Source organism: Manis pentadactyla, chromosome X (assembly GCF_030020395.1).
Source record: "Manis pentadactyla isolate mManPen7 chromosome X, mManPen7.hap1, whole genome shotgun sequence".
Classification (NCBI taxonomy): domain Eukaryota; kingdom Metazoa; phylum Chordata; class Mammalia; order Pholidota; family Manidae; genus Manis; species Manis pentadactyla.
In genome coordinates this window covers 88,604,113-88,748,291 of record NC_080038.1, presented here as the reverse complement: position 1 = coordinate 88,748,291, position 144,179 = coordinate 88,604,113, and the positions used below count along the sequence as shown (strand labels likewise).

Genomic DNA, 144,179 nt, shown 5'->3' with positions numbered 1-144,179 from the left:
GCTCTGCTTTCCTTCCTCTTGTGGGATGAGAATAAATCAGACAATACATGAGCTCTAAAATCAGGTAGAACCAGGTGGAGTATAGGCTCTACTTCCCTCTATGATACTGGGTAGGTCCCTTAACCTTTCTGACACCACACATCCTCATTTGTAGAATGGGATTAATAGTAATAGTACCTTCCTCATAAGATTGTTCTGACAGTTACATTGTTAAATCATGTTAAACTTGTAAAATAGGGCCTGGCCTATAGTAAATGCTCAAGAAATTCTAGCTATTATAATTTGTTTATAACATAAAATTTGTTATAATTAGAGAAACTGTCCTTATAGATACCCCAAAAAAGTAGCAGCCCAGATTTCAGTTTTGAAATTCCTTTTTGTGATGGATAAGCTGAATAAGAATTTTGTCACATATGCATGCAGAATTTTTCATTCAGAATACTCAGTACTACTTAAAAAAAGATGCACACACAGAGTTTTGCTTTTCCTATCCTCTTCTCTTGACAGATTTTTCTCTAAGAAGGTAGCTGACCATGGAAACCAATTAATCTCTCTCCTGAGGCAAAGCAATAATTTACAGAAGAATGCACTCACAGCTAGAGGGGAGAAGGCTGCTTTTTCTTTGATTTTCATGGCTGATGAAAGTAGCTATTTGGAAAGCACATTTGTGTTTATGTGGGGTGTGTGTGTGTGTGTGTGTGTGTGTGTGTGTGTGTGTGTGTGTATAGTGGGAGAGGACATAATTCAGTCAGTCCTATACACTTCCCTGAAGCTTTCAAGAACAATTTTATGTGCATTATGTGTGGTAAGAGAACTTGTCTAAATACACATTTATTTGCCTCACATTTGTGTTTTCCTCCATGTCCATGGACCTTTTTTTCTCTTGACTTCCCCACAGTGCTTACTCCAATATATTACATGTAAGAAGCAGAAAACATGAACTACTGCTCGGATTTAGTTTGTAGTCTAAAGTGATTCAGAACACGCATTTTTGAGTCAGATAGGAAGTGAATCCCAGCTCTACCATTTACTGATCTTGAGTGAATTATTTAACTTCTCAGAGTCCCAGTTGCTTTGCTTGTAGAATTTAATTAGTAAGATATAAACCGTAGGCTGTTTTTAAATTTAAGTGAAGCAATGCAGGTAAAGTATATAAATATAACAAAGTTCTTGGCAAGTAATCATGCAGTGAATGATACTTAAAGGAACCAATGTAATGTTTGTCAATGGAATAAATACATAGTCATTTACTAATCATTTAACATAGGAGTTATTTATTCAATATATATTTAAAATATCAACTGTGTGCTTGTGTGCTAGACATCAAGAATACAGAGTATAAGACATAGCCTCAATCCTCAATAGACTTCCAGTAAAGTGTAGCATTTAGCAAGGTAAAACAGTAAAAGCCATAACATTTAAGAAGTACTGTGGCAGAAGTCTGTTTAAGGCATGGTAGTGGCCCATCTGTGGGCCCTCAGGGTACAGTAGAACTTGACTGAAATGGCCATATTTTTTCCACCATTTTTTTAAGAAAGTCTTCAAACAGAGAGGAAAAAAATTCTAAGAATTGTGCAGTAAACATCTATATACCAGCCATCTATAGTCGTCAATTAATATATCACTGTATTTCCTTTATCACATATTTCAACCCCTATCCATCTACCAATCTATCTTATTTTGAATGCATTTCAAAATAAATTCTGGGTAGTACACTTTACTTTTCAGAATACAAATCATTAACTTTTAATATTTGTTTATGTTCTAGTTTAAGAGATACAATTTGCATATTTAAATGCACACACATTAAGTATTATGCTTGAAGATTGTAGACAAAATGTAACATGTGTAACCCAACCCCTACCAAGATCTAGAATATTACCATCATCCTGTAAAGTTCCTTTAGATACTTTCCAGTCGATCCCTTCCCATAACCCTAGCCCTCCACCTCCCAATGCCAGATATTTTTCTGATTTTTTTCACAACAGATTAGTTTAACCTCTTTTAGAACTTCATAAATGAAAGTATATAGTATGTATTTTTTTATGCACGCTTTCTTTCACTCAGTTTTTGAGTGACTTTTTGAGATAGAATCCTGTTTTTTGGGATTCAAGTTGATGCATGTATTAAGAAATTCATTTTTTTAATTGTGGTAAAATAACAGTATTTTCTGTGTAAAAGATCATGTCATATGTAAACACATATGATTTTACATCTTTCTTCCCAGTTTGCATGCCTTTTATTTCTCTTTCTTGCTTTTTTGCTCTGGTTAGTATTTCCAGTACTATATAGGATAGAAGTGATAAAAACAGGCATCCTTTTCTTGTTCCTGATCCTAGAAGAAAAGCTTTGAAGTCTTTCACCATTGAGTATGATGTTAACTGTGGTCTTTTCACATATGGTCTTTATTATGAGGTTGTTGAGGTAGTTTCCTTAGATTACTAGTTTGTTGAGTATTTTTCATGAAAGTGTGTTGAATTTTGTCAAATACATTTTTGGCATCAATTATCTGTTCATTTTTATTACCAAGTAGTATTCCATTATATACATATACCACAGTTTATTTTTACTGTTATCCTGTGGCTGGACACCTAGGTTATTTCCAGTACTTGGCTATCATGAGTAAGTGACCATATTTTAAACCAGCCAAATTCAAACCAAGTAGCCCCTTCTGTTCTCTATTTCCAGGACAATCCATAGTTGAGTTGTTTGGGTTTCCTACTTGCTTATACATGGCATTTGGCTATATATTCCCTTTACGAGCCTTTAAAGGTCTAGAATGTGAACACACCTTGCTTTGTATTTCACTCCTCCACATTAGCAGCCTTATGCATCTCCACATTAACAACATTATGCCTGCTCCCTTATTGTCCCCTAAACAGGATAAACCCATTTCCTACCTCCGTCGATACTTTCATTTGTAATAAGAATAATAAATAATAACTTTTTATTCTTTATAACAACACTTACTTTCCTTTTGTATGTTTTAAAGTTCCATTCTTCCTGGTGAACTTCTTCTAAGTGTGTATGCCTCCCATCTGTCCAAAAGTATTATGTTATTCTTAACTCAGTAGAGATGAACACAGTACCTGTGGGCCTTTTTTAGGAAGATTATTTGTTCATTCATTTGTTCATCTGTTCATCCATTTAACCTATACCCATTAAGTACTTATTATGTGTCTTTGGGTATAAAACAGTGACTAAAACATAGCTCAAGTCTTGAGCTTATATTCGAGTGAGGTAGACAAATGTCAATCTAAAAAAGTATACAAATGTATAATTAAAAATTGAGCTAATAACAAGGAAAAACACAGGGAGCTATTTATATACCAAGGGACTTGATATTTTCTTCAAGGGGTGGAGAGTCAAGCAGATCCCCCCCAAAAATTGACAGTTCAGAAGAAATTTGAACATTGAGTAGAAATTAAGCAGGTGAAGCAGGGGAGGGGTGTAGAAGTTCAATCTAAACAGAAGGAAGGACATGTGCAAAAGCCCTGCGGCATGAGGGAGCTTGGAAAGTGTGAGTACTGACAGAAACCCTATGTGGCTGGAGCACAGAGAACTGTGAGGAGAGTCAGAGGTTAGGCTGGAGAGCCAGGCAGGGTCTTGTACAAAGGCTTTCGTAAGCCAGGATAAGGATTTGGTCCTTATCCTAAGAACAACTGGCAGTCATTAAAGCATTTAATGGTTTCTTAACTACCACTCTGGTTGCAATATGGGGGGATAGATTATTGTGGACAGTGTGAACACAGGGAGAAAAGGGTCTGAAGCTGTGTTGGAGTCTGATAATGGTTCTTTGGGCTAGGGTGCTGGAGGCAGAGATAGAAGTGGCCAGCATTAAGATCTATTTGGAAGGTAAAATGGGAATTAGTGATAAGATGTGGCTATGGGTTGAGGGGGTGTTAAGGACGAACTCCATGTTTTGGCTTGTATGGGTAGGTGGTGATAGTGTCATTTTCTTACCCTACTTATGTGGTCTTGCACATACACTTGCATACTCGATGTCTGATGCCAACAAACTTTATCCCAGATATGCTCTTAAGCCCATAAGATCATCGGAGAAGTTGTACAAAGGTACTGTAGGGTTCTTAGACTTCCGGTTATGTGAGTTAAGACATTGCTAGGAGTGAATATTTACTCTATACTGACCTATTCCAACATCACTTCAGCAAGTGCTTGAAAAAGAATGCTGAGCCCTATCTTGGGCACACGGAAGGGAATTCAGAGTAGTGGTCATATGCGTAATACTTTAACGACTTGCTGCTCTAGTGTGGCTGTAGAGAGCCTTGAGCAATTCCGTAAAAGAGTAATTCTTTAAGATACCTGAGCAATTTGGTAGCTGTTCTACCATTCTGCAAGGACTTTGTCATGCATGAGCTGCCTCCTAGTGGCCTCTATAGGAAATGGCCCAACTGTGTGTGGGAAAGGGAGTCCTATGAAGTGGAAGAGGTCAGTCCTTCAGAAGCAGCTGGACCTGAGACTGCACTTGGAAATTGGCTAAGAAGGTGGTGAATTCCAAACTAAAAGGAATGTAAGGAACTACTAGATACGTTATTAGGCTAAGGAAGCCCTTTCCTGCCTGGAGGCCTAAATCCTGCTCTGTCACAGCAGGGATTATCTTCAGAGGCAGAAGAGATATGTCAACCTGGATAAGCAAATTAGATTTAATTATTAGATTCTGAATGAATATTCACATTACCAGATTCATCACCAAGCCTGGTACCTGACAAGACCTTATTGGCCATCCTTCAATTTCACAGAGATAGCCGCCTTCCTAACTGGAGATAGGACGTTTTGTTTCACCATGACTCTTGCTTTCTTCTGGATTACTTTTTATCCTTTGTCTCAAGGGGAACCCTTGTAAGAGGAAAGATCATAAGGTTTCTGAATAGCCCATCTGCTCCGTACTTTTTTTCCCTAGACATCCTGGTTGCTTTCAAACTGATACTGAAACAAGACAGGCATCCAGGTTTACCTAATGCCAGCCAGCCTCAATGTTGTTAACATAAGTCAAAAGGTTATGAGTCACAGCAGGAAATTTATTCATCTGTTAAAAAAAAAAAACAGAATGTGTCTGCAATTCATATCCGGGCTGGAAATTCAGGTTTAAGAGCAATATTTGAAATTCTTATTATTCAGAATCAACACAGGCAGTAGTAATCAGCCAGGTACATTTTGCTAGCTCCCCTGAGATGTCCAGGTGCTTAAGGCAGAGGCCAATTTAGAGAGCCCCCTAATAGTGTCTGAATCCAGAGAATGCCACAGGAATGAAAGTCATCTTAAATAATATACTAGTTTGTTCTCTAAAAGGGTTGTTTCCCTAAGCATGGTAACTTGCTACCAGGGAGGTTACAGAACTCAGAACAGCTCATGGAAGGAAAAACGTTATTGAGATGTAATCCCAATGTATAATTAATGGTTCTTTCCAAAGCTGTTTTCCTAATAAATTTCCAAAGCTGTAATTCATTCCATCACCTTAAACAACTATTAGGAGAATCTGTCTGAGAATGATGAGTTTGGGCTTGATTGGTGCTTGTCTTTACTCATTATACGTTCTCCATTTTGTATAGGAAAGTCACCTTTAAAATATGAACTTTAATGTTTTTTGTTAGACACAAAATTGTAATAGTTCAACAGGATATTCAGAATTTATTTTTGATGTTAAAAACATGATAAAGAACTTTCAGAATATTGCAACTATGCTATCTACTCATGAAATTTATATGAGTGAAAAACATTTCTTGAGATCCCCTCCAAATGAAACAAGTTCACCATTCGTGCAGAGAATTTTGGGGTCACTCCAGCCCGCAATGTGTATATTCCACACATAGAGCCACAACAGGTTTTAAAGCTCAGGGCACAAATGTCTGTCCCTGTTTTATGATTCAAATTTTGCCCATCTTAATTAGCTAAGTTATGCCATTTTCACAAGTAAAGACTATCTAGGATTGAAGACTCCCTGGCCATATGGCCATTCCCTTCACAGAAACCACAGAACAAAGTCGACAAGTGAAATGTACTTATTTTAATATAGGATTTCTATTTATGACAGTTAGATTTTTGCCTGAAGCTTGCCCTATAGGGTGTTGGGAGTAGGCTGGTAGATATCCTTTCACCTTTGAATCAAAATCATTTCATTAAATACAACCCTTAAAAAAGGAAAAAAAATCCTTTTAGGTAATAAATTTGACTTTTTGAATCACCATGTCTTCAGTGGAGATAGTGTAGCTTATTATGATTGCTGAACTGAAGAAGGGCTTTTGTGTTATATACCTGGGACTTCGTTCTCTGCAATCCAGCTACTTCTCTTCACTTTTCATGGGAATTCACAGCTTTGGTACCTGATACTTATGAGATGCCATTTACTATGGTTGAAACCAAGAACAAAATAGCTCAGCCACTATCCGTCTTATTCCTCAGCTTAAATTCTTTCCATTCTCCAGGAAAATTACTGGGTAATGCACAAGTTTCATATGGTATATTGTATCCTTTTCTCTTACAATATAACCACACATTGTTAATCTTGAGTTACAGTTGTAGATAGGCTGATAGTTGCTAGGTGATAGGAGAGCAAGAGGTCATCTTGGAGGAGGTATTCTAAGGCATTAAAAGCACATATTGCAAGAGGAATAGCATTATGAAACCATGATAATTGATTCTCCTTTTTTAAAAGCCTTACAGAAATTCACCAAATTCATGAAACTAAATAAAGTGTGGCTGGGCCTACAACATGTAAAGAAAGGATCACCCACTTAGGACACTTTGAAAGAAAGTTTGAGGTGGTCACAAATCCAGTGGAAATTTCAGATCTTTTGTAATTTGTCTGTGGTTCTGATGTGCTTTGTTTGATAAACCTAGTGTGCAGTTCTTTCCACAGGAGAAATCAAGGATAGGAGAAGTGGTACTTTTACTGAGCAAGGGTTTGTTCTTGTGCAATTGATACTGTGAATGATGGAATCAGGTAACCTTCTTGATGCTACGTACTAGATAGCTTAGAGCCAAAACTGTGGCCCACCTTTTCCATTGTAGGACTTCAGGAAGGTTTTTCCTGGCTAAGTTGGTACACTTAACTTTCATACTTTATTGCTTTTTTTTCTCCTTTGCCTCATTTTCTCACTTTTTTTCAATTTATTATATCTTACTGTATGGCATACATCTTTGTGAACTGTTAGGCTGCTTTGATCACTTTTTTTGAAACAAGGAGGGATGCAGGTGAGGGAAAAGAGAGATAGGAAGAGAAATGGGGGGAGAGATTGTGTGAAAGCAGCCTAACTGATCAATACATTTGAACTATCTCTGTGGTGAATTCAAACTGCTGACAAGCGCACATGATGGCAGTAACACTAAAACAAAACAAAACAAAACAAAACAAAATAAAGCTGAGTTGGACCCACTGGTGTCCAACCTGACACCTCAGTCAGTTGCAAGTTCTTAAAAGCAAAAACTTAGACCTTATTCCATGTACTGTAGTTAGATTCACCCCCCACCCCAACTAAATTCACTGTCATTGCAACTCTTAATTATGCAGACTCCTCAGTTAAGTAACATTGCTCTTCATTTGATCCTTAGGGAAAATGGCAGATAAGAAGAAAGCAAGCTAATTTCTATGATTTGTTTCTTAAAACATAGCTTCTCCTGCTATATGGTCTTGTGTGTATCACCTTCAACCCATTGTTTATGCTATCTCTGATCTTTCAAGCATTAGCTAAGGTATCCTCTCTCAGAAAATCTTTATCAACTATCTCCAGGCTGGGTTGGATGCCTTCCTAAGTAGTGCCATCAGATCTTGTGCCCACCTTTACTAGTACACACTGTGTTTCATCTATTTATGTCTGTCCCTCTACTAGATTCTGAGCAACTTGTGGAGAAAAAATAGTATGCCTTATTTATTCATTGTTGTCTCCCTGTACTTTTCATAGTACCTCCTAACATATTCAGTTGAATAAATTATTGTCTGTACACTTTGTTTCACAGTCTAAATGACTAGAGGTTCAGCTGGTCTAAGCATGCTTAGAAAACAATTGTCTCTTTGACTATTTTATGATTTGGATTATTTGAAATGGGAACAGCCAGAATCTCACCTCTAAATATATCTGTTTGTATGCCCCATTTAGTGATTGGGCAGATAGGAAAATCCTGTGATAGCCCCTAGTTGTTAGGTAAGCTTATAAGGGCATTCTCCTGTGGGTGACAGCTGTCCCACAGAGCACCTGTTTGTGGCCTATCTTCGTTAAGCCACAAATCACTGGGTAATTTTTCCTCCAATGTCTGCCTATATTGAAAAACCCTCAGTAATTGTTTTCAGACCTGTGGAGGCAGTTAAACTCTTCAGTTGGTAAGCACACAACCCAATTATAGGGAAAACTGCTGAATCCTTCAGATAAAATCAGTAACACAGATACTAAGCCACTGGATGCTTGGATTTTACATGATAGTCCAGATGAAGTTCTCGTTATTCTCAATACAGTGCTATCAGATCCATTTCTGAAAAATGTCAATGTCATGAGCGACCTGATGTGCCAAGTCCATAAATATCACCAAAATTTTAATGGAAATGTGAAGTCTCATGCAAATGGACTAAAAGAAACCCTCATTATTTTAAAGCTATCTCAAATAGGCTACAGATAAGAGTTCATCTTGGTAAATTTTGGAAAACATTTGTAGTTTACCATGGTCACGTAATTACACTGCTAGAAAATAATTTTGTTCTGAACATGTGGCAGAGAAAATTATTGCACAGGAGGGGGTTAACGAATTGTCAGTAAATAATGGAGGGACAGAGAACTGGGTATTAGGTTGATTAGAGGCTTGGTGCCCTAAATTATGCCTTGTTAGAGGTAGGGCATCTACACATTGTGTTCAAGTGGAAACAGATGATTTAAACCTCTGCGATGTTGTGCACCTAATACTTTGATGACTGTGAGGTAGTTTCTGTTGTTTTAATTTATGTGATTAAAGCTATAGGCTGTAGTAACACTGAAACATTTTCTAATCCTGTCATAATCTATCCACTGTGGTATGAGTGTCAGCCTTTTAGAGCCATTTACAAAAGCATCATGGCATATGTTCTGATAAAGACCATATTTTTCAATTATGCATTCCATAATTTTCATAACCAGAGTGAAAAAAGTATGTGATTCAAATTAATTGAATGAAATTAAAATTCCATTTCACATTATTTAGGAGTCAGGAAGCAGAGATACACGTATTTTAGAGCTTAAATGAATATTTAAAATTTTCTGATATACCCTCTCTTTCCCCCTTTTTATAGATGAGAAATTGGAAAGAGGAGGTAACTAAATGCCTTTCATCAAGTCACACAACTTGCTGGTCCCACATAATATAGGCAGTGCATAATAAACTTTTCTTTCTCAAAACACATGGTTCTTTGCTTTTCTAATATATTTTTTGAAGTACCATCCTTCTAGCCCTGTTAATGAGGAGGACTAAAATACAAAGGTACTATTAGTGAAGGCCAGCAATGTCCAAATATATATTTGGTTTATAATAACAATATATTCCTGAAGTTTCAAAATGGAAAATTTAAAGGTCTTTGGACTATTTCTGGAGAGAAGAGAGAGTTAAGGTACATTTTAACATCTGACCTATGAGCACCAAAGCTGTTTGTGGATAAAATGAGAGTTCCTGTGGCCAGGATTCTCACCTGGCCCTGGTTGACTAGCTCACTGCACACCTGTGGGCAGTACATGGCTGTTGACTCTACATAAAGAGCTCTGCCCAGTGCTCTGGGCACAACATGGTGGCAGGACTGCAGGGCTGCAGGAGAGCAGAGCAGAGGCTGGAATGGTGGCAGTGCTAAGGACAGAGGCCCAGAGGACAGCTGTGTGGGATGACTGTGCAGAGAGGCCCGGAGGATGGCTGTGTGGGATGGCTGTGCAGACAGAGGGGCCCAGAGGACAGCTATGCAGACAGACAGGCCCAGAGGCAGAGACTGGCTTGCTGAATGCACACTCGCTCTGAGTGAATGGGATTTTAGTGACTGACCTGCTACCTGGAAATAAAGTTGGGTATAACCTTTTCACCCCAAGAACATTTTGCTGTTATTTTCTTTGATCACATTGAATCCATAGCGAACTTGCCTGGTGCTGAAATCCATTGGCAAGACAATAGGCATAGTTGGCAGGATTCATGGTTGACCAAGGAAAAGACAGGCTGCCCTTATGGGAGGGGTGCTTCAGTGGGCTGCCCCTGTGAATGGGGAGACAGTGGATCATTCCCCAGTGGGTATGTGGTCTGAGGTGGCTTGCCTCCTAGAGGACTGGGCCCCACCCCAGGACTGGAGTCAAGTGGGGGTGACACCTGAGGCAGTAGGGGTGGCTCTTGGTAAATTAAGCAGATCCTTTGAGAAACAGAGTGCCTGTGAGGTAGTGGGGACTGTGGGTTGGCTGCTTCTCACAGTCTTAAAAAGTCTACAGAGGAGACCCAAGAAATGGTGGCACGAGAACGTGAGCTGCAGACTTCTGTGGATTCCCTGAGGACAGAAATGGCATTGATGCGAGAGTTGGCAGGAGAACACGAGCTGAAAACCTCTGTGGATTCCCTGAGGAAGGAGATAGCCTTGATGTGGGAGGAGGCAGCATGAGAGCACTGGCAGCAAGGTGCCATTGGAGACGAGACAGCAGCACTGCCAGGTGTTCTGAAGGAGGAAGAGGCTGTCAAGGAAAAAGACGAAATCCTGAGGGAAGTACAGGAGGAGGTGGCCCGAGAACATCAGCTGCAAAGCACTGAGCTAAAGGTAAGGGACCTTCTGAATACTGAGCTGGCATTGCTGCGAGGCACAGTAGAAAAGGTAAAGGTTGTAGCAGAGGAGGCACTTGGGGGAGGGGAGAGAAAGGTGCCCCCCTCCTCCATCAGCCCCAGAAACGGAGGAGCTGGAGAAGGATGAAGAAGTGGTGCCAGTGGCACTGGTGCCTCCTGTATTGAAAGCATGCCCAGTGGTTGTAAAGAAAATAAATACCCAGCAGTTGAAAGGTCCCCAAGGAGGGGAGCAACCCTCTCCCCAGGTCATGGAGCACTGTATGGTCCGCCCCTATACTCAGGCTGAGCTGGTGGATTTGGGCTCCTGGTTTAGGCAGAAGCCCTTGGAGTCAATATAGCTTGGATCCTGCATCTGTGCGACTTAGGGATGGATGGAATTGTTCTGTTGGGATCAGAGATGGGAAATCTGTCTTCCCTGACAGTGCAGCCTGCCTTGAGACAGCAATTACTAAATGCACATCAGACCCGAGGGAGTCACTCCTTCCTCTATTGGCTTATGGCTGCACTTCATGCTGTGTGGCACAATCTGGGTGATCTGCCATCCTCTCCTGTTAGATGGCAGACATATGCTGAGCTCCAACAAGTGCTACAAGAGCTAGGCATAAGAAATGCCATCTATAGTCCAGAGAATTATAACCCAGATGAAGAGATTGGTTACTAGGATGAGAAATGTTGTACTTCAAACGGCTTCTACATCTCTCTTTGGGTCTCTCATGGCCATTCTTTCCCTCACTTAGGGAATCCCATAAGCGAGGTGACACGTACAGTAGCAGACTTAGGAGAGGCAAAAGCAACAAAAACCCAGAAAGAAATAAGACCTGTTACTCACAGGAAGAATTTACAGGGCTCTATGAAGGTTACAAGGACCCAGATGTGGGTTGATTTAATATGGGCAGGAGCAGATGGAAGGAAATTAGATGGAAAGTCCAATAGGATCTTACTAGAGCTATGGCAACAGCTGAAACCAGAGCAGCAGTTCCAGCCGTTAAGACCAAAGAGGCAGAGGTCAGAGACAGAGCCATGAGTCCGGCCTGTGTATTTGCAAGACTTGCTGCAGGAGAGGGAGCCAACCTCACTCGAGACCACACAGGAAGGTGATTGGGGAACATGGTTTGACAGAGGGGAAGGTCGAGGTATCTTCCCTGAGGAACCAGGGGAGAACTGGAGTCCACATGTTGAAATAGCTATCCATTAGTCCCCAGTGAACATATGTGTCCTGGCTCTGGTGGACACAGGGGCTGAATGTTCACTGATTCATGGTAACCCTGTGCGGTTCCCTGGAATCCCCACTATTATAGATGGATATGGGATAAGGCTATCAGAGTAAAAAAAGCGCAAATTCCTTTGGGAATAGGGCAACTACACCCAAAAGAGTATACTGTGTATATATCTCCTATTCCTGAGTATATTTTGGGGATTGATATCCTGAAGGGTCTATGGTTGCAGACCACTGCAGGTGAGTTCAGACTGAGAGTACGTGTGGTGAAGGCAGTTCTGAGGGGACATGCTAGGCACCCGACCATAACTTTGCCTGTGTCTCAGCGGGTGACTAATATGAAACAATACAAACTGCCTGGAGGGCATAAAGAGATTGGAGAAACTCTCCAGGAGATGGAAAAGGTGGGTATTATAAAGCCCACCCATAGTCCTTTCAGTTCTCCAGTGTGGCCTGTTAAAAAGCCAGATGTCTCCTGGCATATGACTGTGGATTACAGAGAACTGAATAAAGTCATACCCCCTATGCATGCTGCTGTCCCCTCTATTGCAAGCTTGATGGATACCCTCAGCCATGAACTGGGAACATACCATTATGTGGTAGATCTTGCTAATGCCTTCTTTTCCATTGACATTGAGCAGGAAAATCAGGAACAGTTTGCCTTCACGTGGGAAGGACAGCAATGGACTTTCACCATCCTCCCACAGGGATACCTAGACAGTCCCACCATCTGTCATGGACTTGTAGCCCAGCACTTGGCTACATGGGAGAAATTGCCAACTGTGTGCTGTACCATTATGTTGATGATGTCATGCTCAGGTCTGATTCTCTTTCAGATCTAGAAGGTGCAGCACCTAGACTGCTGCAACGTTTACAGGAAAAAGGATGGGCTGTGAACAGCACCAAGGTTCAGGGACCTGGTTTATCTGTTAAATTCTTAGGGATCGTCTGGTCGGGTAAGACCAAAGTTATACCAGAAGCAGTTATTGACAAAGTCCAGGCCTTTCCTACCCCCACAACTGTAGCTTTGCTTCAGTAGTTGCTGGGTCTTCTAGGCTACTGGAGAGTGTTTATGCTGCACTTGGCACAAATTCTGAAGCCCTTGTACTGGTTGGTAAGAAAAGGCGTCAGGTGGGACTGGGATGAGACATGTGCATGTGCCTTTACTACAGCAAAACGGGCACTCACGTCCGTGCAGGCCTTGAGTGTGATAGACCCATCAAGGCCCTGTGAGCTGGATGCTCATGTCACTGATGATGGTTATTGCTGGGGTCTCTGGCAGAGGCTGGAACTAACTCACCAACCCGTTGGATCCTGGTCACAACTCTTATTTTAAGAGGCCGAGGTATGATACACTTTGATAGAAAAACAACTGGCTGCCGTGTATCACGCCTTGCTGGCTACAGAACCCGTCACTGGAATGGCCCCGATAAAGGTAATAACCACCTATCCCATCTTGAGGTGGGTATGAGACTGGACCCAAAAGCCAATGAGTGGTGTGGCACAAACACCCACACTAGCCAGGTGGGTTGCTTACCTACAGCAGCATAGTGCCCTCTCTAGTAGCCCCTTGAGTGAAGAACTCAAACACTTGTTGGGGCCAGTGACATATACTAGTGAAAAGCAGGAAGAACTTGCTTTTGAACCATTAGTAGCAGAGAGTCCCTATCGGGAGGGAAGAGCCCCTACACCTGAAGATGCATGGTACACAGATGGCTTCAGCTGTGGGTAGCCCCCAAAATGGAGGGCGCATAGCCTTCCATCCTAAGACTGAGACAAAATGGATGGAAGATGGTGAGGGGAAGAGCAACCAATGGGCAGAGTTGTGGGCTGTGTGGCTTGTGATCAGCCAGGAGCCCTCCCCTATAATTGTCTGCACTGACAGCTGGGCTGTCTATCGGGGCTTGACCCTGTGGCTACCAAATTGGTACCATGCCAACTGGCTGCTTGGTCACTGACCCCTTTGGGGCCAAGACTTATGGGCCTGTGGTCAGACTAAAATGATTACAGTACACCATGTGACTGGTCATTTGCCACTGGCATCCCCAGGAAATGATGAGGCAGATAAATTGATCCGATATGTTGGTTAGAATGAAAGCCTGCCTCTGGTGTAGCCCAATGGCTACATCAGCGTTTGTTGCATGCAGGGCAAAAGACAATATGGGCTGTATCCCTGTTGGTGGGGCTTGCCTTTGACCTTTGAAGAAGTTAGTAGAGCCTGGCAGGAGTGTGTCATGTGCTCCAAAAGGGACTTACACTGAGTTCGACAGCAACATGGAACAATAGTTAAGGGGCCTATACCCCTCATCAGGTAGCAGATAGACTATATTGGGCCTCTCCCTGTGTCAGACAGATATTGGGATGTGATGACTTGTGTGGACACAGCTCCTGGACTCCTGGTTGCTTTTCTTACCCATTGTACAGACCAGCAGATGACCAAAAGAGTCCTGGAGCCTCTCTTTGCTGCCTATGGCCAACCACAGGTGATTGAGAGTGATCAGGGCACCCATTTTACTGGACATACACTGCAAGAATGGGTACAACAGCTGGGAATCAAGTGAAAGTTTCATGTGCCATACAATCCTACCGCAGCAGGCATGATACAGAGGCACAATGGCTTGTTAAAATCTGAACTAAAATCAGATACCAATAGTCTGCAGGGATGGTCAGTCCGTTTATGGACCGTGCTACGGCGTTTGAAAGAGAGACCCCGAAAGGGAGCTCTGAGCCCCGTAGACATGTTAACATATGACTGCCTCCCCTATACAACTGCAAGTACAAACCAAGGAAGAATCACTGAAGCCGAGGTTTGGCCACCAGAATAACATCTTGCTGCCAGCACCAACTGCACTGAACCCCAGAGATCCATTGAGTGGACATGGCCTTGGATATTTTGACACATGGACCAATGATGGCTGGCTCTCCTGGTACCTTGGGGACAAAGTCTGGAAGCTGGCCTCTTGTGTATTCCTAGAATAACAGCAGAGTGGCCGCCAAAGGTCACAGTAGTATATCCTGAATGGCCAGAAGGTAAGAGCGTCTTACCGGGGAGTTTTGTTTTATCACTGTGGCCAGTGCATGCACCTCCAGTAGCACTATAAATAGACCCTTAAGTAACCTCCACAGGGAAAGGAGTAGAAGTATGGTATACTAGACCTGGAAGGGACCCCCTTCCTGCTACAGTCCTATCACAGGACCACTCTCTTGCATTCATCCTACCTGATGGACAAGATTTACCTATTTGGTGACATTAAAACATGTGTCCCATCGCCCCTAAAGTCTTTGTGGATTGGGAACTTCATCTGGCTTGAGGATTATTATAATTTTTGTTATTAGGAACCTCCTCTGACTTGAGGATTATTATAATTTTTGTATCAAAAATCTTGGTGTATCTTAATTTTTATTATCTCTAAGTTGTTTTTATCTTCTGTTGCTATTGTGGAATCTTGTTAAGGTGATCCAGCTTTCTCACAGAGGGACCATTGCAGAATATTGAAAGCATGTAGATTGTAAGGTGAGAATCCTGGAGGGGTGGAGTGTGGGGAAGTTGGGGTTCCTTTGGCCAGGATCCTCACTGAACTTAAACCACCTGATGATGTAACTGGTCTGTTGCTGGGCTGCTGCTTCCACACCTTTAGGCAATAGGCTATTTTTACACTATATAGAGAGCTTGGCACAGTGCTCTTGGCGGAGGCAGAGACGCTAGTGCTCGACCTATCACCGGAGAACAAGCAGGGTAATTAACCCTTTCACCCCAAAGAACGTTTTGCTGTCAATTTCTTTGGTCACAATGAATCCATAGTGAACTTGCCCAGGGCTGAAACCCATTGGCAAGACAATGCCCTATTCCAAAAAGGATTTGGGCTTGTTTCACTCTGATAGCCCTACCCTTGTATCCATCTATGATAGTGGGGATACCTGGGAACTGCTCAAGGTTACCATGAATCAGTAAATATTCACCCCATGTCCACCAGAGCCAGGACATGTTATATGTTCACTGGGGACCAATGGATAGGTACTTCAACATGAGGCCTCCGGTCCCTCTCTGGTCCTTCAGGGTAGATGCCTCGACCTTCCTCTCAGTCGAACCGTGTTCCCCAATCATCTTCCTGTGTGGTCCCAAGGGAGTTTGGCTCGCTCTCCAGCAGGAAGTCTTGCAAACACATAGGCCAGACTCGTGGCTTTGTGTCTGACCTCTGCCTCTTTGGTCTTAATGGCTGGAAGTGCTGCTCTGGTTTCAGTTGTTGCCATAGCTCTAGTAAGATCCTATTTGATTTCCCATCTAATTTCCTTCCATCTGCTCCTGCCCATATTAAATCAACCCACATCTGGGTCCTTGTAACTTTCATTGTACCCTTTAAATTCTTCTTGTGAGTAGAAGACCTTCTTTCTTTCTGTGTTCTCATTGCTTCAGCCTCTCCTAAGTTTGCTGTACATGTAACCTTGTTTATGGGCTGCCCTAAGTGAGGGGCAAGAATGGCCACTAGACACCCACAGAGGGACTGTGAGCCATTTGAAGCACAATATTTCTCATCCCTGTAGTGAAAGACTCCTCATCTGGGCCATGATTCTCTGGATTATAGATGGCATTTCTTATGCCTAGCTCCCGTAACACCTGTTGGAGCTCACCATACATCTGCCATCTAGCAGGGGTGGATGGTAAATCACCTTGATTAGGCCACACAGCATGAAGTGCAGCCATAACCCAATCAAGGAGGGAGTGATGTCCTGGGGTCTGATATGTACTTCGTAATGCTGCCTCGAGGTGGGCTGAACCAACAGGGAAGTCAGCTTTCTCATTTTTGATCCTGACAGAACAATTCCATCCACCCCTAAGTCCCACAGATACAGGAGCCAAGCTGATATTGACTCTGAAGGCTTCTGCCTAAATGAGGAGCCCAAATCCACCAGCTCAGCCTGAGTATTGGGGTGGAGCATAGAGTGCTCCACAACCTGGGGAGGGGACTGCTCCTCTCCTTGGGGAACTCTCGGCTGCTAGGTCTTCATTGTCTTTACAACCACTGGGTGTGATTTTAATAGAGGAGGGATCAGTACCCACAGCACTACCCCTTCTTCCTCCCCCAGCTCCTCCATTTCTAGAGCTGATTGCACCTTTCTCTCCCCTTCCTCAAGTTCCTCCTCTGCTACAACGTTTACCTTTTCTACAGTGCCTCGCACCAGTGCTAGCTCAGTCTTCAGCAGCTTTCTTACTTTCACCACAATGCTTCACAGCTGGCATTCTCATGCTTCCTCCTCCTCTGCTTCCCTCAGGAGTGTCTCTTTTTCCTCTAAGTCCTTTTTTCCTTCAGAGCACCAGCAGCACTGCTGTCTCATTCTGTGAGGAATATTTTACCTCCTTCACTGGACCTCTCAGCTCATCTTCTCACACTGCCTTCCTCATTTGGTTTCTGCAGGGATCCGTCCTTTTCCTTCATGGCCTTTACCTCTTCAATGGCACCTTCCTATCAATGCCATTTCATTCTTGAATAAAACCACAGCTCTTCACAGCTCGCGTTCTTGTGCTGCCATTTCTTGTGTCTTTTTCAGTAGTGTGTTCTTTTCATCTGTAGACTTTTTAACACTGGGAGAGGCAGCTAACCCACAGTTCCCGCTGCCCCAGGGACACTGCTTCTCAAAAGACTTAGTTACTATACCAAGGGCCACCCCTACTGCCTCAGGTATCACCTCCACTTGCCTCCAGTCCTGGGGTGGGGCCCAGCCGTCTAGGAGGCAAGCCACCTCAGACCACATACGCATTGGGGGACAATCAACTGTCTCCCCATTCACAGAGGCAGCCCACTGAAGCACCCCTCCCATAAGGGCAGTCTGTCTTTTTTCTTGGTCAACAATGAACTCTGCCGACTTTCACCAATTGTCTTGCCAATGGGTTTCAGCCCCGAGCGAGTTCGCTATGGATTCAATGTGACCAAAGAAATTGACAGCAAAACGTTCTTTGGAGTGAAAGGGCTTATTATCCGGCTTGTTCTCCCGGCAGTAGGTCAAGTACTAGCATCTCTGCCTCTGTCCAGAGCACTGCACCGAGCTCTCTGTATAGTATAATAATAGCTTATTGCTTGTGGGTATGGAAGGAGAAGCCTAGCAACAGGCCAGTTACATCATCAAGTGGTTTAAGTTCAGTGAGGATCCTGGCCATAGGAAGCACTACTTCCCCACAGGCTGCAAGGCTGCAGGAGAGCAGAGCAGAGCCTGGAGTGGTGGCAGTGCTGAGGACAGAGGCCCAGAGGACAGCTGTGCAGGTAGAGAGGCCCAGAGGCAGAGACCGGCTTGCTGCATGCAGACTCTCTCTGAGTGGATGGGATTTTAGTGATTGACCTGCCACTGTGGGAATAAAGTTCGGTGTAACCCTTTCATCCCAAGAACTTTCTACTGTTATTTCTTTGGTCACACTGAATCCGTAGTGAACTTGTCGAGGGGTGAAACCCAGTGGCAAGACAGTATAAGACTTTAATATCAACTAACACCTTGATTTTGAACATTGGGCGATAAGAGGCAAATGGAGGTCTCAGCGATTTCTCAGCCCAGAATTTTATTAAAAAATAAAAATAGTTTTAGGTTAGCACTGTTTAAGAACTATTTAAGAAGACTGAAATAATTTATTCTCCCACAAAACTTGAGAAAAATGTAACATTGTAAACGAATAAGGCACTTAGATAATAAGATACAAGGAAGAGGTACAATACCTTATTAGGTTTTCTTCAGGGGACTTTTCAGTTTTGACTGATGGGGTAAATTAAGGAAAGTGTACTTTGCTTAACATCTATTCACTATGTTCTATTTGTAAAGCTTTATGCCTATTATTTTGCAGTCTAATTTCATTAAAATTTTATTTGGCTATGTACTATGAAACACCTGGCCTTTCTGTTGAGCTTGGCTGCAGACGAGAAAACATAAAAAGACAAATCTAATATGCCAAAAAGGAAAACCTGCAGAACTGTGTGGCTGGGGATGGGGGTTGGTCAGCTATAGATGATACACACCTGGTGTAAACCTGGAAGATCATGAGATTCAGCAGTTGCAGCAATATGTATAATCTTTAGAAACATAATCACTACTCCCTGAAACCCTCACCTGCTTCCATGAACTTAATTCTCCCCTGGAATATGTAATGCTTCATATTTGTTTCTGCTCTTTTTCATTCCTTAAGACCTTTAAGAATTACCATATTGCTAGACAATAAAGCCTTATATCAAACCATCTCCAAAGGTAGGTTGTGTGAACATTTCCCAGAGCATATAAATCTGCCGGAAGGAGTTAACCTAATCACCAGTATGTCTGTCAGACCTCAAGGAAAATGATAAGTAAATCAAGTAATTCTATGAAATATGGACTTCTACTTTGCTGGCTTGATATTCCTCTTTGCTGTTTAAGCTTTCTGCCCTTCAAAAACTCAAAGAACGTGTGTGCAACTAAGGTTCTTGTAAAATTCTGTGGCATCAAGCAGGATTCTCCCAACTAAGTAATGACTGAAAATAAGACACCATTTTACAAGAATTTTACAAGAACCAACGGGATGTAATTAAAAGCAATATTGCTGATGTTGGACATGTAGTTATTTCATGGATGCTATCATTAAATCATGGATATTAGGAATGCTTTAAAAGTAAACTGACAAAATATGTTATAGGAAAGATAAAAGAAACTTAATTGGGGAATGTTTTACAAAGCACATTTATATTTCTTGGAATATAAACATTTGTTGTAATGCATTGTAGCCTGGCAATGTTTACTTTGATGCTATTTAATGTTTTTGAATGTAGTCTAAAGAAGTTGAACAAGAATGCCATGCTTTGTTGAAATTATATACAAGTGTGGGTTTGCTATATTCACAACCCTTCCCAAAATATAGTGCATTATGCGTCTTTATGGACTGAAAGTTTGCAGTATACAAGGAAAGAAAGAATAGGTGCACATGATTCAGTCACTGACTTCTGAAACTTGCCCTAAACTTGAACTAAGGGTGCACCACAGTTCTTGATTTGAGGCAGAACACACCGACTCCCAGGCACAACCAGATGGGTGCACCAGCGTGCTACTTTATGTTATTTTGGAGAAACCCATGTGTGTGAAATATATTTCTTGTGGGACAGCAGAGAAGTCAATTCATATATATTAGAGAGCATCTTCGGTAGATTATTTTGAAAAGAGGGAACAGTTGGCTATTGTAAGGTCTTAGACATGCAGGCTGTGTTTATTGCTAAATCACTGACTTCTTGAAGGGGAAGAAAGCAAATCCTGGAGCGTTGAATGGTTCTGGGTGCAAATTCAAAATATCACATATCCTAGCTGTGTGATCTTGGGCAGATTACTTGACTATTATGAGCTGAATTATGAGCCCTCCTCACCGAATTTGTATGTTGAAGTGCTAAACCCCCAGTACCTCAGAATGTGACTGTATTTGGAGACAGGGTCTTTAAAGAGGTAGTTAAGTTGAAATGAGGTCACTAGGGTGGGCCCTGATCCAGTTTAACTGATGTCCTCACAAGAGGAAATACAGGCACAGGCAAGTACAGAGGGGGAAGAAGACAGGGAGAGGATGACCATCTACAAGCCAAGGAGAGGCCTCAGAAGACACCAGCCCTGTCAACACCTTGATCTGGAACTCTAGCCTCCAGACTTGTGAGAAATGTATTTCCATCTGTTAAGCCACTCAGTTGGGTACTCTGTTGGGCAGCCCTAGCAAACTAACACATACTTGACCCTTGTGAGTTTCAGCAGTCACATTAAGTAAGGATTGTAAAGCACCTGGTCCATATCAGTCACTCAATGTCAGATTCTTTGTCATTATGTATCATAGACACACTTTTTTCTCACTTTACTTTCTCTTATTCAAAATGGATGCTGTGCTTATTAATAAGAAATTTATGAGACCATTCTTTGAAAATCATAAAAGAACAGCTCAGGATATTTCCATTGAAATTGGGTTATTAGAACCAAATATCCTGACCTCTTTTACACAGCTTGCTCTTAACCTTTTAATTGCCAGTTAACTGGATTGCTCTAGAGTGCAATGGCACAAACTCACTAATGGCATACAACTCTTTCATAAGTTAGCAAGTTGTAGTTGAGAAAATTACAGGTGCTTGAGACTTGATGTGTAGATGATTAAGATATAAACAGACCATTTAACATTTAGTAAAAACCTCCCTGCAGCTTTCATTTTAGCTTAGCATAGGCTGAGAGGATGATGAGAAAAAAAAAGGTTCTGCTTTTTGCATCCTCCATTCAGCCTGGAGTAACCACTACTTTGTCCATCATATTAAGAAAAATGAGCTTTTGGTACTCAGTTAGCTAGGTCAAAGACCAGATTTGAATCTGGTCCACTTCAATAATTTTCCACAGTACAAGAGAAAGGACAGAAATCTGGGCAGACCAGGAGAGACTCAAGACAAAGTCTCATATTAGTTGTACCACAACTCTGTGCTATGATATTACTAGGGTGTCTTGCCAATGGGTTTCAGCCCTGGCAAGTTCACTATGGATTCAATGTGACCAAAGAAAAATGACAGCAGAACGCTTTTTGGGGTGAAAGGGTTATACCCAACTTTATTTCCAGGTGGCAGGTGAGTCACTAGAATCCCATTCACTCAGAGCAAGTCTGTATGCAGCAAGCCGGTCTCTGCCTCTGGGCCCCTCTGTCCGCACAGCTGTCCTCTGGGCTTCTGTCTTCTGCACTGCTACCACTCCAGCCTCTGCTCTCCTGCAGCCTTGCAGCCCTGCCACCGTGTCATGCCCAGAGCACTGGGCGGAGCTTTTTATAGTCAACAGCCATGTATTGCCCACAGGTGTGCAGTGAGCTAGTCAACCAGGGCCAGGTGAGAATCCTGGCCACAGGAACTCTCATTTTATCCACACTCCACCCCTCCAGGATTCTCTCCTCTCAATCTATGTGCCCTTAGTCCTCTGCAATGGTCCCTGTGCAAGGAAGCTCAAACATTGTTCTCCAGCCTCTCCAGCAAAAAGTCTTGCAGACACACAGGTGGGACTCATGGCTCTGTCTCTGACCTCTGCCTCTTTGGTTTTAATGGCTGGAACTGCTGCTCTGGTTTCAGCTGTTGCTGTTGCTGCAGTAAGATCCTACTTGGCTTCCCATCTAATTTCCTTCCATCTACTCCTGCCTGTATCAAATCAACCCACATCTGGTCCTCGTAACCCTCATGAGGCCCCTCAAATTCCTTCTGTGAGTAACAGGTCTTATTTCTTTCCAGGTTCTTGTTGCTTCAGCTACTGTATGTGTCACCTCGCATTTTGTAATCGCTGCCTCAAGGTGGGCTGCACTGTCAGGGAAGACAGCTTTCCCATCTCTGATCCCGACAGAACAATTCCATCCACCCCTAAGTCTCACAGATGCAGAAGCCAAGCTGATATTGACTCTGAGGGCTTCTGTCTAAACCAGGAGCCCAAATCCACCAGCTCAGCCTGAGTATAGGGGCAGACCATAGAGTGCTCCACGACCTGAGGAGGGGTCTTCTCCTCTCCTTGGGGAACTTTCAGCTGCTGGGTCTTTATTTTCTTTACAACCACTGGGCATGCTTTCGATACAGGAGGCGCCAGTGCCTCCGGCACCACCCCTTCATCCTTCTCCAGCTCCTCCATTTCTGGGGCTGATGGCACCTTTCTCTCCCCTCCCCCGAGTGCCTCCTCTGCTACAAACTTTACCTTTTCTACTGTGCCTTGTAGCAATGCTACCTCAGTCTCCAGAAGGTTTCTTACCTTTAGCTCAAGCTCAATGCTTCACAGCTGATGTTCTTGTGCCACCTTCGCCTGTGCTTCCCTCAGGAGTTTGTCCTTTTCCTTGATGGCCTCTTCCTTCTTCAGAACATCTGGCAACGTTTCCGTCTTGTCTCCAGTGGCACCTTGCTGCCAGTGCTCTCGTGCTGCCTCCTCCCGCATCAATGCCATCTTCTTCCTCAGGGAATCCACAGAAATTTGCAGCTCGCATTCTCATGCCACCTCCTCCCACATCAATACTATTTACCTCCTCAGGGCATCCACAGAAGTCTGCAGCTCACGTTCTCGTGCCACCTCTTGCAACAATGCCTCTTCTCTCCTCAGGGAATCTACTGAAGTTTGCAGCTCGCATTCTCATGCTGCCATTTCTTGGGTCTCCTCTGCAGACTTTTTTAAGACTGTGAGAAGCAGCCAACCCACAGTCCCTGCTGCCTCATGGGCACTCTGTTTCTCAAAGGATCTGCTTACTATATCAAGAGCCACCCCTACTGCCTCAGATGTCACCTCCACTTGCCTCCAGTCCTGGGGTAGGGCCCAATCCTCTAGGAGGCAAGTCACCTCAGACCACATACCCATTGGGGGACGATCCACTGTTTCCCCATTCACAGGGGCAGCCTGCTGAAGTACCCCTCCCATAAGGGCAGCCTGTCTTTTTCCTTGGTCAACAGTGAGTCCTGCCGACTCCGCCAATTGTTTGGCCAATGGGTTTCAGCCCTGGGCAAGTTTGCTATGGATTCAGTGTTACCAAAGAAAATTGACAGCAGAATGCTCTTTGGGGTGAAAGGGTTATTTCCAACTTTATTTCCAGGTGGCAGATGAGTCACTAGAATCCCACTCAGAGCGAGTCTGTATGCAGCAAGCTGGTCTCTGCCTCTGGGCCCCTCTGTCTGCACAGCTGTCCTCTGGGCTTCTGTCCTCCATGCTGCCACCACTGCAGCCTCTGCTCTGCTCTCTTGAAGCCTTGCAGCCCTGCCACCGTGTCGTGCCCAGAGCATTAGGTGGAGCTCTTTTTATAGAGTCAACAGTCATGTATTGCCCACAGGTGTGTAGTGAGCTAGTCAACCAGGGCCAGGTGAGAATCCTGGCCACAGGAACTCTCATTTTATCCACATAGGGCATTTTATCAGTTAGAATTCTTTGAGAGGCCAACTCTATCCAATTTAACCTCTATACTGGTAACAATTTCTTATGGACAATGATTTTATAATTTTAATTTCTCTACATTTAGTTAAATGAAGAAGAAGAGAAGGCCAGTGTGCTACCAAAGGAAGCATACTATTTTTGAGTAAAGCATCCCTAACAGTACCCAGCACAGTGATCTGTATTGACTAGACTCTCAGTAAGTATTGGTATAAAGAAAAAGGAGGGAAAAAAGGGAGATAGACCTGTTTCAACGGGGTTTACCTGAGAAATTCATAAACATTGATCTCATATTCATCCTCTCCTTAGGCCATTTGGTTGTAGATCCTGGACTAGAGGGCCTCAATTGTTGTTGATAATATGAGTGACAATGTAGGAAAATACTCTCTCCTTCAAGATCAACCTAAAGCCATAGTGTAAGGTGCTCTACAATCAATAAGCTGGGTTAGTTAAAAAGTAAACGAACACAGTTTTCACATGCACACAATCTCAGAATATGTGGGGAAGTATAAATAGAGTAGGTGGTTTTTCTTGAAAAAATGTATGGTATTTCTGCTGATGTGTTTGTTTAGTATTGCACTTATTTCTTTTTAAATGTGGCTAAGGACCTCTAATATTAAATATCATGGACTTTCTGTAGTGTAGGATAGTCATCCTCCTCCCCTAGGTAGTGTGATTTCTCTTTCATGTTATTTAGATAAAAGTAGGTTATATTGAATTGTATCAGGTGTTGCTGACAGGTTCTGACCTTTTGACCCAACCTTTCTATTATGCTTTTTTTATTCTTCCATATGGATGCTCTTTTTTCTTTCACAGTGTTTCAAGACTCAGCTACTGCTTTATGATGTTTGATTCATATTCTTTATCAATATGTTCCTTTCTGTAAACAAACAAATCAAATATGTGTAGTGGTCTATAATTACAATTTTCAGTCCTCTCTTTTTTATTTAAGAAAATACATACATACAAGTCTGTTTTTAGCTTATATTTTTGGTAGCTGTTTTATTAAGGGAGATGTAAATATTTTCAGTTTTTTCAGCAGAATAGAAATGTAATCTCACCCCTGTCCTGATGCACAATATTGTTTGGAATGGAGTGAAAAACTTGTTTCAGATTAAAATACCCTTATTAGAAAAAGAAGCTAAAAAGGTAAATATTAGTTGATTTGAAATAGATCCTTTCCAACTATGGCTTTGTTTTGTTGCCAGGGTACTGTTTTTTTCTTTTATAGTCAACTTCTGTTTTCATCTCTACAACCTATACGAGAAACGAACATCTTCATGGTAATTACTTGACATTGATTTCATAGCTTCACATTGTGATTGGTGTGTTTGATGACATGGATTATGGTGGGGACACATTGAAAGATAAATTGAGAGAAGATAAATGACTCAGGTTGTATGTGTATATACACACTGTACCAGTTGAAGGTTAAAAGGCAACCAAGCAGCCCCACTAAACCAAATTACCATTCTGACTCATTTTTTCACTAAATTGTACAAGTTCTGTAACCTTATTGAAATCACCAAATCAATCATGCCTTGGCATCTTGTAGACACAGTCATAAAATATTTTCCTGGAGAAATGAGACTATTTTAATGGCTTCATTTTTCCCTCTTCAGTGAAAAGCACTCATTTGGACTGTGAAAGAGACATTTTCCTCTTATAAATCCTTTAGAATTCAAAATATTGGAACACTCAACTGTCACGATGTCATTTTTATCCACACTTTTCACCACTGTGGTGATTCTCATTGCCAAGTAAAGATTAGCACTAGACACTCTATAGAATTTATATTTTTCTGATTTTTTTCTTTGTGAATGTAAAGAGACATTTTCAAGTGTATTTTTACAGAAATGCATTGCAGTAAGACTGAAGGAGAATTTACCATTCTCAGGAATTTGGTGTTGACTTTCGTGATCAGCCTGCGTAAGAAGATACTGTTCTATCATTTTGAGATGGTTAAAAGCAAAGGAACTGTTGCTTTAATTCCATAAATAAAAAAATATGTATATTAAATAGGCATTAAATTTTAATTGAGAAAGTATGATGCTATTGGAGTAGGTTTTTAAGTCATTTTATCAGAGTAGGAAGTTATTTTTAGATTCATGAATAAAACATTCCCAAACCAATTATAGTAAAAGTAGATGCCTCTAGTGCAGTGATAGTTTGAGTGCTTTTTATTTGAAATTTTAGAATAATGAAAGATCAATAAAGTTATCATTACTAATATGCCCCAAAGAAGTAATGCTATTTACGTGTAACAAAAAACAAAGTGCTTCTAAATTATAAATATGTAAGATAACATAATGGAAAGAGCACAAGCTTTAGATTTCACAGGCTGGGCTGAAATCTTGGATCCACCACTTATTTATTAACTGTGCAAAAGTTGCTGAGTCTCTCTGAGTCTCAGTTACCTCATCTGAAATAGGGATAACAGTTTCTGTTTAAAAAATGATGTATGCAGTTATGTCTATTATGAAAAAATGTGTGTATGTTAGGCTCCAGATTAAGGGCTCACTAAGTGTTAAATGTTATTACAAGCACCATAGTTGTTTAAATGTCCTCTCCAAACTGCATGAACATGAAGATATATAGTTTATAAGGTAGAATGGAAAATTCATATGAATTTCAAAGCTAAGAGGAGCTCTGTGTGCCTCTGTGTGTCTGTGTTCTGTGGCTGCTATTGTAGGGTATGCCACCAGATAATGGGATGAGAATTTACTTTCCTTTATTGTTAAGGATGTATTGATGGGAAAAAATTTTGTCACTCATAGGACATAATTTAGCAAGTTTGTACCAAACGTTAGTTGATTTTTAGATATGCAGCAACCCTTTACTCTTCATAAATGCACCCAGTTTCTTTTTGAGGAATCATCTCTTCGCTACTGGATACAGTTTGGTGGTGCTCTAACTCGGCCTCTCTTTTCCTAAATAGAGGGCAGCCATATAGCCCAGGGTAGACAAGTCAGGAGGTCGGTTCCTGGAATTTGATTTTTTTAATAGAAGGCAACAAACATGAAAGTCAGTTGACATTCATTCACTCCTAACGTTGGTGAAGCCCTCATCACTGTGTTTCTGCAGTTTGCTTCCAAGTCTCAAGAGCTATCCTTTGTTTCCAGTTCCTTCTAAAATTAGATCTGTAGTCTTCTGTTGTCCTGCTCTTTCAAAAAAAAAATTCCTTTTGCCTAAATTTCCACAGTGATTGTCTGTTACTTGTGATCAAATAATTGTGACTGATAGAGGATAATAGCTAGATTATATGTTGAAGGGACTGTGCTTTTGGTTGTTGTACACCATGGTGTCACTAGCATGATGTTTCTAACATAGTCACTAGAGGCTAAGCATAGTGTCTGGCACACAGAGGGACTCACTGTATATTTACTGACTGATCTGTTGCCTTAAGAGCAAAGGAACAAACTTCTAATGGCAGCTTTGTGGCTTCCACACAGTAAAACACATATGTGTGTGCACACTGCTGTGCGTTTGGTCAGGGGAAGGGCGGTGTGCAGCTCCCATGGCACTGCTTGGGTGTGAGGCAGCTGAGCATGAAGGTGCTCCACATGCACTCTGCCACTATTCTGAGTTACATTCAGATGGATTTGTTGTTCAGTAACCCTATTTTGCATTACTTCCCAGCACCAACACCCTGCTTCAGGAAACCACTGTCCTCAACGTTCCCCAAACACACCATGCTCATTCCCAAGTCCAGGTTATGATGTGCAATTCCCTGTATTGATCTCTTCTGCCTCTTGAATAAGTAGAACAGTTGTCACATGTATCATCATAGCAGAACATGTAAGAGACAGCACTCTAGATCCATCATACTCATGATTTAGATCCCAATTCTATCATTTATTAGCTACTTGACTTGGGGTGAGTTCCTTAAGCATGCTATGAATGTTACTACATTTGTAAAACAGGGCTGATGATGCTGCCTAACTTATCTGGGGGGGAGAAGAATTTAAACTTAATATTGACAAGGGACTTACTTTAGAGCTTGGCACGCAGTGTTCTAGACATTACAGCTGTTCAACAATATTTGGTTCCGTTCCACTTCTGGGCATACAGGATGATTACAGTTCTCTGCTATTGCCCACACCACCCCCACCTCCAAGTCTACTTCCTGGCTTGCTCTGCCAGAGAAGAAGCACCTTCAGACTGAAATATTCTAGAATTCTAGTCATCCTGTTGAGAACATCTGTTCTGGAGACTTGCCTAAACCTGCAGTAGACTCCTACTGGGTTAAGTCGCAGCTGCAACCAGCCTATGCAGAGTAGTATACTACTAATCTAAAAAAGTGTTAACTGATTTTGCTATATATTCACTTATTCTGGCAGTCCTATCCATAAGATCATAGATTTTTAGGTTTGTATCTTTGTCTTCTCAGTGAAGTGTTAGAGAGAAGATGTCGTAGCTTGTGCTTTTTTCTGTTATCCCTCCTCAGTGCCTAACACCATATGGGTACAGTGTACCCTGTGAATATTAATCACATGAAAAAGATACTCCAATATTCTAGCTCTGTAGGAAATTCATAGTTTCCCCATGGGATCTTTTGCAAAGGCTGATAACGACTCATCAGAGAGGATTACAGCAGGTATATATAAATCCATAATCTCCAAAATCTTTCTCTCAGTCCAAGTTTTTCTGTCTACCACAAATCTGAGCCAGAAAGCTGAAAGTCATGCTTATCCCTCTTCTTCATCTCCCACATTCAGTCTATAAGTCCTGTCAGTCTCTTTCCCAAATATCTCCCAAATCTGTTTCTCTGTCTCCATCTCCTCAACAACTATCTTCGTTCTGTTCACCATAATTTATTTAAGGGATAATTGAAACAGCCTCCTTACTGTTCTTATTTCTAGCCTTGCCCCATCCCATCTGTTTTGTTCTCTTGATCCAGAGTGAACGTTTTATAAAACACAGATCTGATCACGTCACTTGTCTGCTTTAAATGGGTTTCCCACTGCCTTCGTGATAAATTCCAGATTCTCTAATTTGGCAAATAATGTCCTCTGTGATTTTCTAATCTTTTCTCATGATTTTGCGTCACTACCCCTCTCAAACACTGTGCTTCAGTCATGTTGAATTATTCAGTTCTTTAAACAAGCCCTATTTTCCTCTTTAAGCCTTCTCATACTTTTCTTTTAGCCTGGAATATTCTTCATGTTGCCACTTTGCTTGATTAACTCCTATTCGTCCTTCAGGTCTCAGCTCAGATGATTATACCCTCTGGGAAGTTTTGCAGACCTTCCCAGAACTGTTCATCCTTAGCACCTCCTGCTTAACCTTCATGTGACAAAGTCATATAGCATATTGACTTGTGATCAGAGGGATCTGCGTTTCAGTATCAGCTTTGCCAGTTTTTCAAGGAGTGACTTTGGGCAAATTACATGGTACATGATGATGATGATCTTATCTTCCTTGTATTATTGGATCAAAAGCTTTCAGCACAGCACTGGGAGCATAGCAAATGCTTAATAAATGCTCGCTACCTTTGTTGTTGCCTCACTTAACAAAAAGACTATCCCCAAGAGTCCTAAGTGAATGATCCCATGCTCAACTCTGAGAATAAGTTTCTCCTCTTTCCACGTTTTTTAAATCAATGAAAGCAACCCTATTTTTTAGTGACAAATAGAGAATTAAACTCTGTTTCTCCTAATACTACTAGAGTTTTCACTCAGTGCCTTTGGGAAAATGTTTAGTGAACCTGAGTGATAAGAACTTCATATAAAATTTTCTACAAGTACAACTCTTCAGCTCTTTGATTTTGAGGGGCTCAGATCATTGCATTTTCTAGTCATAGAGGCATCGTTTCAATACGAAAGGCATTCTGTTTCTTATGAAGAGATATCAGGATGCTGTGCTGAGTAATTGCCCCAGTGCATTTTCTGGGCTGTCTGTTCTTTAAAGAATAATTCCCCTGTGCCTAAGTAAATCCACAGAGGCTCTGTTTACTGGGTCTTTAGAAACCATCTGGTTGGTCAACACTCAGGGAAAGTCTGTATCTAAATGAGTCAAGGATATTTGCCTTACTTTTTTAGAGATCTAAAATGGAAGGAAATTCCTTTCAAGATATAGTCCCTTGGCTAAAAGTTAAGCACATCTCCCCAGTGTGCTAGTTATTTCTAGTTTCCATGTAATGAATAACTTTAATGTTTAATAGTGGCAGTGAGTTATTAAAATTATCATATGCTCTCAGTCTTCTGAAGACTACATCAGATAAATTATTTTGACTGTTTATCATCCAACATTTCTTCTCTGAGTACAATCATGTCCTTCAATACTGGAGAACAAGACACCTATTTGTACACATGTGTAACATTGCTAGCTTTTAAAATAACGTAACAGATTCTTCTTTTATAGTACTTAATTATTAATCCATCCTAAAATAAGTGCAATTATTAATGGTGGGGAGAAAGGATGAGGTGATAGAGGAGGAAGGTTATATAAGTGGAATGTTCCTAGACTTCTCGGACTTAGTAATTCCTCCTATATTTAGTCCTTTTTCCCAGCTAATTCTCAATGTGGATATGATGCTTGGCAGAGATATGAAGAATCCTGTTGCAGATCTCTCTCTCAACAGGCAATTTAGGCTTTATTGACTACTTTGAAATCAGCAAAAGTCTAATGGAACCTCTTACCCTGATCGAGGGAGAGGAAGTAGTTTCTCTAAATTGTTCATATTCAATCCCTTGTCTCACAATCCTAGTGGGAGGGAACAAACCCTAGAGATACACATTCAAATTGCCCAGGTGCCAGGAGTGGGTCCCTGGCCCTGCACTCGGAGAATTAAAAAGCTACCCTACAGAGATGAGGGATACAAAGGGCTCTAGAATAAATTCTCCTTATGTGCCACCTGGTACCCCCTCCATCCACCCCTGTAGCTTCACCCCAGGCTATGTGTAAAACTTAACAAATATAGGTCTTCAAAAATGTGTACTGATCTGCTATTTCCTTAGGAAAGACAGTTTCCCTAAAGAAGCTTTCTCTTCATGTACAGAGAAGAAGGAGGTCTTGCCTCATTCTTCCTTTAAACCAGCAAGCTCTACTATAGAAGCTCAAATCATCCATTTTTATTTTTATTGTGGTTCCGCAGATCAAACGACAAGAACGTACTAAATAACTGCTACCAAGAACACCCGAATCAAATACTTCGGATGAGAAAAAGAATGAAAGTCATTAAATATTGCCTTTTCCTGGGGATAAGTAATTCTAAAAGCAAAAGCATGGAGCTGTATCTGCTGTCGATCAAACGTTCCTAACAAGTGAGCTTTAAGCATACTTCTTATTCTAAAATCTGCACTATTTCTGATTTACCAATAGGTGGCACTATAAGCTAGGGAAGATGAATTAGCCACCAAAGAAAATTGTTAGGGAAAGTAAGGAAATACTCAGAAATAAAAAGGTGATTTCTGTATTTAAATCTTATTCTTCTCCTACTTAGATAAGGCAAAAATACTTTTTTTCCAGAGAAATATTCTATGAGGAAATGTACATTCGGTTTCAGAAATTAACTGTAGTACTTGTGAGTACTGAAATTCCCTTATCCTGGGTGATTTCACTTTGTACCCAGGGTTACATTATGTAGAGCTCTATGTGGAATTTCAGCAATTTGGGACATGTGGCCCTTTTGAAAATCTGGGACTATCAAATGAGACACACACATGCTACTCGGGCGCGCGCGTGCATACACACACACACACACACACACACACACACACACAATGTCAAAGATGACCTTGGCAGCTTTGACATTCAAATGACTTACAAGCTAAGAGATCCAGGCAGGAAAATGTGTTACTTAGTCATCCATTTCAGTAGGACACCTTTTCTTCATAATTTGGGATGAGTTTTTCTATAGTCATCTTTGTCCCCATTCATACTCCACATCTTTCTTCCTTCTCCATGATATTTACTTGTAATAACCCTTTGACCAGTCAGCTTGTTGATTAGGTTCAGGTTATTTCACAGAAATATGTAATCAATAGGATGGAATGGGCTACATATTTTTGAAATTTGTTTTTTGCCCATATTCTTGTCGTAACGTTAGGAAGGAAAGGACTCGTCTCGGTGTCACAGGGAAGTCAGATACAGTGAGTCGAGAGACCAAAGTCAAGAAAGCAAAGTAAGTTTTAATACACTCTGCGGAGAGTAACAGAGTGGGCCTGCCTAAGATAAGACAGGCAGGCCCGGATGCTCATTCTGAGGCTGCTTTTATGTGGTTTTCGGCAGGGCAGAGAGCTCCTTGATTGACAGCGGTCAGCTCTCTAGGCTTGTTCTGATTGGTGAAATGGGGACAGGGGCTGTGCTGTGCCTGTGCCTCTCATGTTTCTTATCTGGGGGGACTCTGGACATTTCCTGAGTCATTCTTGGACCCTGGGCTTCATCTGATTAACTCTTTGAGTCATTTCTGGCTTTCTGGTTCTATTTGATCAACTCCCTGAGTCATCTTTGGGGGGCCCTTTCTCCTTTCCATCCCGCTTATTTCTGTCTTTCTACCTAACAGTAATGCCATTTAACTGAAAAGAATCTTAACAAAACATACTTCATGCTGTGAATGCAGGCAGCTAGCTAAACCCTGTGCTGAAAAAAAAATTCATGAGGAATACTGATGGAATGGTAGCCTTAGCTTAAAAACCACCTTGTGATTTTGGTCCTGTGATCTCTTAGCTTTAAGAGGGCTGGTTTTTTTTTTTTTTTTTTTGGCATGGCTTTTGAAATAGCTCTTTTATCTGTTGCATTTGGGAAAATTGACATGAGAAAAAAAAGTTAAAACAACTTAAATAATTGTTTGACCTTCTTAAACTTCTAAAAATATACTCAGTCTATTTGTTTATATGAAGACTGTTAAAAGGGGGAAATTTCCTCTAGTTTTGGAATGACATGGCAGAATGTTAGTATCTTATATGGCCAATCCTTCAGGCACTGGGTCTCAAGAGATTTCTTCTCCCTTGGAAGCTTGAATTGAGGTGAATTGCGGAGACCAGTTCAGCTGGTTCCCTTCATCTTACAGCACCCATCTTCTAAAGTACATTCTGCCTGGGAACAAGAAAGAAAAAAGAAGTTATCTTTTGTATAAACAGCTTCCCTTTATCTACTCCTGTCCCACATGCGTTAAGGTAAGTAGCTGTTCGAGGCCAGGTACAGATTTCTCCTTTCTCTTCTTCCTTTTTTAAGGGCTTTAAAAAAGCTGTGTATCCTCAGTGTATAACACAGTCACATAGAAGTGGCTCGGTAAGTATCTGATAAATGACTGTGTGAATGAACTAATCAATGTCTACTCTTCTTTCCAATCAATTTGTTTGGTCTTTGCCACTCCATCTTTCCTGCCAAAATCCATTTCTCTCCACCTAAGAAACAAAGTGGGATAGTGGGAAGGGGTGCCTGGGCTTTGTGACGAAACAGGCCTGGGTCGCATTCCAATTCTGAAGTTGCCACTTACTATTCTGTAGCTGTGAGTAACTCGTCTCTTAGCTTCAATTTCCTCATTTGTAAAATGAGGGAGATTAATACCTATCTTATTTACTTTAATTTTTTATTGAGGTAAAATTGGTATAAACATTACATTAGTTTCAGGTATACAGTATAATAATTCAATATTTGCACACACTGCCAAGTGATCACCACAATAAGTCTAGTTACCATCTGTCACCATACAATTGACCCCCTTCATCCTTCTCACCCACCCTCCACCTCCTTCCCCTCTGTTAACCACAAATCTGTTCTCTGTGTCTATGAGTTTTATTTGTTCATTTGTTTTGTTTTTTAGATTACACATGTAAGTGGGATTTTACTTTCATATGTTTTCTTGTTATTAGTGCCTTTTATTTTCAGCTTAAGAAAGACCCTTTAACATTTCTTGTAAGGCTGGTTTAGTGGTAACTCTTTTAGCTTTTCCTTGTCTGAAAAACTTTTTCTGTCTCCTTTAAGTCTGAATGATAGTCTCACCAGGTAGCGCATTCTTGCTTAGAAGTTCTCTCCTTTCAGCACTTTGAATTCATCATGCCCTTCACTTCTGATCTGCAAAGTTTCTGCTGAAAAATCAGCTGATATTCCATGGGGGTTCCCTTGTACATAACTAGGTGTTGCTCTCTCATTGCTGTTAAGATTCTCTCTTTAACTTTTGACATTTAAGTTATACTGTGCCTTGGTATGGGTCTCTCTGGGTTCGTCTTATTTGGAACTCTGTGCTTCCTGGACCTGGGTGGCTGTTTTCTTCCCTAGGTTAGGAAAGTTTTCAGGCATTATTTCTTCAAGCAAATTTTCTGTCCCTTTCTATCACTCTTCTCTTCCTGGGACTGCTATAATATAAATGTTTTTCTACTTGATATTGTCCCATAGGTCTATTAAGATATCATCACTTTTTAAAATTCTTTTTTCTTTTTGTTGCTCTATTTAGGTTATTTCCACTGCCCTGTCTTCCAGGTCACTGACCTGTTCTGCTTTATCTTGTCTGCTATTGAATTTAGTATATTTTTCAGCTCAGTTATAGTGTTCTTCAGCTCTGTGACTTCTGTTTGGCACTTTTCTTATATTTTCTATCTCTTTGTTGAAGTTCTCTCTGTAGTTATCTATTCTTCTCCCAAATTCATTGAGCTCCTTCATGACTATTGCTCTGAACCCTTTTTCAGGTCAATTACTTATCTCTGTTTCATTAAGAACTTTTTCTGAGGTTTTTGTCTTGTTCTTTCATTTGGAACATATTCCTCTGCTTTCTTATTTTGCTCAACTCTTTGTTTCTATGTACCAGGCAAAACAGCTAACTCTCCCAGTCTTGATGGAGTGTCCCCGTGGGGGAGGTAAAGCTTATATTCAACCTTGACCCAGCTCTTGGCTGTCTCTCAAACCTTTGTGATTGCCTAAGTATCCTGATTTTATTCTTCATAGCTCCACATTGCTGAGAGTGTGCCAGGATCTGTCAGTATTTCAAAGGCATATCATCTCAGTCAGCATCTAGATTAAGGCTAATTGGAAGCCAGGCTGCAGCTTTTAAAATATACAAATATATACAGCCCTGTGGGACCACAATTGTACACCCTACTGATCTCCAGCCCAGGAGATCTGGAAGTGTTCCCTGGGTGACTGATATAAGAATCAGGACTTCAGAAAGTAAAAGCTCCTTTCTTGGAGGTACCAGAGAGCTATGGTGAGGCCAAGAGAAGATGCACAGGTGGTGTCTCCCTGCCTATGTACCCTGAGAGCACCTCTCTAGCCTTTAGCTGTGTGGCAAACCTGAAGCATGTCCCTCAGATTGATGCTCAAGGACAATTAATGGCCCTCTTTCATAAGCAACTGTGGGTGTGTTTGAGTCGGCTGTCTGTATAGTGCCCTGGGTATGGTATCCTGCCCAGAGCTGTCTTTATGACTCTTAGAGTCCCATGGGGTCTAGAAGCACATCCCCCTGTGGCTGCCAAAACCAGAGCATCAGGAGGCATCCTCTGTGTGGACTGTATTTGCCCACCTGCTTTAGTGAGGCTGTGAGATTGTTCTGGCACTGGCCCACCTGAGAATTCAGCCATTCTGGAGAAGAATGCTGGAGGCAGGGGATGCTTGTGGCTTTAGTGAGGCCTGGGTTAAGCACTGGGGGCAGGGAAGAACTGCAGTCTGAGTGATGCTAGAGAAGAGCACTGGGGGTGGAGCATATCCTGAGTTTCAGCAAGGTTATATCTGCATGCAGCCACCTGCCCTATCAGGGCAGAGGGAGAGTGCAAAAAGTGGCACTCTCCAGTGCCTACATCCCTGAGGAAAATCCCTACTAATACTTACCCCTCTGGCAGATGCTTCAAGTTTAGCAACTGAATTACCTTCACATATAATCCAGTCACCTCTCAAGCTGCTTCCTGTGCTCTGGTTCCTGGGGCAAGTGAGTCCATGCACAAGCCCCTTGAAAGGAGTATTCAGATCCTCACAGCTCCCTGGGTCCCTGGATATAAGCCCTGTTGTTTTTTAAAACCAGATGTTTTGGGGCCTTGTCTCTCTGGTGCAGGTCCCAATGGTTGGAGTACCTGTTGTGAGACACAAAACCCTCACTCCTCAGGGTGAGGTTCTGGGCCTGTGAGATCCCTCCCAATTGTGTGTCTCCATGCTGTGGGTGTGGCTTTGGTAAGAACATGTCTCTAACTCTCCTACGTGTCTTGTTGTGGCCCTCTCATCTCTTGTGGAGGAAGCTGTACACCTAGATTTCAGCTCTTTTTCAGTGGGACTTACCCCATATCTAGCTGTAGATTTGGTGTGTCCATGGGTGAAGGTGAGATAGGGGTTTTTGTGCACTGCCATCTTGGAGTGCCCCCCACCCTGTACCTGTCTTAGAAGATTACTGACAGGACTCCATGAGAACCTAAGTGCCTGGCACAGTACCTGGCATACAGACACTCAGTAAATGCTCACTAAGATACTGTACTTGCTGTTACTTTCCCTCAAAATAACTACTTGAAGTATTATTCTCATTATTAACAGATTATAGTTGAAGGAAATGAAGGCTCAGCAACTTAAAGTAACCTACGCAAGTATGTAAAGTGAAAAGATGGAGGAGTTGGGATTCACACTTTGACTCTCCAGTCTGTGTGCTCAGTAATAATAGTTAAAATATGTTATGATGTTTATTGCTAGGAACAGAAAGGTGAATTGTAAGTGATAGATAACAAGGAGAATATTCTCAAAGATATTTTCCAAAGAAAGCTTGTGTATAATTTTTACAGATAATATCACATCATTTAATATATTAATATATTGTTCTTAAGAAGCCCCTCTAAAAATATTCTCCTCATTTTCGCAGCTACCAACCTAGCCTGAGTTATTGTAAATTCAAGCTAAGTTGGAATATCATTAATGTTTTCTAGCTCGACTCCATTGCTAACATCTTTTAACCCAGTAACTTAATGTACACACCTTGCATAAATTTAATGAGGAGAGACTTATGTAAACTAAAAATACATCACATTTGTTTATTGGAGTATAAGGTAGCCATTAGGCAAACCCAGTCTAATTTAGAGACTGTTGAAAGATTCAGTGTTTAGGACTGAGAGTAAGTATGAGTCAGTGAAAGTATGGAAACTTGCTAATAAAGACAAGATACTTTAGAAGTAACAGATCCATTCACCATGGATTCTTAAAGTTTTTAGAAATTCTGTTTTAGAGTCTCTAAATTTCTGGAGGATTGCTTGATGAAGTGGTATGGCATATAAGAAATAAACACAATTATATAATGAATGTGATTTTGAGGCAATGAATTTTTTATTAATGATTCTGTGAAAGATCAGCCCAGTGAATTCCAAAAGAACACATATGTAGAGCTAATTTCAGGCCGTACAAATGGTTTTATAGTGCAATTCCCATTATGACTGTGTTGCCAGGAAGCACAGTTTTTTCAGGAAGCCTTGAGGTAAAAAATAGAAGCATCTTCATCAGTAATAAATTAGTTGAAAGAATAAGCTTTTTGTTTACTTCATAGCACAGTTATGAAGATTTTGCAAAATATATGAAAGTTAAAACTCGATATGTGCAAGCTAAATGGCTTAGAGTAAGATGTTGAAGATGGAGAAGGAGTGTTTGAGAGAAAACTCACTTCTCTTTGCCAAGCCCTAAATTAATTAACTTAGTCTTTTATTTTTATGGCAGAAAGTGCTAGATTTACAACTCTAAGACACAGATATGAACCAAATGAGTTTTTTAGAAACAGTCCTTATGTTTTATACTCAAGATAATAGTATTAATCAGGTAATATCTGTTCTGGTTTCTCAGGTTTCTTCTATTAATTTCTCTTTCTTTGAAATACTTCAGAAGTACAAACATTGGAGACACACCCTCTATACTCCACTCTCCCTATCTTAGTCTGGGGACCCAGAAGATTCTCTTTAAACCCAATCTAGTGCTAGGGCGCAAGTTCATCTTCTTTCCTTTTTGTACATAAGTTAATTGACAAGGTATTGTCAAGGTATTAAGATTTTGAATACAGTGCCAGACATTTTCCTCTCATGGATATAATATTAAATTATCAATTGTGAGATAAAGAGAACAAGGTATTAAGATTTTGAATACAGTGCCAGACATTTTCCTCTCATGGTTATAATATTAAATTATTAATTGTGAGTGAAATGGCCTATATATGAAGACCTCTTACTGAGGAGTTAATCAAGTATACCTGTTTTCCCAAAGGAAGAGAGAATTATCACATGGCAAATGACCATAAAGTCATGGCTTGTAAGGTAGTGGTTCCCAGAGGTCTGCTGGCATAGAGCGTTAAGGACTATTGAAAGAGTTTGTACTTGATGATAGGAGAATGGAACTGTGAAAAGTTGCACTCTGATTAGTTTTTCTCTCCCCTGTCTCTTTTTTTGTAGAAGATTGGACATTTTACCTGCATTAATAACATACTATTACTGCAGACTAGCTTCTTAAAGTGCAGAGCTTTTGTAGTATGGAAAATATCTTTGTAATGACTGTTGTTAAAAATGACATTTTAAACCTCTAAAATAGCATACTATGGACCTGGTGGAGTTATTTACAATTCATTTATTATATTCCATTTATCTATATATGTGGAGTATGCCTATATGAGAACTGTTTGTACTCATTCTATATCTTTTAGCTCAAGCTATTTTTGGCTAGAAGGACCTTAGATTTTTTTGTCCACATGGTTTGACTTGTGTGAGTCAAGCAATGTCTTGGACAAAGCAAAACATTTTTTCAGCATGTAGAAAACACGAGAATGACAGAACGTTAGTGCCACTATCAGGATTTACCGACTTATCTCTTCTGGCTCTTTCTGGATGAACCTGCTTCTGTTCCTTACCAAAATATTGTATATCCCATCTCATTTTGCTACCACAACCTTCCCCATTCAATTCCATGACTGTTTTGTTAAAGACTGGGGAGCTTCCATGTGCCTTCCATGACCTCATCCACTTGAGCCAAAGAAGCAAAAAGAGCCCTATTTGCCCTGGTGGTAAATAGAACGAGATCAGGGTGAAGTGGTAAAAGAGCAGAAGAGAATGATGACAAAATGAAAGTATATATAGAGAAAGCACTGTTAAGACTTGGGTCAAATCTTGCATAGTTTATGTTAGAGGGGAATGATGCCATTTCCCAACTTCCCTGGATTCCACAAGGAGAGAGTTTTGTAAACACACTCCTGGCAACTTGACACTCCTTTTAATCACTCTGCCCCACATTGTTTGGAATGACTTATGTGATTGGTAAACAACTGGCATGCTTGGCTAAGCTCCTTCTTTCTCCTTTTTTGGGACTAGGCCTGCCTTCAGGGTGACATAGTGTGCTCTGCCCCTATAGAAAAGGGGACCTGACCTGCTTCAGTGCTGCTATGAATGGGTGAATTCACTTGCATGATTCCAGGGTTTATTATTAGTGAGTGTACCTGATTAACCAAACCAAAGGTACATCCTTCAACTTACACTCCATCAGTAATAAAGGTGATATTTTGGTTCTCTGTCTCCCTTGCCTGTGTTTTATTTTTCAGTTTGTTCATAACCTAGGTGGGGAACCTCTCAGAGACCTCAAGAGTATGCCAGAGGATGGGATAAAAAATGTAAATGAATAACATATTTTATGGTTGTCTTTATACTCAATTTTAAAAACCCAAAGAAGAGATTCCAGTGTTAACTTTTTCTCTGAAAAAATATCAGAAAAATAGCATCTCCTACAAGCAAAATACTTGGACAATTCATATAAATGCTGACTCTGGAATTCTATCACTCTGTCACTTGAGCTTTGACTTGTGTCAAAAATTATATTTCCATAGGTTAATGAAATAATTTTCAATTTCCACATGCATAGAATATGAGAGCTAAGTTTTTCAAGATTCTTTGCCATTCTGAACATGCTAATTTTACTGATTGTGGGATAACAAAGAATTTAAACATATGTAATAGTAAGATATATTTGGTTGAAAGATACCATGCTATCAATCCTTAATATTTTCAGACTCCCTTTACATAAAAGGGGAAAATAATTCTAATATTGGAGAGAGATTTGGATTTTAATGGAGATAACATTAAAGAATGATTTGATAACACTTCAGTATATGAACAATTATAGCCTCCCAAATTCCATAAAATAAATTTCAATTTTAAAAATAAATATATTTCATAGAATATTTTTGAGGGAGCAAGGTTGGCACATCAAATAATCCCAGATTGCACTCGAATTTCTAAAGGATTGCAACCATTCTTTTAAATGATAATAATGAAGACAAAAGATCCTCATAGTTGAGAAAAGGTTTTCCTTCTATGTGACAATATGTGAGCAGTACAATTTGATACTATTAGAAATTGTCAACAAAATGATGTTGACCCATTCAACAGTGACCTTTACAGGAATGGACTGACAGGCAGAGAAATCAGAAAAAGAGAAATTTCATCACATGAATCATCAGCTAGAATGGGGAAACTTTTTCATTAAAATCCAAGTCAATATCCATTTCTGCTCACCCATCAGATATGCCTCTTGGGCTTTTCGAGTTTATAGATGACTCAGAAAAATAGTTTCATGCCAGAAGTTACTCACAGTGACTCACTTAGGGATTTTGAAATCCTTGACAAACAACCCTACAAATACCTACTTTCTACAATAGTTTAGCGCTTAGCTGCCTTTTAGGTGATGCCTGATAAAGACTACAACATTCTTATGGTATTGTCCCAGGGTACTGCTTAGGCATATTTCACGTCTGCTTCACAATACCATAAATCTCTCTAATTATCTTCTTAAACTTAGTTGACACATATTCATGGAATAGGGAGCACTGAATAAAGATTCAGGAGAACTTGTTTCTAGTCCTGGTTATGTAATTATTGAGCTGTACAATCTTGGGCCAACCACTTAGGATCATTGGGTTTCAATATCCACATGTATAGAATATGAGAGCTAAGCTCTTTGGGATTCTTTTCCACTCTGAACATACTAATTTTACTTATTGTGAGATAACAAAGAATATAAACAAAGAGACAAAATTACATGATTTAATTATTGATACAAATGGCCAATGGGAAAATTACTCCAGGAAGATGGCGGCGTGAGTAGTTCAGAGGAAATCTCCTACCCAAAACATATATATTTATGAAAATACAATAAATACAACTATTCCTAAAAGAGACACCGGGGGATTCAGTACAACAGCCAGGATACATCTACATCTGTGAGAACTCAACGTCACATGAAGGGGGTAAGATACAAGCCGCGGCCAGGTGGGACCCGAATGCTCCCCCACCTCAAAACCCAGCGGGAAGAAAGGAGTCAGAATGGGAAGGGAGTGAAAGCCCAGGACTGGTAAACAACCAGCTCTAGAAATCCGCACCTGAAATGCAGACACAGGGTGCACAGGGTGCTGGATATTAGAGAAACGGAAAAGCAAAACCTGTGGGCAGGTCCCCGCAACCAGCGTCCCTGAGACAAAAGAAAAGTGAGTGCTTTCTGCAAATCTAAAAGTGACAGGGACCCCATAGCTGGACGAAGTTGTCCCGGCAGCTGGGAATACTGGGGAAACTTAGGCGCCCTAAACCCCAGGGAGGCAGTGTAGCTCTGAGGCCCCTCATGGCGCAAGGTGGCCTGCCGGTCATTCCTCAAACTGGTGCGGACCCCGGTAGAGGCCTGCATGGGGGAGCCCCGCGCGCACCTGCAGTGGAGCCAGCGGGGAGCGGGTGCACTCCCAGCAGCCAGCTGGAATCCTGGCCCAATGCACAGCCGCCCGGGCCAGACCCAGGGGCTGCTGCTGCCACACAGCTAACTGGCAGGGTCAATGCTAGCAAGGAGAAGTGCACCTGGCGTTCCTGTCACTCCCCACAGGGCTCCGCGCTGCTCTGATGGGCACCCCGCCCACAGCAGCTTAGGGGACCAACCCGGTGGCTGCTCAAGGAGTGCGGGTAACCGTCACAGGCAGTGGAGAAGCGAAAGGCATCCAGGAAGCAGGAAAGGACTTTATTCTTCCAGCTGACATACTGGCAACCTGCCTACAGCCACTGCTATCACCATGAAAAGGCAAAAAAATCTGGTTCAGTCCAAGATAGGTACACCTGAGAAAGGATCTGCAGAGGCAGACCTAACCAGTCTCCCTGAAAAAGAATTCAAAATAAAAATCATAAACATGCTGACAGAGCTGCAGGGAAATATGCAAGAGCTAAGGGATGAAGTCCGGAGGGAGATTACAGAAATGAAACAAACTCTGGAAGGATTTATAAGCAGAATGGATAAGATGCAAGAGGACATTGATGGAATAGAAACCAGAGAACAGGAATGCATAGAAGCTGATGCAGAGAGAGATAAAAGGATCTCCAGGAATGAAGCAATATTAAGAGAACTGTGTGACCAATCCAAAAGGAACAATATCCACATTACAGGGGTAACAGAGGAAGAAGAGAGAGAAAAAGGGATAGAAAGTGTCTTTGAAGAAATAAGTGCTGAGAACTTCCCCAAACTGGGGGAGGAAATAGTTGCTCAGACTACAGAGGCATACAGAACTCCCGAGAGATGGGATCCAAAGAGGACAACACGTAGACACATAATAATTAAAATGGTAAAGACCAAGGACAACAACGGAGTATTAAAGGCAGCCAGAGAGAGAAAAAAGGTCACCTACAAAGGAAAACCCATCAGGCTATCATCAGACTTCTCAACAGAAACCTTACAGGCCAGAAGAGAATGGCATGATATATTTAATGAAATGAAACAGAAGGGCCTTGAACCAAGGATACTGTATCCAGCACGATTATCATTTAAATATGAAGGAGGGATTAAACAATTCCCAGACAAGCAAAAGTTGAGGGAATGTGCCTCCCACAAACCACCTCTACAGGGCATCTTACAGGGACTGTTCTAGGGAGCACTCCTAAAAAGAGCACAGAACAAAACACCCAACATGTGAAGAATGGAGGAGGAGGAAAAAGAAGGGAAAGAAATAATCATTAGACTGTGTTTATAACAGCTCAATAAGCGAGTGAGGTCAGACAGTAAGGTAGTAAACAAGCTAACCTTGAACCTTTGGTAACCACAAATCTAAAGCCTGCAATGGCAATAAGTACATATCTTTCAATAATCACCCTAAATATAAATGGACTTAATGCAGTAATTGAAAGACACAGAGTAATAGAATGGATAAAAAAGCAAGACCCATCTATATGCTGCTTACAAGAGACTCACCTCAAACCCAAAGACATGCACAGATTAAAAGTCAAGGAATGGAGAAAGATATTTCATGCAAACAACAGAGAGGAAATATCAGGGGTTGCAATACTAGTATCAGAAAAAATAGACTTCAAAATAAAGAAAGTAACAAGATATAAAGAAGGACATTACATAATGATAAAGGGATCAGTCGAACAAGAGGATATAACCATTATAAACATATATGCACACAATACAGGAGCACCAATATATGTGAAACAAATACTAACAGAATTAAAGGAGGAAACAGAATGCAATGCATTCATTTTGGGAGACTTCAACACACCACTCACTCCAAAGGACAGATCCACCAGACAGAAAATAAGTAAGGACACAGAGGCACTGAACAACACACTAGAACAGATGGACCTAATAGACATCTATAGAACTCTACATCCAAAAGCAACAGGATACACATTCTTCTCAAGTGCACATGGAACATTCTCCAGAATAGACCACATACTAGGCCACAAAAAGAACCACAGTAAATTTCAAAAGATTGAAATCCTACCAGCCAACTTTTCAGACCACAAAGGTATAAAACTAGAAATAAATTGTACAAAGAAAGCAAAAAGGCTCACAAACACACGGAGGCTTAACAACATGCTCCTAAATAATGAATGGATGAATGAACAAATTAAAACAGAGATCCATCAATATATGTAAACAAATTACAACAACCACACAAATCCCCAACTTCTGTGGGATGCAGCAAAAGCAGTCTTAAGAGAAAAGTATATAGCAATCCAGGCATATTTAAAAAAGAAAGAACAATCCCAAATGAATAGTCTAATGTCACAATTATCGAAATTGGAAAAAGAAGAACAAATGAAGCCTAAGGTCAGCAGATGGAGGGACATAATAAAGATCACAGAAGAAATAACTAAAATTGAGAAGAATAAAACAATAGCAAAAATCAATGAAACCAAGAGCTGGTTCTTCGAGAAAATAAACAGATTAGATAAGTCTCTAGCCAGACTTATTAAGAGAAAAAGAGAATCAACACACATCAACAAAATCAGAAATGAGAAAGGAAAAATCACAACAGACCCCACAGAAATACAAAGAATTATTAGAGAATACTATGAAAACCTATATGCTAACAAGCTGGGAAAACTAGGAGAAAAGGACAACTTCCTAGAAAAATACAACCTTCCAAGACTGACCCAGAAAGAAACAGAAAATCTAAACAGACCAATTACCAGCAATGAAATTGAATTGGTAATCAAAAAACTACCCAAGAACAAAACCCCTGGGCCAGATGGATTTACCTCAGAATTTTATCAGACATACCGAGAAGACGTAACACCCATTCTCCTTAAAGTTTTGCAAAAAATAGAAGAGGAGGGAATACTCCCAAACTCATTCTATAAAGCCAACATCACCCTAATACCAAAACCAGGAAAAGACCATACCAAAAAAGAAAACTACAGACCAATATCCATGATGAACATAGATGTAAAAATACTCAACAGAATATGAGCAAACTGAATTCGAAAATACATCAAGAGGATCATACACCATGATCAAGTGGGATTCATCCCAGGGATACAAGGATGGTACAGCATTTGAAAATCCATCAACATCATCCACCACATCAACAAAAAGAAAGACAAAAACCACATGATCATCTCCATAGATGCTGAAAAAGCATTTGACAAAATTCAACATCCATTCATGATAAAAACTCTCAGCAAAATGGGAATAGAGGGCAAGTACCTCAACATAATGAAGGCCATATATGATCAACCCACAGCTAATAACATACTGAACAGCGAGAGGCTGAAAACTTTTCCTCTGAGATCAGGAACAAGACAGGGATGCCCACTCTCCCCACTGTTATTCAACATGGTACTGGAGGTCCTAGCCATGGCAATCAGACAAAACAAAGAAATACAAGGAATCCAGACTGGTAAAGGAGAAGTCAAACTGTCACTATTTGCAGATGACATGATATTGTACATAAAAAACCCTAAAGCCTCCACTCCAAAACTACTAGAACTAATATCATCATTCAGCAAAGTTGCAGGATACAAAATTAACACACAGAAATCTGTAGCTTTCCTATACACTAACAATGAATGAATAGAAAGAGAAATCAGGAAAACAATTCCATTCACAATTGCATCAAAAAGAATAAAATACCTGGGAATAAACCTAACCAAGGAAGTGAAAGACCTACACCCTGAAAACAACAAGACACTCTTAAGAGAAATTAAAGAGGTCACTAGCAATGGAAACATCCCATGCTTCTGGCTAGGAAGAATTAATATTGTCAAAATGGCCATCCTGCCCAAAGCAATATACAGATTCCATGCAATCTCTATCAAATTACCAACAGCATTCTTCTATGAACTGGAACAAATAGTTCAAAAATTCATATGGAACCATCAAAGACCCTGAATAGCCAAAGCAATCCTGAGAAGGAAGAATAAAGTGGGGGTATCTTGCTCCCCAACTTCAAGCTCTACTACAAAGCCACAGTAATCAAGACAATTTGGTACTGGCACAAGAACAGAGCCACAGACCAGTGGAACAGAATAGAGACTCCAGACATTAACCCAAACATACATGGCCAATTAATATACGATAAAGGAGTCATGGACATACAATGGGGAAATAACAGTCTCTTCAACAGATGGTGCTGGCAATACTGGACAACTACATGTAAGAGAATGAAACTGGATCACTGTCTAACCCCATACAGAAAAGTAAACTCCAAATGGATCAAAGACCTGGATGTAAGTCATGAAACCATAAAACTCTTAAAAAAAAACATCGGCAAAAATCTCTTGGATATAAACATGAGTGACATCTTCATGAGCATATCTCCCAGGGCAAGGGAAACAAAGGGAAAAATGAACAAGTGGTACTATATCAAGCTAAAAAGCTTCTGTACAGCAAAGGACACCATCAATTGAACAAAAAGGTATCCTACAGTATGGGAAAACATATTAATAAATGACAGATCCGATAAGTGATTGACATCCAAAAGATATTAGTAGCTCACACGCCTCAACAAACAAAAAGCAAATAATCCAATTAAAAAATGGGCAGAGGAGCTGAAGAGACAGTTCTCTAAAGAAGAAATTCAGATGGCCAACAGACACATGAAAAGATGCTCCACATCGCTAATCATCAGAGAAATGCAAATTGTAATCACAGTGAGATATCACCTCACACCAGTAAGGATTGCCATCATCGAAAAGACAGACAATAACAAATTTTAGTGAGGTTGTGGAGAAAGGGGAACTCTCCTACACTGCTGGTGGGAATGTAAACTAGTTCAACCATTGTGGAAAGCACTATGGAGGTTCCTCAAAATGCTCAAAATAGAAATACCATTTGACCCAGGAATTCCACTTCTAGGAATTTACCCTAAGAATGCAGTAGCCCAGTTTGAAAAAGACAGATGCACCCCTATGTTTATCGCTGCTCTATTTACAATAGCCAAGATATGGAAGCAACCTAAATGTTCATCAGTAGATGAATAGATAAAGAAGATGTGGTACTTATACACAATGGAATATTACGCAGCCATAAGAAAAAAACAGATCCTACCATTCACAACAACATGAATGGAGCTAGAGGGTATTATGCTCACTGAAATAAGCCAAGCAGAGTTGGACAAGTACCAAATGATTTCACTCATATGTGGAGTATAAGAGCAAAGGAAAACTAAAGGAAGAAAACAGCAGCACAATCACAGAACCCATGAATGGTCTAATACTTACCAAAGGGAAAGGGACTGGGGATGATGGGTGGGAAGGAAGGGATAAGGGCGGGGAAAAAGAACGGGGGCATTACAATTAGCATGTATAGTGCGTGGGGGCCTCGGGGAGGGCTGTGCAACACAGAGAAGACAAGTAGTGATTTTACAGCATCTTACTACGCAGATGGACAGTGACTGTGTAGGGGTATGTGGGGGGGACTTGGTGAAGGGGGGAACCTAGTAAACCTAATGTTCTTTCTGTAATTGTAGATTAATGATACCAAAATAAAATTTTAAAAAATGGCCAACAGGAATTTAGGAGGAAGAGCCAAGATGGCGGTGTGAGTATGGTAGTGGAAATCTCCCAAAACCACATATATTTTTGAAAATACAACAAATACAACTATTCCTAAAGAGAGACCAGAAGATACAGTACAAGAGCCAGGCTACATCTACATCTGCGAGAACTCAGCACCTGACGAAGGGGGTAAGATTCAAGCCGCAGCCCGGGAGATCCCGAACATGCCCCGCACCACAGCTCCCCAGTGGAAGGAAAGGAGTCAGAGCGGGGAGGGAGTGGAAGCCCAGGACTGCTAAATACTCAGCCCTAGTCATCCGCACCAGGAGTTCAGACACACATTGCATGGTGTGCTGGATATTAAGGAAATGGAACAGTAAAATCAGCATGCATATCCCTGCAGCCAGCACCCCTGGGAAAAAAGAAAAACGAGGGCTTTTTGAAAGTCTAAAAGGGAGAGGGGCCTCACAGCTGGATGGAAACGTCCTGGCACACTCAGCCTAGCAGCTTGGAATCCTAGGGAACTCCAGGCGCCCTGACCCCCTGGGTGACAGTGGTACTCTAAAGCCCCTCATGGCGATAAACAGCCTCCTGTCCATTTGCCCCTATGGCATGGAAACGCCATAGCAGGGGAGCAGCCTGAGAGCAGCTGCACCCACAGCAGCCTCCCAGAGCCACCTCCTAAGCTGCTTGGACCAGACTCAGAGGCTCTGCCAGCGCTCACAGACAGAGGAAGCCGGGACAGGGATCCAAGGGTCCCCATTTTCGCAGGAGAGCATATCTGGCATGCCTGCCCCTCCCCACAGGGCTCTGGGCTGCCCAGACGGCTGTCCCCACCCCCCGCAGAGGCTGAGGAAATAAAAGCGGAAGATGCTCAGAGGAGGGTAAGGTGAAAAGCAAGCAGGAAAGGACTTTGTTCTCCCAACTGACACATGCGCCACCTGCCCACAACTACCTCTATAGTCATGAAAAGGCAGAAGAATCTGATCCTGTTGATCACCCAGACAACCCCTGAGAGGGAGCCTGGGGAAATAGATTTAACAAATCTTCCTGAAAAAGTATTCAAAATAAAGGTCATAACTATGCTGATGGATCTGCAGAGAAATATGCAAGAGCTAAAGGATCAAGTTAGGAGGGAGAATACAGAAATAAAACAATCTCTGGAAGGACTTAAGAGCAGACTGGATGAGGTGCAAGAGGCCATTAATGGAATAGAAATCAGAGAACAGGAACACAGAGAAGCTGAGGCAGAGAGAGATAAAAGGATCTCCAGGAATGAAAGAATATTAAGATAACTGTGTGACCAACCAAAATGGAACAATATTCACATTATAGAGGTACCAGAAGAAGAAAAGAGAGAAAAAGGGATAGAAAGTGTATTTGAAGAAATAATTGCTGAAAACTTCCCCAAACTGGGGGAGGAAATAGTCTCTCAGACCATGAAAGCACACAGAACTCCCAACACAATGGACCCAAAGAGGACAACACAAGAACACATAATAATGAAAATGGCAAAGATCAAGGACAAGGACAGAGTATTAAAGGCAGCCAGAGAGAGTAAAAAGGTCACCTACAAAGGAAAACCCATCAGGCTATCATCAGACTTCTCAACAGAAACCTTACAGGCCAGAAGAGAACGGCATGATATATTTAATGCAATAAAACAGAAGGGCCTTGAACCGAGAATACTGTATACAGCACGATTAACATTTAAATATGAAGGAGATATTAAACAATTCCCAGACAAGCAAAAGTTGAGGAAATTTGCCTCCCACAAACCTCCTCTACAGGATATTTTAAAGGGACTGCTCTAGATGGAGCACTCCTAAGGCAAAATAGATGTCACCAAAGAAAATAAAATCACAACAAAGAAAGCAGACCAACCAAATATTAACTAAAGGCAAAAAATAAAATCAACTACTCACAAAAGCAGTCAAAGGAAACACAAAAGAGCACAGAATAAAACACCTAACATATAAAGAATGGAAGAGGAAGAATTAGAAGGGAGAGAAATAAAGAATCATCAGACTGTGCTTATAATAGCTTAATAAGTGAGTTAAGTTAGACCGTTAGATAGTAAAGAAGCTACCCTAGAACCTTTGGTAACCACGAATCTAAAGCCTACAATGGCAATAAGTACATAACTTTCAATAATCAACCTAAATGTAACTGGACTGAATGCACCAATCAAAAGACACAGAGTAATAGAATGAATAAAAAAGCAAGACCCATCTATATGCTGCTTACAAGAGATGCACCTCAAACCCAAAGACATACACACACTAAAAGTCAAGGGATGGAAAAACATATTTCATGCAAACAACAGGGAGAAAAAAGCAGGTGTTGCAGTATTGTATCAGACAAAATAGACTTCAAAACAAAGAAAGTAACAAGAGATAAAGAAGGATATTACATAATGATAAAGGGGTCGGTCCAACAAGAGGATATAACCATTATAAATACATGCGCACCCAATACAGGAGCACCAACATATGTGAAACAAATACTAACAATTAAAGGAGAAAATAGAATGCAATACATTCGTTTTAAGAGACTTCAACACACCACTCACTCCAAAGGACAGATCCACCAGACAGAAAATAAATAAGGACACAGAGGCACTGAACAACACACTAGAACAGATGGACTTAACAGATATCTACAGAACTCTACAACCAAAAGCAGCAGGATACACATTCTTCTCAAGTCCGCATGGAACATTTTCCAGAATAGACCACATACTAGGCCACAAAAGGAGCCTCAGTAAATTTTAAAAGATTGAAATTCTACCAACCAACTTCTCAGACTGCAAAGGTATAAAACTAGAAATAAATTGTACAAAGAAAGCAAAAAGGCTCACAAGCAAATGGAAGCTTAACAACATGCTCCTAAATAATCAGTGGATCAATGACCAAATTAAAATAGAGATCAAGAAATATATGGAAACAAATGACAAAAGTACAAAGCCCCAACTTTTCTGGGACGCAGTGAAAGCAGTTCTAAGAGAAAAGCATATATCAATTCAGGCCTATTTAAAAAAGGAAGAACAATCCCAAATTAATAGTCTAAATCACAATTATTGAAATTGGAAAAAGAAGAACAAATGAGGCCCAAAGTCAGCAGAAGGAGGGGCATAAAGATTAGAGAAGAAATAAATAAAATTGAGAAGAATAAAACAATAGAAAAAAAATCAATGAAACCAAGAGCTGGTTCTTTGAGAAAATAAACAAAATAGATAAACCCCTAACCAGACTTATTAAGAGAAAAAGAGATTCTACACACATCAACAGAATCAGAAACAAGAAAGGAAAAATCACGACGGACCCCACAGAAATACAAAGAATCATTAGAGAATACTATGAGAATCTATATGCTAACAAGCTGGAAAACCTAGTAGAAATGGAGAACTTCCTAGAAAAATACAACCTTCCAATACTGACCAAGGAAGAAACAGAAAATCTAAACAGACCAATTACCAGCAATGAAATTGAAGTGGTAATAAAAAAACTACCCAAGACCAAAATGCCTGGGCCAGATGGATTTACCACTGAATTTTATCAGACATACAAAGAAGACATAATACCTATTCTCCTTAAAGTTATCCAAAAAATAGAAGAGTAGGGAATACTTCCAGACTCATTCTATGAAGACAGCATCACCCTAATACCAAAACCAGGCAAAGATCCCACTGAAAAAGAAAATTACAGATGAATATCCCTGATGAACATAGGTGCAAAAATACTCAACAAAGTAATAGCAAACCAAATTCACAAATACATCAAGAGGATCATACACTATGACCAAGTGGGATTCATCTCAGGGATGCAAGGATGGTTCAACATTCAAAATTCCATCAACATCATCCACCATATCAACAAAAAGAAAAACAAAAACCACATGATCATCTTCATAGACACTGAAAAAGCATTTAACAAAATCCAACATACATTCATGATAAAAACCCTCAACAAAATGGGTGTAGAGGGCAAGTACCTCAACATAATAAAGGCCATATATGACAAACCCACAGCCAACATCATACTGAACAGCGAGAAGCTGAAAGCTTTTCCTCTAAGATCAGGAACAAGACAGGGATGCCCACTCTCCCCACTGTTATTCAACATAGTACTGGACGTCCTAGTCATGGCAATCAGACAAAACAAAGAAATACAAGGAATCCACATTTGTAATGGAGAAGGCAAACTGTCACTATACACAGATGACATGATATTGTACATAAAATACACTAAAGACTCCATTCCAAAACCATTAGAACTAATATCGGAATCCAGCAAATTTGCAGGATACAAAATTAATACACAGAAATCTCTGCCTTTCCTATACACTAACAATGAACTAATAGAAAGAGTAATCAGGAAAATAATTCCATTCACAATTGCATCAAAAAGAATAAAATACCTAGGAATAAACCTAACCAAAGAAGTGAAAGACCTATACCCTGAAAACTATGGCACACTCTTAAGAGAAATTAAAGAGGACACTAACAAATGGAAACTCATCCCATGCTCTTGGCTAGGAAGAATTAATATTGTCAAAATGGCCATTCTGCCTAAAGCAATCTACAGATTCAATGCAATCCCTATCAAAATACCAACAGCATTCCTCAACAACCTGGAACAAATAGTTCAAAAACTCATATGGAACCACAAAAGACCTGGAATAGCCAAAGCAATCCTGAGAAGGAAGAATAAAGTGGGGCAGGATCTCACTCCCCAACTTCAAGCAACACTACAAAGCCACAGTAATCAAGACAATTCGGTACTGGCACAAGAACAGGGCCACAGACCAGTGGAACAGAATAGAGACTCCAGACATTAACCCAAACATATATGATCAATTTATATATGATAAAGGAGCCATGGACATATAATGGGGAAATGATAGCCTCTTCAGAAGCTGGTGTTGGCAAAACTGGACAGCCTCATGTAAGAGAATGAAACTGCATCATTGTCTAACCCCATACACAAAAGTAAATTTGAAATGGATCAAAGACCTGAATGTAAGGCATGAAACCATAAAACTCTTAGAAAAAAACATAGGCAAAAATCTCTTGGACATAAACATGAGCGACTTCTTCATGAACATATCTCCCCGGGCAAGGGAAACAGAAGCAAAAATGAACAAGTGGGACTATATCAAGCTGAAAAGCTTCTGTACAGCAAAGGACACCACCAATAGAACAAGAAGGCATCCAACAGTATGGGAGAATATATGCATAAATGACAGATCCGATAAAGGGTTGACATCCAAAATCTATAAAGAACTCACCCACATCAACAAATGAAAAGCAAATAATCCAATCAAAAAATGGGCAGAAGGGCTGAATAGACAGTTCTCCAAAGAAGAAATCCAGAAGGCCAACAGGCACATGAAAAGATGCTCCACATCGCTAATCATCAGAGAAGTGCAAATTAAAATCACAATGAGATATCACCTCACACCAGTAAGGATCACCACCACCCAAAAGACAAACAACAACAAATGTTGGCAAGGTTGTGGAGAACGGGGAACCCTCCTACCCTACTGGTGGGAATGTAAATTAATTCAACCATTGTGGAAAGCAGTATGGAAGTTCCTCAAAATGCTCAAAATAGAAATACCATTTGACCCAGGAATTCCACTTCTAGGAATTTACCCTAAGAATGCCACAGCCTAGTTTGAAAAAGACAGATGCACCCCTATGTTTATCACAGCACTATTTACAATAGCCAAGAAATGGAAGCAACCTACGTGTCCATTAGTAGATGAATGGATAAAGAAGATGTGGTACATATACACAATGGAATATTATTCATCCATAAGAAGAAAACAAATCCTACCATTTGTAACAGCATGGATGGAGCTAGAGGGTATTATGCTCAGTGAAATAAGCCAATTGGAGAAAGACAAGTACCAAATGATTTCACTCATCTGTGGAGTATAAGAACAATGAAAAAACTGAAGGAACAAAACAGCAGCAGAAACACAGAACCCTAGAATGGATCAACAGTTACCAAAGGGAGAGGGACTGGGGAGGATGGGTGGAAGGGTGGGATAAGGGGGGGGAAGAAAGGGGGCATTACAATTAGCATGTATAATGTGAGGGGGGGTGCATGGGGAGGGTTGTGCAATACAGAGGAGCCAAGTAGTGATTCTACAGCATCTTACTACACTGATGGACAGTGACTGTAGTGGGGTTTGTGGGGGGTACTTGGTGATGGGGGATTCTAGTATATATAATGTTCCTCATGTAATTGTAGATTAATGATACCAAAAAAAAAATGTCCCACGGGAATCCAGGAGCACATATCTTGCACAGATCAGATTAATTTCATGGCATTAAAAGTGGTCTGCACAGAAGATGCAAAACTGCTATGTAGCTATATTTATATGCAGGAAGTTTTACAGGTATAGCATTTGGGGAATGTTCAGGAACTTCCAGAATCTGTCACTACAAATTTAAATTTCTATCCCTTACCTTTTATCTGCATTTTGTTCAAATGGAAATTAAAACACCCTGTTGCTGGGAGCAATAATTTAATTTTACCTTTCATAAAAATAAATTAAGCATAAGATTTATAGGCAATTAAGTGGAAAATAGTTAACTATATAGTAGATTCGTTTTTCTCCTTCGGCATGTTGAAACACATTTTAAATTATTAACTTTAAAAAATAAGAAAGGTATTTCATTTTTGTCCATGCCCTAAACAGTAGTAGTTCCATTTACATCTTACTTCTAGCTGCAAAGGACACGCATACCCATACTGGTGAACCTTTCAATGCTGCAGAGATGCTAAAATTTTTTCTCTGTGTTCTGTCCTGCTTATCCCTTTTGTACTGGTCTCTGGGTATTCTACTATGGTAGGTTCACAAATGGAGAAACACATACTGGTTTGAGCAATACTGGGAAGCCAGCATATAGGGCAAATATTTTAATTAAGTAACTTTTCAAGTCTTTGTTGACTTTTTCCTCTTCCTTTTGTTTACATTGACGATGTTTCTGTAGCACTTGAATGTCCTGAATTTCCTTATTTATGGGTTGAACCACCTGCTCATGACCTGTGTACCTTTTGGCAATGCACACATAGTTTATATTTTCTCCTCTGTATTTAAGTCTACTGCTTTTCTTATCTATAGGTATTGAATATTGGTAATGACATGTGTGGGGCTAAGCCAACGGTAGGCAACCAGTATGCCACTGGTGTGCAGCACAGTGGGTTACAGATAAGCTGAGCCATCATTTCTCTGGGTCTTAGGGTGGCAGGTAGGGCCTAGAGCAGCCAGAGCCCCTGGAGTCCAATTGTTTCTTGCTAAGAGCAGCTTTATGTGGAAATGGCAGTGTGCTTTATGTAGTATGTATTATCATTTTCTAGAAATAGGGAAGTAGTGATCTTGGTCTTGCTACTCAAAGTATAGTCCTCCACAACCAGCTGCAGCTTCATTTGGGGGCTTGTAAGACATGCAGAACCTCATTTCCCACCTAATGAATCAGAATCTGTATTTTTACAAGATCCTCAGTTGATTCATATGCACATTAGAGTCTGAACAGCCCTGGACTAAAGCTGTAGGTTCCAGATGGTTTGCTACCTTATCTGCACTTCAGAATTACCTGGGGGCTTCTTACAAATCCTGATGTCCAGATTGCACCACATACTAGAATCTCTGGGGCTGGATCCTAGGCATAGTGTTTTTAAGATTTCTCCAGGTATTTGCAATATGTTACCTATATCGAGCACTGCTGATCAACAACTTCTCCATTTCTACTAGGTGGGCACTACATGTCGTAAGGTAACAAAAATCCAAAAGGAAAATATTATATGATAACCAGCTACTCATTGTGTGTTGTATAATGCTGATATGTGTGGGTGGGTGGGTGCCGGGGGCAGTGAATTAAGAGGGATTTGTGTATCATGGAGATGGGCATAATTCATATAAGCCTTTCTAAGTGTCTGCAACTTTGAGTTGGGCTTGAGGTGTCATATTGTCAATAAAGTAATCTAAAATTCTACCACAAACAAATAAACCTTGTTTCTTTGCTCAGTTACAAAACTCCTCAGTCCATGGCTGCTAGCACTCTGGTATGAGTTCCAGGGTAACGTCTTCAACCAATGTTCACTCCAAATACATTATGTATCCTTCAGTCAATTTAAGTTACCTCTTGCTTTTTTCTTTCACTTTGTCTGTGCTATCAATTTTTAAAAGCCATAACCCATATTTCTTGGAAAACTATCTTCAAAGAAAAAAGCTATTTCGATAGCCACAACTGAGATATTTCTTTAAATTATTTATATACATGGAAGATTCTGTCAGGAAGAAAAGAACATAACAATGTAAAATAAGAAATATCAAAATCTAACAGCCATGGAAATAGGAGGAATGAATAGATTTATTTTCTCATTCTGGTTTTTGAACTCTTATAAAAAATTTATGATAGCCCTTAGGAACACTAATAAGTGTCTAGAGCATTCTGGTTTCTTCTTTCACCACCACTCAAGATTTAAGGAGGTGGTATTTCAGACTTATGACCTTAGAAGCACAGCTTTTACTCCTTTTCTCACTCAGTAATGACTTAGCACCCAGACCAACCATTTGTCATGTATTTGTATAAAGTTTTCTGTAACTGCTGCAACAGATTACCCAAACTTGGTGGCTTAAGACAGCGGAAATTTATTCTCTCACAGTTGTGGAGTCCAGAAGTCCAAAGTCGGTATCACTGGGCTGAAATCAAGGTGTGGGCAGAGCTACGTTCCCTCTTCAGGTTCTAGAGAATGCATACTTTGCCTCTGCCTACTTCTGGTGGCTGTCGGCTGTACTTGGCTTGTGGCTGCTTCTCTCAAATCTCTGTCTCTGTCTTCACATTACCCTCTTTAAGCAGCGCAGAGAACCTCAAGGTCCAAATGATAAATCACGGGTTTATTTTATAACTACAGTGTATACTCAAGGTTTCTTAGGGAAATCATGTTTCTGGATATCTTTGTTCATCATCCATGGTTATCATTGCCAGGCCAGCACTTTCTGTCTACATCCCCATGTTTGATTTCATATGCTGATTTCACCCTTGTTCTGTCAGGATTCCAAGCTAGCATCTTAGCTTTCTCAATGGCCCTTGCCCCAGATACAATAAAATGGTCTTATGTGATGCTGATGTCGCTGAAATAGGGCTGACCTAGAAGTTTGCAGTTAGTGAATGCTTAGCTTGTACATTTAAGTAGCTACTTCTAGACGGTGCCTATGGCTCTTAAGTGTAAAACTGAGGAGGTCAACACTTTATATATAAAACCAGTTAACAGCATCTCATTAAGAGGTAAACAATGCAGCAGCTCTCCATATTGCTGTTCAACAAGTTTAAAGTGTCAGTTATACAAGATGAATACATTCTGGAGATCAGTTCAACGTTGTGCCTATAGTTAATAATATGTTTCGTCCACTTAAAAATTTGAGAATAGATCACACATTAAGTGTTCTTACCAAAAAATATATTTTTAAAAGGTAACACATATGCAAAATGTATGTGACTCACATCACAGAGCACAGAATGCTAGGAAGAACTAGTGCTTTTTTTTTTTACCAACCTCCCATGACCTACTGTTTAACTCTAGAAACTGTCTAATACTGTCCTTGTTTTGGCTGTGTTTGTTTACTCTCTTAATACTCTCATGGACCAGCTGACCATGGCAGCCATGTTTCTCTAACCTTTGAACAACCAGGTTATGTTTCTCAGATGATTCCTAACTGCTCTTTCCCAGCCTTGCTTACAACAGTATTCCCAGTGCCAGTCACATAGTAGGTGCTTACAAACTACTTGCTAAATGAATGACAAACAAGGCTACCTTCTCATTTGGAGAGGGAGCAAACAAACTGGCTGATTACTGATTAAACCAGACAGGTATCATCTGGTAATGATCATGAACTGTTTCCCTGCCTAAATTATTTATAGAAACACTTCATAAAAATGCTGGACTTTGTCTCCCTGGAAAATGTTCCAAGTATTTTGAGCATAATGGATTTTTAAGAATATTTTTACTATCTTCCCCATGCCTATACCTATGCTTGGTTCTATGGAATAACCAATACTTGGCTGAAATAGTGTGAGAAAAGCTGTATATAAGCCATCCTCATTCTGCCTTGCTGCTGCTTTTTTCTAGCTGCTCACTGGTTTTCTATTACATTAATGTTTGAATCTATATTTTTTATCTATTTCTAAATACCCATATAAATTTATACATGTAGCCAACTTCATTTATGTGGTTTTACTTAAGATCTCTGTTTGAAAGCATAGATAGTGAATGTTAGAAGATTAATCATCTACCTAGCTTTGTGAAAAATGTATTTATTGGAATGAAAGACTGAGGTTCAGTATCATAGAATAATATTTTGAAAAATTTAACCATGGTAAATGAAAATGTGTTTGAATTATTATAAAGTGCATTTGAATTTCACAGAATAAGTCCAGGCTCACCTCTCAGTTTATAGCCTGAAACTTGTAATCATGGCATAGCATTAAATCAAAGAAAAATCTATTTGTGATAATAGAAATCTGAAGATGATGATCCCAAACTAGTTCATTTTTCTTTGAGACAGTTCCCAGATGGAGTTACATGGAACTGGAATACTCAGGGAGAATAGAATGTTAATGTCTTTGTGCTTTGCTTAACTCTTCAGTACATAAATAAGAGTTAATCTAGTTGGTTTCTTAGGACACATTAATGTAGCCAAATGAAGCAAGGGGAATGCAATTACTTGGCGATACTGAGGGCTTCTAATCCTAATATGTTCTCTTCACATAGTTTATGAAATTTATACCCAAAGAACTAAGGAGGGCGAGACATTTTGTATGACTAAAATTTCATATGTAACAGAGCTGAATTCTGAGTGAGCTTTATTTAACTGATTTCATTTTGTAGAAGTTTCCAAAATTTCAGTGTTTTTCCTACATCATTAAGCATATTACGCTGTCATCCAATCTTCTATTAACGGCTCAAAATCATCATTTCAGACCTGCAAATGTAGGTTTGTTACAGTTTTGATGGTGTAATGACCTCAGCAATACTTCAGAATGTCCCTTCTGGAAAAAAGACCTTGATGTGAGCTTCCATTTTAATCTCTTACTTCTCTGTATAAAGGTACTGCGAATGAACATCTTGAGCAATATGACACAGCTAGGTTTATGCACAATTAATTGGTAGATTGATTCTCCAGAAAATCATCATTTTATTTTCTTCTTGACTTGACTACAAGATTCAGAACACTTATATTTCTTCATCCTTCACAGAACAGATCATGAACTTATCTTCAGCAGCTAATATGTAATTCTCTAATTTGCATTACTTGCTACCAGTACATAAGAAAATTAGCCATCACCATTTCAAGAATATTTGAAATTGAGCTCTGTTAGAGGGTGTATCTCAAGGGTGACAAATTGTTCGTCATCATTTTCAGATGACAGCGGTCCTGCTGATGAAACACCACACCTCAGTGTTCTTCAAGCCTTCCGTAATATTTGACTTCTAATGGAATCCCAAGCAAAGATATATTAGAATGTCTATAGTCTATGTTAAAACCAGAATGAAAGCCTTGCATCATTCTTGCCTAATGCATCAATTTTCCCAAGAAATATCATCTATCATCATATATCATATTCTGAAAAGCACCTAGTTTCATAGGATCAGTGAGGTAATATTCTGGGAACAGAGGTGGTTAAATAATACATTCCCTGGAGAACTAACCTTGCTTTTTAAAAGTGAGCTCTTCAAAAATCGATAGCAATGGTTTTCAAACTTAGCAAAATGATTGCTTTAGGAACTTACTAAAGAATGCCCTACCCTCAAAATCCTGATTTAGGAGGTGTGGGGTGGGATCCAGGATTTTGCATTTTAATAAATACTCCAGATAATTCTGATGCAGGTTGTCCAGCAACAACATTTTCAGAAGCAATGTCGAGACTGGTAGTTTTCAACCCTGGCGGCACATTAGAATTGTCTGAAGAGATTTAAAGAATATTGGTGTTTGGGCCCCGCCCCAGACCAATGAAATAGAACCTCTCCGGGAGAGGCACCGGCATTGGTAGTTTTAAAACCTCTCCAGGTGATTTCAAAGTGCAGCTAGGATTGCGAACCAAGAGTATAAAGGTAGCTCTTTTCTTATCTTCTGGTTTCTAAAGGACACAGAAGATAATGGGACACAAAAGAGAAAATGTTTCTTTCTATCCATGCATTGGCTTATGCTCTGTTAGTGAGAGGCAAAGTGTGATGATTTTGGAAATTCTAGGATGATTACATTTTCCAAATTTTCTTTCTTGGGAGCTTACAGCATTAAGCTGTAAAGATCTGTATTGCTGCTGGTTCCAGCTGAATCAAGCTGTTACACAGTGCAGCTGCATGAAACTTCCTGCAAATCTAAGTGCAATAATATAATATACTTGGTTTCCAGTCCATGCATCCTTCTTAGAGTTGCAGGGCCATGTAACTTGTATATGTATGTTCAGAATCTTAGACTAAACCTGCCTCTAAGCAGGAGGACTAGTAGAGGCTCACACTAGTAACTTACCTGCTCAGCACTGAGTTAGCTATGCTGTTGGTTCTCCCATGACTTTGGTTTTGTCAGCTGAGTTCTTGTCTTTTTCTTTGCTGATGAGTCTTTGTTTTACATATACTCAGGTACTAAACACTTGGTTCCTTTATTTTACACGGCATGCCTGGGCCCTTGTTTAGATTATAGATTCAATGCCTTGGTATACTGGATGTACAAAAGCATTCAAGCCCCAGGATGGAATCCGAAGAATCTTGCCTGAGGTTTTATTGTTTGTTTTAAATGTTGATTTTGATGTAAATTTTTTTTCTAAGTTGCAGGGATAGAACAATCAAGTCTCATATATTCTTTATCCAGATTCACCAATTGTTTATATTTTGCTTCTCTTCCTCTCTTTATATATATATATATAATGTATCTTTTTTTAGAGAGAGAAAGTTGCAGACACCATTCCAACTTTCCCCTAAATACTTCAGTGTGTATTTCCTAGGAACAGGGGAATTTTCCTATATGACCACAGTTGTGATCAAAATCAAGAAATTTAATATTGATATACTATTACCTAATCCATAGTCAATATTCAAATTTCATCAGTTGCCCCAATAACATCTTTCCTTTTAAGAGTTTTTTTTATTAAGATATCACTGATATACACTCTTATGAAGGTTTCACAAGAAAAACAATGTGGTTATTACATTCACCCTTACTATCGAGTTCCCCCCAAACCCCATTGCAGTCACTGTCCATCAGTGTAGTAAGATGCCACACAGTCCCTATTTGTCTTCTCTGAGCTGCACTGTCTTCCCTGAGACCCCACACACACCATGTACACTAATCATGATACCTCAAAATCCCCTTCTCCCTCCCTCCCCCACCCCTCCCCTTTGGTAACCACTAGTCCCAATGACATCTTGTATAGCTCTTTCTTACTCCAGAATCCAATCTTGGATCACTTATTGAATTTAGTAGTCATATCTCTCAAGTCTCCTTTAATTCTGAACAGTCCCTCTATCCTTTGCATTTGTTGACTATGACCTTTTTGAAGTATATAGACCAGTTACTATTTTGTAGAATATCCTTCAATGATGTTTCCTTATGTTTAGATTCAGGTTATGAACTTTTGACATGACTGTCTCACAAGAGAAAATGTGTCCTTCTCAGTGCCTGTTGTATCAGGAGGTTTATGATAGTGGCTCCTCCCAACATTTGTGATGTTAGCTCTGCTGAACTGATTAAGGTGGTATATGCTAGCTTTCTTTACTATAACTTTGTAATTAGCAAGTAGTCTGTATGGAGGTTCTTTAAGGCTAGATGTATGTATTCTGTTTCTCATCAAACTTTCACCTATTGGTTTTAGCATGCTTTGATGATTTTTAACTGTTATATTTCTACACATATTAGTTATTCTACTGTAAGAAAGAACATCCCTTAAACCCTGACTTGTTTGCTTATATAAATCATATATAAACAATGGATTCTTAATTTCTTCAGTGGGATATAATCATAGATTCTTATTCAGTGGGATATAATCCATCATGATTATTATTTGATTGCTTATATTGTCTCTTTGAGCTGTCTCTGGTGTCCTTTTTGACATGTCCCCATCATTCCTTAAGTACTTCTTTATCTTCTTGTTCCAAAAGATATTCTAGGTGCATCTTGTACTTCCCCATCCCAGCCCTGGAATCAGGCACTTCTCCAAAGAGCCCTGGTTCCTTTTATTGGAGAATAATGTTTAGAAACCAAGATCTGGACTTGAGATGTGCTTATTGTTATTGGTGTGCTATTTCTTTTAGGTTATTTCAGCATACGGAGCTAGGAAATATAACTTTGTGTGGGTATATATTTCTCTTTCTCTCTCTCTCATATGAGTTCACATGAGTTCATACATGTACCTTCAATTCCAATTCAGCAAAATAGGGTACATCTTAGTATCCTCCCTTTCCATATTTGTAACTTTCCCAACAGTGGGAAACTTAGCTCCCATCATCCTCAATATATTTAATCATTTGCTCAAGTTTGGAATATGTAGATGTAGTTTCAAAATTTCTAACCCATGCCACTGTAAAAACCTTGCCTGGTTTTAAATTTAAGTCCCACTCCTCTAAAAGTGAAATCCTAATGAACAACATTCAAGTTTGCTCTTCAGAGTCTTTTTTCCTAAGTACAGTTTCTGAATCTTAACCCCCGTCATTTTCTGATAGACTTGTCTGAAGTTGAAGTCTTGCTTCCTTGAATCTTTGACTGCTGCCTGTTTTTAATAGCATTCCCAGTCCTTTAGCACCATATTATAAATTATTTTTGCTAGGGCTTCTCCATGTCTCCAGCAGGTCTTGGTGTTTTCTGACTCAGTTCACTTGTAGCCAGGCCCTGATTCAGACCAGTATTTAGAAGAATTAGGAGTCTATCCTTATTGTGCTTAAAAAAAAATTGTACTGTGTGTGAGTGCATGAATGTGTGTGTGTGTTGGTGTGTACATCTGTACAGAGGGTTGTGGATGTGTGTGGAAATGCTTTGACAGACACTTAGGAACATCAGAGTTAGCAACTATTGCCAGAAAAATTCAGTTTTATCAGCATTGCAAATATATAATATATTCAGGTAACTTTCAGAGGCTTTTTTTTTCCTGGAAAAAAAATTACATTTTTTTGCAGCATCATAAATTGCTGCCTTTTTTTAATACCAACTAATATGTAGCCTTCTAATGCTCCATCTCACTTTGAAATGTCAAAGTCATCCTTCTGAAAAGTCACACAATTAGGTCAAATATATTGCCTAATAAAAATCTTTCACCTTCTCAATGTGCACTGAGACAAAGATAAGAGGCCTTTAAGAACCATTCACACAGGTTATGGTCTGGGTTTTCTAATTTGAATATCCAGAGTTTTAATGACTCAAAATATATTTTAAAAATCAAACACCACTTTTTTGGGGAAGACACTGAGAAGACACAATACAGCATTTAAGATTGTGAACTCTGGAGTCAGAGCTAACTAAGTCTGAGTTACCTTTCTATGATTCAGTCTTCATCTGTAAAATGGGTATAATAGTACTTCACTTGCAGGATTGCTGCATTAAATGCTTTATTGCAGTAAAGCAGTTAAGAGTGTATATGATACCTAGGAAATAATAAATGTTAACTTCTTATAAATATTCAGATCAATAATCCTTTTCTGTGAGTTTAGCACTTGGTTGCTTTTCCTTTCCCCTTATAACTGTTTCATAATTCTGTCCTTTGCCCTTCAGTGAAAGGAGATTGTTTGGTAATTTCCATGCTGCACCCATTTCTGCTGTGTTGCTTGTGCATAAGGTATTGGCTGAGGTTTTTCACTTATTCTAATATAGCTCATGTTGTGCCCATAGAGATGTCAGGTCTTCTAAGGTGCTGTGCTAAGTCATTATATATACATTTGCCTACTTCTCATGTCTAAGGTAATATTAATGATGTGTAAGGGATTCTCAATCATCGTCTCACTCCTCACTACATTGCCAAGCAGGTTTGTCTTTTATCTCTTCATTGTTGGCTATCTTATTTCTGATATATGCTGCCTTTTGCTACTCCCACCTCCAACTGCTTTAAATCACTGCCACTGCACCCATCTTTTCTCTTATCTTCCTTTCTTCTCTAATATTATGCTTTGCTGTTTTTCTTTTTTTGATGAAATGTCATAGACTGACATTTTATATAAATCACCAGTCAACAGAATACTCTCTTCACACTGTGTAGTGAATTGACCAATCAAGATATATTAGGTAAAATATTTGTGTCTCCAGTACTTCTTTCTTTTGTCCATTTGTTGGTAGCAATTTAGAGGCTACTCCTTATATCTTAAATCTGGTATTATTTTGTTTGGATAACTTAGAAAATATGTGCTATTACAGTAGCCTAAGGCTTTTAGACAGCTAGTTTTTGGTGAGCTAAGCTCTTAGCATGTTTTGAATTCATAAAAATCTTTCCTGTGACATATTTTTAAAAATCAGAAGTTGTTCCTTCTGGGAAGATACCAGAAAGGGGCAATACAGGATTTAAGAGAGTAGCAACTAGAGTCAGACAGGATTGTCCTTGGAAAGGCACAGATAACATCCTTATTATCTGTCTCCTTTAAAAATTTTTTATCTCTAAAGAAATTATTCACATGGAGGCAAGGGCCTCTGAAATCATGCAGGGCCGTAATAGCTTTACTTTCCTGTACCTAAAAGCACAGAAACCTTTCTGAAGTAAGGCCATCATATTGGCTATAGGCACAAGTTTCTACTCCTCTTCAGTGCTGACCTAACTGGGTTCAGGTGTGTGCCTTTGTCGTGGAGGGGAGCATGAAAATCTGTAGAGTGTTTTCTCTAAAATACTGATTTTGATAGCAACAAAAAATGATGTTCCTGTAAAAACAGCCTTTATTGAGAGTTTACCATGTATCAGGCATTTGTAATCACATTTCATTTTGAGAAAATTTTATTATTGTCCTCATTTCTATAAATGAGTGAACTGAAGCCCAGAGACATTAACTAACTTGTCTCAAGGGTATAGAAAGTTGCAGAGCAGGACTCTGATTCAGGGCTGTCTTACTCTAAACCCCATGCTCTCTAACACCTGGGCTGCTTAGAGACTTACATACTCGGTCCTACCCAAGACTTACAGAGAAGGTCCTACCCTAGACTTACAGAGAAGGAGTCACACTGGATCTTATCTTCAGAAATAAGGTTCCAGATATCTAACTAAAATAAGACGTATTGATAATTCACCCACATTCAGACCCAATTGAACAATAAACAGTGGCCAAAAGATAGTGATGAAAGCACCACATTTATTACTAAGCTATAGTTAAGGCAGTGGCTTAGTGTCCCTTACCCCCATTTTGGAACTGTCCACCTGAGGGTCAATTTGATTCTGCAGAGGATACCACTTACCTAGAATTGCTTGCTACCTTACACTGGTCTGGTGTGAAGAGGGAAGGAGAATGCTTACAGACTTAGATTTTGACCCACTAATATAATTTTGGACCAATGACTGCAAAACCCACCCAACAGGAAACTCACTGCATCTTAGTGGAGAGGAGTAAGGGGTGGGGCAAGAGGCCTAGAGGTCCAATCTCTCCTCAAGGTAATCAAAGTATTGAGAAATAACCATTTATCCTAATATCTCTAAAGTTGAGATTTTACCTAGTGGCACATACATTAAAAATGACATATTAAGGCTATAATCAATCAGTAGCTTTGAGAACCATTTACACAGGTTATGGTCTGGGTGTAAAGTCTAGGTGTAAAGAAGCCAGAAAATTTCTTCTTGCTAGAAATGTAACACTTTCTGTGGCCTGTACAGGCTTTGAGGTCAATTTTCTTTTCATATCAGTGAAACTTACATAAGTCCTTCTCTGCTGAATCCTTTAGGTATTTATATTTCATAAGTAATCCAGTTCCCCTTGAAAGTTATATTACAGAAATGCATTATCTTAGTCTTCCAAAGCATATGTGACCTAGCCCATGGGAATATGGAGGATGAACAGCGAACAGTAGAAGTAAAATTATGTGAATCTATGTATACTTCTTTTGTCCATCACATAAATGAATGCATATATCTCTACAAATAAATGTAAATTGAAACTCACTGAGCTTCAGTGAATGACAATTTTTATAAAATGAAAAAATAATGGTCATTTTATCTGTACAGTTTTTAAAAGGAATATCATGACTTTGGTGTTTGCGAACTAAATCAGATGTTGAGACTATAACAATAGTAATAATGATAATAATGCCAGCAGTTACTGAGTGCTACCTTACATCAGGAACCATGCCAAGACTTTCACATATATTATTTAATACTCACAACATCTCTATAGTGTCTATATACTACTGTTCTTCCCATTGACATGGAAAACTAAGGGTCAAGGGGTTTTGTGGCTTGCCTGAGTTAATTAATCTAAATGACATACCAGTAAGTCATTCAAATCTTTCTCACTTCAAAACCTGTATTCTGAACCACTCTGCTGTAAGTATTCACATGTTAAGATGCATAATTCTAATCTTTTAACATTTCTGTGCTTTAAAAATGTGGAGGGTTTGGGTATAATTTTTTCATGTATTTATTTATTCTGGGTATCTTAGTATTTATATAGAGCTTACCCTGCTAAGCCCTAGCAAAATCAGTCCAGTCCTCTGCCGTCAGGCACCTCACTGTCCAGTACTCTCTTAAGACCCATCTCATTTTGCTGGGATGGTTTAGTCATCCCAGTCTACCTCTGGATTTTGGGGAGGAAAGGGCTTGTAAAATACTACAAATAGATTTTTTAAGAGACATATCTTCCCCTTATTCTTTGCCTAAATTTGTATAAGTTAGCCAAATTCTGATTTGAAAGCGAGTGATTCTGTACAGGACAATCCTCCCCCACAGGTGGGGGTTTGGGTGAGAGTTGGATGGTTAGTGCTGAGAAAACGCCTGCCTACTCTTCTGTGGCAATGGAGGGAGGAGCACAGTGGGTGGCGACTTAGAGCTGTGTTTTGTCTGGGGCACGGCTGGATTACTGGCTGCATCCCCAGGAATTTCTTTAGGAGTTTAGTAGTTGCTACACAGTTTGGAGAAGCATCTGAGCCAGCCCCAACAATGGAGAGAGCGGGGGCCAGCGTGGTATTTGGCTGTTGGGTATCGGTTTTGAGTGCCACTAGTGTGGATGACAAATAGAAGACCACAGATGAATAAAGAACTCATGGATTAACATAACCCAACTTTCATCCAAGTAGACTATGGCTTCTATTCTGCCTTTGTTTCTCACGGAGGCAAAACTGCATGGATACATCTGCTTCCCACCCCTTTGCCTTCATTTATTAGAAACATTATATTATGGCTGGTACTACTGATCTTCCTTTCGATACTGTGATTTCAAAATGGGAGCTAAAATTTTTATTTTGAATGACATTTGAAGAGTAGTGTAATCTAAAGTGATTTTCTATTAATACATAGGCTGTAATATTAAAGACTTTGTTCTTTGGGTAAATGTTAATAGTTCTGTTACCATGGAACATTTATTCCTTTAATTTTATGTAAATTTAAATTTTATAATGTTTGCTTCTCCAAGATTATATAATCTTTTTTATTATTGAAAAGAATCACAATTATGCAAATGACTATATCCAAGGAGACAAGCAGCAATTAACTGTGAAAGATGGGCTGTTACTGTAAGAATTGTATTCGTACTGAATGGAATTGAACTTTTCTTAAAATAAACCTTTAATAAGAAAATTCAGTTGTTATAGGTTTTAAAGGCAAGCAATTCGTTGAGACAAGTTTGTACTCTTGCCATAATAGTTTTGCATTTTAATATTTATAGTTTTCTTTTACTCTAGTATGCTTTGAGCTCCTGCCTTATATATATTTAAAAAGTGACTGCTTCAGCAAGTAAGAAATAGGTGTGGAAAAATCTCTCTCTCAGGTTTATGTAACTCTGATCTAACTACTCACTGTCAGTATTAAGAAAACAGAGCAATAATGGCCATTTTAAAGATTTTTAAAAACTTAAATGTGCTTCATTTTTATTTATAGCTTTTCTAAAATTAAAACCAGTTTTCATTATGATTCTTCAACATGTATTGAGCCAGAATTTCCCTTGGGCCTACTCTTCAGTGGTGAATTGCACAGAGAGGGAAGAGCTTTTACTGCTTTAAGTTGTAAGGCTTCATTTCCTGCATTTTGTTGCTGCTGTCACCATTCACAGGGGGCTAACAAGACTCCAAGGCAGTGTAGTACACTGCTTAAAAGATTATTTTAGAACTCAGCAAACCCGGGTTCAAATCCTGGTACTTCCATTCTACTTATGTGATCTTGAGCAAATTACTTAACCTCTTTGAGTCTCAGTGTGCTTGTTTACATAAAGGTTTTAGTAACAGAGCCTGATTCATTAAAATTGAGTTAATCCAGGTTTAGTACAGCATCAGGGACATAATAAGCACTCGTGATAAGTGCTTTGTTACCTACCTTACTGAGTAGTGTACCCACTGGAGAACTGAGTCTAAAAAAGGCACCTTCTAGTAGCTTGCTTTGGTGAAAAAGCAGAGATGGGTAAAGTACCAAAGTTTGCATTCGGACTGAACTTCTCAGTTCATCCATTTGCTTACATTCAGATGGCAATATCTCGCTTTTGCGAAGGAGAACAGGAGAAAGAAAAAAGCGTGCTGAAGAAGTCTGTTATCAATTGCATCAAGTCTGAGGAAAAGCAAAAAAACTGCGTATGTTGATTAGGACAAGAAAATCAAAAAGCACCAGCTAGCACATTTGGATTGGGATTCAAAGTCTCACTGGGGCTGGGTGGTTTAACTGGAAGGAATTGCAGAGGGAGGCACATATGGCGATAATTTGGCCTAGAGGCTTCACTTTAAATTGAAAGCTCTCAAGTTTTCATAGACTTTCAGGATGGAAGGAACCCATTAAGGAAATTCAACCTCACATATTAGTCTGGGATAAGAAGGGTCAGATTATAATTTAAAACGTCAAATAGGGCGGAGCCAACATGGCAGCGTGAGTAGGACAGTGGGAATCTCCTCCCAAAATCATATATATTTTTGAAAATACAACAAATACAACTAATCCTAAAAGAGAGACCAGAAGACACAGGACAACAGCCAGAATACAACTACACCAGCGAGAACCCAGCACCTGGTGAAACGGGTAAGATACAAGACCTGGCCCGGCGGGACCCGAGCGCCCCTCCCCCCAGCTCCCGGCGGGAGGGAGAGGGAGCCCAGGACTGCTAAACACCCAGGCCCAGCCACCCGCACCAGAGCGCAGGCACAGTGCATGCGTAGAGGGCTGGTAACTAATGAAATAGGGCAGCAAGACCTCTGAGGGGGTGCCGAAGCTGATGCTCCTGTGACAAAGAAAAGCGGAGGCTTTTTGAAAGTCTTAAAGGGACAGGGATTTAACAGCTGGATGGAAACAGCGTAGGTCACAGCCCAGTGGCAGGAAATTACAGGGAAAACCGGGCTCACTAATCCCCTGGGCAACAGCTCTGAGACACCTCATGGAGGTAAACAGCCAAACAGCTCCCCCCCCCCCCCACCGTCCATTACCCCTCCAGGCGCTGCGAAAGCAGAGAAACAGCCTAAGGCAAACCCCGCCCATAGAAAGGGAGATCCATCCATATCGGCCTGGCAAGACACAAAGACCCAGCTTACTCGCAATTACCCAACACAAGCCACTAGAGGTCGCAGTTGTCCAGGAAAGAAAGGCCAGTAGCAAGTGAAAAGTTTGGCTCTCCCAGACAACAGTCAATAGCACCTGTCAACATGAAAAGGCAGAAAAATATGATCCAGGCAAGACTAACCCAGACAGCTTCAGCATCTGCTACATCTTCCCCTGAGAAGGAACCTGGGGAGATAGATTTAACCAGTCTTCCTGAAAAAGAATTCAAAACAAAAGTCATAACCATGCTGATGGACTTGCAGAGAAATATGCAAAAACTAAGGAAGGAAAATACAGAAATAAAACAAGCTCTGGAAGGACTTCAAAACGGAATGGACGAGATGCAAGAGACCATTAATGGACTAGAAAACAGAGAACAGGAACGCAGAGAAGCTGATGCAGAGAGAGATAAAAGGATCTCCAGGAATGAAAGAATTTTAAGAGAGATGAGTGACCAATCAAAAAGGAATAATATATGCATCATCGGAATACCAGAAGGAGAAGAGACAGAAAAAGGGATAGAAAGTGTCTTTGAAGAAATAATTGCCAAAAACTTCCCCAAACTAGGGGAAGAAATGACCTCTCAGACCACAGAGATACACAGAACTCCCATGACAAGGGATCCAAGGAAGGCAACACCAAGACACATAATAATTAAAATGGCAAAGATCAAAGACAAGAACAAAATATTAAAGGCAGCCAGAGAGAAAAAAAAAGGTCATCTACAAAGGAAAACCCATCAGGCTATCATCAGACTTCTCAACAGAAACCCTACAGGCCAGAAGAGAATGGCATGATATACTTAATGCAATGAAACAGAAGGGCCTTGAACCAAGACTACTGTATCCAGCATGAATATCATTTAAATATGAAGGAGGGATTAAACAATTCCCAGACAAACAAAACGTGAGGGAATTTGCCTCCCACAAACCACCTCTTCAGGGCATCCTACAGGGACTGCTCTAGATGGGAGCACTCCTAAAAAGAGCACAGAGCAAGACACCCAACATATGAAGAAGGGAGGAGGAGGAATAAGAAGGGAGAGAAATAAAGAATCATCAGACCGTGTTTATAATAGCTCAACAAGCGAGTTAAGTTAGACAGTAAGATAGTAAAGAAGCTAACCCTGAACGTTTGGTAACCACAAACTTAAAGCCTGCAATGGCAATAAATTCATACCTTTCAATAATCAACCTAAATGTAAATGGATTGAATGCACCAATCAAAAGACACAGAGTAATAGAGTGGATAAAAAAGCAAGATCCATCCATATGCTGCTTACAAGAGACTCACCTCAAACCCAAAGACGCGCACAGACTTAAAGTCAAGGGATGGAAAAAGATATTTCATGCAAACAACAAAGAGAAGAAAGCAGGTGTTGCAATTCTGGTATCAGACAAAACAGACTTCAAAATAAAGAAAGTAACAAAAGACAAAGAAGGACATTACATAATGATAAAGGGCTCAGTCCATCAAGAGGATATAACCATTATAAATATATATGCACCCAATACAGGAGCACCAACATATGTGAAACAAATATTAACAGAACTAAAGGAGGAAATAGAATGCAATGCATTCATTCTAGGAGACTTCAACACACCACTCACTCCAAAGGACAGATCCACCAGACAGAAAATAAGTAAGGACACAGAGGCACTGAAAAACACACTAGAACAGCTGGACCTAATAGACATCTATAGAACTATACATCCAAAAGCAACAGGATACACATTCTTCTCAAGTGCACATGGAACATTCGCCAGAATAGACCAAATACTAGGCCACAAAAAGAGCCTCAGTAAATTCCAAAAGATTGAAATCCTACCAGCCAACTTTTCAGACCACAAAGGCATAAAACTAGAAATAAACTGTACAAAGAAAGCAAAAAAAGGCTCACAAACACACGGAGGCTAAACAACACGCTCCTAAATAATCAATGGATCAATGACCAAATCAAAATGGAGATCCAGCAATATATGGAAACAAACGACAACAACACTAAGCCCCAACTTCTGTGGGACACAGCAAAAGCAGTCTTAAGAGGAAAGTATGTAGCAATCCAAGCATATTTAAAAAAGGAAGAACAAGCCCAAATGAATGGTCTAATGTCACAATTATAGAAATTGGAAAAAGAAGAACAAATGATGCCTAAGGTCAGTAGAAGGAGGGACATAATAAAGATCAGAGAAGAAATAAATAAAATTGAGAAGAATAAAACAATAGCAAAAATCAATGAAACCAAGAGCTGGTTCTTTGAGAAAATAAACAAAATAGATAAGCCTCTAACCAGACTTATTAAGAGGAAAAGAGAGTCAACACAAATCAACAGTATCAGAAACGAGAAAGGAAAAATCACGACGGACCCCACTGAAATACAAAGAATTATTAGAGAGTACTATGAAAACCTATATGGAAACAAGCTGGGAAACCTAGGAGAAATGGAGAACTACCTAGAAAAATACAACCTTCCAAGACTGACCCAGAAAGAAACAGAAAATCTAAACAGACCAATTACCAGCAACGAAATTGAAGCGGTAATCAAAAAACTACCAAAGAACAAAACCCCCGGGCCAGATGGATTTACCTCGGAATTTTATCAGACATACAGGGAAGACATAATACCCATTCTCCTTAAAGTTTCCAAAAAATAGAAGAGGAGGGGATACTCCCAAACTCATTCTATGAAGCTAACATCACCCTAATACCAAAACCAGCCAAAGACCTCACCAAAAAAGAAAACTACAGACCAATATCCCTGATGAACGTAGATGCAAAAATACTCAACAAAATTTTAGCAAACCGAATTCAAAAATACATCAAAAGGATCGTACACCATGACCAAGTGGGATTCATCCCAGGGATGCAAGGATGGCACAACATTCGAAAGTCCATCAACATCATTCACCACATCAACAGAAAGAAAGACAAAAACGACATGATCATCTCCATAGATGCTGAGAAAGCATTTGACAAAGTTCAACATCCATTCACGATAAAAACTCTCAGCAAAATGGGAATAGAGGGAAAGTACCTCAAAATATTAAAGGCCATCTATAAAAAACCCACAGCCAACATTATATTGAACAGCAAGAGGCTGAAAGCTTTTTCCTCTGAGATCAGGAACTAGACAGGGATGCCCACTCTCCGCACTGTTATTTAACATAGTACTGGTTGTCCTAGCCACGGCAATCAGTCTAAACAAAAAAATACAAGGAATACAGATTGGTAAAGAAGAAGTTAAACTGTCACTATTTGCAGATGACATGATACTGTACATAAGAAACCCTAAAGACTCCACCCCAAAACTACTAGAACTGATATCGGAATACAGCAAAGTTGCAGGATACAAAATCAACACACAGAAATCTGTAGCTTTCCTATACACCAACAGAAAGAGAAATCAGGAAAACAACTCCATTCACAATTGCATCAAAAAAAATAAAATACCTAGGAATAAACCTAACCAAAGAAGTGAAAGACTTATACTCTGCAAACTACAAGTCACTCTTAAGAGAAATTAAAGGGGACACTAACAGAGGGAAACGCATCCCATGCTCATGGCTAGGAAGAGTAAATATCGTCAGAATGGCCATCCTGCCCAAAGCAATATAAAGATTTGATGTAATCCCTATGAAACTACCAGGAGCATTCTTCAATGAACTGGAACAAATAATTCAAAAATTCATATGGAACCACCAAAGACCCCAAATAGCCAAAGCAATCCTGAGAAAGAAGAATAAAGTAGGGGGGGATCTCACTCCCCAACTTCAAGTTCTACTATAAAGCCATAGTAATCAAGACAATTTGGTACTGGCTCAAGAGCAGAGCCACAGACCATGGAACAGACTAGACAATCCAGACATTAAGCCAGACATATATGGTCAATTAATATTTGACAAAGGAGCCATGGACATACAATCGCGAAATGACAGTCTCTTCAACAGATGGTGCTGTCAAAACTGGACAGCTACATGTAGGAGAATGAAACTGGACCATTGTCTAACCCCATATACAAAAGTAAACTCAAAATGTATCAAAGACCTAAATGTAAGTCACGAAACCATTAAACTCTTGGAAGAAAATATAGGCAAAAACCTCTTAGACATAAACATGAGTGACCTCTTCTTGAACATATCTCCCCGGGCAAGGAAAACAACATCAAAAATGAACGAGTGGGGCTATATTAAGCTGAAAAGCTTCTGTACAGCAAAAGACACCATCAATAGAGCAAAAAGGAACCCTACAGTATGGGAGAATATATTGGAAAATGACACATCCAATAAAGGCTTGACGTCCAGAATATATAAAGAGCTCACATGCCTCAACAAACAAAAAACAAATAACCCAAGTAAAAAATGGGGAGAGGAACTGAACAGACGGTTCTCCAAAAAAGAAATACAGATGGCCAACAGACACATGAAAAGATGCACCACATCGCTAATTATCAGAGAAATGCAAATTAAAACTACAAAGAGGTATCACCTCACACCAGTAAGTATGGCTGCCATCCAAAAGACAGAGAACAAATGTTGGCGAGGCTGTGGAGTAAGGGGAACCCTCCTACACTGCTGGTGGGAATGTAAATTAGTGCAACCATTGTGGAAAGCAGTATGGAGGTACATCAAAATGCTCAAAACAAACATACCATTTGACCCAGGAATTGCACTCCTAGGAATTTACCCTAAGAATGCAGCAATCAAGTATGAGAAAGACCAGTGCACCCCTATGTTTATCGCAGCACTATTTACAATAGCCAAGAATTGGAAGCAACCTAAATGTCCATCAATAGATGAATGGATAAAGAAGAAGTGGTACATATACACAATGGAATACTACTCAGCCATAAGAAAAGGGCAAATCCTACCATTTGCAGCAACATGGATGGAGCTGGAAGGTATTATGCTCAGTGAAACAAGCCAAGCAGAGAAAGAGAAATACCAAATGATCTCACTCATCTGTGGAGTATAAGAACAAAGTGAAAACTGAAGGAACAAAACAGCAGCAGAATCACAGAACTCAAAAATGGACTAACAGGTACCAAAGGGAAAGGGACTGTGGAGGATGGGTGGGTAGGGAGGGATAAGGGGGGGAAAAAAGGGGGGTTTTAAGATTAGCATCTATAGGGGAGTGGGAGAAAGGGGAGGCCTGTACAGCACAGAGAAGACAAGTAGTGATTCTACAACATTTTGCTACGCTGATGGACAGTGACTGTAAAGGGGTATATAGATGGTACCTCGTATAGGGGTGAGCCTAGTAAACAAAGTATTCATCATGTAAGTGTAGATTAATGTTAAAAAAAAAAGCAGTTCCTGTGTGGTGACCTCCAATGAGCTCTACACAATGATATAAAGGGCATATAAAAGTGTAGGCAAAGGGTCTGTTTGTGTTTATACAGAGGATCAAAGCCTAATTTGGCTACCCCGAAAATGAACTAAGATACGATATGAAAAAGAACTTCCAACATCAGCACTGTCGGGAAGACTCATGCCAGAAGATGGTCATCAAAAAAACCCCAACAAAGATCGATGCACTGCTACAGGTGTAGATGCACTCATCCCACCAGTTCCTGGACTTGCCATGGGAATGAAGAAGGAGATATCTAAGCTGGCCTGTGCATACAGTAAAACAACAAATTTGACTGGATCTATACTGTTGGAACTCAACCTAGAATTAGGAGAAGTGCAAATTGTAGCACTCCAAAATCTTACAACTACAGACTATTTACTGTTAAAAGAACATATGGGATGTGAACAGTCCCCAGGAATGGGTTGTTTTAATTTATCTGAATTCTCTCAGACTGTTCAAGTTCAGTTGGACATTATCCACCATATCATAGATAAGTTTTCACAAATGCCTAAGGTGCCTAACTGGTTTTCTTGGTTTCACTGGAGATGGCTGGTAATTACAGGTATGCTCTGGTTATGTAACTCTACTCCTATTATGTTAATGTGTGTGCACAATTTACTTAGTAGTTTAAAAACTATACATGCTGAAGTTACTCTACAAGAAGATATGTCAAAGAAATAATCAATCTCCCCAGGTTTTCTTCCGCCTGCTACTTCTATAGCTTTCCTCCTTCCTTCCTAATTACAACCCTTAAATAGAATTCGTGCCACATATCGAATTTACTGAGTATTATAATTCTTCCAAGTTCTAAAGACACCTCAAGACAAATACTGGGCATAGGAGCCACAGGGCATAAATATGCAAAGAAGTAAAAAGCTAACCATTTCAAACAATAAGGCTTCTCTCTCACTTACCAACTTTACATTTCCCTGTATGGCTTCGGAAGATGACTGGTTAGCCAGAGACGGGTAAGATTCCTCAAGGGAGGAACAACCTAAGACAGGCACAGTCGCAGGGGGCCCATCAGGTGAGAAAGTGGGGATCAACAGAGGTGAGGCTTAGAACCTCCCCCCCCCGTTCTGAGAGAAATCTTCCGCATACGTGGATGTTTTATTGCCCGTGTCTAGCTTGGATTAACACATAGTCTACAGGCACACACCTGATCATCTACATTTGCTCTCTTACAACACTAAACTATGTTTTCTACCTTTATCTTGTATCTACCTACCACTTCAGCATTTTATTAATAATAATAATAAAGAGAGAAATGTGGTATCCACATATAAATCAAGTATAAAAATCAAATGAATATTCATATTTGAACTGACTGTTTATAGTTCATAGTGCATGAGCAAAACGGAAAGCTTCTGTGATGACTGCCCCTGTAATGTTCACCATGTAACTTATTCACTATGTAAGAATTTGTAGTCCATGTAAGAACTTATTTGTTAAGGTTCAAAAGATTGGAGACTGACGAAAATTAGGCTTGGTGTGGATTAATGATTGTGCATTGAGCATTGACCCCCCTATGCAGAATTTTATTGTTGTTAACAACCATTTGATCAATAAATATGAGAGATGCCCTCACACACACAAAAAAAGTACACGCTTCCAATGGTAAAATAAATAAGTAACCGGGATGTAATGTATAGCATAAGGAATATAGTCAAAATATTGTAACAACTTGGTATGGTGATAGCTGGTACCTAGAATTATCATGTATATAAATGTTGAATCACTGTGTTGTACACCTGAAACTAATGTAATACTGTGTGTCAACTACCCTTCAATAAAAAAATTTAAAAAAATTAAAAAATTAAAAAAAAAAGAGTGTCTTGTATTTTCAGTGTGCACTTTCTTTTTAATTGTGTAATGCTAAATAAAATTTCTACTCTGCTTCAAAAAAAACACGTCAAATTCAGATAGGTTTGAGGACTAAGGGATTTAAAAGACAGCATCAACTCTTCCAAACCTCCGGTACCACCACCTACACACTCAGTTCCCAGTAATGCATTCTGAATCGCAGTTAACCATCATGGGTCTTGGGGACAGAGCAAATAATGGAACAGGGGCAAGTCACTGTGGGCCTACAAACAGACTTTAGAGTTAAGCCTTAAGAGAAAAGCCCTGCGTATTTTTTCCTTTATTATCCCTCATACTTTATAACTTGCTGCCTGGATTCTAGTCCTGACTGTGCCAATAACCAAGTGCCCATGGACAAGCCACCCATATCCTTTCTTTAGTTTCCTCTTCTATATACTGAGAGGGTAGGATTTCTAAGGTTCCTTGTACCTATCACAGTTTATAGTTCTGCTGGAAGATTATGAAGAAGAAGAACATGAGAGGAGAATGTAAGAGTATAAATAGATGAGTATGGGTGGCTCTCAGGTTTTAGTGACTGAGATAGGATCTGAACCCAGTCCTGTCTTGCTCCAAGGCTTAAACACTCCCAGTCTATAACCAGTATACTGAGATACCTGGTACCTGACAACGAGATGATGGTGGGTTGGCTTTTTGGACTACTGAGCCTGAAGTAGAAGAGATTGGATCCTCAGATTTAATCTGAGTCTAATTCCAGGAGTATGAGCTCTGATTAGTGGTAGTGATGGTGGTTAAGGGCAGTGGTCATTGTGTGTGTGTGTGTGTGTGTGTGTGTGTGTGTGTGTGTGTGTGTGTGAGAAAAGAGAGAGAGAGAAACAAATGAAAAGTCAGAGTGAGAAGATGAGAGAAGAGAGAGCATGCTTGTACATATTGGAGGGAAGTTGAGACTGGGGAAATTCAGACTCAGAATCCTTTGAAATGTTTGCTTGTACACTTCTCTTCCTTCTGGGTCCCTGTAGGAGCTCTAGCTTTAGAATCACACGCAAATTTAATGAGTTTTTTCGTACTATTAATAAATTATTCAAATCAAACCAGATCTTCAAGCCCAGTGAGCTTCCCCAGACAACTGCTACCACAGAAAACGTCCTCCACCCTGATAAAAGGGAAGCAAAGAAGTACTCCAGGGTTTCTGCCCCTCATCCGTGAAGAGATCTAGTTGTGTGCTTTTCATCAAGACCAATCATTAACGGAGGAAACTGTTAATAGTGCTGGATTAGCTACCTGAGAGACCATCTGTGCCACTTATATGAGGTGGCTGAGAATGACTGGGTTGGGAGGACTGTATAATTTTCATACAGGTCAGAGTCAGGACTTGGGGAAATTAAATATTTGAGATCGTTCTTCCTTCTAATATTTACTGAAGATTACCATTTGTCTCTGTCAAGTGAGCAGTCTTAAAATCATACACTCTGAAAGTATTTTTGTTTCATAAGCTGTGGACTAGTCTCATAAAGTGCAATATGGATGTAAGAGATGGTATGTTTGTTGGTAGGAATGTCTTAGAGTAGACATTACCGTACAAGATTTTTACTAGAAACATCCCAATGCATTGTTGCTTATTCTGTGTATTCATATCCAAGGGTAATTAAAATAAGATTTCATCCAGGAAAATCATGTTTAAGTGGCCCAACTCTCTTCTCTATCAGGTCTCAGTAGTCCAAAATGCCATCCCACCCTCATCCCTTGTTCTTGGGTACCAGGTACTTCAGTATTACTGGTTATAGACTGGTTTTGACCATAAAAACAATGTATCTTAGTTTTTATTATTGTTTCCCTAGAGTTATTTGTGGTGAACCTACAGTTTCACAAATATGTCACAAGCTTCTAAACATTTCAAAAATAAGGTTGTTGGATATGAAATGGCATCTCCTTGTTAAAATAGCTTTTTAAATATTTATTTTCTTGTTTATTAAGATGTTTGTTTTTTAAACTTTTAATCTTCTATAATCGGAGACTCACATGCACTTGTGAGAAACAGCAGAGTTCCAATGTAGCCTACACCCAGTTCTTCCCAATGGTAATGTCCTGCAAAACTATAGTATAATATTACAACCAAGATATTGGCATGGTGCAAATCACCAATCTTACTCAGATTTCCCAGTTTTATTTGTGCTCATTTGTGTGTATGTGTGTATGTTTGATGTAATTTATCATATGCCGAGGTTTGTGTATCCAGCATTACAGACAGTCAAGACATAGAACAGTTCCATTACCACGTGGTTCCTCATGTTGGCCTTTTACAGCCACACTAATCATCCCCTGTATTTCCTGTCCCTAACATCTGGCAATGAATAATCTGTTCAGTATTTCTGTAATTTTCTCAGTTCTAGAATACTATATAAATGGAATCATAGATTATGTATCTTTTGGCATTGGCTTTTTATACTCAGCGTAATTCCCTGGAGATCCATCCAAGTTGTTGAGTGTATCAAGTTTGCTCCTTTGCTCCTTTGTGCTGCTGAGTAGTTTTCCATGGCAGGCCTATACATTTTGTTAACCATTCACTCTTTGAGGGACACCTGAACTGTTTCCAATTTTTGGCTGTTACAAATAAAGTTGTTTGAACATTTTATATGGGTTTTTGTGTCGACATGGTTCTCATTTCTCTGGGATGAATGCCCAAGACTGCAGTGGCTGAGTCATAAGCTGGTTGATTTTATAAGAATTTGTCAAACTCTTTCCCAGAGCAGCTGCACCATTTTATTTTCTCACCAACAATGTGTCAGTGATGCAACTTCTACACACCCTTCTCAGTATTTGTTGTTTTGACTGTTTATTTTAGCCATTGTGATAGGTGTATAGTGATATCTCATTGTGGCTTTAATTTGCATTTTCTTAAGGGCTAATGATGTTGAACATCTTTTCATATGCTTATTTGCCATCTTTATGTCCTCTTATGTGAACTGCCTATGTTTATCTTTAGCCCATTTTCTAATTGGATTATTTTTTGTTGAACTTAAAGAGTTCTTTATGTATTCTAGGTACAAATCCCTTTGTTGGATATGTGGTTGCAAATATTTCTCTCACTTTGTTGATTATATTTGCATTCTCTTGACAGGGTTGTTCACAGAGGAAGAGTTTTTAACTTTGATAATTTTATCATTTTTTTCTCTTATGACTGGTGCTTTGAGTTTCAAGTCTAAACTCTCTTGCCTACACCTAGAGACTAACAATTTTCTCCTTTTTTTCCTAAAGTTTTATAGTGTTATGTTTTGCATTTAGGTCCGTGATCTATTTTGAGGTAATTTCATAATTTGTATTTAAAGTGTAGTTTAAGGGCAAGGTTCTTCTTTTTGTACACTGGACGTCCAGTTACTCCAGAAACATTTGTTGAAAAAGCTGTCTCCCCTTCATTAAATTGATTTTGCCCCTTTGTTAAAAATCAGTTGGACATATTTGTGTAAGTCTATTTCTGGGTTCTGTATTCTGTTCAGTTGATCTATGTCTATCCCTCAACAAATAGCATACTGTTTTGAGTGCAGTAAAATTCACATACATTTTAGGCTCTCATATCCTACTTGGTTCTTCTTTTTTCAGGATTGTTTTAGCTATTCTAGGGACTATGCCTTTCCATATAAATTTCAGAATAATCCTTGTCTATGTTTACAAAATACATACTGGGATTTTGATAGGGATTGCATTAGAAACCGACTGTATTGAGTCTTCCAATCCATGAACATAGTATGCCTCTCCTTTTCTTTTGATCTTCATTCATCAGCATTTTGTAATTTTCAGCCTAGAGATCCTACCTAGAGATACATTTTATTAAATGTATATCTAATTATGTCATTTTCTTTGGAGTGATTATAAATGGTGTTGTTAATTTAAGTTTCCACATGTTCCGTGTTAGTATATAGTAATTCAGTTGATTTGTGTGAGTTGATGGTATATCTTGTGGACTAACTGAACTTCTTAGTTCTCAGAACTTTGTTCTTATTGTGTGTGTGTGTGTGTGTGTGTGTGTGTGTGTGTGTAGATTCCTTGTCATCTATAAATAGGGAACATTTTATTTCTTTCTTTACAATCTGTATGCCATGTATTTCCTTTTCTTGCCAAACCAAAAATTCAACTCATGATATTGGGATATTGGGAAGATTGCAAATGTGTAATAAGCAACTCCAGCTGGGCTTTCAGTATTGTCCTTCAGTCCTTTTACTTGATCTAAGTCAACTCTTTCCAATTTCCTCCATGGATTCCCCAAATTGTCACTTTCTCAATTCCCTATTTAAACTTTCATTCACACCTTTTCAGCAGGTGACAGAGGGAATCAGGATGGCTTCCCTCAAATTCTAGTCCTCTTACCTACAAACTGATCGATACCTACAGCCCTCTTCATATCCTTTTCTTTAGTCTTGAAAGTCTCCTGTTCAAGGCAAATCTCTCCACATTTACCCTTATCTTCACTCCTCCCTACCTCCCCTGCAACCCTCTCATTTTCTAGCCTCTCAACTGATTCCTTCCTCTCAGCCTATAAATATACTAAATTTTCTTAATTATATACTAAAATTTATTTCTTTACTATATTTATAGTCCAAAACAAACATTACCCAACCCTTCCTTGTTCTCTGTAGCTACTATTCCCTTTTCTATCTGAATTTTTCAGAGGGGTAATATACATTCAGTATTTCTATTTTCTAACTTCACATTCACTTTTCAACTGACGAAAGTCTAGCTTTTACTTCCATGTTTAATCAAATAACTCTTACTTATATTACTAGTTATCTTCTAAATACCAATGGGTATTGGTCTTCTCTGGTTTGTATCTTGTTAGATATCAATCCTGCATTTAACGCTGTTGATCAGACTCCCCATCCTGAAATGTCAAATCCCTTGGCTTCTGTGAAGCTATACTTTTAATAACTCTATTGTGATATAATACTCTCTTGGCTTCTCTGAGACTACAGGCTTTTAAAAATAAACTTTATTGAGATACAGTTATTTATAGTAAAATGCCCACATTTTAAGTGTACTATTACACTAAGTGACGAATGTGCACACTCCTGTTAGTATCACCACAATCAAGATACTGAACATTTCCTTCATCCCATAAGTTTCCTTTTACCCCCTTTCAGTCAATCCTATTACCCTCCCCAGCCCCAGGCAGCATCTGATCTGCTTATATAGATCACTGTAGATCAGTTTTGTCCTTTAAAATATTTGATATAAAAGAAATGGAAAAGCATTTACTCTTTTGTGTCTGGCTTCTTTCACTTAGCATGGTGTTTTTGAGATTCATCTTTTTGTGTGGGGTATCAGTAGTTCATTCCTTTTTATTACTGAGTAGTGTTCCATTGTATGGATGTACCATGGTTTGTTTACCCATTTATGAGCTGTTGGACACTTGAGTTGTTTTTAGTTTTAGTAGTTTGGCTACTACAAATAAAGCTGTGATAAACACTCAAGTGGTAGTATTCTCTTTTAATTCTCTTACCTCTGGCTGCTCCTCCTTTGTCTTCTTAATGGTCCCTTTTTGACCTGTCCAGCCTCCAAATGTTGATACTCTCTAGAGTTATATCCTAATATCAAAATTAATCCCACTGTATAAATTCTACATTTTAGTTCTCATCTACTTTCAGCATTTCATCTCCTATCTGTACAATGACCACTTCCAAATCTATGTATTTCCTAGCTAAACCCTATAATCTAAACTCGGTTTGGGTGTCAGCTCCTCCAGGAAGTCTTCTCTCATGCTGCCAGGTTGGTCAGGTGCTCTACTTCTGAGTTTCTGAAAAAACTTGTTTATATTTACCATTACACTTTGTTATATGTCCTATAAAAAATAATACCTATGGGTCTGTCTTTCCCACTAGGTTGAGAGCACTCAGCGAGTAGCATTCTGGGTTCATTCATCTTTGTATTTCCAGTGAGTAGCATAGTTCCTGCTGCTAATAACTATTTAATAAATGCCTGCCTAGGGCATCAAAGAATGGTGTTTTATCTTCCTAAGAAGTTAGGAAAGAGAAGTATGCCTTTGCCATTCCCTGAGTTTTCTGACATGGGCACTGATTTTATGGTCATTATTAGTTTCTGTGGGAGTCATGATCCAATTGTCCCTGGGTGGATGTGGTTTATACTTCCAGCTGTGCAATGAGATCTCTGTCAGCAAATCTTAGACTATGCTAAGTGCTTAGTCTACTAAGTGTTTTCACTACTAAAGGAATTTGGGGGGGCATAATCACGAAGATGTGACCACCAGTTGACCTATGAACTGGATCCTGGCAATCAGAGGTTCCTCATCCTCTCCCCTGTCCTTGGAATGTGGCTTCTGCTTTCCTTCCCTGCTCCCCAAGGCTGCCTCAAGGACATAGCCTTGAGATACTGATGTGGTGTTGAGACCATCTGGATAGTATATGTGAACCAATCCAGTTAAGGGTTCTGTATAAACTTTTAAGCTTTGGCAGGCAGGTGCAGAGATCTACTGTTTTTGTGCCACTCAAGACAAGCCTTGTATATGAATTCCCTTGTTTATTAAACCTTCCACCTACCAATCTGGAGTGGACTGCCTCTTTCCTCAGTCTCTCCCTGCCCTCCCTGTATGGGGGTCAGTTTCAGATGACACCCAGGATACTCCCACAGAGTTTGTGAACCAAGAAGGAAGTACTTGATCAGCTTTCTTCCTCACTCAAACCTTGCTGAACCTCTATCATGAGTCAAGATTTATGCTTAGCATTGAGGATATACTAAGATGAATAACATACAGTCTTCATCCCAAAGGATCTTTCTGTTCTGTTTTCCTTAATACTTTGATGTTCCCTCTCTCTACATTTGCAGTTGGGTTAAAATGGAAAGAAAATTTTGGTAAAATTCCAAATTGAATATTGCTGTGAGAGGAGAGGAACAAAAATGCGTTAGAAAAGTACCTGGTGGCATGATTGACACTGTTTCCACTTTTATAGGTGTAAAGCTCCATTGTGCGTACATCTAAGGAGGAGTGATACAATGAAAAGCTCTTGGGTTTGAATGCTGGCTTCACTACTAACTGACCATGTGACATTGGTAGAAGGCCTATATGCACTTTATATTTTCTATCTTCAAAATGGGAATAATGATATCTGTCTCTATGGCAGTTTTGGAGATTAAATGAAATGGCATATATAAAGAGCCTGGGACATAGTACACATCTCCATCACTATCTCTCTCAGCAGTTGGTAGTTTCACTTTTTAATAATAGTCCACTTCTATAACAAGAATGTTTTTCTAAAACTTAGAATGCCAGGCTTTAAAAATTTGCAAACATCAACCCCTCTATGAGAAAGCAATCAGCTTTTTGCAAGGAGGAATCCTGGCAGAGGATGCTGTATACCTCATCCTCACACTTCATCTTTGAGTGACTGAGCTGGTGATCACTATGCCAGGAAGGTCCACTGTATGCTTGGGGTTTAGGGAGAGAAGTCCACCTATATGAACTTGCTGATGTCTACTTATTTCAGGTTAAAAAAAAGAATATGTCACCTGCACAAACATATTCAGTACACTTACCCCAGCTAGATATGTGCATTTCAAAGATGGAAGGCAGCAAGCTTGTCATTCTTGTCAGTTTATAAGCTTTGGAAGAGAAAAGTGGAGCCATTTAGCTGACAGTTTCAGGAAAACAAATCTTAAGATCTTGAACTCCCAGACTTTACTGTCTGCTTTGTGTGCTCACCTGAAATAAATTTACAAATGAAAGGATGACTCCCTGTGAGATGGCAGCCCATCTTAGAGGCTCAGTCAGTCAGAGCAGGCTGGTGACACTGGGCTGGTGGGACAGAGGCCACACTTTTATTGTGTTTAGCTTCTGCTTCCCCTGTCTTCACCTTTTCCTCCACTCAGTCACCCCCTGTCCTTTGTTCTCTCCCCACCCATCCTAATTTGCTTTCAGTAGAGAATGAACAACAGTTATTTAGATCTTCATGGAAACTTAAGTCAAGTTATTTACCTCTTCTAGGGATATTTTTAAATTAAGTCTTACACTGGCATTCTTTCATTCACTCCATGAAAACTGAATAAGAGAATTGTGTCAGGCACTCTTTTAGGTGCTGGGACTATAGACACAGTCCCTGCCATCGTGGAGTTTACAATTTAAAGGGAGAGACAGATGCTTTTTAACCTCATAAAATATATATAATGACATTGATAACTTCAGTGAAGAAAAAATTGATGAGTGCTATGAGAAAATGTAATAGAAGGGCCTATGACTGGGAAGCCAGGGAAGATAACCTTCAGGCAAGTTTATGTAAGATGAGATTTGAAGGAAAGGTAGAAAATCATCCAGCTAAGGTGATAGGGGACAAAGTCAGGACTGAGTTGCAGGTAGAAGGATTAGCAGGTAAAGGGGCATATGGTGGGGAGGGGTTTGGAGCTTTCACAGGACTGAGAGCAAGGTAGTGAGCCTGGAGGGCTTTGCTTCTAAGGAAGAGGAATCTCTCTAGTAACTTGGAAGTGAAAATCCTGCCTATAGCTACTTCTTCCCTATGATTTACTGGGTCTCATCCCTCTATACACATTTTTTCCCCTAACATAATATATTAGGACTATATTTTTCCTAATATAGCCTACTTTCAGTTAGGCCTGGCTGACATCAGATTATATCTTGGAGCCTTCATACAATGCTTCCTATATGAGAACTCTGTGAAAAAAGCATAATCACCTTTGATTCTCACATCAGTCTTATGACATAGATATTATAATTACCACAATCATTTTTCAGAAGAGGACACCAAGGCTCAGAAAAAATAGATGACTTGCCCAAGGTAAAAGGGATTCATATTTGGCACCAAGGCTGTGCTTTCCACCTCTTTGCAATAATGTCTTTTCCAAACTGGAGTTCAATTTCAAAGCCAAATTTCATCAAGTTACATCTGTATATAACAACAATAAAGAAGAATGCTCCTTCCATTTATAGAGTTTAAAGGAGTGGTCCTGGTCTTTCAGTGGTTAACATTTTATTGGTAAAGCAGTGGCTGAACTAATATGTTTTAAGAGGTCAACCTTGCTGGCAAATGTGATATTGTGAAATTGTCAGGAGTGATGTAACAATGCTTCATTTAAAATATTAATTATCCCCAAAGAATTAGGCTTTGCTGTTGTTCAAAACTCTGAAAAATACCTTCTGCAACCAGATTGAGTTTATTGCTGATCTGCTTATTAGAAGAGTACATATTCAGATTAAACAGAAAGTAAAGCTGTTATCTGAAGATGCCAGCAATATAAGCCTACTGCCTTAGTCTGAATGTTTGTTCCTCCAAAACTGATACATTGAAATCCTAATGCCAATGTGATGGTATTAGGAGGAGATGGGGCCTTTGGGAAGTGCTTAGGTCATGAGGGTGGAGCCCTCATAAAGACAGTTCATGCCCTTTAAAAACAGACCTCCGAGAGCCAGCTCTCCCTTCCTGCCATGTGGGGCTACAGTGAGAAATCTGCAATCTGCACGAGGGCCCTCACCCTGAAGTCTGCAGAAGTGACTATGCTGGCTCCCTAATCTTGAACTTCTAGCCTCCAGAACTGTGAGAGAAAGGAACTTCTGTTGTTTATAGTATTTTTGTTATAGCAGCCTGAATGGACTAAGATACCTAACCATTCCATTTTCACTTGTCTGGAAATGTTCCTACATAAGAGTAAGTTGCCCTCTCTAAAATCACATACTATCAGAGATGAATATGGAACATAGTCAAGGCATAGATTGACTGTGTTTTAAAACCTAACAAAGTTGGGTAGGGTTTGATGGAGAGGTATGGTTAGGTTACAGGAGTGAGAGGCCATGGCCAGAAGATCATGAATGGTCAGCAGGGCTGGATCTTCTTAAATGTTGGTGGATGAGGGTTGGCTGAAGAAGTAGAGAATGTCATGGTGGGATCAAAGAGAGTCATTGCAAGAAGTGGGAAAGTGATTGCAAGTGAGTGGGAAAGGCTGGGGTATAGCTAAGGAGCAGATATTAGAGAAATGGCATTGGCAGAAGCTAAGGCCAGAATTTAAAAATAATCCTAAATAGATTTTATTAATATCACAGTAGAGTTTTGCAGATTATCTGAACCAGATGTTGCAAACTGGCTCTCTGCAGGACAGATCCAATCCAAGGTGTGTGTTGTCCTGCCTGCTCAGTGTTGTAAAATAATCCCAATTAGCTGCTAACATTAGAAGAGGTCAAGAAGAGTTTGCCTACAGATCTGAATATTCAGTTTCTTTTGAAGAATTAGAAGGCATGGAAAAATGGGATCTGTATTGTCTCCAAGTAATGATCTTTTGGAGAAATGTTCCCAGTGGTGACTGCTCTCTCAGGCTCTCCAGTTTACCTCACTTCCTACCACTCCCTATCGTTGCTGTGATTCTAATGCAAGGTATCAATTGCTACAACCTTCTTCCTCAGACTATTGCTTTTCTTACACTAGATACATTTATGTGATCTGATTTACATTGCCTGCCTGGCCCGTTCAGGCATTTGAGTTTGGGACCCCAGATCCAGGCCAAAGCCTCTGTTTTAGAAATACTAAGGTCTAGTAGGAGAGGTCAAGTGACTTGCCAATGATCTCACAGCTTGTGAACAACAAAACCTAGGCTAAAATCTGACTCCTAGTTCATTGTACTTTTTTCTGCTACATCCTATTGGGCAGTTAGGCATGTGTAGCACATTGTGGTCTTTTAACAGGGAGAAGTTAGGTCTTCTCTTATCAGTGATTTCTCCTTTTTTCTTCTTCCTTCAGACAAGGAAGAAAAAGTCTTCTCAATTATAGATTATTATAGTCTGTCACAATTTGTCTAATTTCTTTATGTATGCCCTATTTTCCATGAACACTCCATTGATCTGTCAAGAAAAAACCTTATGTTTCTTATGGCAGAGTGATTGCAGGGCTTTGAGAAGAGATGGGGTTGTTGGAATGTCTATAATTATCGACGTTGGATTTGTGTTTCTGAGCCCTGTTGGCTTCTGAGACCCAGATCTCAATAGCTGTGATTTTGACCAGAGTCCCGGTATTTTTCCTTCATGAAAGCACTGGGCAAATTTCCTTCCCCTTTTCTCCTAATAAAGCTTCTAAAAATAAAGATTCCCTATTAAAAATTCTGTAGGATCTATTCTCATGCCCTCAGATTGACTCTGCATAAATTTTCAGGATAAATAGAAATATCTAGTACAATTCACATTTCACATCTATGCTCATTTGATGTAAATATTTTCCAGTTTACCAAGTTGGTTCAACAACACAGAGAGTTAAAGGGGAAATTTTTATTTGCTTCACATTATCAAATTCAGCTGTCTACATATACACCAGTAATGGTTAGTCTTTCAAGTTATGTAGGCTTGGATTTTGAGGTCACATTAATTCTGAAATGTCCATTAGCTTTGTATTGAACAATAAAATGTCTATGAAATTTAAATTGTCAGAGCTCCTTCTCAACATGGGTATCTGTAAAGGCTTGGAATTTAGAACTTTAATTCAAGGCTTCTATTGTTGTTCTGAACAATTTGAGTATTGGGAGCAGAGACTGGATGAAAGACCCTTACTAGCCGTCCGGGAAGAGAAAATCTGCTAATGTTTAGGACGGATTTAACTTATTTCATTTCTATAAATGCCAAGGATTTTAATGCCTAAAGTGTGTGTGTATGCATTTTGTATAGTCTCTAATCACAGAAGGAAAAAATGAAATTGGCATATCTCTGAAAAACTACAGATTCTTGCAGAAATTTGTTAAATGGGAAACAGAAACTCTATTACCATTTCACTTAAATACAATAACCTACATAAACATACCAGTGCTTATAATAGCTCATAAATGCTAATCAGTGAACCAGTCAATTCAAAATGTATTAGCCGATCATATTGGTTATCACATGCTGCACAGTGACATTAGACATTGCTATTTTAAATTGTCTACTACTAAACCAAGTGATAAATTAGTTATAGATTTAGAATAATGAAATTGAGGTTGCTAGAAATATAATTTCTAAACTCCTGGGGGAAAAGTTCATATTGTCAGAAAGAGAGCTTGAGAAATACCAGAAGAATAATAAAAATATTAACTATCTCTTCAACAGATAGCTGGTTAAGACAGAACTCTACATACCTGAAATGTCTGGGTTTGACATCAAGATGATTAGGGTGTATCTAGTTCAGTCTCCTATCTGACTTTTAACCTCACTGGTTGATTTTAAAATAAAAAATGTTTCTTTTTGCTCTACCTGAGTTTTGTTTGTATTGAATTTCCTTTCCTGTCATAAAAGTTGATCAAATAAGGGAATATTGAGTTGTCTTTTTCCTTTTATACACACACACACACACACACACACACACACACACACACACACACACTCTCTCTCTCACACATTTAGTAGAAAATTAGGCTTAAAAATTAACTGTGATTGTTCTGGCTGTTTTGCCTTTAAAAATTTGCTAATATGTAGGTTTCATTGCTAGAGGTATTCAAGAAGACAAGTATCACTGTCCACAGTGATGTTTAGATATTACTGGAAGGCAAGACACAAGATCAGGTGACCTCTTGAAAAAGTGAGGCAGGAAATTTTTCTCTTCCCAGTCATCACCCATCTCCCTTTGGAATTGAAAGCCATTTGATATATTGGAAGACCATGATGAGGTCCAATATTCTGACATCACACATATTAAGGGTAGGTTAGCAATATTCAAATGATTTCCTATATATTTCAACCATTAGTATGAGACATCAGGCCCCCAGTCATGATTTTCCTTATATAATTGGTAACTACAAGTTGACTTATTTTAAAAACAAACAAAAAAAAATGGCAAGTGAGAATATTTTTTAAAAACTAGGCCCTCCATTATGAGATAACCATTATTAATACCATGATTTATTTTCTTTCAGTATTTTTTCTATGCATAGGTTTTTTGTGTGCGTGTGTGTGTATGTGTCTGGGAACATATAACAGTTTAACAAAAATTGGGATTATAGTGTATGTAGGTTTGTATCCTGGAGTTTTCATTTGAGACTGTACCGTAAAGACTTCCCCATGGCTTAGGCAAACATATTTTTGACAGCTGCATAATGTTTCATAACCATACTTTATTTTGCCATACTCTTACTGACATTTAGGTTGTTTTCAATTTATCAGCATTATAAGTAATACTGCGATGAAGTTCACGTACATGAATTTTTGTCCACAAATGATTAGTTTCTGAGGATACCTTTTTAGAAGAAATATTACTGGGTTAAAGATAAGGACAGTTTTAAGGCTTTTGATATATAAATCCATGTTATCCTTGAGAAACATCATTTTATTTAACTCTAGTAACAGCACTGTCTTTTTTGTGTACCCTTTCCAGAACTAGAATGTATGTGTGCATGTGAGTGTACACATACAAATAGTCCTTGTCAGTGTGAGAAAGTGTGATAGACAAAATGTTTTGTTACTTTAGTATCTTATTAATCATTGTTCTTACTCACTAGTACACTACATTTTGGGTGAATTCTTCATTCCTAAAGGTTGCACATTTGGAAACAACCAAGTGATACATCTTGAATGGGGGGTGAAATATCTCACTGCCTGATTCTCTGATATGTGTCTAGAAGGGTAGGGTTGGGGGAAGGGATGATGATAATAAAAGCTATGATCTATATAACTGTTAAGGTATGTTAGATGTTTTAAGTTATTTCTAACTTGTAACATTTCAAAGGACTTTCCTCATTATACTGCTGGGGAAATTAAGGCTCAGGAGTCAAGGTTTTGTAACAGAGAACCTAAAGGTATAGGCAGTAGAGTCAAATTAGCTCCAAAATTTACTGGTGATCTAACAATGTGTGAGCTCATGTAAAATGTGGGCCATTATATCTGCCTTCAAATAATGAATTGCAACCTGGAACCTAATAATGCTCATTTAATACCATTGATTATTGCTGTTTTTTAAAATCATAGTCATGGTGGAGATTATGGTAATGGTTAAATTTGCCTAAAATCACACTACTCATCACTGCAAAATCTGAGATTTGAGCCCAAATCATACACCCCAGACCCATGTTCTTTTTATTGCACCCTATTGGTCAGAGCCATGACAGCACTACTTGGTGATTTGCAGCCAGTGAAATAGCAGCCATTTGAACCCCAGTACTGTGATGGATACTCACCTATGCTATTTTCTACTCCTTTTCTCCTCCTCAGTATCCTGTACCTAGACACATGACCTAGTAGGACTGCATAGACTCTGAAACACAATGCTAGAAAAATCATGGTGTTTCTTTCCTCAGAAAGCTCATTCTTTCCTTCCATTGTGTTGGGTACCAATATTTTTTTTAAATTTTATTTTGGTATCATTCATCTACAATTACATGAAGGACATTATGTTTACTAGGCTCCCCCCTTCACCAAGTCCCCCCCACATACCCGTTCACAGTCACTGTCCATCAATATAGTAAGATGCTGTAAAATCACAACTTGTGTTCTGTGTGTGGCACAGCCCTCCCCGTGCCCCCCACACACACTATACATGTTAATCGTAATGCCCCCTTTCTTTTTTCCTGCCCTTATCCCTCCCTTCCCACCCGTCCTCCCCAGTCCCTTTCCCTTTGGTAACTGTTAGTCCATTCTTGGGTTCTGTGCTTCTGCTGCTGTTTTGTTCCTTCAGTTTTTTCATTGTTCTTATACTCCACATATGAGTGAAATCATTTGGTGCTTGTCTTTCTCTGCCTGGCTTATTTCACTGAGCATAATACCCTCTAGCTCCATCCATGTTGTCACAACTGGTAGGATCTGTTTTTTCTTATAGCTGAGTAATATTCCATTGTGTATATGTACCACATCTTCTTTATCCATTCATCTACTGATGGACATTTAGGTTGCTTCCATATCTTGGCTATTGTAAATAGTGCAGCGATAAACATAGGGGTGCATCTGTCTTTTTCAAACTGGGCTGCTGTATTCTTAGGGTAAATTCCTAGAAGTGGAATTCCTGGGTCAAATGGTATTTCTATTTTGAGCATTTTGAGGAACCTCCATACTGCTTTCCACAACGGTTGAACTAATTTACATTCCCACCAGCAGTGTAGGGGGGTTCCCCTTTCTCCACAACCTCGCCAACATTTGTTGTTGTTTGTCTTTTGGATGGTAGCCTTCCTTACTGGTGTGAGATGATATCTCATTGTGGTTTTAATTTGCATTTCTCTGATGACAAGTGATATGGAGCATCTTTTCATGTGTCTGTTGGCCATCTGAATTTCTTCTTTGGAGAAGTGTCTGTGCAGCTCCTCTGCCCATTTTTTAATTGGATTATTTGCTTTTTGTTTGTTGAGGTGTGTGAGCTCTTTATATATTTTGGATGTCAACCCTTTATCGGATCTGTCATTTATGAATATATTCTCCCATACTGTAGGATACCTTTTTGTTCTATTGATGGTGTCCTTTGCTGTACAGAAGCTTTTCAGCTTGATATAGTCCCATTTGTTCATTTTTGCTTTTGTTTCCCTTGCCCGGGGAGATATGTTCAAGAAGAGGTCACTCATGTTTATGTCTAAGAGATTTTTGCCTATGTTTTTTTCTAAGAGTTTTATGGTTTCATGACTTACATTCAACTCTTTGATCCATTTCGAATTTACTTTTGTGTATGGGGTTAGACAGTGATCCAGTTTCATTCTCTTATATGTAGCTGTCCAGTTTTGCCAGCAGCATCTGTTGAAGAGACTGTCATTTCCCCATTGTATGTCCATGGCCCCTTTATCGAATATTAGTTGACCATATTTATTTGGGTTAATGCTTGGAGTCTCTATTCTGTTCCATTGGTCTGTGGCTCTGTTCTTGTGCCAGTACCAAATTGTCTTGATTACTGTGGCTTTGTAGTAGAGCTTGAAGTTGAGGAGTGAGATCCCCCCCCCCACTTTATTCTTCCGTCTCAGGATTGCTTTAGCTATTCGGGGTCTTTGGTGTTTCCATATGAATTTTTGAACTATTTGTTCCAGTTCATAGAAGAATGCTGTTGGTAATTTGATAGGGATTGCATCGAATCTGTATATTGCTTTGGGCAGGATGGCCATTTTTTTTTTTTTTGTAGATAATTATTTTTTTATTGAAGGGTAGTTGACACACGGTATTACATTACATTAGTTTCAGGTGTACAACATAGTGATTCAACATTTATATACATGACAATTCTAGGTACCAGCTATCACCATACCAAGCTGTTACAATATCTTGACTATATTCATTACATCCAGGTTACTTATTATATTACCATTGGAAGTGTATGCTATTTTTTTTTTTTGTGAGGGCATCTCTCATATTTATTGATCAAGTGGTTGTTAACAACAATAAAATTCTGTATAGGGGAGTCAATGCTCAATGCACAATCATTAATCCACCCCAAGCCTAATTTTCGTCAGTCTCCAATCTTCTGAGGCATAACAAACAAGTTCTTACATGGAGAACAAATTCTTACATAGTGAATAAGTTCTTACATGGTGAACAGTACAAAGGCAGCCATCACAGAAACCTTCCCTTTTTCTCATGCATAATGAACTATAAACAGTCAGTTCAAATATGAATACTCATTTGATTTTTATACTTGATTTATATGTGGATACCACATTTCTCTCTTTATTATTATTATTTTTAATAAAATGCTGAAGTGGTACGTAGATACAAGATAAAGGTAGAAAACATAGTTTAGTGTTATAAGAGAGCAAATGTATATGATCAGGTGTGTGCCTGTAGATTATGTGTTAATCCAAGCTAGACAAGGGCAATAAAACATCCACATATGCAGAAGATTTCTCTCAGAACAGGGGGGGTGAGGTTCTAAGCCTCACCTCTGTTGATCCCCAATTTCTCACCTGATGACCCCCCTGCGACTGTGCCTGTCTTAGGTTGTTCATCCCTTGAGGAATCTTACCCGTCACTGGCTAACCAGTCATCTTCCGAAGCCATACAGGGAAATGTAAAGTTGGTAAGTGAGAGAGAAGCCTTATTGTTTGAAATGGTTAGCTTTTTATTTCTTTGCATATTTATGCCCTGTAGCTTCTATGCCCAGCATTTGTCTTGAGGTATCTTTACCACTTGGAAGAATTATGATACTCGGTAAATTTGATATGAGGCACGAATTCTATTTAAGGGTTGTAATTAGGAAGGAAGAAGAAAAGCTACAGAAATAGCAGGCGGCAGAAAACATGGGAAGATTGATTATTTCTTTGACATATCTTCTTGTAGAGTAACTTCAGCATGTATAGGTTTTAAGCTACTACTTAAATTATGCACACACATTAACATAATAGGAGTATAGTTACATAACCAAAGCATACCTGTAATTACCAGCCATCTCCAGTGAAACCAAGAAAACCAGTTAGGCACCTTAGGCATTTGTGAAAACTTATCTATGATATGGTGGATATTGTCCAACTGAACTTGAACAGTCTGAGAGAAATCAGACAAATTAAAACAACCCATTCCTGGGGAATGTTCACATCCCTTATGTTCTTTTAACAGCAAGTAGTCTGTAGTTGTAAGATTTTGGAGCGCTACAATTTGCACTTCTCCTAATTCTTGATTGAGTTCCAACAGTATAAATCCAGTCAAATTTGTTGTTTTACTGTATGCACAGGCCAGCTTAGATATCTCCTTCCTAATTCCCATGGCAAGTCCAGGAACTGGTGGGATGAGTGCATCTACAGCTGTAACAGTGCGTGAATCTTTCTTGGGGTTTTTTGATGATTATCTTCTGGCATGAGTCTTCAAGAGAGTGCTGGTGTTGGAAGTTCTTTTTCATATCATATCTTAGTACATTTTTGGGATAGCCCAATTAGGCTTTGTTCCTCTGTATAAACACAAACAGACCCTTTGCCTACACTTTTATATGCCCTTTATACTCCTGTGTAGAAGTCATTGGAGGTTACCCCACAGGAACTGCCATTTTTTTTTTTTTGGTATCACTAATCTACACTTACATGACGAATATTATGTTTACTAGGCTCTCCCCTATACCAGGTCCCCCCTATAAACCCCTTTACAGTCACTGTATATCAGCATAGCAAATGTTGTAGAATCACTACTTGCCTTCTCTGTGTTGTACAGCCCTCCCTTTTCTCCTACCCCCCCATGCATGCTAATCTTAATAGCCCCCTACTTCTCCCCCCCCCACTATCCCTCCCTACCCACCCATCCTCCCCAGTCCCTTTCCCTTTGGTACCTGTTAGTCCATTCTTGAGTTCTGTGACTCTGCTGCTGTTTGTTCCTTCAGTTTTTCCTTTGTTCTTATATTCCACAGATAAGTGAAATCATTTGGTATTTTTCTTTCTCCGCTTGGCTTGTTTCACTGAGCATAATACCCTCCAGCTCCATCCATGTTGCTGCAAATGGTTGGATTTGCCCTTTTCTTATGGCTGAGTAGTATTCCATTGTGTATATGTACCACATCTTCTTTATCCATTCATCTATCGATGGATATTTAGGTTGCTTCCAATTCTTGGCTATTTTAAATAGTGCTGCGATAAACATAGGGGTGCACTGGTCTTTCTCATACTTGATTGCTGCATTCTTAGGGTAAATTCCTAGGAGTGCAATTACTGGGTCAAATGGTAGGTCTGTTTTGAGCATTTTGATGTACTTCCATACTGCTTTCCACAATGGTTGAACTAACTTACATTCCCAACAGCAGTGTAGGAGGGTTCCCCTTTCTCCACAGCCTCGCCAACATTTGTTCTCTGTCTTTTGGATGGCAGCCATCCTTACTGGTGTGAGGTGATACCTCATTGTAGTTTTAATTTGCATTTATCTGATAATTAGCGATGTGGTGCATCTTTTCATGTGTCTGTTGGCCATCTGTATTTCTTTTCTGGAGAACTGTCTGTTCAGTTCCTCTGCCCATTTTTTAATTGGGTTATTTGTTTTTTGTTTGTTGAGGCGTGTGAGCTCTTTATATATTCTGGATGTCAAGCCTTTATCGGATGTGTCATTTTCAAATATATTCTCCCATACTGTAGGGTTCCTCTTTGTTCTATTGATGGTGTCTTTTGCTGTACAGAAGCTTTTCAGCTTAATATAGTCCCACTTATTCATTTTTGCTGTTGTTTTCCTTGCCCGGGGAGATATGTTCAAGAAGATGTCACTCATGTTTATGTCTAAGAGGTTTTTGCCTATGTTTTCTTCTAAGAGATTAATGGTTTCATGACTTACATTCAGGTCTTTGATCCATTTTGAGTTTACTTTTGTACATGGGGTTAGACAATGGTCCAGTTTCATTCTCCTACATGTAGCTGTCCAGTTTTTCCAGCACCATCTGTTGAAGAGACTTTCATTTCGCCATTGTATATCCATGGCTCCTTTATCAAATATTAATTGACCATACACGTCTGGCTTAATGTCTGGATTCTCTAGTCTGTTCCATTGGTCTGTGGCTCTGCTCTTGTGCCAGTACCAAATTGTCTTGATTACTATGGCTTTATAGTAGAGCTTGAAGTTGGGGAGTGAGATCCCCCCTACTTTATTCTTCTTTCTCAGGATTGCTTTGGCTATTCGGTGTCTTTGGTGTTTCCATATGAATTTTTGTATTATTTGTTCCAGTTCATTGAAGAATGTTGCTGGTAGTTTCATAGGGATTGCATCAAATCTGTATATTGCTTTGGTCAGGATGGCCATTTTGACGATATTAATTCTTCCTAGCCACGAGCATGGGATGAGTTTCCATCTGTTAGTGTCCCCTTTAATTTCTCTTAAGAGTGACTTGTAGCTTTCAGAGTATAAGTCTTTCACTTCCTTGGTTAGGTTTATTCCTAGGTATTTTATTTTTTTTGATGCAATTGTGAATGGAGTTGTTTTCCTGATTTCTCTTGCTGTTGCTTCATTGTTAGTGTATAGGAAAGCCACAGATTTCTGTGTGTTGATTTTGTATACTGCAACTTTGCTGTATTCTGATATCAGTTCTAGTAGTTTTGGGGTGGAGTCTTTAGGGTTTTTTATGTACAGTATCATGTCATATGCAAATAGTGACAGTTTAACTTCTTCTTTACCAATCTGGATTCCTTGTATTTCTTTGTTTTGTCTGATTGCCGTGGCTAGGACCTCCAGCACTATGTTAAATAACAGTGGAGAGAGTGGGCATCTCTGTCTTGTTCCTGATCTCAGAGGAAATGCTTTCAGCTTCTCGCTGTTCAATATAATATTGGCTGTGGGTTTATCATAGATGGCCTTTATTATGTTGAGGTACTTGCCCTCTATTCCCATTTTGCTGAGAGTTTTTATCATGAATGGAAGTTGAACTTTGTCAAATACTTTTTCAGCATCTATGGAGATGATCATGTGGTTTTTGTCTTTCTTTTTGTTGATGTGGTGGATGATGTTGATGGACTTTCGAATGTTGTACCATCCTTGCATCCCTGGGATGAATCCCACTTGGTCATGGTGTATGATCCTTTTGATGTATTTTTGAATTCGGTTTGCTAATATTATTTTGTTGAGTATTTTTGCATCTACGTTCATCAGGGATATTGGTCTGTAGTTTTCTTTTTTGTTGGGGTCTTTGCCTGGTTTTGGTATTAGGGTGATGTTAGCTTCATAGAATGAGTTTGGGAGTATCCCCTCCTCCTCTATTTTTTGGAAAACTCTAAGGAGAATGGGTATTATGTCTTCCCTGTATGTCTGATAAAATTCCGAGGTAAATCCATCTGGCCCGGGGGTTTTGTTCTTTGGTAGTTTTTTGATTACCGCTTCAATTTCGTTGCTGGTAATTGGTCTGTTTAGATTTTCTGTTTCTTTCTGGGTCAGTCTCGGAAGGTTGTATTTTTCTAGGAAGTTCTCCATTTCTCCTAGGTTTCCCAGCTTGTTAGCATATAGGTTTTCATAGTACTCTCTAATTCTTCTTTGTATTTCTGTGGGGTCCGTCGTGATTTTTCCTTTCTCGTTTCTGATACTGTTGATTTGTGTTGACTCTCTTTTCTTCTTAATAAGTCTGGCTAGAGGCTTATCTATTTTGTTTATTTTCTCTAAGAAGCAGCTCTTGGTTTCATTTATTTTTGCTATTGTTTTATTCTTCTCAATTTTATTTATTTCTTCTCTGATCTTTATTATGTCCCTCCTTATGCTGACCATAGGACTCATTTGTTCTTCTTTTTCCAATTTCGATAATTGTGACATTAGATCATTCATTTGGGATTGTTCTCCCTTTTTTAAATATACTTGGATTGCTATATACTTTCCTCTTAAGTCTGCTTTTGCTGCGTCCCACAGAAGTTGGGGCTTAGTGTTGTTGTTGTCATTTTTTTCCATATATTGCTGGATGTCCATTTTGATTTGGTCATTGATCCATTGATTATTTAGGAGCGTGTTGTTAAGCCTCCATGAAGTTGTGAGCCTCTTTGCTTTATTTGTACAGTTTATTTCTAGTTTTATGCCTTCGTGGTCTGAAAAGTTGGTTGGTATGATTTCAATCTTTTTTAATTTTCTGAGGCTCTTTTTGTGGCCTAGTATGTGGTCTATTCTTGCGAATGTTCCATGTGCACTTGAGAAGAATGTATATCCTGTTGCTTTTGGATGTAGATTTCTATAGATATCTATTAGGTCCATCTGCTCTACTGTGTTGTTCAGTGCTTCCATGTCCTTACTTATTTTCTGCCCAGTGGATCTATCCTTTGGGGTGAATGGTGTGTTGAAGTCTCCTAGAATGAATGCATTGCAGTCTATTTCCCCCTTTAGTTCTGTTAGTATTTGTTTCACATATGCTGGTGCTCCTGTGTTGGGTGCATATATATTTAGAATGGTTATATCCTCTTGTTGGACTGAGCCCTTTATCATTATGTAGTGTCCTTCTTTATCTCTTGTTACTTTCTTTGTGTTGAAGTCTATTTTGCCTGATATTAGTACTGCAACCCCTGCTTTCTTCTTGCTGTTGTTTGCTTGAAATATATTTTTCCATCCCTTGACTTTTAGTCTGTACATGTCTTTGGGTTTGAGCTGAGTTCCTTGTAAGCAGCATATTGATGGATCTTGCTTTTTTATCCATTCTATTACTCTATGTCTTTTGATTGGTGCATTCAGCCCATTAACATTTAGGGTGACTATTGAAAGACATGTACTTATTGCCATTACAAGCTTTAAATTTGTGGTTACCAAAGGTTCAAGTTAGCCTCTTTAGTATCTTACTGCCTAACTTAGCTCGCTTATTGAGCTGTTATATACACTGTCTGGATATTCTTTTCTTCTCTCCCTTCTTATTCCTCCTCCTCGATTCTTCATATGTTGGGTGTTTTGTGCTGTGCTCTTTCTTGGAGTGCTCCCATCTAGAGCAGTCCCTGTAAGATGTTCTGTAGAGGTGGTTTGTGGGAAGCAATTTCCCTCAGCTTTTGTTTGTCTGGGAATTGTTTAATCCCACCGTCATATTTGAATGATAGTCGTGCTGGATACAGTATCCTTGGTTCAAGGCCCTTCTGTTTCATTGTATTAAATATATCATGCCATTCTCTTCTGGCCTGTAGGGTGTCTGTCAAGAAGTATGATGTTAGCCTGATGGTTTTTCCTTTATAGTTGACCTTTTTCTCTCTAGCTCCCTTTAAAACTCTTTTTTTGTCCTTGATCTTTGCCATTTTAATTATTATGTTTCTTGGTGTTGTCCTCCTTGGATCCTTTCTGTTGGGGGTTCTGTGTATTTCCGTGGTCTGTTCGATTATTTCCTCCTCCAGTTTGGGTAAGCTTTCAGCAATTATTTCTTCTAAGATACTTTCAATCTCTTTTCCTCTCTCTTCTTCTTCTGGAACCCCTATAATACGGATATTGTTCCTTTTGGATTGATCACACAGTTCTCTTAACATTGTTTCATTCCTGGAGATCCATTTATCTCTCTCTATGTCAGCTTCTATGCGTTCCTGTTCTCTGGTTTCAATTCCATCAATGGCCTCTTGCATCCTATCCATTCTGCTTATAAACCCTTCCAGAGTTTGTTTCATTTCTGCGATCTCCTTTCTGGCATCTGTGATCTCCTTCCGGACTTCATCCCATTTCTCTTACATATTTCTCTGCATCTCTGTCAGCATGTTTATGATTCTTATTTTGAATTCTTTGTCAGGAAAACTGGTTAGGTCTGTCTCCTTCTCTGGTGTTGTCTCTGTCATCTTTGTCTGCCTGTAGCTTTGCCTTTTCATGGTTATAGGAATAGTTTGCAGAGCTGGGACGAGTGACGGCTGGAAGAACTTCCCTTCTTGTTGGTTTGTGGCCCTCCTCTCCTGGGAGAACAGCGACCTCTAGTGGCTTGTGCTGGACAGCTGTGCGCAGACAGGGTTTCTGCTTCCTGCAGGGCTGCTATGGAGTTTATCTCCGCTGTTGCTGTGGGTGTGGCCTGGTTTGGGCCTCTACTCCAAAGTGGTGGAGTCACGTTGGAGGGGGAGCGGCCTGGAGGCTATTTATCTCCGTAAGGGGCCTCCCTGCTCCCTGCAGCCCAGGGGTGGGTGCCCAGAGATCCCCAGATTCCCTACCTCTGGATTAAGTGTCCCACCCTGCCCCTTTAAGACTTCCAAAAAGCACCTGCCAAAACAAAACAATGACCACAAAAAAAAAAAAAAATTAAATTAAAAAAAAAAATTTTTTTTTTTAATTAAAAAAAAAAAAGGTGGCCACTCATTTTTCTTTATTCTCCGGCGCCAGCCTCTGGCATCTGCTCACCGGTCTTGCTGCCCTGTTTCCCTAGTATTGGGGGCCCTATCCCTTTAAGACTTCCAAGAAGCGCTCGCCCAAACAAAACAGAAAAAAAAAGAAAGGGAAAAAAAAAATGTTCTTGCGCTTTTGTTATGTCCTCCTGCACCCGGCCTCCGGTGCCCACTCACTGTTCTTGCTGCCCTGTTTCCCTAGCATCCAGGGCCCCCTGGGAACGTACTGTGTCTGCGCTCTGGCCCGGATGGCTGGGGCTGGGTGTTCGGCAGTCCTGGGCTCCGTCTCCCTCCCACTCTGCCTATTCTTCTCCCGCCGGGAGCTGGGGGGATGGGCGCTTGGCTCCCGCCGAGCTGGGGCTTGTATCTTACCCCCTTCTCGAGGCGCTGGGTTCTCGCAGGTGTGGATGTGGTCTGGATATTGTCCTGTGTCCTCTGGTCTTTATTCTAGGAAGGGTTGTCTTTGTTATATTTTCATAGATATATGTGGTTTTGGGAGGAGATTTCCGCTGCTCTACTCACGCCGCCATCTTCCGCCCCTCCTGTCAGGATGGCCATTTTGACGATATTAATTCTTCCTAGCCAGGAGCACGGGATGAGTTTCCTTTTGCTAGTGACCTCTTTAATTTCTCTTTAGAGTGTCTTATAGTTTTCAGGGTATAGGTCTTTCACTTCCTTGTTTAGGTGTATTCCTAGGTATTTTATTCTTTTTGATGCTATTGTGAATGGAATTGTCTTCCTGATTTCCCTTTCTATTAGTTCATTGTTAGTGTATAGGAAAGCCACAGATTTCTGTGTATTAATTTTGTATCCTCCAAATTTGCTGAATTCCGGTATTAGCTCTAGTAGTTTCGGAGTGGAGTCTTTAGGGTTTTTTATGTGCAATATCATGTCATCTGCAAATAGTGACAGTTTAACTTCTTCTTTACCAATCTGGATTTCTTGTATTTCTTTGTTTTGTCTAATTGCCGTGGGTAGTGCCTCCAGTACTATGTTGAATAACAGTGGGGAGAGTGGGCATCCCTGTCTTGTTGCCGATTGCAGAGGAAAAGCTTTCAGCTTCTCTCTGTTCAGTATGATGTTGGCTGTAGGTTTATCATATATGGCCTTTATTATGTTGAGGTACTTGCCCTCCATACCCATTTTGTTGAGAGTTTTTATCATGAATGGATGTTGAATTTTGTTGAATGCTTTTTCAGCATCTATGGAGATGATCATGTGGTTTTTGTCTTTCTTTTTGTTGATGTGGTGGATGATGTTGATGGATTTTGAAATGTTGTACCATCCTTGCATCCCTGGGATGAATCCCACTTGGTCATGGTGTATGATCCTTTTGATGTATTTTTGAATTTGGTTTGCTAATATTTTGTTGAGTATTTTTGCATCTATGTTCATCAGGGATTTTGGTCTGTAGTTTTTTTTTTTGGTGTGGTCTTTGCCTGGTTTTGGTATTAGGGTGATGTTAGCTTCACAGAATGAGTTTGGGAGTATTCCCTCCTCTTCTATTTTTTGGAAAACTTTAAGGAAAATGGGTATTATGTCTTCCCTATATGTCTGATAAAATTCCGAGGTAAATCCATCTGGCCCGGGGGTTTTGTTCTTTGGTAGTTTTTTGATTACCGCTTCAATTTCGTTGCTGGTAATTGGTCTGTTTAGATTTTCTGTTTCTTTCTGGGTCAGTCTTGGAAGGTTGTATTTTTCTAGGAAGTTCTCCATTTCTCCTAGGTTTCCCAGCTTGTTAGCATATAGGTTTTCATAGTACTCTCTAATTCTTCTTTGTATTTCTGTGGGGTCCGTCGTGATTTTTCCTTTCTCGTTTCTGATTCTGTTGATGTTTGTTGAATCTCTTTTCCTCTTAATAAGTCTGGCTAGAGGCTTATCTATTTTGTTTATTTTCTCTAAGAAGCAGCTCTTGGTTTCATTGATTTTTGCTATTGTTTTATTCTCCTCAATTTTATTTATTTCTCCTCTGATCTTTATTATGTCCCTCCTTCTGCTGACCTTAGGACTCATTTGTTCTTCTTTTTCCAATTTTGATAATTGTGACATTAGACTATTCATTTGTGATTGTTCTTCCTTCTTTAAATATGCTTTGATTGCTATATACTTTCCTCTTATGACTGCTTTTGCTGTATCCCACAGTAGTTGGGGCTTCGTGTTATTGTTGTCATTTTTTTCCATATATTGCTGGATCTCCATTTTAATTTGGTCATTGATCCATTGATTATTTAGGAGCATGTTGTTAAGCCTCCATGTGTTTGTGAGCCTTTTTGCTTTCTTTGTACAATTTATTTCTAGTTTTATGCCTTTGTGGTCTGAAAAGTTGCTTGGTAGTATTTCAATCTTTTGGAATTTACTGAGGCTCTTTTTGTGGCCTAGTATGTGGTCTATTCTGGAGAATGTTCCATGTGCACTTGAGAAGAATGTGTATCATGTTGCTTTTGGATGTATAGTTCTATAGATGTCTTTTAGGTCCTTGTGTTCTAGTGTGTTTTTCAGTGCCTCTGTGTCCTTACTTATTTTCTGTCTGGTGGATCTGTCCTTTGGAGTGAGTGGTGTGTTGAAGTCTCCCAAAATGTATGCATTGCATTCTATTTCCTCCTTTAATTCTGTTAGTATTTGTTTCACATATGTTTGTGCTCCTGTATTGGGTGCATATATATTTATAATGGTTATATCCTCTTGTTGGACTGACCCCTTTATCATTATGTAATGTCCTTCTTTATCTTTTGTTACTTTCTTTATTTTGAAGTCTATTTTGTCTGATACTAGTATTGGAACACCTGATTTTTTCTCTCTGTTGTTTGCATGAAATATCTTTTTCCATCCCTTGACTTTAAGTCTGTATATGTCTTTGCATTGGAGGTGTGTCTCTTGTGAGCAGCATATGGATGGGTCTTGCTTTTTTATCCATTCTATTACTCTGTGTCCTTTGATTGATACATTCAGTCCATTTACATTTAGGGTGATTATTGAAAGGTATGTACTTATTGCCATTGCGGGCTTTAAGTTTGTGGTTACCAGAAGTTCAAGTTTACCTTCTTTACTATCTTATTGTCTAACTTAACTCACTTATTGGGCTATTATAAACACGGTCTGATGATTCTTTATTTCTCTCCCTTCTTATTCCTCCTCCTCCCTTCTTCATATGTTGGTTATCTTGTTCTGTGCTCTTTTTAGGAGTGCTCCCATCTAGAGCTGTCCCTGTAAGATGCCCTGTAGAGGTGGTTTGTGGGAGGCACATTCCCTGAACTTTTGCTTGTCTGGGAATTGTTTAATCCCTCCTTCATATTTAAATGATAATCATGCTGGATACAGTATTCTTGGTTCGAGGCCCTTCTGTTTCATTGCATTAAGTACATCATGCCATTCTCTTCTGGCCTGTAAGGTTTCTGTTGAGAAGTCTGATGATAGCCTGATGGGTTTTCCTTTGTAGATGACCTTTTTTTTCTCTCTGGTTGCCTTTATTACTGTGTCCTTGTCTTTGATCTTTGCCATTTTAATTATTATGTGTCTTGGTGTTGCCTTCCTTGGATCCCTTGTCATGGGAGTTCTGTGTACCTCTGTGGTCTGAGAGGCCATTTCCTCCCCTAGTTTGGGGTAGTTTTCAGTAATTATGTCTTCAAAGACACTTTCTATCCCTTTTTCTCTCTTTTCTTCTTCTGGTACCCCTATAATGCGGATATTGTTCCATTTCGATTGGTCACACAGTTCTCTTAATATTCTTTCATTCCTGGAGATCCTTTTATCTCTCTCTGCATCAGCTTCTCTGTGTTCCTGTTCTCTGTTTTCTAGTCCATTAATGGTCTCTTGCATCTCGTCCATTCTGCTTTGAAGTCCTTGCAGAGATTGTTTTATTTCTGTATTCTGCCTCCGTAGTTCTTGCATATTTCTCTGCAAGTACATCAGCATGGTTATGACTTCTGTTTTGAATTCTTTTTCAGAAAGATTGATTAAATCTATCTCCCCTGGTTCCTTCTCATGGAAAGATGTAGAAGATGTCGAAGCTGTCTGGGTTAGTCTTGCCTGGATCAAATTTTTTTGACTTTTCTTGTCGATAGGTGCAGTAGTATGCTATTGACTCATCTGTCAGCTGGGAGAGCCAAGTCTCTTTCCACTTGCTGCTGGCCTTTCTTTACTGGGACAACTGCGAACTCTAGTGGCTTGTGTTGGGCAATTGCGTGTAGACTGGGTTTCTATATCTTGCCCGGCCGGTATGGAGGAAGCTCCCATGCTGTGGTCATGACCAGCCTCAGGCTGCTGCTCTGCTATGGTGGGGCCCCGGAGGAGTAATGGACTGGGGGGCTGTTTGTCTGTTTACCTCCGTGAGGGGTCTCAGAGCTGTTGCCCAGGGAATTAGTGTGCCCAGAGTTCCCTGGAATTTCCAGCTGCTAGACTGTGACCCGGGATGCTTCCATCCAGCTGTGGGATCCCTGTCCCTTTAAGACTTTCAAAAATCACTCACTTTTCTTTGTCCCAGGGGCGCCCGCTGTGGGACCCACTCATAGGTCTTACTGTCCTGCTTCCCTAGATTCCAACACTCCATGCATGCACTTTTTGTCTGCACTGTGGTGTGGATGGCTCAGGCTGGGTGTTTAGCAGTCCTGGGCTCCCTCTCCCTCCCTGCTCTGACTCCTCTCCTCCTGCTGGCAGCTGGGGTGAGGGGCCTCGGGTCCCGCCAGGCTGCAGCTTGTATCTTACCCCTTTCACCAGGTGCTGGGTCCTTGCAGATGTGGATGTAGTCTGGCTGTTGTCCTCTGTCTTCTGGTCTCTCTTTTAGGGATAGTTGTATTTGTTGTATTTTCAAAAATATATATGTTTTTTGGAAGAGATTCCCACTGTCCTACTCACGCTGCCATCTTGGCTCCACTCCCAGGTACCAAGATTATAACAACAATTAATTATATATTGAGCATGCCACTCTAATTTGATGGCAATTTTCTTTATCAGAAAATTTTTACTAACTTTATCGTCTTCTTAAATGGAGTGTTGGTCTCAGAATCACAGAGTCTTATGTGAGAAGAGACTTTAGAGGTTTATGGTCCAAACTCTAAGCCACTGCAAGAAAGTTGTCTACAGTATGCTTGACAGGGAGTTAATCCAGTTTAATTAAAAAGCTCACTACCACATGCTTTTTTATGAAACTTTTATTTTAAAAACATGAGCACATTTATAGGACCATAAAACTGAGATTAGGTGGGGCCTTAGAGATTATGTCCCAGCACCCTCTCTTCCCTAAAGTTACACAATCATTTTATTTAGGGAAAAAAAAATAAAACTACAAACCACTTCTCTGTTTCTAGCATGGCTGCTATGTATAGTTGCTCATACTACAATGTGAATGTTGTCCCCCTGGCTTGGTGCAACATGGTGGATCTAATGCCCAGTCTCCATCACATCCTCCTTTATTTTTTACCTGTCTCATCATATTGGCCATTCTCTTTTGGGTATTGCTTTGTAACATCCCCCTTAAAATGCAGTGCCCTAAATTAGGTATAACAATGATGAAAAGGGCTCATTAGAATAAAGGTACATTATCACCTGTTGTTGATTTTTTATTGGAAGCTGCACTTTCATTTCTGCAGTCTAATTTAGCATTTACTTGTTGTTGGCCATATCATATTTTAATATGTCAATCAGTCTTTTAGTAAACTGAAAGTACTAGGTTCTCATTTTTAAATGGGTGTTAATCAGGTTTCCCTGTCTTAGTAAGCTCAACCTGCCATAACAAAATATGATATATTGAGTGGCTTAAACAACAGAAATTTATTTGATCACAGTTGTGGAGGCCAGAAATCCAAGGTCAAGGTGCCAGCATGGTCACTTTCTGGTGAGACTCTCCTCCTGGCTTACTGATGGCAGCCTTCTCTCTCTGTCCTCAGATAACAAGGAGAGGGAGAAAGCAAACTCATTAGTGTCTCTTCTTATATGGGTACTAATCCCATCATGAGGGCCCCAGCCTTATGACCTCATATAAACCAGATTATCTCCCAAAGGCTCCATCTCCAAATACCACCTTAGTAGGGGATATATGACTTGGGCCGGGAGACACAATTCAGTCCCTAGCATTACCATATCACATAAATTAGTTTTATGGACCTGAGTACTAGACTTAACATATATTTCAATTAATTTAAATTTCATAATTTCACTCCCTTCTGTCTTGAGTGGGTGAAATCACCTGAGCCTGGAGATTTAAACTTAGTTACAGTAAACTTTGTGCCCTCTTATGTTTAACTCCCTGATCATTGGCTTTTAATTTCCTCTGCCCAATTTTTGTTCTGACTTCTCCAGTTGGAAAAATGGCTCTACTCGATACAAAGTTTTTTTATTTTTATTGAACTATAATTGACATATAATATCCCATTAGTTGCAGGTGTACATTATAGTGATTCAATATTTTTATGCATCATGAAATGATCCCCATGATAAATCTAGTTACCATATGTCACCATACAGAGTTATTACAGTATTATTGACTATATTCCCTATGCTGTACATTACATCCCTGTGACTTGCTTATTTCATAATTGAGGTTTGTACCCTTTAATCCCCTTCACCTATTTCACCTGCCCACCAGTCTCTCCCTGATCTAGTACCCAACAGTTTGTTTCCTGTATCAGTCAGTCTGTTTCTGTTTGTTCATTTGTTTGTCTTTTTAGATTCCACATATAATAGAAATCATACAGTATTTGTTTTTCTCTGTCTGACTTATTTCACTTAGCATAATGCCCTTCAGTTCCATCCATGTTATTCTTTAGTCCACTTGGCTGAATCTAAATTATTTCTAGAAATGCAATTATACTCAATTATTTCTGCTAAATAAATTCTCCTTAACCAGAACATAAGCTATGCAGTACTGTTAACAGTGTCAAAGAATGGTAAGACATGTTCTTGTTACACAGAATACAACTGAACGTTTCTTTTTAACCATTGAAGATCAAGTGAGATCTGTGACTTTTATGCTATTGAATGTCTCAGTGCAAAATTGGAGCTGTTGACATGCAACAGAGCCACAAACAGCCATACAGGTGTTAAGGCACACTTATCTTGTTTCTGTAAATTGTTCTAGCAGTTTCCTCAGGCTGCTAGAATAGGTGAAATGGTATTGATAATTTATAAGCCTCCATGTTTTCTAGCCTGGTTAAAAAGATTGTTTTACTTTAAAATACTTGTGTCAATTATCAGTACTTTGATGTGGTATGGTTTTCAGTGCAGAATATTTTTCAAAATGTAAACAATCACGCATCCATACACTTATGCACATGTGTGGACATGTGCATGCACACATTACAATTAAATCTTTTTTCACTTTCAAGTAGCTATTTCCTATTGTAGACCAAAGCTGGCTCCAAGCTAAGTTTTGAGGGCTATCTTTGGCTCCCTTCTCCCTCCTATTTACATAAATCTCCCTCCTTTCTTTTACTTGTCTAGGCATCTGTGTCCTCATATTACCAAGAGACTCTCACAGGGAATTTCAGTATAAATCTACTTTTTCTTCACAGTAAAAACTTTCTTTCCTCTCCTTCATCAAATGTAGCTGTTGCCCTCCTTTCATGCTCTTCTCAAGTTTTTTATTGCCACTGCTAGATAAGCTGTGCAGGTGTTTTAGTAACTGCCAGTGGTTTTATTCTTTGTAAACAATATACTTTTACTTAAATTGGGACTTCCTTAAGACACTACCCTAACATAAAAGAATAGCTTTGATGGTGGGAAGGTCAGGCACTGTAGTGAAGATGGAAGACAACTCTTTGGTGCCTAAGTGTTATTCACTAACTGAAGTCTTTCTCCAGATCAAGCATGCTCACCTTTGCTGCAGTGAAAAAAAAAAGCTCAATTGTAATTTAAGAAAGTTGGAAGGTTGTTAGGTTAGTATTATTGATAAGAGAGGATGATAGCACACTTATAGAAAGAAAATGATCTTAAATGTAAGTTTCACAGGCACATAACCCTCTCAGCCCTTAGTGATCTGGGTGGTTCTAAAAGACTTCTGAAACAGAAGCTGGGATCAGGAAAATAACACTTTTTAGATTCTCTGACTGGTATGACTGTCTCTGTAATTGTAGTCCTAGAAGAAACTGTGACTGTTGGCTTAGACTTTTTTCCCCAAGAAAGCTGGAAAGATGTGGTAGCATCTCAGGAAATAGAAAGGAGAATATTAGGATGTAATCACTGGCTATTGATGAATTGCAGATAAGAAACTCTCATGCCCTGCACTAAGATTTTACCTCTAGATTTAAAAGCTGAAATATAAAGCTAAAAGTAAGTTAAACTGACCAAGGAAAATATTTAATGGCTAATTAAAATAAATGCCAATGAACTTTACTTGTACTTGGTGTTTTCACCATTATAATAATAGAAAGTAGCAGTGATAGAAGAAAAATTCAAGCCATATGTTACTTCTTTGGTTGTCTAAAAATTATATTATGTCTATGAAAACCTGATTCTTATGGAGGAGTTTAGTTGTCAATAGATTCATGGAAATTAATGCTTGAACAGATGTGTGTATAAAATGAAAATTAGGCAATGGGCCTAGCCACAATCTGCTGCTTTTTCCTAGTCTACCGTGCCTTTCTTCTTAAGGAAATGTATAGAGGCCAAATTAGGGGTGGTAAAATAAAAGTGTTCCCTTGCATTACAGTAGATATAGTACTTGATGAATGTTTATGAAAGTAAAAATAGGAGAATGGATGGAATGAAGGCAGGCAGGAACACAGTACAATCTAAATGAGAACTTAAATATTTGAGCTTTTTTCTCCCTTCATTGCTCATTTTGACAACATAGGAAATAAGAGAATCTCAGTGATTTCTGAACAAGATGCTTATGCTCTTTTAGCCTGATGAAATAGAAATCCTTTTGCCAAGCTTATTTTCCAAATTTTATAAAACTTTGTTACTTCTTATTCTCATCTTTTGGGATTTACTATACCAATTTAGACCATTTGATCCATAAACTCTTTTAATATCCTTGCTCAGAGGAGGTCCATTTTATGCCTCTCCAGTAAAGAGCACAGACCCAACACAGTTCTAACAAAGTTCATGCTTAAAAAACTGGAATAACTGAGCAGTTAACCAAATACAGCATGTTTATCTATAAGGTGGAGAAATTCCTTTTTGACCTTAAAACTCATTAACAAATGTCTTAAGACTTTGTGGAGTTATGAAAAAAAATGACATAATTTTGCCCTCAAGGAGAAATCCCTTCAGGTAGACTTTGGCCAACTAATAAAATCTCTGGGATATGATGCTAACAATAGAATTTGTATTCCTACATGAAAGGCAAGTGAAGCAATCAGAAATGACTTCTTAGAGAAGAATTGGGGCTGGTCTTGAAGGTGGGAAGGAACACAAATTAATACAGAAAAAGAAAGTATTCCACATGAAAGAAATAGCCAGAAAAAGACACATATCTGAAGGTTAAGGTAGATGAAATGTGCATACATCATTTTACTGAGAATGGTTTGACAGGATATGAAGGAGGAAGGTTTTTGGGGCTTCCTAAGAACCTTAAATAATAAGGTTCAAATGTATAAGGGTGAAGGACAGATTAGGGATTCTGAATTCAAAGCCACAAAGTATTCCTGCATATAATAATGCAAGCATAAATCATTCCAGTATAAAATTATACTGGATTATACAAAATACCTTGAGGTATACTTTTTGAAACTTTAAGAGCCATTTTCAAATTTCTTAAATATATAGAGCAGATAAAATCATTTTTATCACTACAGCTGGACAATACATAAATTCTGAAAATGAATGTGAAATGGTGAGATAATCTATCCCCCCCAAATGAAACCCAACCAGCCTAATTCAGTGCAGGTCACAACACTTGGCTGGACCCACTTGCAAGGCCAGCTTTTTCCTCCCACGTCTGTATTCATCTGCCAGCTCTTTCCTTTCAGAGTGATTTTTTTTTTGTAACAATCTTGTTTAGAGGTTAGAGACTATTTTTTTATCCAAGGTAAAGTGAATGTTGTGTTTGTTATTACCCTTCTTGGTCAGAGCAATTACTAGGTTTAGTGATACAAAGGAAGAGAGAGAGAGACCTTTAATGTTGAGTAGACACTTTAAAAAAATATAGTTGAACAGAGGCTATTTGGAAAATACAAAGCACTTGTGTTCTATACTATACATCAGTAGACTAGAATATTCACTGATCTTCTCTTTTGACCGGAGGCCACTCTGAAAGTACAGGCAAGATGTATTAGAATCTAGGGGAGATTCGGAGGTAGAAGAGAAAAAAGAAATGAAGGAGACTAATTGCAGAGATACTTTACTACTCAAAGTTTTAAATTAAGCCTCATGTGAAAGAATCAGGCAGCTGTTACCCTAGTGCCACAGCTGCCACCCTCTCCAGGGTGGGGTTTTAGTGCAGTTTTCTTTACAATAGTAAATTAGAAAAATTGAGTGGAGTTGGAGGGGTAGGGTGGGCATAGGGCTTTTTCTCCTACCAGCATAGTTCACAAACCAAAAAATTTGAGAACTGCTTTTGTAGATATAGTTCCCAGATATGAATTCTACTTTTCTATTTTCATCCATGTTTTTAGCATTGTGTAAATTTGTCCAAAAAGTAGTTCTTGCCAGCTCTTTTCTTAAAAGCCAACTTATTGAGGTATATTATATGAAACATAAAATTCATCCTTTTAAGTGTACAATGTAATGAATTTTAGCATATTTACAGTGTTGTGCATTCATCACCAAAGTCTAATTTTAGAAGATTTCCATCGTCCCAAAATGAAACTTTGTGCCCATTTATAATCACTCCCCATTTCCTTGCCAATTCTTATTATGCCCTGATCAGAAACTGGGCTTATGTATGAGGCACACAGGCCAGAGGTGAGCCAGGCTTTTCTTACTAGTTATCGTAAAGCAGTTCTCCAAGGCTCTTTCATGAGACACTATAAGGCATGGGCTCCATGGACAGTATTTATATACCTGAATACAGGGAAGAAGATGGAGCTGTGGACAAGAGGGAAGGATGAATTGGGGAGATTGCACCATTGCAAGTGAATCAGCAAACCATACTGTTTTCCTTTTCTTTTCAGTTATTCTGTGTGCCTCATAATTCATATTATTTCACGTGAGTTTTACCACAGTGTAGTGTGGGAAAGATGAAGATAACTTATGTATTTACTACTACAGTTCAGGATGAACTGAAGACAGAACTAGATGTTAGTTCCCTGACACATAAAGACATTTTTTAAGGTTCTGGGATTAATGACAATCCATAGTAGAACACTCATAAAGTCTCCCTTTCTACCCTGTATCCAATCCACTGATCCAGTCAAGATATCCCCACTTTTATCTGGGCTCTTGAAAAGCCACCAAATTATTTTGGAGTTTATCTTCTTTGGGTCTGATTTTCCTAAGAGAATGTTTGCCGTGCTGAAATACTTTCTTTTTGATAGCATCTGTAGAATATCAATGAGCTTCTTTTGGCATGGGTATCAGGAAACCATGGTGCCTATCCAAAAATCGGTCTTTGAGATGGATACATATACTGACCTTCAGTTAGGCTCTGGGTTAAGACAACATGAGAAAATCAATAGCTTATTTTTTCTCCCTCTTTCTTTTTTTTCTGCTCACATTTTGATGTTTGCTAAGATAAAGAGTTGTAACACTAAAGGCAAGCTTCTCCACTGAACATCCAGTAAGGTTACAGTGGTCCAAAGGGGTCATGCTTTGGCCTAATCATTGTAGATCTACCAAACCAGCTCTCTCTATATATACCCACTCCTGCTATATACAAAAATGTCTACTTCCCTGCTGGAATCAAATATCATTTCCCCTGGTAGACCTTGCTACATGCCCTGCTCTCTACCCCCTAGACTCTTTGCAATAAGCTCTACAAGGAAAGTGTTAGGTAATTGGAACCCTTATCATAGGGGAGTGAACCCGTGGCATTGAGGCATGTTGTTCAAATTTTATAGGTGTCAAAACTTACATCGCCTCCCATAGGGGCAGGAAGAAATTCTGATCCCTGCAAAAATGTCCATGGTCAAGTTTATTGCAGTAAAGCTGTAGACCAGAAATAATTATGGAGTGTTTATTGGTCTGCAGTAAAGAAAGAAATCATGCCATGCATAGTTTTCCTTCTTCACCTGCTGATTTTTTCCCTAGTGTTTTTGCATGTAGTTTGTCAACCAAATTCTAGTAGGCAAGCTAATCGGCAATAGCATTCATAGTGGAAACATATATGATAGATGTTGAGAATTATTAGAGATAAGCCAGTAAATTCTGAATGGAAGCTTCTAATCTGTCACTTCCCATCACTTTCAAGTCATAAAGCCAAGATTCCATTCACTCTTACAGCACATAGGATATTTAACATTCCTTGAAGTTCTGACACAAAGAAAAATTGGAAATTAGAAGAAAATGAGACACCCATTATGGATAAAGTTTGTGTGTTAGCTCTTCTAATTAGTACAAAGACAACCCAATGATATAATGGGCAAATATGAAAAGTATAGCTCTTGAGGTACACAGTCTACTTTATATAACCTTAGAATAATAGCTATCACTTACCAAATTCTGTATATTCCAGGCAATGTACAAAGAGCTTTAGATTTGCATGTTTTAACTTATCTAATTTTCACTATTTGAAGTAGATGATGTGAGCATCCCTATTTTTCAAAAGAGTATATTGAGACAGAGTTGTTTAGTAACTTGACCAAGGTCAACACAATTTGGATCCAAGCATTGTGGTCCAGATACTATACTTTAACAACTACATTGTGCTGCCTCTTAATCTCTGAGAATAAATGAGTTCCTCATTCCCAGTACACCTCATTTCCATGGTAGTAAGTTGGGCTTCTAAGATGCAATTTAATACTCTTAAGCAATAAGGAACTGTACCAGATTCTTCCCATACCTAAGTCATTCCCTTATAGAAAGTCAGACTTTAGGAGATAAATTAACAGTTTTAGGCCATTAAGACAACATTTAATTTGCTGCTGAAATAATGTGGTAATCCATTAAATGGTGCCCTTGAATACAGTGTGAGAAAATATAAGCCTCTAAAATAGTGTACATAGCCCTCAGGCAAGAGTTGTCATGAAGGGCTTCTTTGTCAAATCCTCACAGAGTATTAACTTTCTATCATGCACAAGACGCTTTCTTAAGCGCAATTCTAATTGAGATTAGTTATTTTGGTCATGACATGAGAAAACCTATCTGGTATTTCTTTGCTGGGAAAATTCAGAAACAGCTACAATATAAATAACATTATGGTTTGGGACTTGAATTGGGCTATGGGCTTTGAAATGTTTATATTCCCATTAATGCATTCCATTCTAGCATCAAAAATTCAGTGTATCTTTCATTTTCCATCTCTCCACTTATCTAAAGCAGCAGCTCTCATAGAAGGGACAGCAAGAATTTTCATTGCCTTGATCATCCGTCTCTCTTTCCTGGACGCCCTTATCTCTCAATGCATTGTTCATGGTATGGTTAAGATCATATTCCCAAAGTGGGTTGCATTATGTCACTTACCTCCTCCAAAGCCATTATTATTCCCTAATCTTACTCCAGTCATTACTTCCATAATGAACTGAAAATTCCTTTGTGTGACTTTGAAAGTCATTGATGATCTGGTCTCAAACTATTTTCTTAGCTGCTTCTCTCACTCTTTATACTTAATACATGCTGTGTCCCAGTGGCTCCAGAATTCTTGACATGCTGACACATTGTTACATTTTTCCACACTTCTTTATTCATATACTATGAGGGAGCAGTTAAGGATATAGGTTCTGTGGTCAGAGTGCCTTATTTTGAATCTCAGCTCTAGCATTTACTAGTGGTCTGGCCTTGGACAGTTATTTCATATTTCTACTTTTTCTCTAGACCATTTTCCTCATCGAAAGGTGGATAATGATAGTGTCTACCACATAAGGTTGCTTTGAAGATTAAATGAGCTAAATATATGAAGTGTTTAGAAAAATTCCTGGTAGTTTAGGAGCTCTCAGTAATTATTACATTTTATTGTGGTTTTTGTTGTTATTATTCCCACATTCCAGAATATTTTCCTGCAGTCTCCACCTGTTGGTATTTTATGTTCCTGTCAAGAATCAGTTCAAATGTCACCTCCTACTCAAAGCCTGTGGAAGTTTCCTTACACATTATTAAAGACTACCTCAACATTTTGAGGTTAGTTATGTACACCTCCAAAAGATTGCAGTCTATTTTTAGGTCCTTTATTGCACATAACACAGTATCTTGTGTGTAGTTATATGATCCATAAGTATATGTTGAATTAGGCAGAAAAATCTTGTAAGAATCCATGTTCAACAAATCCTTTGCATGATTATATAGTTGAGAACAGTAATACTGACAGTAATTTTTGCCTTGCATTCTATACTAGCATAGAAAAAAGCTCAGTGGAAGGGATATCATGTCATTTAACCTAGATGCCTTTTCCCCACTCTTTTTCAGTCATCTACCCAGCATGCCACAAACTGGCTGCCAATTCAAACATATGCCATGTGGGCATAGTTTTCTCATTGCCCAAATTGGATAAGATACGCACATATGCTATATGACAATTTGTTCTGAGCCTGGCTTTCTAATGGTAGTGCCTGCATGGTCATAATGCATTTTGTTTCCTATGTACTAACTCTGAAACAGTTATGGTGAGGGTCCTTTAAATGCTTGTGGTAGAGTGTTTCAAATAGTTTCTACCTATCCCACCAAGGAGCTAAAGTACAAAGGTTTTATTGAAGACACCAGTCTTAAGTCTACTTTTCTTTAATCCAAAGGACAGTTGCAGGTTGACAGGCTGGTAGGTGTTACATATTTCAGAGGGCATTGAAGAGATGTAGCAATGAAACATGCTCCAAATATGTAATGCAGCTCTCTTCAGGACACTCTTCAATGGACGTTGAGGCTAGAAATCCACTTCCTGAGACTGACCAGATGAAATACAACAATATGCTCAACTGAACAGTATTGTTCTTAGAGTTTTATTTAACTGCTTGCTGTTTCCCAAATGTCCCATACTCTATCCTCTCCAGGTCTTTATGTATGATGCTCCCTCTGCCTGAAAAACCAGTCTTTCTGCTGCCCCCACCTCTCTTTGCTTATCTACCTCTTTCCACCTACAAGTTTCACTGGGACTTCTGAGATACCTTCTCTGAACCCACCAAACTTGGTTTAGTTTCCCTTCTATCTGCCCCCACAGCAACCTCTGCTAATACTCCATAGCTCCTACCACTCCTAATCGCAGTCATCTGTTTTCTTGTCTGATCTCCCCAGACAGACCGCAAAGGACTTGAGAGTCATATTGTATTCATCTTTGTATTTCTCATACTTTGGCATATACTTTCTAATGCTCTCTTGTGATAAATGGAAGCTCAGTAAATGTTGTAGGATGAGTCCATCAGTTTTGCCATAAAAGGACACCAGTATTCACACAGAATCTCATTTGCTTCTCCCAGCCCAATGTATGCATGAAGATAACAGCATTCAAAAAGAAGTAGTCCTTCTATGTTGACAGATGGTTTACTTGGGATAAGGATTTAATAATGTGTGTAAGCTGTGTTGTATTCTTGAAACCAATATAATATCGTACATCAACTATACTTCAATAAAAAAAGTAAAAAAATTGATATGCTCAGTGCCAGGTACAAGGCATTGAATAAATTGTTCAATAAGCTTTTTTTCTCTTTAAAAAAGAAAAGAAGCAGCCCCAAACTGACTAAAGTGATTATTTTACAATCTTTGAGTCACACAGAGATACAGATTAAAATTGCATCTGTACCATTTACAGCCTTTGTAACCTCAGGCAGATGACTTCTTTTGGAGCCTCTGTTTCTGTACCAGTGACCTGTGGATCGTTCACTATACTTACCTCATAGAGTGGTTGTATTTTATGAGCTGTTGCATGCAAAATGCTTCACATAGTTGTATGAGTATAAGCACTCCATCAATACAAGTTATCCATTATCATTAGATTTAATTGCAGCCAGAAAATAGATAACTTGCTGATAACATAAGAAATTTGAAAAGAAGACCTTCATATCACTGTTCCTAGTTGTTAAAGACATTAAGTCGTACCTGAAGAAGCCATTAAAAAAATTAACGGTCAAAACCACATAAAATTTACCACCTTAACCACATTTAAGTATACAGTACAGTAGTGCTAACTGTGTACACATTGTTATGCAACAGATTTGTAGAATTTTTTCATCTTGCAAAACTGAAACTGTATCCATGGAAAAACTCTTTCCCCATTACCCACTGACTATGGCAACCACCATCCCACTTTCTGTTTCTAAGAATTTGACTATATTAGATACCTTATATAAATGGGATCATGCACTGTTTGTCTTTTTGTGACTGGTTCATTTCACCTTAGCATAGTGTCTGCAAGGTAAATCCACATTATCACATATAGCAGAATGTCCTTCTTTTTTTAAGGCTAAATGATATTCTATTATATGTATATAACAAGTTTTCTTTGTCCATTCATCTTTTGTGGACATCTCTTGGCTATTGTGAATGAAGCTTCAATGAACATGCATGTGCAAACATCTCTTCAAGATTCTGTTTTCAATTTGGGGGCATTTACACCCAGAAGTGGGGTTGCTGGATCTTACAGTATTTATATTTTTAATTTTTTGAGGAACCACTATAGTATTCATAGCAGTGACTCCATTTTATGTTCTCACCAACAGTACACAAACTTTCCAATTTCTTCACATCCTTGTCAACACTTGTTAGTTTCTGTTTGTTTTTGATAGTGACCATCTAAGAAGTGTGAAGTGATATCTTATTTTGGTTTTGATTTGCATTTCCATAATGATTCATGATGTTGAACATCTTTTCATATGCTTTTTGGACATTGGTATACCTTCTTTGGAGAAATGTACATTGAAGTCCTTTGCTCACATTTTAATTGAATTGTTTGGTTTTTATTGTTGAGTTGACGGAGTTCTTTATATATTCTGGATGCTAACCCCTTATCCAATATATGTCTTGCAAATATTTTCTCCATTCAGTTGGTTACTTTTTCAATTTATTGGTTGTTTCTACAGTCATTATTCTTAATAGCTTACTGTGTGCTGAGCCCTCTTCTGGAAGACACATACATGATAAAACATTATGCTTGGCCTGAAGGACCTCAAAATCTAACTGTGTAGCTTGCCATATGTACTGCTGTTGAGAGTAAATTGTTATAATTGATAATCTCAATTTTTAATTTGAGTGCCTGATTGTAATCTTCCAAGTGTATAAGCTACTGGAATCATATAATAAGTTGACATATAAGTCAAGATACCACTTCATACCCATTATGATGGCCATTGTCAAAAACAGAGAAATAACAAGTGTTGGCAAGGAGGTGGAGAAATTGGAAGCCTTGTGCACTGTTGGTGAGAATGTAAAATGGTACTAGGTTAATAATTATAGTATGTTAACATGTAAGTTGTTTGATGTACAACTCATTTTAAATTTCTCATTCTGTCATTTTGACTTTATACTACTTGAATATACAATGGGAAGAAGAAATTTTGCAGGCAATGTCAAGTAAGAAAATAAACTATGTCTTAGAAAGCATTTTCTTAGAAAAATACCTCAATCAGTGGCAGCATGGATGTAATTTAAGTATATTATTATTAAAATTTTAAAAATATTGTATTCTATTGGATTTAGTTCATTTAACTGAGGAATTATTGACTTATTTCATTATTTGGTTTCAGGTGTACAACAGATTTGAAACTTATATGCACTGTGAAATGATCACCACAATAAGTCTGATTTCCCCCATCATCATATAACATTACATAATATACAATAAATAATATTGGCTATAGTCATCACCATATTGTGCATTACATCCCTATGATTTATTTTATGACTGAAAGTTTGTACCTTTTGACCCCCCTTTCCCATTTCACCCACACTTCAACTCCCTTTCCCTGTGGCAATTCTCAGTCTGTTTCTTTTGTTTGCTTATTACATTTTTCATTTTTATTTTGATTTTTTTCAAGTTCCATTTGATTTTTATGTACCAGCATTAGTTTGTGGGAAGCACTGTTTTCCATATATTCTTTAGTTTATCTCACAACACTGTAGAGTAGAGTAATGGAAATTTCAGAGAATTTTTTGATCAATGATGTTCATTTTTTTTTCTTGAACACTGTTTTCTCCACTAGTAGATATAAATTACAGGATATTTTGGAAGATGATCTATGACAGCACCTAGTACCTTGTAATGGAGAAAGTTTTTGATATTTTGTATTGAAGTATAGCTGATATACAATATTATATTAGTTTCAAGTATACAACATAATGATTTGATAGTTATGTACATTATTAAATGTTCACCCCAGCTAGTGTAGTTATTGTATGTCAACATAGAAAGATATTACAGAACTATTGACTGTAGTCTCTATGCTGTACTTATATCCCCATGACTAATTTATATTATGACTGAGATTTTGTGCCTCTTTATCCCCTTTGTTTCACTTTTTAGATTCCACATATAAATGAAATTATATGATATTTGTTTTTCTCTGTCTGACTTATTTCCCTTAGCATAATACCCTCAAAGTCCACCCATGTTGTCACAAGTGGCAAGATTTCATTATTTTTTATGCCTGAGTAGTATTCCATCACACACACACACACACACACACACCCCACATCTGCTTTATCTAGTCATCCAGTACTTTGGTTGTTTTCATATTTTGGGTGTTGTGAATAATGCCACAGTCAACAAAGGGGTGCATACATCTTTTCAAATTAGTATTTTCATTTTCTTCAGATAAATAACCAAAAGTAGAATTACTGGATCATATGGTAGTTCTATTTTTTGCTTTTTTGAGGAAACTCCATACTGTTTCCCATGTCATGGTTCCTTTTTCTTCACATTGTTGCCAAAACTGGTTAGTCTTGTCTGTTTGATATTATCCATTCTGACAACTGTAAGATGATACCTCATTGTGGTTTTGATTTGCATTTCCTGGTGTTGAGCAGCATGGAGCATCTTTTCATGTGCCTGTTGGCAATCTGTGTGTCTTCTTTGGAAAAATGTCTGTTTGGGTTCTCTGCCTATTTCTCAACCTGATTTGTTTTTGCTGTTATTGCATTGTACGGGTTCTTTATATATTTTGGATATTAACCCTTTATCAGATACATGATTTGCAAATATCTTCTCCTCTTCAGGAGGTTGTTTTTTAATTTCATTGGTGATTTCCTTTGCTGTGCAGAAGCTTTTAAGTTTCATGTAGTCCCCTTTGTTTAGTTGCTTTTGTTGTAATTGCCTTTGGAGTCAGCTCCAAAAAATTATCTCCAAAAGCAATGTCAAGGAGCTTACCACTTATGTTTTCTTCTAGGAATTTTATGGTTTCTAGTATCATATTCAAGTCTTTAATCCATTTTGAATATGGTGTAAGATAGTGGTCTAGTTTCATTCTTTTGCATGTGGCTGTCAATTTCTCAAAACAATATTTATGTAAGAGTGACCTTTCCCATGGTATATTCCTGCCTCCTTTGTCATATATTAATTATCATATATAAGTAGGTTTATTTCTGGGATAGCTATTCTGTTCTGCTGAGCTTACATGTCTTTTTGTATGCCAATACTACTGTTTTGGTTATGGTAGTTTTGTAATATAGTTTGAATTGAAGGCTCATGATGCCTCCAGCTTTGTTCTACTTTTCCAAGATTGCTTTGGCTACTTAGGACCTTTTATGGTTCCATACAAATTTAGGATTATTTGGTCTATTTCTGTGAAAAATGCCTTTGGGATTTTGATAAGGATGCATTGAGTCTATAGATTGCTGGGGGTAATATGGACATTTTAACAATATTAATTCTTCCAATTTGTGAGCATGGACTATCTTTCTATTCATTTGTGTGAACACAGCCACTCTAAATGAACCTGACTTTGTCAGTACTTTGATGCCTTTAGTATAACATTTTGTTTTCTTCATGCTCTTAAATTTCCTCTCATTTCTTTACAATAGATTTTTCCCTTAGGTTCTTCATTTCCTTTGCTGAACCCCCTAAATGTTGTCATGAGGGATAAAAACTTTAAGACTATTAGTGCTAGGGATTAATTATCTTCTCTGTTCCTGAATAATAACTAAAACTTATCATTTTCTATAATCTAAGAACTAGTTATCACAACTAGTTTCCCAGAAAACTGTGAGTGGGTTTTACTCTGATTTTTCTTATGGTCACAGATATATGTGTATTTACCTCAAGACCGTGAAGCCTGTTTTATGGATCCTTAAGTTATGTTTAATTGTTATTCTAAACATGTCACCTCTTGATCTTTCACTTCTCAACTTTCTTACTCATCTACCATTAAAAAAAAGGCCAAGTTTACCCAAAAGATGAGTCAAAACCATTTTTCACATACCCCTTGGAGATAAAGCACTTCATAGATGAGGCATTCCACAGAAACTTACAGTAAGATAAAAAGAATAAATCTAAATCAAAATATAATCAATAAGTCTCTATAAGGCATATAAGGACATAATAAACTGGTCTGTGGGTAAACATTGACTAAATATATTTAGCAACTTTAAAACCCTTAAAATTGGTCACTTGGATATCACATTGAGTAGAATTGACCCACAACCTCTCCATCATAGGAATTTTTTCTACTTTCTCACTACTCAAAGTGAATTCATTTCTTAAACTCTAAGCATTTCACATCTGGTTTGTTACATTCATATCTAATGCTGGTAACTTAAAACTGCAACTTCCCGTAGCCTTCATTCAAAGGGTATTGACATTTCAGCTTGGCTTCGTAACTGTTATTGTTTTATCCCTGTTTAAATATAGATGCAGGCATGACAATCTTTTAATAGCCAGTTTTGACAGAAGCCCCACTGCATATACACAATCCATTTGGACTGTAGAGAGATATAGAGAAATCTTTGTATGCCTTCAACAGATCGCAACATGGACAACAGTAGTAGAGAAGAGCAAACAAGAAGCTGTTTTCTAAGAAAGGCCTATAACTTGAAGAAGCCTTCATTTCAAAGTACCTTCAGGTATGAGAAAAATTTAGGATACCTTTAATGCATCCTAAACAAATAGAGATGCATTATACAGTGTTGGTGTTCTGGGAGACCTAGATCAAGAAGGATAAATCAATACTTTGTGCATATATAACTTCTTCCTTTCAAGAAGCTCAAAGACGTGTTTTCTTCTTCATCTGAACAAAGTTAACAACTCAAAACCTCTGACCTAAAACTTAATTTCCTTTTAATAAGTTTGTATAAGTATCTGATAATCTTTCCTTCGATGTCCTAGTAAGTAGTTCTGCACACTTGACTCTAGTTTCACATATAGAATGCCTACAGTGTTAATGAGCATTCAGGTTTTTGAATGCATAGTGATGCTTCCACAAGCAGGCTGGAGAAAAAACAATTTAGTTGAATGCCCCTTTCTTTCCTCTTTTCTGTTCATGTGTGCTGTATATTAGGATTTTGAAAAAATGTAAAGAACAGATAACATTCCACTTATCCACCTATCAGATGTCTAGCAAAAGCAGTCACCTAGGGTACAACTGAAAGCCAGAATTAAATGAATCACCTGAAAACAGCAATGAAAAAAAAAACAACTGTTTTAGAGCCTACATATTATACTCTTACAACAGTAGTACTGTATAGAAAATTGAAGTTATCATTTTACTTAGCTTTTTTACTTGGTTTCCTCTGAAAACTTTATGCCTACCTTGCCTTAGAAAGTACAGCCATTTTAGAGATAGCAGCAGATGCTGTTCAAAACATGTCCACAGCTGTGAAAATTGAGGATTTTTTTTCCTCTCTTCTGTAAGTTAAGTAACATTTAAAAAGAACATCAAACTGCAGTTGTTAGTTGACCACAATGATTCAATGATTCATTTAGTCATTCAACACATACATATTGAGAACAATATTTTGTGCAGATGAAACAGCATGTACAAATGTATGGACAGAGGAGGGCATTGCTTGCATGGGAACAGAAAACCACTGAATGTGGCTAAATAAAAGGCACATTAAGGCAGGGGACAAGATGGGAGTGGCTATAGTCATAGATTGGGGCCAGACCTTGGAGGGCTTTCAGTGCTAGGAATTGGAATTTTATCTGGGGACAATGAGAAGCCACTGTCAGAAGCTTTTAAGTTTGAGAGTGACATGATTGAGTTTGTGTTTTGGAAAGTTTAGTCTGTGAAAATGCAAGGTGCTTTGGTCATATTCTGTGATTTGCTTGTGTAAAAAGGGGAGTATTCATATATATGTATGCATGTAATATTACATAGTAGTCATTCATACATGGGCTTATATACATAGAATAACTTTCGAAGGACACACAAAAACTGAATAATGGATGCCTCTGGGGCAGGAAAGTGAGACTCTGGGATATAGGTTTTATTTTGGTAAAGGAGACTTTTTAATGTGTACCCTTTACACTATTCAACTTTCACAGTGTGTCTTAGCCCTGGCCCTCTGTAAGCAGAGCCTGCAGCTAGATTAACATTCTGACACTTAATTTGGGAGGATAAGTCCAGGGATTTGAGGGTAAAGCATAAGAAGGGTAGTGAGGCAAGGAAAGGTATGAAGCAGTGTGAGGCAATGAATTCCTGAGCTGGTTTCTGCTTCATCATTGGTGCTCTGAAGAGACACAGTAGCTGTTCTCAGCAGAGGTGTTTGTTTGGCACTACTGTTACTGGACTTTTCTAGAAAGCTTGAAGAGAAAACCTCCTTCTAGGAGCAGTCCTCAGAAGGCAGAAGGGAGGAGGGAGAGGGAGTTTATCTGCCTGACTCACTTACTGGTCATATTCCCCTCTTGAGGAACTAACACCTGATACTTCCAGGTTGTAACATCCAGCCACTGGAAGGCCACTCAAGAAGCCAGGTCATGCACTGAGTTGTGACATTTCATTCGTGTCCACAAATGGAGGAAAATCTTAGTGCATTCAGGCTTGGAGTATGAGATATGATGGGTATGTAGGTCTGCTACTTTAACTTGGCTCTGGCTAGCTCAGTGAACTCTACCAAGGGAGTGGCTGTGCAGTCCAAGAGGCAGGCAAACATATTTGGAAAACAAGCTGTTGATGCATTTGGGAAGGTACACAGATATGTGTCCGGAACAGTTTTTTTTTAATGTATCATTAAAAAAACATTGGAAAAAAATAGGCTTCTTCTGGTAGCAGCATGAAAGTTGATTTGAAGAAGGAAAAAATAGAGGTGAAGAGCCTAGTTTAGGGGGAATATTGTGGTTGTTTCACTAACAGCAGAAGACCTAAATCAGTAGAAATAAAGAGAGAGAGAAGCCATATTCAGGAAGTGGTATCAGTAGGACGAGGTTACTGATTGGATATAAGGAATAGTGTGGGAGATGTTAAGAATGATGATAAGGTTTGTAGGTTAGACTGTAGATAAACTGGAGGAAGAACAACCGAATGTGGTTTGTGAGGCAACATAAGGAAGTCAGCTTTGTATGTGTTGACTTGGAGGTGACAGAAGATACAGATATTCTGATAAAGATACCCTGTTTATATTTAGAAATGTATACCTGGAGTTCAAAAGAGAGGTCAGAGCTGAAGAGACATCTTGTATCATGTGGATACACATCGTAAGTAAATTTGAGTTGTTTGAATTTGAGAGATAGAGGAAATTATCAAAGGGCATTGCCGTTATCCTCTCTTTAAAAGGCTGAGACACATGCACTGCATTTTAGAAATGCATGCATCAAAATGATTTGTCTCAACACTTAATAAGTACATTAATTTTATTAAATGATAAATTGAAGCCACACCACCAGTAGTCAGTCAACATATATTGGATCCTTCTCATCAACAGAGTAATAAAAGAAATGGTCAAGATACCCTACCTAAATGCTGACAATATAAGACAAAGACAAAGCTAGATGCATGAAACAAACATTAACCACCTTATAAAAGCTGCTAAGGACATCATTAATCAATTCTGTATAGCCGCAGAGCAACAGAAACATGTATGCATAGTAACCACAAGTATACCTTATGTTAAATAACATATTTGTAAATCTGAACAGAGTTCTGTAACCAGTCTTTGCTATGTTTAACTTATAACAATAATTATACTGATGATAGTAATATCTTAATCAATCATAAATTATCTTTCCTTAAGTCTAGAGGTCTAGGTCTAGAGGGTCTAATGGAGATAGTAGAAACACCAACATTTGCAGGTCAAATGTACAGTGATGGGAAAACTGGCTTTAAGATAATGTATCTTATCTGTACAGATAATAAATTTGGGTAATTCAAGACTAAGTGATAAGAGCTGACGATTTTCCCTCTGAACTAAAATGACTATCATTTATCAAATATTTACAATGTGTGGGGAACTCTGTTCAATACTTTAAAAAATTTATCTCATTTAGTATTTATAATCACACCAAGGTAAAAATTGTTATCCTCATTTTACAGGGAGGAAACTGAGAATCAGAAAGGTTAAGTCATTTTCCAGGGGATATGCAAAAGTGGTAGTCATGATTAAAATTGTGGTGCCATACCAGCACCCTCCAATATATTCCATTTGCTTTTCCTTCCATTGTACAGAGGAGTATACTTTCCCACTTCTTTGAAATTAGAAGAAGCTATATGACTAGTTCTGCCTAATGTGATGAGATGAAAAGTGGCATGTCACTTCAAGAAGAAACATTGTAATGCTTGTGCTCAACTCTCCAGCCCTGTCTTTCCATGTTGCAGTGGACCCTGGAGTTTTGTATTAAAATGACAGCATTTTAAGTTGGTAGAGCTCCCATTAGCCTGAATGAAGATTATGTAGAGCAGACAGAGTTCTTCAACCTCCCACTCACCACCCTATGGTCATCCAATGTTGGATAAGAAATAGTAATACAAAATAAGCTTTTGTTATTTTGTTTAAGCCACTGAGATTTTGGAGTTCATTGATACCACAGAATAACTTAGCCTATCTTGATTGACAGTCTTGATGTTTTTGCTCTACATTCTTCTGTCCATTGTGCACCACCACTTTTTCGAACTGGCTGTTTAATAGCCCACATACACTACATAATAACTCCTTTTTAATTATTTTTTCCAATAATAATTTAGCTTCTTATTATATAGAATTCTCATATATATAACAGTGAGTCAGAGAGGTCTTGACTTAGATTTCTTCAATTAAGGTGAGAGAAATCACAGTGCCATCAAGGAAACTATCTCCCATATACACAATATGCTGCAAATGCATGAATGCTACATTTCATGTCATGTACTTGATCTGAAAGCTGCCAGGAGAGAGAAATAACATAGTTGTCTAGGGATCCAACTTGTTATTCAACCTGCCAAAGCAACCTGCAGGCTCAACAGCTCTCACTAGGTACATGTATTCAGCCACATCCCTGGGGCCTGGATGTGTCAGTGTGTACCGTACAGTGGAAGGTGATCTTCAACTAATTGACAAACTCATCAGTAAGTCCTGGTGCAAAAGTAGTCACAGTCCACAAGAACACCAGTGTTTTCTTTGAAGTGTAACATGACATTTTGGGACTCAGCCAAATTATATGCTCCTCTCTTGTTGCTTAAATGCACCTTAAAGGGCAACTTGAGTAGTGAAATGAAAATTAAAGTAGCTCTGTGCTCCTGGAACTGAGTTAGGCTCAACATTTAACCATCAAGTTTATGTCAGCAGACAAGACTTAAATGAGGAAAACTACTTAATTATACTCATCTGGGTTTGACCCTAATGAATAAATGTATTATGGAGCACCGCCATTCTGATGATGACTTCTGGTAGCAATGGTCAGGCTAAGTTTCTTTATTAGTCATCATGTTGTGAGTGTATTTATTCCAGTGATGTTTCACATGACAGGTGTAAGACTTCTATGGGTAACCTATCCAGGAATCAGAGGAATCAAATCATCTTCCCTGTGGATTTGACTGTAAATGTTAGTGTGTCTAACTTGATTTTGCAAGTGCACTGGGGCATCTAGGTGTCAAGTTTTGAGAAACAGTTTTGAAGTCTTGCTAAACATAAATATTCCCAGATAAAATCTTATTTCAATCAAATAACCTGCAAATAGACCCAATTCTAGAAGAATCGTGTTGCTTTTGTTAGGTGAGTGGATGTCTTCATCTCCTTTAAATTCTGATTTGCCTCGCATCTAGTTTGTTTTCATAGTTTGTCTTCCCTTAGAATATGTTTTAATTGAATATCATCTTGTAATCCAATCTTGAGGCTCTGCTAATGTCAAAACACCAGAGTGAAGTGTGTGTGATTTGGAAACAGCTACAGAATTCATACATTGAATTAAAGCTGAAGTATTCTTTGTAAGCTCAATGATGCTATCTAAAACATAGTATTCAATGCCTATTTATAAGTGATTAGTCATTTTACTATTTGCATAAAACATCTCTTATGCACCACTTCAAATCTCTCAGCTTCACCTCTTATTCCAGCCACACCTGTGGTAACCAGGTCGTCATAGACTTGGCCAGCTTGGCGCAGGAGAAACCTGACAGCACCTCACCTCCAGCCTGCACTAAATATCTCTTGCTTCCTGCCTACACTTTTCTGATACCATCACACAGGCCACAATGGTAAACTGCTCACTGCTCACACAAATGCAATATGAAAGTGCAAGTAAGTTAATGTTTCATAGAGTGAGCTTTGACTGATGGGGAATTAAATTCACTGGATAAATGCTACCCCGTTTCTTCTTCTGAGTAGGCCACTCTGAGGAACATTTCATAAGCTGTCTCACAAGGTTCAGCAGGAGCAACCAGTCACCTGTAGGAGTGGCCATCTTGATAAGATATTTTGGACTGACTTTCTCTGCTTCCCTCTTTCACTCTCTCTGTACCTCACTCCTGCTCCCTGAATCATAGTCCCAAATAAGTACTGTCTCTGGCTTTGATTTTAGGGAAAATGAGGCTAACACACTACATAAATTCATTAAATTTATTAAATAAATCTTTAATTATAAATTAAACTTAGACAAACTCCAAATCTTTTTCACTGCTTATCACAATATGATAGAAAATATCCATATTGTGCCCCTTTCCCCCAAAGAAAGAAGTCTATGATTTACCTTCTGTGCCTAGAAGAAAAATATATTAGGGAAAGAAAAAGTTTATTGAAGCTAGATAGCAATAGGGACTGTATACAGGTGAAAATGCTGAGCTGCACATACCAAAGAGAGTCCTTGGTCTCTCACATTCATTCATTCAAGTAATATTTATTGGGTATATACCAGGTGCCAGGCACTATGTTGGGTATTAAGAATACAAAGCTAATTATAGCAGATAGGATTGGTCCCTGTCCTTATGGATCTTATAATCTATAGATTTTTACAGTGGTCAATCAGAGGTGCATATCAGCCCAAGAAATCTGATCAGCAGAGGAAAAATGAAATTCTTCCCTCAGAGCACTCTCCACTCTTACTCCCAAATAATTCCAGAAGTAAATACATGGGTAAAAGTAGAGGCCACAGAGGGAGAATAAGAGTAGTTAGTAGAGCCAAGAGCTCATACTAACAGTCAAGTAAGAAAACTTTCTGATTATAGTCAGTGAAGCAGTTGCTTATTTGGTCTTGATGTATCATGACTTTAACTCTTTGGAAAATTCATTTGTGAAGTGTCCTGCTTCGGGACTCCCTGGCTATGACAACATTGAGATTTCCTCCCAATGAAGTTCTTGTCAGACTATTGCCAATGTTGCTTAGAGAAGTTCAGCTCAATGAGGTAATTATCACCTACGCCAGATTTGCGGCTGTATAACTAAGGAAGCAATTACTCAAGAAACTGCTTGAAGGAGATTTTTTTTTAAATGACTCTTTTAAGACTTTACCTGGTACTGTAACAATCCAGATGAATTTGAGTCTGGGTTTGAAATACCATCTAAATTAGGCATCTTTGCTCTGGGGTTCACTAACACTTTTCTTAAGCTTCAAGGACTGCCATCTCACTTTAACCTCATGTGACTAGATGTGACTAATGATGCTCAGTGTCTCAGTATGTTAGGGCATTTATGTCTCCTAAGAGTTTAATTTCAGAGCCTCTAAAGAGTTCACAAGGCAAAGGGAAGAAGCATAATGTAATAAGGAAGTTATGTTTAAAAAGATAGTACATTATTTAAAATACCAGATGGCTTGGGACATGAGGCTTTCTTATTGACTGATTTTTTTTCCTGTTTTTTTTTTTAAATTAAGGTATCATTGATATACAATTTTATGCAGGTTTCACATGAGCAACATTATGGTTGCAACATTCACCCATATTATCAAGTCCCCCCCACACACCTGATTGCAGTCACTGTCCATCAGCATAATAAGATGCTATAGAGTCATTACTTTTGTTGACGGATTTTTTTAGTGGAAGGTTAAAGAAAATATTTTGCATTGAGATAGTTTCCAAAATGAAAGTCCCCTATCTTGATGAAAGTAATACAATAAATATCCAATTCTCTGAATTTTCTGGTTGAAGTCTTGAATATCAACAGCAAATGTTAATACTAGCTATAGGCCTCTGAGCTAAGTGTTGTACCCAATTATGTTTTCAGACCTCACAACAAATTCATAATGCAAATACCATTAACAACATTTCACAGCTGGCTCAGAGAGGTTAGAAAACTTGCACAAGGCCATACAGCTAGTCAGTTATAGAATTGGAACTTGACTCCAAATCCAAAAGTAGATGATTGATACAAAAGACAGACAGTGGAACTCTAACATGTAATAATTGGTATTTTTGAAAGATGGAACAGAAATTACCCATAAGTTGCAAGACATAATAAAACTTCTGAAAAATGCAGACATTGCATATCAAAAGGGTCTTTTGAAAAATATTAGAATATATTAAGATCAAGATATAACCTTATAAAATTATCAAACTTCAAGGACAAAGAAAGAACCTTACAAGTGTTCTGACAAAAGAAATAGATGCCTTACAAAACAAAATGAAACAAAAAAACAAAATCTCAGACTGGTCTCAAAATTCTCATTAACACTGCCTTCAAGAAAGCAATGGAGTAAATCTACAGGGTGTGAAATATAAAAGGCTGTATGTAGCCCAATAATTCTGTATCCATCTAGGACGTTATTTTAAAGGTAAAAGGAAAGCATTCTCAAATATGTAAGAAATCATGAATTTTAGCATCTAACTGTTCTTGAAAAATCTTGTTAAAATGTCCCCAGTTAATGTAAAGTTCCACTTTACAAGAGAAGCAGCCTGTGGATAAAATGAAGGTTCCTGTGGCCAGGATTTTCACCTGGCTCTGGTAGACTTGCTCACTATACACATGTGGGCAATACGTCCTTATTGAGTCTATATAAAGAGCCCTGCCCAGTGCTCTGGGCGACACGGTGACATGGCTGCAAGGCTGCAGGAGAGCAGAGCAGAGGCTGGAGTGGTGGCAGTGCCAAGGACAGAGCCAGAGGATGGCTGTGCAGGCAGAGAGGCCCAGAGACAGAGACCTGCTTGCTGCATGCAGACTTGCTCTGATCAGACAGAATTTTAGTGATTGACCCACCACCGTGGAAATAAAGTTGGGTATAACCTTTTCACCCCAAGAACATTCTGCTGTCACTTATTTGGTCCCACTGAATCCATAGTGAACTTGCCTGGGGCAGAAACTCATTGGCAAGACACAGCCCATTAGGTACTTTCCTGGAGGGTTAATTTGTAGTGCACCAGAAAAGCTGCCCTTGCCAGATTGTGTTGTAATTCTAGTATTAGAAATTCCTTAGGTTTAAAATGTGGCTCTATTAAGATGCAAGTACTTTTGAAAAGGCTAACATATTAAGGATTCCATGTCATTGACAACATCTTAATGATTAAACTGAATTGATCAAATATTTCCTCCTAACAGCTAAGCTGAGGTCAGGTGAACCTATTATGTAAGAATTTTGATGTGGTGAGAAGAACATTTTAGAAGGAAGGTAGATGCAAAAGCCTGGGTGGGTTGCCAAGCAAAGCCAGAAAGCATTTGTGCACCCTTAAGATGAAGTGACGTATTTGACAGTTTTGTTTAAGAATGGCTCAGCACAAGATGAATGTAGAAAATTGAGCAAAATCTGGACTGAATCCAAAACATATGCTGAAAATACTTTCAAACCTGGATCCTTCTTGTTATCTGTAATTGGCTTTTATATTTTTCCTTAAAAAATACAGTTCACAAAGTCTTGTTAACTGAGGGTTCCAGTTAAAAAAAATTTATTTGAAAAAAGTTATCCTTCTTAATTCAGGAAAAGGAAATTTATACCCAGGTTGAACTCTAATGAATTTTAGGGATGGTTGACAAATAATAAAAAAAAGTTGCCTCTTATGTATTTTATACCAACATTAACAGATGGCCCCTGTGGGAAATTTGGGGTTCCTATGTCCAGGATCCTCACTAAACTTATACCACCTGATGATGTAACTGGCCTGTTGCTAGACTACTGCTTCCACACCTTTAGGCAATAAGCTATTATTGTACTATATAGAGAGATTGGCCCAGTCCTCTGGGAGGAGGCAGAGATGCTAGTACTTGACCTACCAATGGGAGAACAAGCCAGGTAATAAACCCTCTCACCCCAAAGAAACACTCTACTGTCATTTCTTTGGTCACACTGAATCCATAGCAAACTTGCTGGGGGCTGAAACCCATTGGCAAGACAATTGGCGTAGTCCACAGGATTCATTGTTGACCAAGGAAAAAGACAGGCTGCCCTTATGGGAGGGGTGCTTCAGCTGGCTGCCCCTGTGAATGGGGAGAAAGTGGATTGTTCCCCAGTGGCTATGTGGTCTGAGGTGGCTTGCCTCCTAGAGGACTGGGCCCCACCCCAGGACTGGAGGCAAGTGGAGGTGACACCAGAGGCTTTAGGGGTGGCCCCTGATATAGTAAGTAGGACTTTTGAGAAACAGAGTCCCCGTGAAGCAGCAGGTACTGTGGGTTGGCTGCTTCTCACAGTATTAAAAAGGTCTACAGAGGAGAACCAAGAAATGGCAGCACGAGAATGCAAGCTGCAAACTTCAGTGGATTCCCTGAAGAAGGAAATGGCATTGATGTGAGAGGAGGCAGCACGAGACCGCTGGCAGGGAAGTGCCATTGAAGAGGTAAAAGATTCCTTACAGAAGGAGATGGCAGTGCTGCCAGGTGCTCTGAAGGAGTAAAAGGCCATCAAGGAAAAAGATGAACTCTTGAGGGAGGCACTCAGGGGAGGGTAGAGAAAGGTGCCATCAGCCCCGGAAATGGAGGAGCTGGGGGAGGACGAAGGGTTGGTGCCAGAGGCACTGGCACCTCCTGTATTGAAAGCACGCCTAGTGGTTGTAAAGAAAATAAAGATCCAGCAGCTGAAAGTTCCCCAAGGAGAGGAGCAGTCCCCTCCCCAGGTCGTGGAGCACTCTCTGGTCCGCCCCTATACTCAGGCTGAGCTGGTGGATTTGGGCTCCCGGTTTAGGCAGAAGCCCTCAGAGTCAATATCATCTTGACTCCTGCATCTGTGGAACTTAAGGGTGGTTGGAATTATTCTGTTGGGATCAGAGGTGGGAAAGCTGACTTCCTTGACAATGCAGCCTGCCTTGAAGCAGCGATTACAAAATGCTCATCAGACCCCAGGGAATCACTCCCTTCTCAATTGCCTTATGGCTGCACTTCATGCTGTGTGGCCCAATCTGGGTGATCTACCATCCTCTCCTGTTAGATAGCAGACATATGCTGAGCTCCAACAGGTGTTATGAGAGCTAGGCAGAAGAAATGCCATCTATAGTCCAGAGAATTATGGCCCAGATGAAGAGATTTTCACTACTGGGATGAGAAATATTGTGCTTCAAATGGCTCCCACATCCCTCTTTGGGTCTCTAGTGGCCATTCTTTCCCCTCACTTAGGGAATCACATAAGCAAGGTGAGAAGTACAGTAGCAGACTTAGGAGAGGCTGAAGTAATGAGAACACAAAGAGAAATAAGGTCTTCTTATCACAAGAAGAATTTAAAAGGCTCCATGAAGGTTATGAGGTCCCAGATGTGAGTTGACTTAATACCAGCAGGAGCAGATGGAAGGAAATAAGATGGGAACTCAAATAGAATCTTACTAGAGCTATGGCAACAACTGAAACCAGAGCAGCAGTTCCAGCCATTAAGACCAAAGAGGCAGAAGTCAGAGACAGATCCATGAGTCCAGCCTGTGTGCTTGTAAGACTTGCTGCTGGGGAGCGAGCCACCCTCACTCGAGCCCACACAGGAAGATGATTAGGGAACATGGTACAACTGAGGGGAAGGTCAAGGTATCTTCTCTGAGGAACCAGGGGGGGACTGGAGGCCACATGTTGAAATAGCTATCCATTGGTCCCCAGTGAACATACAATGTGTCCTAGCTCTGGTGGACACAGGGGCTGAATGTTCACTGATTCATGGTAACCCTGAGTGGTTCCCCAGGACCCCCACTATCATAGGTGGATATGGGGTTAAGGCTATCAGAGTGCAAAAAGCCCAAATCCCTTTGGGAATAGGGCATCTACCCCCAATAGCATATACTGCGTATACATCTGCTATCCCTGAGTATATTTTGGATTTTGATATCCTGAAGCTTCTATGATTGCTGGGATCCCAGAACTCCAGGTGAGTTCTGACTGAGAGTATGTGTGGTGAAGGCAGTTCTGACGGGACATGCTAGGCACCCGCCCATAACTTTGCCTGTGCCTCAGCGGGTGACTAATACCAAACAATACAAACTGCCTGGAGGGCATAAAGAGATTGGAGAAACTCTCCAGGAGCTGGAAAAGATGGGTATTATAAAGCCCACCCATAGACCTTTCAGTTCCCCAGTGTGGCCTGTAAAAAAGCCAGATGGTTCCTGGCATATGACTGTGGATTACAGAAAACTGAATAAAGTCATACCCCCTATGCATGCTGCTGTCCCCTCTATTGCAGGCTTGATGGATACCCTCAGCCATGAACTGGGAACATACCATTATGTGGTAGATCTTGCAAATGCCTTCTTTTCCATTGACATTGAGCAGGAAAGTCAGGAACAGTTTGCCTTCACGTGGGAAGGATGGCAATGGACTTTCACCGTCCTTCCACAGGGATACCTCCACAGCCCCACCACCTGTCATGGACTTGTAGCCCGGCTACATGGGAGAAACCACCAACGGCGTGGCTATACCATTATATTGATGATGACATGCTCATGTCTGATTCTCTTTCAGATCTAGAAGGTACAGCACCTAGACTGATGCAACATTTACAGGAGAAAGGGTGGGCTGTGAACAGCACCAAGGTTCAGGGACATGGTTTGTCTGTCAAATTCTTGGGGGTCGTCTTGTCTGGTAAGACCAAAGTTATACCAGAAGCAGTTATAGATAAAGTCCATGCCTTTGCTACCCCTACAACTGTAGCATTGCTATAGGAGTTTTTGGGTCTTCTAGGCTACTGGAGAGTGTTTATCCCGCACTTGGCACAAATTCTGAAGCCCTTATACCGGTTGATATGAAAGGGCATCAGTTGGGACTGGGATGAGACATGTGCATCTGCCTTTACTACAGCAAAATGGGCAGTCAAGGCCATGCAGGCCTTGAGTGTGATAGACCCATCAAGGCCCTGTGAGCTGGATGTTCATGTCACTGAAGATGGTTATGGCTGGGGTCTCTGGAAGAGGCTGGAACGAACTCACCAACCCCGTTGGATTCTGGTCACTACTCTGTAAAGGGACAGAGGTATGATACACTTTGTAGAAAAAATACTGGCTGCCATATATCGTGCCTTGATAGCTACAGAACCCATCACTGGAATGGCCCTGATAAAGGTAATAACCACCTATGGGGTGGGTATGAGACTAGACCCAAAAGCCAAGCAGTGGTGTGGCACAAACACCCACACTGGCTAAGTGGGGTGCTTACCTACAACAGCGAGGTGCCCTCTCTAGTAGCCCCTTGAGTGAAGAACTCCAACGCTTATTGGGGCCAGTGACATATACTAGTGAAAAGCAGGAAGAACTTGCTTTTGAACCATTAGAAGAAGAGAGCCCTTATTGGGAGGGAAGAGCCCCTATACCTGAAGATGCATGGTACACATATGGCTCCAGCCGTGGGCAGCCCCCAAAATGGAGGGCCATAGCTTTCCATCCTAAGACTGCAATGATATGGATGGAAGATGATGAGGGGAAGAGCAGCCAATGGGCAGAGTTGCAGGCTGTGTGGCTTGTGATCAGCCAGGAGCCCTCCCATATAGTTGTCTGCACTGACAGCTGGGTTGTCTATCAGGGCTTGACCCTGTGCCTACCAACATGGTACCATGCCAACTGGCTGGTTGGTCACCGACTCCTGTGGCAAGACTTATGGGCCTGTGGTCAGACTAAAATCATTACAGTACACCATGTGACTGGTCATTTGCCAGTGGCATCCCCAGGAAATGAAGCAGATAAATTGGCCCAGATACATTGGTTAGAAGGAAAGCCTGCCTCTGATGTAGCCCAATGGTTACATCAGCATTTGTTGCATGCGGGGCAAAAGACAATGAGGGCTGTAGCCCATCGGTGGGGCTTGCCTTTGACCTTTGAAGAAGTTAGTAGAGCCTGGCAGGAGTGTGTCGTGTGCTCCAAACGGGACTTACACTGAGTTCCACAGCAACATGGGACAATACCTTAGGGGCCTATACCCCTCTTCAGGTGGCAGATAGACTATATTGGGCCTCTACCTGTGTCAGACGTATATTGGTATGCAATGACTTGTGTGGACACAGCTACTGGACTTCTGGTTGCTTTTCCTACCCATTGTGCAGACCAGCAGATGACCCAAAGAGGCCTGGAGTGTCTCTTTGCTGCCTATGGCTGACCACAAGTAATTGAGTGTGATCAGGCACCCATTTTACTGGACATACACTGCAGGAATATGAGTGCGACAGCTGGGAATCAAATGGAACTTTCATTTGCCATACAATCCTACCACAGCAGGTATGATAGAGAGGCACAATGGCTTGTTAAAATCTGGACTAAAGTCAGACACCAATAGTCTGCAGGGATGGTCAGTCTGCCTATGGACCGTGCTACGGCATTGGAATGAAAGACCCGGAAAGGGAGCCCTGAGCCCCATAGACCTGTTACCATGTATTGCTGCCTCCTCTATATAACTGCAAGTACAAACCATGGAAGAATCACTGAAGCCGAGGTTCAGCCACCAGAATAATATCTTGCTGCCAGCACCAACTGCACTGAACCCCGGAGACTCCATTGAGTGGACGTGGCCTTGGACCCTTTGACACATGGACCAACAATGGCTGGCTCTCCTGGCAACTTGGGGACAAGGCCTGGAAGCTGGCCTCCTGTATATTCCTGGAATAACAGCAGAGTGGCCACCAAAGGTCACAGTAGTATATCCTGAATGGCCAGAAGGTGGGAGCATCTTACTGGGGAGTTTTGTTTTATCATTATGGCCAGTGTATGCACCTCCAGTAGCACTATATATAGACCCTTCAGTAAGCCCCATGGGGAAAGAAGTAAACGTATGGTATATTAGACCTGGAAGGGGCCCTCTTCCTGCTACAGTCCTATCACAGCACCACTCTCTTGCATGCATCATACCTGATGGACAAGATTCGCCTATGTTGGTGTCATTAAAACATGTGTCTTATCGCTCCTAAGATCTTTGTGGATTGGAAACTTCCTCTGGTGTGAGGATTATTATAATTTGTTATTAGAAACCTCCTCTGGCTTGAGGATTATTATAATTTGTGTTACCTGTATCAAAATCTTGTTGTATCTTAATTTTTGTTTTTATTTCTAAGTTGTTATCCTTTGTTGCTGTTGTCTTATCTGGTTACAGTACTCCAGCTTTCTCGCATAGGGACCATTGTGGAAGATTGAAAGTGTGTAGTTTGTAAGGCAAGAATCCTGCAGGCGTGGAGTATGGAGAAGTTGGGGCTCCTATGGCCAGGATCCTTATTGAACTCAAACCACTTGATGATGTAACTGGCCTGTTGCTAGGCTACCACTTCCACACCTTTAGGCAATAAACTATTATTGCGCTATATAGGTAGCTCCACCCAGTGCTCTGGGCGGAGGTAGAGACACTAGTGCTCGACCTACTGCCAGGAGAACAAGCCAGGTAATAAACCCTTTCACCCCAAAGAACTTTTTGCTGTCAATTTCTTTGGTCACACTGAATCCATAGCAAACTTGCTGGGCACTGAAATCCATTGGCAAGACACCCCCTTTTGTCTTATATTTAACTAAGGCACAAAGCAATTTTATCTTCAGCTCCTTAGCTTTGTAAGGAATTAAATACAAGAAAGAAGAATATAAACAGTATATGGACAGGGACATTCATGTCTGTCACACATTTAATATAGCAACAAACTGAAAAAATGTCTGAAAAGGTGACCCCCGTCTCCCTAGTATTTAAATTTTAGTACTTAAACAATTTAACAATTTATTGCATTCTAATGAATATGTAAAATAGAAGTTTTACTTGGAGCCCTGTGGAGTTGTATGACTCCCAACTGCTTCAAAAGAGAATGAAAAAGTATAGGTTCATTAAGAAACCCAGAATTTAAATGATGCCCTCCTAGATACTCAACACCAGGTCACATTGTAATGTTCAGAAGATTCAGAATTATGTATAGATAATATCAGAGGTCAGCTCTACCAGGAAATGTAGTTATACTGCATTGCAAGAAAACACATTCTCTGAAGGAAAAAAAAACCAAAACACTGCATTATTTATGAAGGGAAAAAAGTCCTAACTGACATTCCACCACTGTGCCTAAGATGTTTCTTTTCAGGTTCTTTCGTGTAAGATGTGGTAGTGTAGTGGTTAAGCACATGGATTCTGGAGCCTGATTACCTGGGTTTAAATCCTACCTCTATCGTTAAGTAGCTGTTTGACAAGTTTACTTACCTTCCCTTTGTCTCAGTTTTCTCATCTGTAAGAAGGAGAAATTTGAATACGAACCTCTGATTGTTGTATCAAGGATTAAATAAGTGAAAACATATAGCGTTCTTAAAACAGTATCTGCCATATACTAATATATGTGCCAGCTGTTACCATTTAGAATTAACTGTGATGCTTCTTCACAGTTGTTATTTTGATGCTTAAGTAATAATGCTTTTATACTGCATTCCACAATGTTTAAACTGTCATTAATACACCAATGGTATGTATGCTTTCCAGGTAAAATGAGATTTATCATGCCTTCAGCTATCAAAAAATTAATCATTATTCAATTAACTCAATTATCCATGGAAAGTCAAATGACAGCAAGTCTTTATCATCAGTGATAGCTATGAGGAAAGGCACAAGTGAGCATGTCTCATGATTAACACCTTGCAAAAGATAGCTAATATAATAATGTTTACTAATAGACCTTTTACTTCCAAGGAAGTATTTGCTTGGGACTAAAAAAAGGAGCAATCTAGATGGTCATATACAATACCTTCAACAAATACCTGTGAATTTCTTTTTTATTATTACTTGGGGGAAAATATCCAAATCTAGAATGTTAAGTGCTATTTTAATTGGTCATTAAGGCAATAGAATCATCATGAAATTGGGGGGGGGGTAGGTCAGGTAAACCATTTGTAGACATCTAATGAATATCCATATTTTTTCTCTAAAAAAAGGATTGTTCACAGTTCATCTACTGATCTAAAAAAAAATTAATTTTTGTCCCACCTATAATTGATGGTCACAATTGCCCTTAAGGTGCTTTCCTAAGTGTGTCAGATAAAACAGCATTTTTAGTATCCTTAAAAGCTATAGGCTGTTTTTCATATCTCACTGTTAGATAATCTAATTAATTCATTATCTGCTACAGCACTGTATTACAACCAGCTTCAGTGCAGCCCTTTATGACAGAAAGGAAATTTGTGTCACAGGAGAAGAATTTGTTGCATTATTTCTTTGTTCCATAATACCTGGAAGAGATAGAAAGAAATGGTCCATTACTAGAAAAACATCTTACTAGTAGCCTTTATGTGTAAATATGGAGTCAATGGGTGGTCCAACATGCTTATTTTTCATTTATCAACCTATACAGAAGCTTCCTTGGCATCTGTGTCTTCCTAAGGTCCCCCCTACCCACCTTGCCTCTCTTCCTCTACTCTTTCCTCATAATTCTTTAATCTTTTTTTTATTAAAGTATCATTAATACACAATCTTATGTTGGTTTCAAATGTACATCACAGTGGTTCAGCAATCCCCATGATCAACTTTATTGTGATTGTGAATTATTGTGCCCCTTTATCCCCTCCCCCCACCAACACCTGCCCCAAACCCAACCCCTCTCCCTTGGTAATCACTAGTCCCTTCTCAGTGTCTATGAGTCTACTACTGTTTTGTTCCTTCTGTTTTGCTTTGTTTTTATAGTCTACAAATAAGTGAAATCATATGGCATTTGTCTTTCTCCACCTGGCTTATTTCACTGAGCATAATATCCTCTAGATCCATCCATGTTGTTGCAAATGGCAGGATTTGTTTTCTTTCTTATGGCTACATAATATTCCATTTTGTATATGTATAATATCTCCTTTATCCATTCATCTGTTGATGGACACTTAGGTTGTTTCCACATCTTGGCTATTGCAAATAGTGAGGTGATAAACATAGGGGTGCATATATCTTTTTGAATCAGGATCGTATTTTCTTCAGGTAAATTCCTAGGAATGGAAATACTGGGTCAACTGGTATTTCTATTTTTAGTTTTTTGAAGAACTTCCATGCTGTTTTCCACAGAGGTTGCACCAGTTTACATTCCCATCAACAGTGTAGGAAGGTTCCCATTTCTCCACATCCTCACTAGCATTTGTTATTTCTCATCTTTTGGATAGTGGTCACTCTAACTGATGTGAGGTGATATCTCATTATGGTTCTAATTTATATTTACCTGATGATTAGTGATGTGGAGCATCTTTTCATGTGCCTGTTGGCCATTTGTATTTCTTCTTTGGAGAAGTGTCTGTTCAGGTCCTCCACCCATTTTTTAATCAGTTTTTTCATTCTTTGGGTGTTGAGGCATATGAATTCTTTATATATTTTTTATGTTAACCCCTTATCAGATAAGTCACTTATGAATATATTCTCCCATACTGTAGGATGCCTTTTTGTTCTGCTGATAGTGTCCTTTGCTGTACAGAAGCTTTTTAGCTTGACGTAGTCCCATGTGTTCATTTTTGCTTTTGTTTCCCTTGCCCAAGGAGATACATTCAGGAAAATATTGCTCTTGCTTATATTCAAGAGATTTTTGCATATGTTTTCTTCTGAGAGTTTTATGGTTTCATGACTTACATTCAGATCTTTGCTCCATTTCAAGTTTACTTTTGTGTATGGAGTTAGACAATAACCCAGTTTCATTCTCTTACATGTAGCTGTCCAGTTTTGCCAGCACTAGTTGTTGAAGAGGCTGTCTTTTCCCCATTGTATATTCAGTGCTCCTTTATCATATGTTAACTGACTGTATATACATGGATTTATGTCTGGGCTCTCTATTCTGTTCCATTAACTGGGTCTGTTCTTGTGCCAGTGCCAAATTGTTTTGATTACTGTAGCTTTGTAGTAGGGCTTGAAGTCAAGGAGTATAATCCCCTCAGCTTTGTTCTTTCTCAGGATTGCTTTGGCTATTTGGGGTCTTTTGTGGTTCCATATGAATTCAGAACTAATTGTTCTAGTTCATTGAAGAATGCTGTTGGTATTTTGATAGGTATTGCATTGAATCTGTAAATTGCTTTGGGCAGGATGGCCATTTTGACAATATTAATTCTTCCTATTCATGAGCACAGGATAGATTTCCATTTATGGGTGTCTAATTTAATTTCTCGCATGAATGTCTTGTAGTTTTTAGGGTATAGGTCTTTCACCTCCTTGGTTAAGTTAATTCCTAGTTATCGTATTCTTTTTGATGCAATTGTAAATGGAATGGTTTTCGTGATTGCTCTTTCTGCTAGTTGTTGTTAGTATATAAGAATGCAACACATTTCTATGTGTTAATTTTGTATCCTGCAATTTTGCAGAAACCAGTTATTAGTTCTAATAGTTTTTTGGTGGAAGGGTTTTCTATGTATATCATGTCATCTGCAAATAATGACAGTTTTACTTCTTCCTTACCAATTTGGATGCCATTTATCTCTTTTTCTTGTCTGATTGCCATGGCTAGGACCTCCAGTACTATGTTGAGTAAAAGTGGTGAGAATGGGCCTCATAACTCTTCAATCTTTATTTGTCCCTCTGCCCTCCCCCCATTCCTACTTCCTACAATTCTGGCTTTATCCTGGAGGGTGCTGCCAGATCCTTTCAGTACTGAGTTTCCTCCTGTATCATTTTGGAGGAGAGTGGCACTAAACTCATAAGATCTTGAGCTTCCTAGAGGCTTTAGGGCCCTGTGGTATGACATATAAACAAATCTCTTTCATACAATATTTTCCAAGTATTCTAATATGGCAGTTAATAATATAGGCAACAGACCCAGACTGTTGGGGTTCAGATCTTGGCTCCCTTACTTCCTAACTTTGGCCTCAGCTAATTACTCAATCTTTAGGTGCCTCCCATCCCCCTTCATAGGACTGGTGTGAGGATTAAGTAAATTAATACATATAAGAAGCATTGATTAGTACCTGACACATAGAAAGTAACCACTCAATAAACATGAACAATTGTTATTACTACTGGCTGATGAGCCCAAGGCTCTCATGATGCTTGAAGGTGATTCTGGGTCTTGCAAAGTAATATACAGTAGCTTGAAGCATCTACCCAATATTCAGTGTCTTAAGTACCATTCTCAGGCTTTCCTGCTACTTAGCAATAGCTAATTTATCTGATCCATTAATTGGTATTTAACTACAGGTAATTGCCACTGCTAAATGGTTATTTTTAATTGGAAACGTTTGCTGTTTTATGTTGTTTTCTGGAGATAATGCCTTAAGATAAATGAATAGCCAGCGTAGGGTTCAGAAGCCATGTCTGTGGGTGTAGCCTGAGGCATCACTATCTTTACTTTATAGAATGAGATTTGCAAATTAGCTCTAGAGAAGTTCTTTCTTCTCAAAGGAATCGAGTATTCAGGTGTAGTAAACTGTTACCAGGTAAGATTAGTGCCTCAGTCAGGGGGGGTCCAGAAAAAAGCCATGGCTTACCATGAGAGGAATCATATTCTTTTTGTTCCACACTCCTGATGTTAGTAAACCACTTAATTCTTTGTTCACAATGTCTGTCACATTTATCCCTTTCCTTACTGTTCCATGTTTCTTACCTAATGCAATGACCTATTTAACACTCTAGCTCCAGTGTTTCTCTCATCCAGTCCACCCTGTGTGCTTTTGCCACATTAATCTTTCCAAAGGTCCACTTTGAGCTAGTTACTGTCCAGCACAAAATCTCTATTCATTTTCCTTGGCCTACCATCCAAACCCCTCCACCCTCTCCCACAAGGAATAAGGATCCATGGAAGCTGTAGAATTGGATTTCCTGGAGTTAGCTAATAAATGATTCATTTTGACAGGAATACAGAAAGACAGAAGAGAGATGCCCCAAAACTCTAATGTTACCAACCTTGCTGACAGGGCGCAAGATTCCTGGATAATATGCTTTCCAAGGCCATGCAGAGCAACTGGGTTGAAGTGGAAGGATAATTCCCAACTCGTTCCACAAGGGGGCAGCAAACACAGACTGTGGGGTCGTGTTAGAGCTGGCAAGTCTGCAAGAGGGAAAATGGGAGTGCAAGGTCAGGTGAATTCTAATCAGATTTTCCCATTAAGATGGTACCTGACTGCCCCTTGGGTGAAGGTCAGACTCTAGAACACTCTGGGAGCTAGGTCAAATGCAGATGTTGGGTCCTCACCCGGGTGATTTTGAGTAGTTCTTCAGACTGACTCTTGAAAATCATTGATACAATATAAAAACATAAATATACAATATAAACTATATCTAATATTGTGTTCTTCAACACTAGTCATGTCTTTCCACTTTTTAAAAAAAATGCCATTTTCCTCCCTCTCTGGCCTGTAAAAATCCTTTGTCTCTTTAAAGGTTATTTGCAAATACAGCTTTCTCTCTGATGTCTTTCCAGAGCCACTCCCCCCTCCCCAAACAAATTATTGTTCATGCTGCAATGGATGGGATGAAAGCGGAAAAGTCTCAGTGCTGGGGTAGGGAAATGTTAGGGACACTGTGATAAGACTGCTGGGATGCTGCTGGAAAGTGGGTTTCAATTTTTGCATTGAATTTTGCAGCTGTTTGTTGACTTGAGTTAAAATAACCCAAGGGCTGGCAACTGGCTGAAGCATTTGGGAAGTAGCCTGCCTATCAGGCCTCCCATGGGTTAGAGCAGCAGTTCCCAATTTTCGTGCAATTTGGAGTCTTGTGGGGCCATTTAAAAACTGCTGATACCTGGACCCCATCCCCAGCCATTCTGACTTAGTTGGTATGGAGTGTAACCTGGGAATAAGTATTTTTAAAACCTCCCTAGGAGATTCTAATGTGCATCCAAGTTTGTGAACTTTGTATTAGAGCAAGAGCAATAGATCTAACACAATTTGGGAGGGCTGTCAACCATGAGAAAACAGCAGATGGGAGACAGGGGGAAGATATACAGTCACCTCCACAAGGGCAGTTGTCGAGGAGAGGATTGGTAACATTGAGGGGGTTATCTAATTTAGCCCTGCAGTTAATGCTACATTATGTAAAAAGCAGATCACTGGGAACGATGCATACAAGGGTTGGGAAGAATTGTAACTGCTTATAAGTGGTAGATTTGAACCTAAAATTTAAACCTGTGAATATCAGATGCATCTGATTCCAAGCATGTGTTCTTATGTTTTCCACCATTTATCAAATTTAGCATTCATCAGGATCCCTGGAAATAGTGTTAGAAACACATTCCTTGGACCCCATCCCCTAACAAATGTCTGTGCAAGTGGTGGTGGTTGTTATTAGCAACAGAACCATTTAGTCATTTTGTCTTGCAGAAAAATTGATCTTGAACTTCAATACATAAAACAAATAAAAGCTGACTTAGTTCAAGCAGAAGTTCAGGAGGTCAGTATAAACCACTAAGCAACTTCTCCTTCACCCATCCCATCCTCTAAGACCAGTTCTTGAGGCTTCTCCTTACTATTTGAAATCCACTTTTTGAATTCCTACTGAAATTTTTAAATGTGATTCTGTAATTCTAGAAAAATAACCTACAGAAAGAATTGCATAATTGTGGAAGAATAAATACACAGGAGCAGTAATTCCATCACTGTAAAGTGAAAACATTTTTAGAAATAATGAAAATGTTAGTCAGTGTGGGGATGGTTAAATCAATTATAGTAGCTAAAATAACATAGTTATTGAGCACTTAATATTGACCAAGCATGCTACTGGATGCTTTATGCCTATTACCTTATTTATCCCTCTCAACAACTGTATAAACTAGTGTCAAAACCAATATTGCAATGGACAAAGTTAAACAGGGAAGACTTTATTGAAAACCGTTATAAAAGAGGAGAGATAGAACTCAGTCTGAAATCAACTCTGCTGAAACAAATGATATGGGAGTGTATTAAGTACTGAAGTGATAAAGTAGTGGAGGACATTAGCAAGGAATCATAGGCCATCTGTTTTTCCTAATTGGCTTTTTCCAAAGGAAAAATAAACTTATATTTTTATGACAGGCGATAGATTTACAGGTTGAGCAAGGCACCCAGAATGGTAAGCTTCTGTTCTGCCACAGAGATTCGGATAAAAGGGTGCAATCTTTGTGTCTTTTTTTTTTTTAACTCTGGGTATTTCTTTTTTTTTATTGAAGTATCATTGGTATACAATCTTGTGTTGGGTTCAGATATACAACACAGTTACCCATATTATTCAACAGTTACCCATATTATTAAATCCTCACCCTCTCTAGTGCAGATACTATCTATCAATGTAGGAAAATTTTACAGAATCATTGACTATATTCTCCATGCTGTAGTACTTCCCATGACCAATTTATATTGCGATTGTGAAATTGTGCCCCTTTATCCCTCTCCCCCTTCCCCCAACTCCTTCCCATTGGTAACCACTAGTCACCTCTCAGTGTTATGAGTCTACTGCTATTTTGTTCCTTCTGTTTTGCTTTGTTTTTATAGTCCACAAATAAGTAAAAATCATATGGCATTTGTCTCTCCCCTTCTGGCTTGTTTTACTGAGCATAATACCCTCTAACCTTCTAGATCCATCAATGTTATTGCAAATGGCAGATTTCTTTTCTTCTTATGGCTGAATAATATTCCATTGTGTTGATGTATCCCATCTTCCTTACCCATTCATCTGTTGATGGACACTTAGGTTGCTTCCATAACTTGACTATTGCAAATAGTACAGTGATAAACATAGGGGTGCATATGTCTTTTCAAATCAGGGATCTTGTTTCCTTTGGATAAATTCCTAGGAATGGAATTACTGGGTCAATTGGTATTCCTATTTTCAGTTTTTTGAGGAACCTCCATACTGCTTTCCCCAGTGGTTGCCCCAGTTTACATTCCCACCAACAGTGTAGGAGGGTGCCCATTTCTCTACATCCTCACCAGCATTTATTTCTCATTTTTTGGGTAGTGGTCATTCTAACCAGTGTGAGGTGACATTTCATTGTGGTTTTAATTTGCATTTCCCTGATGATTAGCAATGTGGAGCATCTTTTCATATGCCTATTGGCCATTTGTATTTCTTCTTTGGAGAGTGTCTGTTCAGGTCCTTGGCC

The 144,179-nt window shown here is 39.3% G+C and overlaps 1 long non-coding RNA gene across 1 annotated transcript; it reads left to right on the top strand.

Annotated features, from left to right (window-relative positions):
• Window positions 1-23,653: 23,653 nt before the first annotated feature.
• On the top strand, window positions 23,654-88,216 carry LOC118929467 (uncharacterized). The gene is made up of 3 exons (XR_005031582.2): window positions 23,654-31,149; window positions 32,898-33,003; window positions 88,002-88,216. It is a non-coding gene; the product is annotated as an uncharacterized LOC118929467 (long non-coding RNA).
• The last annotated feature ends 55,963 nt before the right edge of the window (window positions 88,217-144,179 follow it).